This window comes from Mesocricetus auratus, unplaced genomic scaffold (assembly GCF_017639785.1).
Source record: "Mesocricetus auratus isolate SY011 unplaced genomic scaffold, BCM_Maur_2.0 Super-Scaffold_100676, whole genome shotgun sequence".
Classification (NCBI taxonomy): domain Eukaryota; kingdom Metazoa; phylum Chordata; class Mammalia; order Rodentia; family Cricetidae; genus Mesocricetus; species Mesocricetus auratus.
In genome coordinates, this window is record NW_024429266.1 from 129188644 (window position 1) to 129317704 (window position 129061).

At 41.0% G+C, this 129061-nt stretch overlaps 1 protein-coding gene across 5 annotated transcripts; it reads right to left on the reverse strand.

Annotated features, from left to right (window-relative positions):
• Positions 1-4254: 4254 nt before the first annotated feature.
• Il12rb2 (interleukin 12 receptor subunit beta 2) lies at positions 4255-87911 on the reverse strand. Of its 5 annotated transcripts, none has more exons than XM_021230630.2 (18): positions 87739-87911; positions 79977-80080; positions 75852-76053; positions 74375-74484; positions 72362-72646; positions 71138-71252; positions 70101-70285; positions 68677-68819; positions 66625-66775; positions 58886-58965; positions 29901-30117; positions 21513-21713; positions 18962-19060; positions 18719-18877; positions 13750-13887; positions 13216-13306; positions 9388-9487; positions 4255-5180 (listed from the first exon to the last, which is right to left on the reverse strand). In XM_021230630.2, exons 4-18 carry the CDS (start codon positions 74448-74450, stop codon positions 4638-4640), a joined length of 2583 nt encoding a protein of 860 aa, XP_021086289.2. In that variant the 5' UTR covers positions 74451-74484; positions 75852-76053; positions 79977-80080; positions 87739-87911; the 3' UTR covers positions 4255-4637. The 5 variants fall into 5 exon arrangements, with proteins under 5 accessions (XP_021086289.2, XP_012973207.3, XP_021086288.2 ...); XM_013117753.3 differs by having other exon boundaries at positions 75691-76053; XM_021230629.2 differs by having other exon boundaries at positions 75691-76053; positions 87775-87910.
• Positions 87912-129061: the final 41150 nt, after the last annotated feature.

Below are 129061 nucleotides of genomic sequence, written 5' to 3' on the forward strand. Positions count from 1 at the left end.
CCTAACATAACGTCAGACAACTTTGCTCTATGGGAGACCTGGGTTCATTGTCCTCTTGTAGGCATTCAGGGTGGGATGGTGAATCCCTATTTAGTTATATAGTATGTGTTTCACTTTGCTGATTTTTTTTTGTAACAGTTACTATGCCTTCAAAAAATGATACTTTGTCACTATATGAGAAAGAAGGTTAATTTTTTTATTAGTAATGATAGGTAAGCCTAGCTCCCATGCTGGTCATTTTAAAAGGTGAGATGTAGAGGTAATTTTTCCTGAAGTAGAGGATATTGCCAGTAAACTTGACTGTGAAGCTTTACCAGCACTTCCTAGACACAGGATAGCATGAATACTTTCTTTTTTTCAGCTTAGTATCTTGATATTTAGAGTTTATCACAGTTTTAAAGTACTCATCTCCCTGAGAAAGATGGAAGAGATAGAAACAGTTCTGATTGTTTACAGCAATTGAAAAGAATCTAAAAACTGAGTTGTTGGAGATTGAGGGAAAACAATGTTTACTACAGTTTTAGGGAAATAAAACAAGTGGTCAGTAGTTTTACCTTGTGATGGAGTAAGTTACAAGTTCTGTTTCTAAGGGAAATCTAGTGAATGGGATGATTAAAATTGAAGGTTAGCAAGTGAACATGATAGAGGTTTTTTGTTGCTCATACTCAGTTTTGAAGGTATTCCAGTTTTTTAAAAAAGGGTTGCAATCTATGAACTATGTAGACAAAGACCGGGTTGGTCTTGAGTAATGGGATTAAAAGCATGAACCACTGTATTCCAGTGTTCTAATGAAAATATTCTTGAGTTACTTTTAGAGGTTGATGAGAATCAGTTACTTGGTTATTCATTTTCTGAAAGAGTAACTACAAAGAATAGCTGATAAGTAGAGAAAAAAACTTTGGCTGACTTTGAGAAATTATTCATGGCACAGATTAAGACATCTCTTTGACTTAACTCACACTTCAGAATGTATAAATTGGGTGGAATTAGGAGGTGGGAGATTCTGTTTCAGAGACATTCTAGGCTTAATGGTACTTGAGGCTGTAAGGTTGAGCTGAAGGTCAGTCTTGTTACATAGCAAGGACCTACTTTAAACGCCAGCTTTCCACACTCCCAAGAAAAACAGCATGATTTCTTTTTATCAGTGTGAGGTTTTTTTGATTTTGTCAACTTGACACAGCTGAGTTGTCTGGGAAGAGAGGGCATCATAGGTTTGGATCTGTGGTGACTGACATTTTCTTAGTTAATGATTGGGAGGTGCCACCTCTATACAGTAATGGAAGGATGGATGGTGATTGAAATGTGTAAGGCAAATAAACCCTTTACTCTCAAGTCTGCTTTTGGTCATAGCAACAAAGTAAGCCAGGACATAAATTGGTACCAGGAGTGAAATATTTTTATGACAGACCTGGCTCTGTTGCTTTGGGGAAGATTGTGGACATGCTCAAAGTATTAGGTGCTGTTGTGTGGGAGCTTGGAAGGTGAGTGATCAGGACAAGTCAGTAAGCAGCATTTCTTCATGGACTCCACTCCTTCCCTGACTTCTCTTGGTAGTTGTCCATGCTATTTTATACCAACAAGAGCAAACATGTTAAACTTGGTACAGGTCCAGTGTATGGGCATGTTCACTTAAAAGTCGAAAGCAGCAGTATTGAGCTCCCCCAACCTCAAGCTAGATTTATCAGGTAGTTAGTTCTAAGCCATCCTGTGTCAATGCTGGGAATTAAACTCTGGTACCCTGCAATAGCAGTGCATACTTTATTAAAATTTGTTTATCATTTTCTGTGTATGAGTGTTCTACATGTTAACTATGCACTGTGCATGCTGTAACCATGGAGAAACAGCTGCTATCTATTAGTGTAGCCTGTGTCCTTTGTAAGAGCAAGTTGCTCTAAACCACTAAACTGTCTTTGTAGTATGCTTTTTCATCAGTTCCATGCCCTATCTTATTTAAGGGATATCAAAATGTGAAAGGCTAAGTACTGCATGCCTGTAGCATGCCCACGGCCACTAGTTTTATTTTTACCACCACTAAAAATAAGAAACAGAAACCAGCGACACAATACAGTTTAATTAGAACTTTGTTTAGAATTCAAAATCAAATAGTCAAATTCCTTGAAATACATAGTATTTTTATTGTACAGATAGTACTTGTTTTCTAGGACTATCATTTTAATTCACTGTTTATAAATTCTGTGTTCTTGGAACATTAAGCTGGTCTTGGCTATGTTGATGAGAATTAAGTTGGCTATTTTATTGTCCAGCTACCCCTCAGAATTGGTTCACTAACAGTTTCTCTGATTAGTAATGGCTAACTTGTTCTGTAATGTTTGCTAATCAATAGTACTTGGTTTGCTATTTTTTCTTGTTTGTTTTTTGAGACAGAGTTTCTCTGTAGACCAGGCTGGCCTCAAACTCAAGAGATCCACCTGTGTCTGCCTCCTGAGTGCTAGGATTAAAGGTGTGGGTCTCCATCGCCTGGCCTGGTTTGCATTTCTTTATTTGTAGAACTTTGTATCATTGAAGTGCAGTTTTTCATACTTAACCTGTACAAGTGCCTTATTAAGGAACCCATTTTCAATTGGTTTTATAGTAGTTCTATTAGAAGTTTGTTTTGGTGTAAACTATGAATTCCAATTTGATTCTTTACATCACTCAGATTGCAAATCCTACCTCACCCCCTGCTTTTGGCAATTCAAACCCAAGTTCTTACACGTGGTAGGCTGCTGCTGTATCATTGAGCTATGTCTTTTAGTCTGAATTGCTTTTCTATTTTAGGAAAGAAGGATATTCTTTATCTGAAGCTCTTAGGTGAAAGTGTTTTGTTCTGGAAGTTCTACCTTCTCAAGGAAAGTTTTCATAAAATGAGTCTGTAGGCTTGGAGGAAAATAAACTTTTGAAAGGGCCTTGGTCTTTGATATTGGAACAGGAGTCATCTTTCAGGTGACTCAAGAATACCCTACTTAGAACAAGAATGGAACACAGGGAGTGGCTAGTGGCATTTCTTTTCCTGGCTCCAGGATATGGGTTTTCTGGGGTGTAGTTATTGGTGGGAGCTGAAAAGTATTGGTAGGTTTAGGACTAGGTGGAAAAGGGTGAAGATTTAAGTTTGACATTCCACTTGTCTGCAAGATAGGACAAGGACAAAAAAAAAACCTGGCTTCTGGAAAAGGGACATATTTCAGGACAGTTTGAGGATCCCTACCTGAACTTGAGGTCGGAACGCAATAGAGTTGTCTAACAAAGTCCTGGATTCCACCCTCACACCAAAACAAAATAAAAAACCCCAAAGGAAATTCCCATGACCTTGGCATTTAGGTTCCAGAGATTTGTGGGATTTTATGAGTTAAAAAGTAGTTTAGGTTGGAATATATTTTAGAATTTAAAACTACCAAGGAATAAAATATTTGAAACTACTTGATTTGGAGTTTTATCTGGGGTCAGGGGAAGAAAACATTGTAAAAGATACTTGGAGTAGTAGGGGAAAGGTTATCTGTTGCTCTGACATTCATTGAGAACTTTCCCATCTCAGGCAAAGTGACCCGTGCTTAATATACGTTAGAAGTATGAATGCTCTTATGTGGTTTTTATTTGTTTTTGTCTTGTAAAGCTTGTGCTAGAGTAGCTGGTGGGAAGCCAACAGAAGTGACATGACCAGGCACTATACTGGGAACATCTTGTCAGGTTGATTGTAGATTAAAGTGACATGAGATTCTTGAAGGAAAGCATGGAAGAGGCATTCAGCCTTAACAGAACCCTTAATGAGTTGGGAAACCTTGACAAAAAGTTTCACTGTGTCTTTGGGGGATGGGGTGGGGAGAGAAAAGCAGTTTGAAGAGGAAACTGAGCAAGACCACAGTAGTAAGAAGTAGTAGCCTGGCCTGCTTCTAACAAGGTGGCCTTGTCGTGGCAGTCAACTAGGGTACTTGATGGGTGCAGAGTTGCTAATGCTTGACAGCTGGCCGGTAGTTAAGGTAGAATAGAAATGTCACAGAAAGAGCCTGTCTGAAAAGGACTGGAAATTAAGTCTGGAATAACATCAAGAAGCAATGATGCTTATGAGCAAACTTAAGGAAACGATTTACAGGACAGGCTTATATGGGCACATTGCTAATTTGGTAGGTTAGAAAAGGAAGTACAAATTTGCAAATGGAAGAAGCAGTGATGCTTACGAGCAAACTTAAGGAAACATTTTACAGGACTGGCTAATATGGGCACATTACTAATTTGGTAGGTTAGAAAAGGAAGTACAAATTTGCAAATAGATACTTTATTAAATGAAAGTACCAAATATGTGAAAGTAGTCACTGGAGAGGACAGGGTGGGGGTAGAATCAGGCTTTGCGTTTTAGAGTGGCACTTCCCCAGTGGTGGGATATGAGTTAGGCCATAGTTACACAAAGGAAAACAACAAGGTCCAGGTTGTACATTGAGGTTTTAGACCTGGAGTAAACTGGTGTTCAAGGCAGCAAGACCCTATGGTGAAGCTAACTTAATCCAGATACCACTGGCTTGACTGCACTGTCTAGCTACACCCAGGCCCCTGTACTACCAAAGATGGTGACCGATGTTTTAGGGACTGAGTAAACAGATGTGTTGTGCTGTGTTATATTAATGGGCACACTGCCTTTCTAGTTATCAAGCCTCATTACTCATTATGAGAGAGTCATACCCCATCTTTAACTGATCCAGAGTCAGCCTCTCACCACAGAAGGTGAGGGGGCGAAGAGAAGTTGATGCAAAAATGGAAAGAGAGATGTGTTGATGCTCCTCCAGTTCTAAAGAATCAGTTGGAGGATCCTCATGTGGAGGAAAGTCTCCGATGTTAGAGGGTAAATAGCCTTCTTGGCTAGGAAGGTAGTCCCCTGTGGTGACAGTCAAGTTACTAGTCAGATTGCCCAGTTTCGAGTTAGGTTCTCTACTTCCTAGCACCTTGTATAGATTCACTAGTTGTCTTGTGTCAGCTGTGAGAGTTCTTATAGGTTGTGGACTGGAGGCAATGTATGTTGTGTCTTCCTTGGGGGTAGAGTGACCTTTGAACCCTTGACCTCTTTTGGGGCAATAGGGATGTCTGAAGACTGGGGCCATTTGGTAAAGGACTTCATTGATGATCAGGGGCTCAGGTTCTTCTGGAGTGGGCCAGGCTATCAGGAGACTGTCCATGGGTAGCTGGGTCTTCTCCTGGGAGAAGGAAGAATGGATATGTAGGTCACTTTAACAACCCGTTTCTCTTGGTTTCCAAACCCTCACATCCAGCCCTGACTCGGCCTAATGAGAAGATGGGCCTTTAAATTTTGGAGGGGCGGGAGCCAGATATCCACACTCCATCATTGCCAGTCTCCAGCCAAGAACAGAATGACTGACTTAACTTTCAGTCTGAATCAAGCTATACCACTTGCTTTTTTTTTCTACTGGCAAGGGTGTGGAGGTGGAACAGAAAGGCTAGAGCAGAATCTGGAGAGAGATGGAATGTTTTCCAGGTTGGAAGTGGTAGAGGGAAGTTGGTTTATTGAGCCTCCTGGTTTATTGCTCCCCACCCTTCATTGCTGACAATCAAACTTGGGATTGTACATTCGAAAGCAAGTGCTTTACTGAAATCGCGTCCCCAACCCTATTATTTGTGAGTATTAAAAAAAAAAACAGGATTTAGAAATGGGTGAGACTAATCGTGAAAGACATTTATTAAAGACAGCACCATCAATATGTAGCCCTGGCTAACCTGAATCTCAGCCTCACAAGTGCTCGGATTAAAGGTGTGCATCATCATGCCATTAAGGCCTTTTTAGGGCATGCTGAGGGGTTTTGGGCTTTGATGGAATTAAATAGTTTCAAATAAGGTAATGTTCTTGTCAGATTGGCATTTTAAAAAGACTACTTGAATAGCTTTCCTGTAACAGATTTTCATCTTCCCCTTTAGCTAGTCTTGATAATTCATTACTAATTTTTTCTGTTAACTTTCTGAGAATTCCTTTGGTCACCAGCTCTATGGCATATTCTTTTCTAAGTTTACTGCCAGTTCTTGAAGTCCTACTAGGCTTTCGTTGAGTTCTCTTTACATCTTACTGTTTCACACAGCTTGCCTGGACTTTCCAAGGTAGAACTCCATGCATTAACACTTAGCCTCATATGAAAAGATTTCAGCCTGTAGTCTACTCCTTTCTGTGTCTGTTTCTAGCTTTACATCCACATTTCTTCTTGGTGTCATCAACACATATGTGTTTGGCATGTGACATTTCCATTAATTCCCTATTCAAGTTGCACAAGAGAGTCTTGGTATAATTAGCCTCTAATATGGCCACCTTTTGGGGGCATGACAAGTGTCAAGAAAGGAGTGATGACACTGTCAAGAGTTACATGAAGGGCTTCCATTGTTCTCTTTTAAAAGATGGTCCTCCCCTGGCCATCCTCAACCTGGTCCTAGCATGTAGGCTTGTCTGGGAACGTGTGTATGTGTGTGTGTGTGTGTGTGTGTGTGTGTGTGTGTGTGTGTGTGTGTATGTATGTATGTATGTATGGCAGCTGTGCCAAAGCAAGGCACCACATGTGGGAGAGATTAACAGGATGGGAGGAGGTTTTCACTAGGGGAACTGTTCTGCCTCTGCAGGCCAGTACTGGAGACTACTCCCATGCACTTCCTTGGGGCTGGCTTCTAGAAAGCCCCAGGGAAAGTTCCTTTAACCCCATTGTTCAGAAACACCATAGGCACTGGTTTTAGCTTGTAAAAGATAGCATTCCAGTGATCCTCTTTGTAGTTTTGACTTTTCCTTCAGAGCTTTAAGGTATATCTTATTTCTAATTTTATTTTCTGCCTCAGGCCTGAAGTGCAATATGTTTTTTTTTTTTAATGAACTACCTATGTACTTCAGAGCTCAAAACATCTCAGCTTGCCTCAAAGTCTTCTTCAACTAAATTTTTAAACTCTGTTTATTCTTAAATTTTGTGTATATGAGTGTTTTGCCTTCATGTATGTCTTGTACCACATGAGTGTATTACCTGCAGAAGTCAGAAGAGAACATCGGACCCTAGAGGTGGTTGTGAGCTACATTTTAGATGCTGGTAACTGAGCTCAGGTCCTCTTCAGCAAGAACAAGAACTCTTAACCGTTGAGCCATCTTTCCAACCCCTAAAAGCTACTTAATTTTTTTCCAATTGACTGATTATTTTTACAAAATAATAGCTCAGAAGTCAAAGGAAATACATAATAAAAATCAAAAGGCTTTCAATTCTTAACTAATCTCCAGAGGCAGCTACCATAATGAGATTATGTATTTGACAGGCTTCTGTAAGAGTCATCTCCCTCATACCCATGGAAACTACATTGAGCAATCATTAGAAAGTTGACTTTTTGTGAGACCCATAATATCTCACATTGCTCCTGCTTTAGCCTCTCCAGTTCAGAGGTTATATGCATATACCCTTTACCTCCCACTTGTAAGTGGGTTCAAAATCCACATTCAGGTTTGTCTCTTTATACATGTTTTATTTGTGCTCAGATTGCTGTGACGAATGTACTGTTGCCATGTGGCTTTGGGCATGTTTTTACATGCTAGTTTCTGCCACTGTTTAGAGACAGACAATAGTTTCTGCCTCTAAACTATCGTGCATCTTATTTTGTCAGCCTGTAGCATCTCTGAGTGCCTCTATTTCCTGATCAGTCCATGGTTAGTTACAGTTGTGAAGGTCAGTGTTTTCGCCCATCACAGAGCTGCCTTCCACTGTGTTTTAGGCTTAGACTAGCAAGCACAGTTGGTTCAGTTCCTGGTACTTGAACCTCTCTAACACCAGCAAGGAATTTTCTAAGGCCTCGTGGCTCATTATGTACTCCTGTAGATCATTGAGGGCTAGTGTGTGCACACCTCCCCCTAGTGAGTGTTCAGCTCTTAGGTATGGGCCACTAGAAACACTCCTCAAACTGTGCTTAAAGTTCTGTTGTGAGGTGCAGTGTTTCAGTACCCTGCTTGGAAATGAATTTAGTATTCATTCTTTATCACTGGGTATTGGGGAAGTTATTTGGTCCTTTGCTTCAGTTACCTCATCTGAAAAATCAGGAAAGTGTATGACATAGCTGCCAGTAAATTGTTGATACATGAAATTAAAAGTGCCTGCTACATAGGAAATAATATGTAGGTTATATATAAGTGTAATATAATGCACTATAATTATGTACTTGACTAGTACATAACATATAATGTGAATATATATATATATCTATTATTGTCGCCATTCTTACTATTATAATTTTAATGGAAACTAAATTCCCCCAATAGAGAGAAGTCTACAAATATGGTTGTGGACATGATAGATGATGTCCATAATCCCAGCACTTGGGAGTCTGAGTCAGTAAGTTTGAGGCCACTCAGCTAAACTCCAGCAAAAAAAGCAAAAGGCATTTGCTTCATGCTTATCATATTTACTCTTCAGTAATAAAATGTGAAGTCATGGCACTTGGTACTCAGATAGTTGGACAAGTTACCCAAGATGCACACATAAGTGAACAACAGAAGGAGGCACCTCCAAAACCAATTGCAAAAGATGCTGAGCTGCAGTGAGGTGACTAGGAACAGTTCCTCTAAGCAGAGGCTGAGCCACTGTCTTCAGGCTTAAGGAAGTAAATCCAAAGAATCTTGGAAACAGGCTTTCAGGGCTCACTGCAACAGGAAAGACTGCATGTGGCTTCCTTTTCCTCTTGTTTTTAGATGCCACAACTTTCAATTCTCCAGAGATACCCACCCCATCTTACTCCCTCCCATAAGCAGTGGCAAAGTCCCTTTATCGCCTGTGTGCTCTCATTTATATGCTAAACCATCTCTTCTTAAAGCCTTTTCTTTACATAGTGGATTCCCACAGAAATCAAAACCACAGGTTGCTTTTACTTCTGTTCTGTTCTCCCAAGAGGATTGGGAAAGTTAAATTCAATTGCCTGAATTTGTATCAGTCAATTATAAGGGTACTGTTCCAAATGACAAACCCCAAAACAGAAACACTTGCTTTCGTCTTTGAAATAAGTTGAACTGAGGAGGGGCATGAAAGCCTGCTAGGTTTTTTTTTTTTTTTTTTTTTTGGTTTTGAGACAGGGTTTCTCTGTATTGCTTTGGAGGCTGTCCTGGAACTAGCTCTTGTAGACCAGGCTGGCCTCCAACTCACAGAGATCTGCTTGCATCTGCCTCCCGAGTGCTGGGATTAAAGGCGTACCAACGCCTGGCCAGCCTTGGTAGGTTTTATGCTCATGGGCTTCAGATGTTCACATGCATGGGCTGCTGGAGTCCAGAAGAAAACAGTGATGACTCATAAACTCAGCTGACCCACAGAATCTTATTCCTGGGAGGATTTCCGTAGATGTGGTCATCACTAGCACTATACTAGCTGCCAGTGTGACTTTGTACCTTACCTCCACAATGGGGTACTTCTTTACCCAAGTGCTATTTGCTGGATCTGGAATGGTTCTGCTATACCACTGAGGTCTGAGAGCAGAGAGGAAAGCAAATACCCTATAAATAAAACAGTGACATTTGGTTTAATATGTGTACAAAGGCTCAGACTTTAGTGTACTTATTTTAGGGCACAGGATTCTTTTTATGGAAAGAGTAAAAGACAAACCCTTACAGAAACATTGTTCAAGGCTGGAGTTCTTTGGATTGATTACAATAAGTTAGGATGCAACCACTTAAGAGTTTGCTAAATTAAAATTTTTTGCTCCACTTACTTTTTAATAGTCTCTCACTATTTAGCCATGCATTAATTCAGCAAATAACATTAAACTAAATATGTGACACATGCTAAGAATAGAAGAGCAAAGCAGAAGATATTGTTCATATGCTTGGGGATCTTACCAATAAGCTAATTAAAATATTTACAGAGTTTGTAATACATTATAATGAAGATTTATAGACATAGAATAGTATAATACCTTGAATATAATCGTATTAAAAATGCCAAGAAAAGGGTATTCTAGAGAAATATCTGTTAACTGGTTACATTTTGTTATCAGAGGAAATAAAAAAGTCTTATAATGTGATGAAAAAATTCAAGCTATAAGCATATGACTTAAGGTATTGGCCATTAAAGAATCAAAATCAGTCAGGCAGTGGTGGTGCACACCTTTAGTCCCAGCACTTGGGAGGCAGAGGCAGGAAAATCTCTGAGTTCAAGGCCAGCCTGGTATACAAAGAGAGTTCCAGGACAGCCAGGATAGTTACACAGAGAAACCCTGTCTCCAAAACAAAATAAACAACAACAAAACAAAAATAAGCCCTGGAGAGATGGCTCAGAGGTTAAAAGCTACTACTCCTCCAGAGGTCCTAAGTTCAAGTCCCAGCAGCCACATGTGGCACACAACCCTCTAAGAGATCTGGTGCTGTCTTTTGGCATGCAGGTGTATATGCAGGCAGAACACTAGAGAATAAGTAAATAAATCTTTAAAAAAAGTCAAAACCGATATAAAGTTGTTCAAAGGCGGATAAACTTTGATGAAAGGAGGCCAGCTATAATTTAACTGTTAGATCAGTGGTTCTCAGCCTTCCTAATGCTGCAGCCCTTCAATAAAGTTCCTTATGTTGAGGTGACTTCATAAAATTTGCATTGCTACTTCATGATTGTAATTTTGCTGCTGTTTTGTATCGTAATGTAAATATCTGATATACAGGATGTCTGATAAGCAGCTTCTGTGAAAGGGTCGCTTGCCCCCCAAAGTGGTCACAACCCCACAGGTTGAGAACCACTGTGTTAGAAAGCTAGATATGCTGTGTGGCAATGGTGGGTAGTGATAGCTTGCCTGTGATTCTTTATGACTCCTGAGATAAACTATCAATATATTTGTTCATTATTTGTTTTTGTCTTTTTATGTGTGTGAATGTTTGCCTGGTGCCCACAGAGGCCCGAAGAGGGCATTGGATCCCCTGGAACGAGAATAACAGACAGTCTGAGCCACCAAATGGGTGCTAGGAAAGGAACCTGAGCCCACTACAAGAGCAAATTGTGCTTTTAATGTGAACCATGTCTCCAGCCCCTTCAAAGTCTCTCTGGGTAGATCTACCAAAGTGCACCGATTGGCAGAATACCAAGTTAGTTGCTTTTGGCACCTATTACTTGGTATCTGAAGAAAGCTTTGTGTTGAAAAATGAATTCATTCTTCCTTTGCAAAATAATGTTTTAAAAAAATTAATTAAAAAAAGATTTAAAGTCTTATTTTGTATTGGTGTGGGTGCACATGGGCTATCTTTCATGCATGTGAAGTCAAAGGACAACTTGGTGGTGGGTCCTAGGTAGCCATCTGTCATCAGACTGGGTGACAAGTGCCTTTACCCAATTTTTATGAAATAAGTAGAATAAATTCACCTATGGCTTATTCCCAGATATAGCCACCATTTAATATTGTGTTGTGTATCTTTGGGGCAGAGTGTTCATCACCACTTAATATTCTATTTCTTCCTTTTTCCTTAGCTCAGAATCTTGATTTATGGAGATGACAGTGAATGCAGCTTAAAGACCATAACTGTAGGAGGAAACAGTGTTCCGCCATTAACCATGTGACTTATTAGAGGCGCATACAGATGAGGTAATAAAAGGGCGGTTTACCTCATCACTAACCGCACCCACTTTAGGCATGACTAAAGACGTATACGGACGTAGGCGGTGAACTACGTCACTAGCCAGGCCCACTTTTGGGCATGGCTAGGGGCCTTATGGAGGAAGGTATAAAAGACTGAACAGTGGAAGTCTAGCTCTTTTTTTCCAGCTTTCCGGCTTCCAGTTCGGCGGCAGAAAACTACTCGGTTCATCTGGGTTACTTGTTTGTCTCTTGTGGGTAATTTCTACAATAAATACTTATTTTTACTTTCAGTAAGTGTGCCATTTATCGTTGCAGTATCACATAATGTTAGCCACTCTTGCCTCACTGAGTTCTGTCTATTGAGACATCACTGAAAGTGTCATGTTCAGCTTTCAAGCTCCTTACAAGGGGATTTTGACACCTTTTCTTTCCTTTCTCCCCCTCTGATTGTAGGGTACAATAGCTGTAGTTCCCACAGCCATGACATCACAAGGTAAAAGGTCATGCAGAAGCTGTACCATGATATAGTGCAATATATCATCCAAATCAGGATAGTGCAATAGACAATTTGTTCCTGTCAACTGTGGAGCTACCAAAGCAGCCCTTTACCCAGGTGAGAATCTGCCGTAGATTCAGGATGATAGAGTTCACACAACCAATTACTCATTGAGAGAGCTTGTTTGGAGGTTCTAACAAGGGAACGTAACTACTCATATACCCTTGATGGAAAAACAGTCCTGTGCCTTTGGGAGGCATTGCATAGAGTGATGAGGGAGAGAGGGGACGGCCTCTTTCTAGTTAGCCCGAGGAGCTGAGTCACCCTGGTGGTTAGTGGGGTGTCAGATGGTGCATCTAGATTGCCTGTTCCTCAACTGTGTATGTGACATGTTTTGTGTATGCATTGTTTCAAAATGTAAAAATTGTATTTGCAAAATTTAAAAAACTAATGTAACATTCATTACATTTAACTTCAATATTTAGTGGATAAATAGTAAGTTATTTGCATGTGGTATTTTGGTGAACCAATCTAGTCTCACTGAATATAGCATGTAGGTTATTTGAAATAGTTTCCTTATGAACAGTATTTCAGTAAGCATATTTTTCATTATCTATATATATACATCTATGATATATATGTTTTGAATAAATTTGTTTGGAATTTTAAAGTTAAAGGTACACTTTAAAAAATTTATCACACATTTAGCCAAAAAGGTTGAATAAATTTATTCTACTCCCAGCGATGTATCCACCTGACCCATGGCAGCAATTGCTTGTATTTTAAAATACATTTACAGGACTGGGGAGATGGCTCAGTGGGTGCTAGTATTTGTTGTACAGTCATGAGGATCTAGTTTACCTTCTTATAACTCACATAAAAGCCAATTATAGCCAGCCACGTGTACCTGTAAACCCAGTGTTGGGGGGAAGAGACAGGATAATCCTGGTAGCTGGTTGGCCCACCAGCCTAGCTTAAGTGTCATGCTTAGAGTCAATGAAAGATCCAGAAAGGGAATAAGACTGACAGCATAACAGAAGATACCCAACATCCTCCCCTGCCCTAACATACCTATGCATAGCTGCAAGTTTCCCCATATGTGCATACACATATAACACACACACACACACACCATGTATTAAATTGGGGGGGGGTGTAACAACTCAACTCACTTTTGCCGGAAGGGACGAATTGAGAAGATACCCACTGTGATGATAGCAATGCAAATGCTTGATGCCACAAATGCTTTCCAGTTGGCTTTGCCTAGAAAGTTAGCAAATCTTGTTACTGTGCTATCGTCAGTAAATACTTCAAAAGTCTGACTTTTGTGAATCCTCTGGACCTTAACCCACAGTGCTGGGTAGTTGGGTTTAGGAACAAAGCCAACTCATTTTTGACTATTCAGTTAGAAGGACACTATGGGGACCCAATTGTATACTCTAAGAGGCTCTCCAGTCCTACAAGGGCTCCCCCAGCTCACAGGTGGAAGGGAGTATACAGTGGTGGATATAAGCCTCACAGGACTTCCTGGATGAGGGGTAGCATTTCTACTGCGTTTTGAAAAAATGAGTTGACACTCTCTTCAGGCTGACAGTGCGGTGGCAGGGCAACATACAGGTTGACAGCCAGTGTGAGCTGCCTGCAACAGTCCAGTGGGAATGTGTCTATCAAAGTCCACAGTGGACTGACTGTCTTTAGTTTCTTACCCTGTGGACAAAATTCCCTCTCATTTCCTTGGGGACTTTCACCAGCGGAACTCAGAGCTGTCATCCATAAGACGTATGTCACTCCAGGCTGCAGGCTGCTTATTGGATATGAGTTTTGGGAGTGTCTGTAAGGAATCTCTGAAAGGAAGATAAAGGGGAACATGGTTGTGTAAAGAAAATAAGCAGTGTGGATACTCACCTATTTTTATTTTTACAGCATCATTTAATTTGAGAAAGAAGCATATTTTAACAGCATCAAAATTCATCAACATTTAGTACTTCAATAGGCGTTTGTGAAGCCTTGTTACTATAGCAAACAGTTTTTCCATGATAAAGATATTCTGAAACAATTGTTATTTTTTCCTCAGAAATTATTTAGTTGAAGCAATTCTTTTGTTTCCTGTGTCTGTACTTTTCATGTATATTAAGTCATTTTAGAATTCCTGAGGAAATCAGTATAAAATTATTTTAAGATAATAGTTTTTTTATTTTATTTTATGTTTTTGAGACAGGGTTTTGGTGTGTATTCCTGGATGTCCAGGAGCTCACTCTGTAGGCCAGGCTGGCCTTGAACTCACAGACATCCACATGCTTCTGCCTCCTGAGTGTTAGTATTAAAGATGTGTGCTACCACTGCCCAGCCTAAGATAATAGAATTTTTAAAAAATCTAAGTATAGCATTTAATGAAATATTTACTTGAAGTTTTTTCAATCTGTTTTTTTATTTTAAAATTTATTTCATTTAATTTTTTACATATGAGAGTTTTGCTTTCATGTATGACTGCTTGCTACCTCAGGGGACAGAAGAGGCTACCGGATCCCTAAAACGTGAGGTGCATCCAGTGGTGGGCTGCCATGTGGGTGCTGGGAATCAAACCTGCATCCTCTGAAGGAGCAACCCATCCTCTTAACTGCTGAGCCTTCTCTCCAGTCCCCACTTGAAGTTTGTAGATTTTAGTTGTTAGGCTTTTGTCTTGAACTTACAGTGTTTAGCTTCAATTTGACATAAAACTATTAAAAACTAGAGACTTCCTTGGCTCTCAGATTGCAGTTTCTTATGTTGTCAACACTCCTTTAGCTTCTCTGCAAGGTAGAGTGTATGAGCATCTCACTATGCTGCTTTTCTCTTCCAGGAAGCATGAGTATTGGTAGCCTTTAGTAAACAGGCAGTCTTCTGGAGTGTTCTGGAGTGTGTTTCAGGGTGACCCTTCAGCTGGGTAGGGACACTGAGTACAGTGGTACAAGCCTGTAATCTCAGAATTCGGGAGGCAAAGGAGAGGGCTGGAAAATCAAGGCCAGAGGGGGGAGTCCACAGCTTTGTTAAGAGTGTACAATCTCTTGGGTTTCACCCTCAGCATCTGCACAGCTAAAACTTCACTGAAGAGTAAGTAGCTGAGGGCTCTCTCAGACAGCCTGTGCCTATGCTGAGGACAGTAGTGGAAACTGGAACGTAGCACTGTGTCTGACTTCATAAACGGGCCTGTTTACAGTCACGGATGCGTGTTGGCTGCTCTGAATACACAGCATCACCTCTGAGAATTCACCATGTAACAGGAAGAACAGGCATTGTTTGCTCTTGTGTTTCCACTTCCTATGGGTAGGTGGTAAGAAGCAGCCCTGGAATATTTCCTCTGCCTCACTGAAAAGGGTTGAGGCCTGAGCAGATTATTTCATTGGCACTATCTGAAGGACTGCTGTATTGTACAACCTGTTGAGAAAAATACCTTGTGGAAAATTCCAAGGTCTGAGATAGCCAGTGAAATTGCCTATAAGTCTTAAGCAATATGATTAAGTGGGTGTGTGTGGGGATCCCTATTCCTAAAGGAAGGGATTAGAAACATCTTTTTTAGGAAGAGCTTCTGTTCATCTTGTAGGCAGCTGAGAGTCAGCTGTTCAATTGCGTGAGGTGTCCTGAGCTGGGAAAACGAGATGAGACACTGGAACTGAAAGGAAGGTATTTCTATGGTTTGCTGGGCTGGTACCGTTCATTCGCACATGCATATTTGAAGAACAGAAATAGCAGCCGATGTGGGGAGGTGAGAGTGGCAGAGTCAGCAGTTTGGTTGACAAAACAGGCTGCGTTGTGTAATGAGAGAAGTCAAGCAAGAAAGACTGGTCCCACTGCCTCTGGGCTGTGATCCCCAGGAGAGATAAAGGGGTCGCTTCAAGCCTCAGTGGATGGAAATTTTAAACTCAGGTGGTTCAGTGGTAAAGGGATGGATTTAGAAGGATGCAGTCGCTGCCAACTTTCTGAGAGACTGTGGCCATGAAGGTCACGAAGACCAGGCTGAACAGCTGCACTGATACTGGGAATGAATTCAAGCATTTGTTACTCAGTGAATACCACGCTTAGTAAGTGTCCCTTCCATCTCCCTGGCTGTGTTCTAGGGGAGAGAAATGGTGATCAAATTGCCATAGCTTGTGTCCTTGAATGCTTAGAATTTGTTGGCAAAAACAGCCAGTGTCATGTGTCCTGCAGAAGGGAGGTGTGCTTACTGTTGGAACACTAGTGCATATGGCCATGCCAGCAGATATCCAGACAACAGGCTGTGCACTGAAAATGCTGGGGCATTCTTAATTCTTCACCTCACCTCACCTGTCCGTGTAGAGCTAGTGACAAAGATCTGATATTTCCACATGTGTTTGCACTGATCTCTGGGACTGAGTACCTAAACCAAGCAGACAGGGTTAACCCCCTTGGCACATTTTTCCTGCTATTTGGGACCATTTTCATTCTGGGTGTCTTGTTTTTCCTTGATCCTTCCCATCATCTAGAATGGGTCTTGAATTTAGTGCTTTCTGGTTGCACTGTCCTACTATGGTGGTTGTTTAGACTTTTCCAGAATACTGAAGGCTCTGAGGATAGGGAATGGGGCTTACTCACTAATAATGTACTTACTGGAGTAAGTGGGGATTTTGACTAGTGTAAAATCAGGCTGTGAGTCTTGCCTTTTAGCTTATTTAAAAATACCCTTGTGTAGGCTCTATATGCATCAGATCTGTGACAAAATATAGTAGGCTATTTTCAACATCTACAGCAGCAGCTACAAAGACCAACTAACCATACTGATCTTTGTAGTTGTAAATTTTGGTTTAAATGTCGCTGGAAAGAAAATCATTTCTGGGGAAAATATTACAGGAAGGGTCCCAAATAGCCCAGGAAAAGGCCAGTTGATTTGCTAGCTTTAAGGAGGCCTTTCAGAACTCTTATTCTGACAGGCCTGCTGGCAGATTAGCTAGCAAATGACGGTAAATCTACAGACCTCTTAATTAAGCATGAGTCAACTCACAGAAGACAGATGTGGGAAAATTATTGAAAGTGCAGGTACACAGAAAAAGATCCCAAGCATTTTTTTTTCTTTTCTTTTTTCCCAGAGCAATATACACAGATCAGCTGGAGAACTTTTCTTTTCTCTCAATACTAATTTGAGAGTCATAACTGAAAGGTCAAGAGATAAGACAACTTTTCTTAAGGTTCTGAGGCATAAAAATCTCCCATGGTAACACTCTGGAGCCTGCCAATCAAGCAGTCTTAAATTCCTGAGCCTACAACTCCAATGACAGGATGAAAATGCCCCTTCTTTCTTTCTTTCCTTCTTTCTTTTCCTCTTTTTTCTTTCTTTTTCTTTTTTAAAATTTAATTTAGAAACAATCTTATTTTATATATTAATCCCAGTTTCCTCTCCCTCCCTCCCATCCTCCCATGCCACCCACCAACCCGCCCCCCCCATCTACTCCCCAGGGAGGGTAAGGCCTTCCATGGGGGATCATCAAAGTCTGTCACATTTCGGGGGAGGGCCCTCCCCCATGTATTTAGGCTGGGAGAGTAGCCCTCCATGGGGAATGGGCTCCCAAAGTCCATTTGTGAAAATGCCCCTTCTTTCTAACAAATGCTTCTGAAAGAAAGTCAGCTGTTTAGGAAACAGAGAAGGCAAAATCAAGAAACAACAAAAAATAAAAACAGAAGAGTTCTGATTAGATTAAAGATCTGAAGATCAGATCTCACAAGTGACTAGTTACATGAAGGAATGATTCATGAAACCATTTGAGATAGTGCTCCAGCCAGAATTTATTATAACTGTTTTGCTTTTTCAGTTATAGAGCAATTACAAGTCATAAAAGAGTTATCTAAGCTGTGCTGTATTTTATCCATTCCAAGAAAATAATGATGGTAATTTCAGATGTGAAGAGTTAAAAATCATCTAAATGTTTTGGACCTCAAGGAAGTATATAATTAGTATGTGTGACTTTTAGAATCAACCTCATCAATGCTGTTATAATTCTGAGCTTTCTCTCTTTCTTTCTATTTATTTATTTATTTATTTATTTTTGGTTTTTCGTAACAGGGTTTCGTGACAGGTAACTTTGGAGCCTATCCTGGCAGTCTAGACCAGGCTGGCCTTCAACTCACAGAGGTCTGCCTGCCTCTCCCTCCCTAATACTAGTACTAAAGGTGTGTCCTACCATCTCATCTCCCTGCTAATTCTGAGCTTTCGTGAGTGTCATATTCCTCTTATTTGCTTAAAAATTAATGCTAAACAATGAGTTTTGGATCACAAAACTGTATTATTTTTTTTAACCTTTTACCTGTCTGTATGTGTTTGTTTACCAGTTTAACAAAATCACAGTGTTACTATTTGTTATTTGTTTTGAGACAATGTCTCTCTCACTATGTAGGCCACGCCTTACCTTTTCTTGCCTTAGCCATCCTAGTTTGGTCTTTGTGAGCAGGCGCTGTGAGGGTCTGGTTCACTCACTTCATTTCTTTAACAGTTTGCTTAGCATATAACACATACTCAATAACTTTGCATGTGCTCATTGAGGTGTCTTTTACTTTTCATAATTCAACTCATTTCACAAGTGCTGACTTAGCGCTAGCACTCGTGTATAGCGAAGACCTGCCCAATCTGTGCTTTCCCAACTTCTAAACAGGAGGCCGCGCAGCGCAGCACTTGGGTTTCACACATACCACAGAGCTGAGGTTGCGCAGTAGAGTCTCGTTCTTTCCAGTATATTCTGTAATGGAGGAGGCAGCCCATCTGCTCCCGGACTGGGATATGGGACCAGGAAATAAAAACGCTTGCCTTTTTCTCTTCGATGGCAATGATATGAGGGCCAGTCAGGGGTGCTGGGGAAAAGGACATAGAGGTTTCTATCACCCTCCAAATGCAAACCACTAACAGAAGCTTGAGTGAAAGATCCTCAGTGTCACCTTTGTGCTTGGAGTCACCCAGGACGGAGCTGCAGCCTCCTTGGTCCTCTGACAGTGCATGCACCCGGATTTCATAACAGACGTAGGGACTGATGTTCTCTACACGGGGATGGGAGTCATGTTAATATCTGCATCCAAGTCATTTTTTAGCCTTTCTTAGTTTGGAGATCAAAGAGCAGTCTGGGGTCCCAGGTCTTGGGAAGAGCCAACCAACCCGCTGCCCTGTGAAGACCTCCAGGAGTTCCTGATGAGCCTTGCAAAACAAAATGTGAGTGAGGACGCTACTACACCAATCAGAAGTTGTGGCTATTCCCCCCTGTGAATTGACTACCCTTAGTCAAGGAGGAAAGGTAGATACATGTTTGTGTATCTTCATTGACATTTTCCCTTTGAAGAAGAGCAGAGCCTTCGGGCAAACTTTTTCCTGATCTTGGCCTAAGGAAACTCTTTTTTTTTTTTGGTCATTTTGTGTGGAGCCCCCCCCCCACCAGGGTGTCTGCTCCCCACTTAAAGAACCTTCAGTGCAAGAAGCCCACGTGCAGAAGACTCTCATTTCCTTTGCAATATGACCCAGTTAACAAGCTCATCTCATGTCACCATGCTGACCTATATGTACAATGCCCGCGGGCGAAGGTCTTGGCTCTATGTTTATAAGTTATTTTATGGACTTTTTTTTTTCCTGCAGAGATTTAGTTTCACATCAGGTGTGGGAGAAAATAGGTAACTCTTCCATGAATAATGTAACCAACCAAGAATCATTCTGTACACACCGAGACTAGCATGTGGCAGAGGGACACAGCTCCTCTAGGTCTCAGGGAAGAGCTCCTAGACACTGAGATACAGTAGGCAGACAGGATGGGGCTGTGGTAGTCTCTAGCTCGGCCATCCTAAGTCCAGGAACCAGGTTTATTCTGACTCATTCCAGGACACTGAGACTGTTCATACAACCAGAGTCAGAAAAAACTTGTAAGCATCCAGTGGCTTTGGGAATAACATTTGAATTCGTGGTAAGTGGCAATTAGTGAATTTTTCAGTTCAACAGAAAATGATAACAAACCAATTATTTCCAAGTGGCAGGACAATCTTAATCGGTTGTTTTGCAACTTTATTAAGCTGGTTTTATTCAACTGCATAATTCAAAAGTAATTCAGAAATTTTCATTTTACTAAGTAGGGAGAACATGCTTGTCATCACTTTCTGGTATTTCTATAGAATTATCTGATTTCCAAAAAGAGGCAAGGTTCAAATTATCCGTGGGTGTTGAATCTTGGTATTACTTCCCAATTTAATTACTGCTTGTTCTGTCCTTGTGTCATTTAATTTGATGGGTGTGGTAGCCCTGGAGGGAAACTGGTATTACAGCACAGCCTCCAGCTATCCAGGAAGTCTCACAAAGCTGCTCTCAAATTCCATGCCTTCTGCATGCCTTCAGTTCTACCACTCAGAAGGCAGGAGGATCTCTGTGAGTTCTATGCCAGCCAGGACTAGAGTGAGACCCTGTTTCAAACAACAGCAAAAATTGATGCCTTCTTTTCTTACCATTTCCTTTCAGGGTTTGAATCTTGCTTTCCTGAGAAACCATGGAAACACACACATACAATAATCAAACTGTATGCCTCATCCCTTCTAAACTGCTCTTCTATGGGTTAAGTAGTTTCCAAATGAAAAGTTCTAGATTCTCAGTGGCTTACTCTTCTTTCTCTGGATGCTCACTGTATTCAGCCTCTTCCTTAAGGGTTATTAAAGAGATCATAACCCGTTAGAAGTCTGGGCAGGCAGGCCATACAAGAGGCACACTGTCAAGGACCAGCTTATATGTTATTGTATATTGGCTAAACTCTAGGTTCCCACTGTTTAGCACCTTGGCATGCCATGTAACCCTCTGTAATTGAAGCCAAACTTGCTTAAAGTCTCCCCAGATGTCTTAGGGTTTCTATTACGGTGATAGAAAATCATGGCTAAAGGCAACACGGAGAGGAGTGGGCTTATTCTATTTTAAGCTTGTAGTCTGCCATCCAAGGAATTCAGGGCCCAAGGTGTGATTCTGGATGCAGTATCTGATGCAGAAACCATGGAGAAATGCTGCTCGTTGGCTTGCTCCCTACAGTTTGCTCAGACTACTTTTTTTTTTGAGACAGGGTTTCTTTGTATTGTCTTGGAAGCTGTCCTGGAACTCGATTTGTAGATCAGCCTGGCCTCGAACTCACAGAGATCCGCCTGCCTCTGCCTCCCGAGTGCTGGGATTAAAGGCGTGCGCCACCAACGCCCGGCTCAGACTGCTTTCTTATAGCAACCAGAACCACCTGCCCAGGGGTGTCACCACTCCCTGTGGGATGGGCCCTCCCACACAAGTCATTAAGACAATACCCCACAGTCTTGCCTACAGGGCAATCTTTTTTTAATTTAGAAACAATCATTTCTACAGGGCAATATTAGGGAGGCATTTTCTCAGTGTGATTCCCTCTTCTCAGATAGCTCTAATCTGCTATCAGCACACCAAAACAAATGGGAACTTGTTGGCTTTCTAAAAGGGATGTGAGCAGTGAGGTACCTGAAATCAGAGCGGATGTGTTGTAGGGAGGAATCCGAAGCCAGTGCGGGGGAAACCTCATGATGCTCCCTGGTTCTAGAGCCCTCCATTCCACTATGTACTCTTGAACAGCAGAGGCAGCTTTCCTAGGAGGCTGCCAGCTCACCAAAATGTTGTCCATGTTCTCCGACTTTGCAGATACCCAGTAAGGAGCCAGCAGCCCTTTGGTGGTGAGGAAGAAGGACAACATCAGAATGGATAAAGATGAAAACAGGAACTGGAGAGACAGCTCAGTCAGCCAAGAGTTTGAGGACACACATTCAATCCCCATAACCCACTGGGGGAAAGCCAGGCATGGTTGATATGGTAGTGCACACCTGTATTCCCAGTTCTGGGGAGGTGGAGACAGGAAAGTCCCTAAAGACCTCCAGTCAGTCGGACTAGCCTATTAGTAAGCTCCTGGCCAGTGACAGACCTTTATTTTTATTTTATTTTTTTAAACAACAAACAAAAAATAAGGTAGATAGTGCCTGAGGAATGACATCTACCTAAAGATATCCTCTGGCCACACACACATGCATCTGTTCATACACCAACACACACACACACACACACACATACACACAGAGAGAGAGAGAGAGAGAGAGAGAGAGAGAGAGAGAGAGAGAGAGAGAGAGAGAGAGAGAGAGAGAGAGAGAGAGAGGACAAAAACACATGACAGCTTATCCCAGCTAAGGTTTGGAAGTCCTCAGTCTCTCTGTAGGGCCTTCCAGGTCAAGGTTTAAGTTTATGCTTTTCAGTTCATGGAAGATTAGCTTCAGCAGCTTGTCCTATAATCCTGTGTAGCTTTCTTTGTGGATTTATTTCCTCATTGAACTCACTGCATTCACTCAAAGTGCTTACTCTGGTAGGTGTAATATTCACCCTTTTAATGACCTCCCGTTTGTCTCCTTAGACATTAAAGTGTCTCTGAAAATTGCTGTGACCCTTTGCTTGTGTGTTATATTTTCACAAAACATAGTATGTTTTGTCAAACCTTTCCACTTAGCTCTCTGTTTCTGGGATAGATTCATTCTCCTTCTTTATGTAAACCTAGCTCACTTCTTCACGAGTCTGCCTAGGCCCTATTCTCATCTGTTCTGCAGTTCATCTGCGGCACCTCTCTGCATGTGCAAGACCATCATGGATGGTGGATGCACATGCACAAAACTGCTCAGCTAGGGAGTGTCCTCTGGCTGACCTCCAACACGGACGGATGAGAGGGGGATGTAGCCCTTGCCCAGCCTACATGAAGCGCTATATACATGCACAGAAGGCAAAAAACAGCACACTGACACTTCACCACGAGTAGTGGGGACTCTCACCTACACTCTGTATTTCACTTCCTATGTTTATCAATTTGATAGGCATAAAAGGATACGGGATTAGAGGTTTGATTTTCATGTTTGTCGTTTCGTAAGGCCAAGCTTCTCACTGACTCTTCTGTGACTATTGGTAGGCTTGGCTGGTTTTTCTGTGTGTTTCTGTCTTTTCCTGATTGGCAGGTAGCTTTGATGATCCTAATGACTTTTCAGTTTTCTACTCTGAATGCAGCCAGTTAGTTCTCTGACAACTTTGTTAAATTCCACCACCCTGGGGTTATGAACATATTCAACTACATTGTCTTCTGTTGGCTGTTACTTCTGCTTTTTAGGCTTAGGTTTTCAGTCCAAAATACAAGCTAAAAGGTTTTTTTTTTTAAAAGGGAAATGCTATTATTTATTTATGATTTTCAGGACCTCCAGGTTCTCATTGTAACCTGCACAGACATATCCCACCTGCTAATCCTTAGATATTCACCTTTCCTTTCTTTTCCCGGGTAATGGTAGTGGCTTCCTTGGGGTTTTACTTCTCTAGTGGGTTAAAGAAGAATTGGGGCCAGGCAGTGATGGTGCACACTTTTAATTCCAGCACTCAGGAGGCAAAGGTAGGTGGATCTCTGTGAGTCTGAGGCCAACCTGATCTGCAGAGTGAGTTCCAGGACAGCCAGGACTGTTATACAGAAAAACCCTGTTTCAACAAACAAACAAACACACAAACGAAGGAGCAAATGAAGAACTGGGTGATGGGAAGAGTAAGTATGATCAACATACATGGTAAACATGTGTGACAATGTCATAATGAAGCCCATGAATATATTTTAATAAAAAATAGAAAAACTCTTCTTAAGTAGAAATGAAAGATACTTTTTTGCTAGCCCTCCAATTATAAGTAGAAATGTTACTAACTAGAGAAAAAAGCCTTTATACCCTAAGAATGAAATGTTTAATTGAGAACGATGGAAAACTATAAAGCAAAAGGCACTTAATGACAATAAAAGTAGTTTCCTATGTTCAGACATTTATTTCTATCTTCAGTGGGGGTTGGGAGGAGGGAAGGAGGAGGAAGAGGATTGCTGCCTTTTTAGTTTGTCTCTTTTTTACTTGTTTGAGGACAGAGTCATTTTCAAATGCTGTATATGCTCACTTGGAAGTTGGAACTATTGACACTAATTTTTTAAATGTATGTTTATATAGACTCAAATTGCCAATAATTTTAGATTTTTGTGTCTGTATTCACAAGTGATTTAAACAATAATCTTTCCTGTACTCTCTTTATTTGCTTTTACTAATAAAATAAAATTGATCATAAAACAATTGATCCCATAAAACAGATTGGACAGCGTTCCTTATTTTGTATTTTCTGTAAAACTTGAATAATTAGGTTATGTATTTTTTTCCGGGGTTCAATTGTAAAGTGGTTTGTGCCTGGGAATTTTTTAAAAAGCATAATGGTGGGGGTAAGTTAGCTCTAACCTTCAAAATGGTTATCATGACTGCCTTTGTTTCATGTGCTCGTCTTGTTTTCTGTGTGTGTGTGTACTTACACGGAGGTGTCGAGGCACATGTGTAGAGGTCAGAGGACACTTGCAGGAGTTGGGTCTCTCCTTTCACCGTATGGTCTCAGGGCTAGAACTCAAGTTGTCGGGCTTGACAGCATAAGCCCCTTCCTGTGACTCATCTAGTCAGCCTGAGACACTTTTTTTTTAGAATACTTGTTTTCATTCCATAAAAATCGAGTGCTACAATGTGCAAGACCTTTTGTCTGAGGTTGTGCAAAAATGCCCCCCAAACCCTTTCATCTCTGCTTTATCTGGAATTTGCTAAGCAAATCGGTCTGCATCTCTCAGAGTCCTCCAGCCTTTGGGTCACTATCCAGGCACCAGGCTGTAATTCCTTCTCTAGGATGTCTACTACCGTCTTCCCTTCGAGACTCTGCTAATGCTTCACCTTCTCTCAGTCAGAGTTATTTCTTCCTGTGAGGCATGGCAGCACACACCTTTAATCCCAGCACTTTGGGAGGCAGAAGTAGGTGGAGCTCTGTAAGTTTGAGAACAGAGGGCTACAGACTGTCTCAGAACACAAACACAAAATGAAATAACTTCCTTAGCTTCAATCAGAATATCCTATCTCTGTTTCCCAAGAACCTCTCTGTGGAGTTCTGACGATTGTAAGGTACCACCTAAGAGAAAGGAGGCTTATGTTTCCTGTCCTGCTCTGTTGCTTGCTGGATGTCTGATCTCAGATTGCTCGGATCATTCTCATTAGTGGTTTCACTTTGAGTCACTAATAATGCGTCAGTATCGAATTGAGGAAAGAAATAAAATATTTCCTCTTGGAGTCATTTAACCAAGGGTGAGAACAGATTTGAATTCTCTACTTTATGTTCTCTGACTTCTCTTCTCTGTGTCTGTCTGTTTTGTATATTCTGTGTGTGTCTGTTGTATGTATCTGTATGTATTGTATGTGTCTGTGTGTGTGTGAATGGTGACTTTTTCTGTATGTATGTGTGTCTGTCCTTTCACTCTGTATTTATTGAACAGCACAGAAAGCATCACAAAAGAAAGGAATGGGATACTTGATAGAGATCTTTAACAGAGTTGTATAAGGGGCTATGTCTGGCTTCAACTGATCCAGATAACAAATAACATTGTTTATCAAGAAATATCCATACATGATCACTTTCAGCCTTTATAGTAGATTTTAAGAGGTTGCTTTCAACTTTTGTATTTGCTGCATTCAGCAAATGATAAACACGCGTTGTCTGGGTCAGGAGCATGGAAGAGTACACGATTTAAGATTATACCTTTGCATTAGCTTAGGTGCTAAAAATTTATTATGTGGGAAATCCAAAGCAATTACATTGTTCTCGTAAAGGCAGGTTTTAGTACACAGTAAGCTAGCAGCCTTAAGTGACTTCAGGGTGTATTATTAACTCTGGCTGTGAGGTCCAAAAAAAGTACCAGTCTCTTAGTATATAATAGATATTTTCAGAATATTGCATCCTTGCCCTGGATGCTGTTTCACCTTCCTGAGCCACAGTCTCTGACATCTGTGTGGGCCATTGTGCTGACCTGTGTTTATTGTTTATGTCAACTTGACACAAAGTAGTGTCACCTGGGAAGAAGGCATCTTTTTCTTTTCTTTCTTTTTTTTTTTTTTTTTTTTTTTGTTTTGTTTTTCGAGACAGGGTTTCTCTGTGGCTTTGGAGGCTGTCCTGGAACTCACTTTGTAGACCAGGCTGGCCTCGAACTCACAGAGATCCGCCTGCCTCTGCCTCCCTGGGAAGGAGTCTTAAAGGAGAAGATGCCTCCATAGGATTGGCCTGTAGGCAAGACTATGGACATTTTGTTGATGGATGTGGGAGGGTCCAGCCTATTGTAGGCTGTGTCACACCTGGGCAGGGGCTTTTAGGGTGTATCAGAATGCAGGCTGAGAATCTATGGGGAGCAAGCCAGTACGAAGCATGGCCTTAGCACTCCTGAATGTCCTCTGCTTTAGCTTCTGCGTTGTTCCTGCCTTGCTTGGATTTCTGGCCTAACTTCCCTTAGTAATACTCTGTTACTTGGATCTGCCATTCAGTATATACCAAGTCACTGGATTGTATATGTATGTGTGTGCTTTCTGTACATGTTCATATGTGTGCGGGAATGTGCACATGCACTGTGACTGCTTTTCATGTATCACATCTTATAAACAGTATATTACTACTGTAGGATTTACTTTTGGAAAAATCCTGTACACAAGAGCCAGAAAGATGGCTTAGCAGTTAAGGGTAATTACTACTCTTGTAGAGGATCCAGGTTCGGTTCCCAGCACTACATGGCAGCTTTCTACCATTTATAACTCCAGTGCCAGGGGATCCGACTCCCTAAACAACAAGCACAGTTGTGTACATACATACGTATGTTTTACCTAGGTGAAGCACATATAGAATAAAAATCTTTAAAAAGTCTATGTATAATACTTATCAATGGAGGAGAAACATTAAATATAAAAATATTGCAGGGGGCTGTAGGATGGCTAAGTAGGTAAGATGCTGGCCATTAAACCTGAGTTTGATTCCTAAGATCCACTTGGTGGAAGGAGAAAACCCACTCCCAAAAGTTGTCTCTGACCTACAGGCACACTGTGACATGAACAGAAACACACATACTAAATCAATAAATGGAAAAAAAAGTCAAATAAATAATTTGACTTTTCAAGATAATGTTTCTCCATCCTGGATCTTGCTCTATAGATCAGGTTGGTTCAGAGATTCACCTGCCTGTGCCTCCCAAGATCTGGGATTAAAGGCATGGGCCATGATGCCCATCTAAAAAAATTTTTTTAAAGGAAAAAAAATACCCAAAGGGTGGAGTTTGAAGAAAAATCGCATGTAAATCCACATGATGCAAAGATGACCTCTGTTAATATTTCCATGGTTTCTGCTAGGCTTTTTGTTTTTAGCTATAGAAAAAGAATCTGCTCATATAAATGTAGATTTGAAGTGAGATTAAATCCTCCCCCCTTTTTGGTGTGAGTGAGGTATCTGTCTATGTGTTCCTGAATGGCCTAGAGTTCCCTATGTGGATCAGGTTGGCTTTGAACTCATGAGGTTCTTCTTACCTCTGCCTCCCAAATGCTGGGAACATGTATACTTTTAGAAGACTGCTTTGTTGCTTGTAATGCAAAATTTCCCAGGGAACAGTTAGTGACATGTTAGTGTGTTATTAAGTCAGGCAAAGGTCAGATGTATTTAACAGTCTATTCTCTATTGTTCATTTAGGTCAGTTATGGTATTATATTGCTTCAGGAAAATTTTTCTTTTAAAAAACATAATATTTATTTATTTGTGTGTCTTATATAGCACAGGTTTGAAGGTCAGAGGACAACTTGAGGGAGTCATTTCTCTCCTTTCACGATGTAGGGATTTGAGGATTGAACTCAGGTTATCAGGCTTGGGGCAAGTGCCTTTACCTTGCTGAGTCAACTGGACAGCCCTCAAGCAGTTATTCAACAAATAACTGCATTTCTATTTCTAACATTTATTCTATTATTATATACTTCCCTCCTTCCCTTCCTTCCTTTCTTCCTTCTTTCCTTCCTTTTTTCCTCTTTGCTTCTTATCTATTTTTGAGACAATCTCACTCTGTATCCCAGGCTGGCCTGGAATTCACTATGTAGCCCAGACTAGCCTTGAATTCATAGCAATCCTCCAGCCTCATCCCCCCAAGTGCTGGGATTACATACAGGAACCACCATACCTGACCTGGCAATACATACTGAATAGTGAAATTCTCTGTATAATATATATGTTATAGACATATATTTAAGCTGTTATTTGCATTTTATGCTTTACTTGCATTTTTTCTTCTTTTTGAGACAGAATCTTACTATAGAGTCTACACTGGCTTCTAGCTTACAAACATCTAGCCTAGGCCTTCTGTTTGGGTTACAGGTATGCACTATCACACCTACCACTTAGGGTGTTTTTAAGATACAATTCTTTCACGCTGTATGAACTTGGAAGTGTATCCCCATAGTTAGAGAATCCATCTTTTCCTTCATGTTTCTTTCCTGAGTGCTTTCCCCAGGGATGAAGGGATTATTCACTGCCTACCAAACAACTTTTCATCTTCTTCAGGAAGGGAATATGGCTGCCATAATGCGCTTCATGACCCTTCTTGGCAGCTGGGCGTGGTCAGGTGAGTGGTGAGGGCCAGCAAGGGGCAGCAAGAGCCAAGTTGCTGTGCACTGGGGTGAGCTCCTGCAGAAAGGGGCCACTCCCTTCTGCCTCCTCTCTGTTCTGCTGCCTACAAGAAACAGCTAGAGCTTTGGCAGCCTTTTGGACCATTTCCATGTGAGGATGAATGCCAGCTTTGGGAGAGAAAGAGAGAGGAGTCTGGAGTAGTGATGTCACCACCCTGAGCTGTCTCTCTGTGAACCTCCTTCACGTGAGAGAGCAAATGAGCCATAGTAGCCAGACCTTCAGTCTGACTGACTCCGAGGAGCAATTCCTAACACAAATGCTAAATCGAGGTGATACCCATGTTTACTGGTGTTTTCTTCTAGCTGTTTTCATCACATGTTCTTAAAACAAGATTTACTGGTGCGTCTAAAACAATAATGTTTTGGGACTAGAGAGATGACTCGGTCATTAAAAGTACTGGTTGTTTTTCTAGAGGACCCATGTTAGGTTCCCAGCACCCACATGGTGGCTCACAACCATCTGTAACTCTAGTTCTAGGGGATCCAACACTCTCTTTCAGCCTCATAGTCACTGCATGCAAATGGTGCATAGACACCCATGCAGGCAAAAGACCTATACATATAAAATAATAAATAAATCTTAACGTAATCTCTTGGCAGAAATTTCTTCAAACTGATGATTGCTGGACCCATGTATATAGAACATTTGACACTAAATTATAAGAGAGGGTACAATTACAGTGTTTTATCTTGCTTAGACTTTTTTTTTCAGTGCAGACCTTAAGACACAGCATAAGATCTGTTTTCTTAGCTTATCAGGGTCTTTCTTTGAAGAGGTAATTGTAGAAGATATGATTATAAATGTGAGAACCTACATCTAGTTGGGATTATTTTTCTGAAGACAATTATATACATATTTAAATGTATGTAATAAAGAACATAATTTTTTCACGGTTTCACTAAGGTCAGAATTTTATTTTAATTCTCGGTTTTAAAGTATAAGTCTAAATTTTTTTTTGTCTAGAATTTAGCAATATATATTATTATTGATTCTATAAAAATTAGTCTAATTAGAAAATATTACTCTAATGTAACTTTACTAATACTTATATAAGACTACAATCACAGTGATTTTTAAGACAGTAAGTGTAAGTTCTATCTTACAAAGAAACTGAAGCTCAGAGGGTTAATTTTAATTCACTAGCTCAAGGTCATCCCCAGGGTAACAGGAACAGACAGCTGTTGACTCCAAAGTCTAAACTCTTGGCTACTCACACCATGCTCTGGCCTGCACTTGCAGAAGAGAAAAGGTAAGGGAGACAGTTTCCCACAGGCAGTGCTAAGGTGACTGGGTACTTACCAGTGCCACACAGGTCCACTATGTTTATATGAGTGGGTGCAGAGGTGCCTTTCGAATTGGCTGCAGACACAGATGCGGTCCAAGCCCCCACTCTGGGAATGATCCCAGTCCAGGAAGTGTGTCCTGTAATGTTCTGGAGTGTGATTTTCCTTGTCACCTCCCGCAAGGTCACCTGATAGTGGAGGATTTCCCCCCTTGCCTCTGATGGACTCAGATTCTGCAAGAGAGCAAATGAATATCCCCTTACTCTCAGACAAGATCATGGGTGCTCTTTATGCCTGGACCACCTGTCCCAGTTGTAGGTGACCCTGTCTTAGTGAATTTTTTATTTATGTCTTTTCATCTCAACTGTACACTTTCATTCATATCCTCACAGCTTCTTTTTAGTAAAAAAATTGGGTAACATTTAAAAAAGATAATTCTTTAAAACACATTGAGTTTTCTTTCTTCAAAATGAAGCTTTCTGATGGTAAACAGGACTGATGGAGAACTGCGGAATCTGCCTGTAGAAGCACAGGCTCTGAGCTGTGAATTTGCCATCGCTCCGATTTTGGGGCAAGCACTCAGTTTCTCTGGGTTTTTGTCTTAAAATTTGTGAAGCATACTCATAGAGAGACACACAGAGACATATTCACAGAGACACACTCCAAGAGACACTCAGAGATACACACAGAGATACACTCTCACAGAGACACACAGAGAATGCATGGACATGGGTGGGGGGCAGGGGGACAAGGTGCCTTTTTGTTTGTTGGTTGAGACAGGGTTTCTCTGTGTAGTCCTAGATTGGTTGCAAACTCAGAGACCCACCTTCCTCTGCCTCTCAAATGCTGGAACTAAAGATGTGTGCCACCACCAGCCAGTGAGGGTGCCTTTTTAGATATAGAATGTACAAGGCCGCTTAGAACATTAAAACCACCACTTTCAGGAGCTAAACTAGTAGAATGATCCTTAGGGACTTGAATTAGCCACCTGTGCTAGGAACCTAGTACCAGACTGCTGTAGAGAGAAGCCTTTTCCTTGCCAGCCACTTTGGTTTTTCCCCACCAGTCGTCTGGGCTCTGCCGCGTTGTAGTCCCCAAATAACACACAAGATGCTGTATTAATTATGAAGCTGTTGGCCTTGCTTGTTTCTTACTGGCTAGCTCTGACTTAAGTATTTAACCCATCTAAGTATTTCTCTTACCAGATGGACATCTTACTTCTCTGGCGGGCTACATGATGACTCCCTGTGTTTCTCCTACCCAGAGTCCTCCTGGATTCCTAGTCCCACCTATCTTGCTTTGCTATTGGCCAACAGTGCTTTATTGACTTATACACAGGTCTTCCCCATCAGACTGCAAAATTCTGATTGAGATGGAAGAAGGCTTGGCTAACTAACAGATTTAAGTGGCATAGTTCTCTGGGCATAGCTATCCATTCATGGCAGGAGACTGTTTACTGGAAGACACACCCGAAGACCAGCAATTGCCCTAGCTGTGGTTCCTTGCTTACCAAGAGGCTAAATCATTTGGTTTCCTATGTGGTTTATCTGTCAGGAAAGTTTGGGCATGAACATCTGGAACACTTCTGTTCTTTCACTTTAAGTGAATAAATTGCCTTCCTGATTTGTAATTTGGATTCCGAGACATTTAGTACTGGAGAGAGAATGTTCTGTTTGCTGAGTCAAGTCTTCTGATTGGCCCAGAAGCTACATTCTTGTAATTAATCAATGAGCTCTTAGCTCTGTATATTGCTTAGTTTCTGGAGCTTAGTTAAGGCACATCTGTTGGAGGAAAAGTTTGGTCCACAAGTCCTAAACTAGACCTTAGCCTGGTCTAGCGGACCAGGTTAAGACAGTGCTGGTGGGGAACCTTTGGTGAATAATGAATATTCAGCATCTCCCTGAAGTTATCATTTCAGGTGTCTATTACATCCACCACAATCAATCTCATTGCCTACCGTGAGGATTACGTAAGCATTTGCTTGTTTTTTAATTATCTGCCCCAGTTTTTTTTTTTTTTTTTTTTTTTTTTTTGGAGACAGGATCTCACTGTGAAACCCTCTATGGCTTAGAACTAATTACATAAGCCAGGCTGACCTCAAACTTTTGCTAGTGCCCCTGCCTCTGGGATAATAGGTGTGTGCCACCACACCCGGCTATGGAAATGTTTTTTAAAAGCCAAATGTTCTAACATTGTATTAATAAACCTGGCCTTTATCCGAGGAGAAAAACAACAGATGAAACAAACGCTTGTCAGGGAAGCCGTCCTCAGGCAGAAAGGGGAGCTGTGTGAACAGTTAACTTCTGAGGAATGACTTCGTGGGGGAGAACTTGGGACAGTCTATGTTAGATACACTTATCTCTGAACCTGTAGGGCTGGCAGGGAAGGATGGAGTCAGAGATAGCCAAGGGGGTGCCTTTCTGTAACCAGCGCTTACTTTCTTCTATAGTGTTTGTCCCCTGCTGTTGCTCTTCAGGCCCGGGACAGGGAGAGAGGTTCAGGCTGGGGCAATTTACAGATGGAATGCCAGTAACCCTCCCAGCCCAAAGTTGCAAAGCGCCTTCTCGAGCCGTGGGGTTATGATGCATTCTGACACACAGCGTCAACAGAAGGTATGCATTTAGCAATTTCGGAAGGGCGGGGACAGTTTTTCTCCAAGAGCCAGAAGGCTCTGAGTCACGGGAGACAAGCGGTGAACTCTGAAGATATCCATCCTGACAAACCGACTGACTCTGCAGATAAACATATTCGTACTCCGGTGCTACTCATTTGAGGAGGTGATAAGGGAGAAAATAACATTTGGTTAACCATGTGCTTTACATTCCTTGTCACGTTTAGCTCTTGTCGCTTCCCTTTCTGAGGCTTGAGCCCAGGCTTAGAGCAGTTGGGCAACTAGCTCAAGCCATACGCAGAAAGAAGACATATGAGTTTCTAGAACGCCCCCTGGTGGATGTCAGGGAGGGGCGTTATCTGGAATGTGCAGTTGCCAATCCTGGTAGGGTTTCTGACATTGGGCTCCCATCTATTAGTACCTAGTACAAACAATGAAAAGAAGAAATACTGGTGGCTATGTGGCACAGCAGACAGAGCACAGGCTCTAATGACAGAAAGGGAAGGCCATTAGAGTTTTGCCCATGCCAAAGAAAAGCAGCAGTAATCAAGACCCCCCTCGAAAGCTCAGGCATTGGGCAGGTTAGTCACAGCTTTCCTTTTGTTTCGTTTCAGCTTTGGATTGCTGCTGGCTTTGTGCATGGTGATGATGGCGATTGAATCCAGGCCCTGTGCGTGCTAGTATGTGCTCCTCACACTGAACTGAATCCCCACCCTCCAGCTTAGTAGGAAGGGCCTTTGATTTTCTCACTTCTCTATGTAACATGTGGTGCATAGTTATTTTATCACTCTGAGACATAATATCCCTATTTTCAAAATAAGAATAATGAAAACTCTTGGCTTATCCTTTATCCCTCTATGAAATTTCTACTAATGTCAGTGCTGATCACAAAGTACATATAATTTGTGAGTAAATAACTGAATAGGGGGCTGGCAGGATGGCCCAGTGGGTAAAGGCAATGACTTGAGTTCAGTTTTTGAAACTTCCACATGGTAGAAGGAGAGAACAGACACCCATACTATCCATGTCACAGGCACATTGACACAAAATAAATAAATGTAAAACAACAAAACAACACCCCTCACCCACCACACACAAACTGAATACCTTTGTTTTGAAATTCATGACTTAAATTCAGCAACCCCAAAACAAAACGGAGAAATAACATAAGGGTTTGTTGCTTTTTGTTTGCTTTACTGAGATGAGGTCTCTGTGTTGCCTAGGCTAGCTTTAACCTCGTAGGGTTAATGATCCCTCTACGTCAGCCTCTTTAGTAGTTGGGACTACAGGTGCATGCCAACTGTGCTCTGTTTTTGATTTCAAGTCTTAAGCATCACTCGACCGAAATCTTCAATGTTTGTGTTTTCCCCTCCCCTGCAGACTATCAGCTCATCTTTATATCTTCATGGATTTGCACAATGCTTGCCTCATAACAGGAATGTGGCCCTGACTTTCATAATTACCTTGTGAATCTTTATGGCAGCCTCATGTGCTATACATTAGTATTATCTTTAGTTTACTCACGAGGAAAGTATGTACAGGGAGGTTAAATGCCTTGCTCAAGAACACATGAGGTACCTCACCATGTAGCTGCAACAGAACCACATAGAGACTCCTGCTTGCTCGAGAGGTCAGAAGTTAGCATCCCTACCAGCCCTGGCATGCCCCTCAACTGCCACAGAACTTAGTAGAGCACCTATTTCATTAGGTCAGCAGCCACCACCCTTGTTTTTCCCAGATCCCCAACCCCCAGCCATTCGAGCCCATGTAGAGAACCCATCTGCTTTCCTGGTCAGTGTCCAATGCCCCTTCTGATCCTGAACTCCACCAACTTCTCAGCCAGCACATGGAGATCTTGCCTTCTTTTCAGATCAGAGGCTGACGCTCTAGCACCTCATCCTCAGCTGCCATAGAACCTTGTAGTGAGTCAACTCATCAGATCAAAGGTCAGGACTCCTGATGATCCTGATACCTTACCACCCTTGCTACCACAGAACCTCATAGCGATCCCATGGGCTCATTAGGAAAAAGGCTAGCATCACAGCTGACTCTGGCATCCTGTCTCTTTGATACTGCAGAATCACATTGAGCGTTAGCTCATAGGTCAGAGGCTATACTCCCACTACTCAGGCATCTCCCTTGCCAACCTACACAGGTTATCTACTTGTGAGGTCAGAGGTTGTGCCCTTTCTAGCCAAGCTGGTACCATCTCAGCTACCCTACCACATACCAGTACTGCGGGTCCCCATGAGTGAACTTCAAGCATCACAGCTGACCCCAAATCAGGTAAGCTGGGTTAATTCCAAGTAAAGATCCAAATAGTTACAACATAGGTGGGCTAGACACTCAAACCAAAACACAGCCAGTGAACAACTCCAGATGTAGAAATTCCAATTCAGAAAAAAAACCTAGATAATATGTCTCCTCCCAAAGAGGTCAATCCCATAGTGATGGTCCCTAGGGGAGCAATTTAGGTGAAATTCCAGACAAAGCGGTCCACAGAATTACAAATATATTTAAAGAATTCAAAGAGGATATAAATAAGCTCCAAAATTAATTTCAAGAGGACTGGAATAAACTCCTAAATGAATTCCAAGAGAATTTTTTTTGTACAAACAGCTTGAATAAAATAGTCAATTCAGGATACAAAAATAAGTTCAATGAAGAAATAGAAATACTGGGAAAGAAGCAACCTGAAATGAATAGAAATAAAAAGCTAAGTAAGTTAGATTAAAAAAAAAGAATCTTAGTGGAAAACCTCACCAGAATAAGGGACCATGCAGAGGACAGACTCTCAGGGCTAGAAGGCAAGCTAGAGGGCTAGGTCCTTCAATTAAATTTTATTTTGTTATGAGTTTTTACTTGCATGTATGTATGTGTATTATGTATATCACATGCATATCTGGTGACCAGGGAGGTCGGAAGAGGGTTTGATCCCCTGAAAGTGTAGTTACAGATGGTTGTAGGCCATCATGTGGTGCTGGGAACTGAACCCATTTCTTCTGCAAGAGCAACAAGTGCTCTTAAAAGCACCAAGCCATCTCTTCAGCTCTATTGATAAGTTTTTACATGTACATGAACAGATATGAGAGATCTTTGTGACACTTTCAAATGGCCAAATGTATGTATATGGGAATAAAGGAAGGAGAAGAATGCTGTGCCAAAGGCATGACAAACATAGAAACTATAAAAGCCAGAAGCAAGAGCCAGGCATTGGTGGAGCACACTTTAAATCCCAACACTTAGGAGGCAGAGGCTGGAGGATCTGAGTTTGAGGTCAGCCTGGTCTATAGAGCGAGTTCCAGGTCTGAACAGAGAAATACTGTCTTAAAAAACAAAACAGCCGGGCGTTGGTGGCACATGCCTTTAATCCCAGCATTCAGGAGGCAGAGGCAGGGGAATCTCTGTGAGTTTGAGGCCAGCCTGGTCTACAGAGCGAGTTCCAGGACAGCCTCCAAAACAATACAGAGAAACCCTGTCTCAAAAAACCAAAAAAACAAAAACAAAAACAAAAACAAAAAAACAAAACACCACCACTACCACCAACAAAAGACCCGCCAAAACAACAACAGCAAAAAAACAAAACAAAACAAAACAAAAAAACAACAGGGAAGATGAGGCAAGCCTAACTTCCGGTGGCCTGAGCAGAAAAACCGGAGACCTGAGGATTGTGCACAGTGGATCCCAGCCCAATGGGATTCAGCCTGCCAAGAGACTGCCAGCATCCAAGTCCCATTCTCCACCCACAGGACAGGTGAGGTGAGGGTCCAGCCTACCCAGAGTCCTGATACTAGGACGGCCTCCATCCATGCAAGAGGAAAGCCACCAGGGTATTGGACCTGCTCCCACCCACTGGAAAGGAACTGTGGCCACATACCCACCAGGGGAGGAAGAGACTCCTTCTGCACCTACAGGAAAAACTGATGGGAAGGAGACAATACAAAAACACACCCACCAACAGAAAAACCAATGTGACACCACCAGAAACTTAGAGAATCTACACCCACAAGACCTGAACAGTCCATTGCGGAAGAAGCAGATGAGAAAGACCTTAAAACAACTTAATGAAAATGATAGAGGCCCTCAAAGAAGATATGAGAAAATCCCTTAAAGATATGGAAGAAAGAACTAACCAAAAAATACAAGAAATGGAGGAAAAAACAATCCAAAAAAATGCAAGAATTGCAAGAAATGGAAGAAAAGACAAACCAAAAACTTCAACAAATGCACGAATGAGAGGAAAAGGCAAAGCAAAAATTACAAGAAACAATTCAAACAGTGCAAGGATTGAAAGCTGAAATAGAGAGAATAAAAAAACATAGTCTGAAGGAATGCTGGAAATAGAAAAGCTGGACAAACGTTAAAGTACTACAGATACAAGCATAACCAACAGAATATAAGAGATGGAAGACAGAACCTCAGGTGTTGATGATACACTAGGGGAAATAGATTCATCGACCAAAGAAAACCTTAAGTCCAACAAATCCCTAACACAAAAAAATCTAGGAAATATGGGACACTGTGAAAAGACCAAATCTAAGAATAATAGGTATAGAAGAAGGTGAATCGAGGCCAGGCTGGACTGACAGCCTCCAAAACAATACAGAGAAACCTTGTCTCATAAAAACCAAAAAAAAAAAAAAAAAAAAAAAAAAAAAAAGAAGGTGAAGAAATCCACCTCAAAGGGGCAGAAAACATATTCAACAAAATCATAGAAGAAAACTTTCCCAACTTAAAGAAAAACATGCCAATGAAAGTAAAAGAAGTCTACAGAACACCAAATAGAGTGAACAACAAAACGAAATCCCCTCCCCACATAATAGTAAAAACCCCAAATGTACAGAATAAAGAAAGAATATTAAGAGCAGCAAAGGAAAAAGGCCAAGTAACATACAAAGGCAAACCTATCAGAATCACACCTGACTTCTCCATGGAAACTCTGAAAGCCAGAAGGTCTTGGATAGATATTCTACCAACACTAAGAGACCACGGATGCCAGCTCAGACTGCTATACCCAGCAAAACTTTCAATCACTATAGATGGAGAAAACAAGATATTCCATGACAAAACTAGATTCAAGCAACACGTATCCACTAACCCAGCCCTACAGAAAGTTCTGGAAGGAAAACCCCAACCCAAGGGAGTTAACTACAACCAGAAAAACATAGGCAATAGATAATCCCACATTACCAACAGCCAAAAGAAAACAGGTGGAAATCCACATATAATTCCCCCACCATCAACTATTCCAAAACAAACAAGAATGAGCAAGCAAAGGTCATTAATATCCCTCAACATTAATGGTCTTAACTTGCCCATTAAGAGACATAGGCTAGCCGGGCAGTGGTGGTGCACGCCTTTAATCCCAGCACTCGGGAGGCAGAGGCAGGCGGATCTCTGTGAGTTTGAGGCCGGGCTGGACCAACAGCCTCCAAAACAGTACAGAGAAACCCTGTCTCGTAAAAACCAAAAAAAAAAAAAAAAAAAAAAAAAAAAAAAAGAGACATAGGCTAACAGAATGGATTCGAAGACAGAACCCATCCTTCTGCTGCATACAAGAAACACATCTCAGCTTCAAACACAGACATTACCTCAGAGTTAAGGGTTGGGAAAAGATTGTCCAATCAAATGGACCCAAGAAACAAGTGGGGGTAGCAATCTTAATATCTAACAAATTAGATTTTAAAATAAAACCAATCAAAAGAGATGAAGAAGGTCATTTCATATTCATCACAGGAGAAATCCACCAAGATGAGGTTTCAATTTTGAACATCTATGCCCAAAATGCAAAGGCACCAACGTTCATAAAAGAAACCTTACTAAAACTCAAATCACATATAAAGCCCCACACACTTATAGTGGGAGACCTCAACACCCCACTCTCACCTCTAGACAGGAATACCAGACAGAAACTTAACAAAGAAACAAAGGAACTAATAGAAGTTATGACCTAATTGGGATTATGTACAACATTCCATCCAAATAAAAAAGCATATACCTTCTTCTCAGAGCAACATGGAACCTTCTCAAAAATCGACCACATACTTGGCAACATAGCAAACCTCAACAGGTACAAAAAAAAAATTGGAATGACTCCATGTACCTCATCAGACCACCATGCGTTAAAATTAGAATTCAACAACAACACAAATTGCAGAAAACCTACAAACTCATGGAAGTTGAATAATGCACAATTGCACCATTCCTGGGTCATTGAAGAAATAAAAAAAGAAATTAAAGACTTTCTAGAATTCAATGAGAATGAGGACACTACATACCCAAACTTATGGGACACTCTGAAAGCAGTGCTGAGAGGGAAGTTCATAGCACTAAATGCCTACATGAAGAAACTGGAGAATAGTTACACTAGAGAATTAACAGCACAACTGAAAGATCTAGAACACAAAGAAGCAAACTCACCCAGGAGGAGTAGGTGCCAGGAAATAATCAAATTGAGGGCTGAAATAAATAAAACAGAAACTAGAAAAACAATACAAAAAAAATCAACGTAACGAAGAGTTGGTTCTTTGAGAAAATCAACAAGATGAACAAACCTTTATCCAAACTTACAAACAACAAAGTGTGAACATGCAAATTAACAAAATTAGATACGAAAAGGGAGACATAATAACAGACACAGAGGAAATCCATAGAATTATCAGGTCATACTTTGAAAACCTGTACTCCACACAATTTGAAAATCTAAAGGAAATGGACAATTTTCTGAATAGATTTCACTTGCCAAAATTAAATCAAGAACAGATAAGCAACTTAAATAGACCTATAACCCCTAATGAAATAGAAGCATTCATCAAACGTCTCCCAACCAAAAAAAGCCCAGGGCCAGATGGCCTCAGTGTAGAATTCTACCAGAAATTCAAAGAACAGCTTATACTAATTCTTCTCAAAGTATCCCACACAATAGAAGCAGAAGGGTCTTTGCCAAACTCTTTGTATGAGGCTTCAATAACCTTGATACCCAAGCCACACAAAGACACAACTAAGAAAGACAATTTCAGACCAATATCCCTCATGAACATTGATGTAAACTCAATAAAATACTGGCAAATAGGATCTAAGAACACATCAGAAAACTCAACCACCATGATCAAGTAGGCTTCATCCCAGGCATGCAGGGTTTGTTCAACATACGAAAATCCATCAATGTAATCCACCATATAAACAAGCTGAGAAACAAAAATCACATGACCATTTCACTGGATGCTGAAAAAGCCTTTGACAAAATCCAACACCCCTTCATGATAAAGGTCCTGGAGAGATCTGGGATAACAGGAACTTACCTCAACATAATAAAAGCTATATACAACAAACTAACAGCCAACATCAAACTGAATGGAGAGAAACTCAAGGCATTTCCTCTAAGATCAGGAATAAGACAAGGCTGTCCACTCTCTCCATACCTCTTCAATATTGTACTTGAAGTTCTAACTAGAGCAATGAGACAACAAAAGGAGATAAAGGGGATACAAATTGGAAAGGAAGAGGTCAAACTTTCACTATTTGCAGATGATATGATAGTTTACATAAGTGACACAAAAAACTCTACCAGGGAACTCCTGCAGCTGATAAATACTTTCAGCAAAGTGGCAGGATACAAGATCAACTAAAGAAAATCAGTAGCCCTACTATATATAGACAATGAAAGGGCTGAGAAAGAAATCAGAGAAATATCGCTCTTTACAAATTGCCACAAACAACATAAAATACCTTGGGGTAATGCTAACCAAACATGGGAAAGACCTGTATAGTAAGAACTTTGAGAATTTAAAGAAAGAAATTAAAGGAAACACCAGAAGGTGGAAAGATCTCCCATGCTCTTGGATAGGTAAGATCAACATAGTAAAAATGTCAATCTTAACGAAAGCAATATACAGATTTAATGAAATCCCCATTAAAATCCCAGCACAATTCTTCACAGACCTTGAAAGAACAATAGTCAACTTTGTATGGAAAAATGAAAGACCCAGGATAGCCAAAAAATAACCTTATTCAACAAAGCACCATCTGGAGGCATCACCATCCCTGACTTCAAGCTTTATTATAGAGCTGTAGTCCTGAAAACAGCTTGGTATTGGCACAAAAATAGGACAGGTAGACCAATGGAATCGAACTGAACACCCTGATATTAATCCATACATGGAAAAAAGAAAGCATCTTCAATAAATGGTGCTGGCATAACTGGAATCTGGCATGTAGGAGAATGCGGATAGATTCATGTCTATTGCCATGCACAAAACTTAAGTCCAAATGGATCAAAGACCTCAATATAAATCCAGCCACACTGAACATGTTAGAAGAGAAAGTGGGAGGCACCCTTGAACAAATTGGTACAGGAGACCACTTCCTGAACATAACTCCAGTAACACAGACACTAAGATCGACAATTAATAAATGGGACCTTCTGAAACTGAGAAGCTTCTGTAAGGCAAAGGACACAGTCAGCAAGACAAAAAGGCACCCCACAGATTGGGAAAAGATATTCAATAACCCCACATCTGACAGAGGGCTGATCTCCAAAATTTACAAAGAACTCAAGAAGCAAGTCTCTAAAACACCAAAGGATCCGATCAAAAAGTGGGGTACAGAACTACATAGAGAATTCTCAGTATAGGAGTCTAAAATGGCTGAGAGACACTTGAGAAAGTACTCAACATCCCTAGCCATCCAGGAAATGCAAATCAAAACAACTATGAGATACCATCTCACTCCTGTCAGAATGGCTAAAATCAAAAACTCCAATGACAGTTTATGCTGGAGAGGATGTGAAGAAAAGGGAAAACTCCTACACTGCTGGGGGGAGTGCCAACTAGTACAGCCACTTTGGAAATCAGTATGGAGATTCCTCAGGAAAATGGGAATCAGTCTACCACAAGACTCAGCAATTTCACTTTTAGGCATATACCCAAAAGATGCCCATTCATACAACAAGGATGTCTGTTCCACTATGTTCATAGCAGCATTCTTTGTAATAGCCAGAATTTGGAAGCAACCTAGATGCTCCTCAACTGAAGAGTGGATAGAGAAAATGTGGTACATTTACACAATGGAGTACTATATAGCAGAAAAAAACAATGGAATCTTGAAATTTGCAGGCAAATGGATGGCACTAGAAGAAACCATCCTGAGTGAGATAACCCAGTCACAAAAAGAGAAACATGGTATGTACTCACTCATTTATGGATTTTAGACATGAAACGGGAGTGCCAGCCTACAATCCCACTGCCAGAGAGTCTAGGAAACAGAACCTTCATCCAGCGACTGATGAAAGCAGAGGCAGATACCCACAAACACTGAACTGAACTCCTGCAATCCAGTGTCAGAAAAAGAGAACTGATGGGCAAAGGAGTTAAGACTGGGCTGGTTTAACCCACAGAAAGTTGACCAGCACAAGGGGGAGCTCTTGGGCCCCAGATTGATGGCTGTGTGGAAAGCATGGGACTGATCCAGACCCCCTGAATGTGGGTGTCAGTGAGGAGGCCTAGGTGATCTATGGGGCCTTGGGTAGCATTTATCCCTCGTGTACAAATAGACTTTGCCCATGCCACAATATAGGAGGCTCTCTCATCTGGGACTCTTGGAGGAGTGCCTAGGCCCTGCCCTGGATGAAATGACAGTTACTGGAGATCCACCTGGACGGCCTCACCCTCCCTGGAGATCAGAGTCGAGATTGGGTGGGGGACTGGGGGACCTGGTGGGGAGGGTAGGGAGGGAGGGGAGGGAGAAGGAGTTGGGTTTGACATGTGAAACAAGATTGTTTCTAACCTAAATTTAAAAAAATAATAAAAAAGAGAAAAAGCAAAACAAAACAAAATGAAACAACAGCAACAACTAAGAACCATACTTCAACATCAAAGGCAGGTAAGAGGACAGAAAAAGGTATCCGAAAAAAGAGAACCAAGAAACAAACAGGTCCTGGCTATTGTGATACCTGACAAAATAGATCTCAAAACAAACTTAGTAAGAAGAGATCAAAATCACTTTGTAGCGATTGCGGGGACAACCCGTCAAAGGGCATTAATGTTCTAAGCATATGAGCACTGAATAGAGGTATACTCACTTTCACAAAACAAATGTTACTAGATGCAAAGGCACAGACTAACCACAACACAGCAATAGCAAGTGACTTCATAATCCCAGTCACCCAAAGATAGGTTAAGCCAAAAAATAGAGGGTCGCTGGAAGTAACTGACATCATAGATCAAATGTATTTGACAGAAGTCTATAGACACTCCACCTGAACACTACAGAGTACCATTTTGTCTAAGCAGCCTTTGAAACTATATAAAATAGATCATTTATTAGGACACAAATCTCAATAACCATGGGAAAATTGAAATAATTTCTTGGAGTATACTTTACTACAGTAGATTAAAACTAGGAATTAACACAAAGAGAAACTATAGAAAATACACAAACTCATAGAGAATAAAGGACACACTGTTGAATGATGAATGTGTAATTCAAGAAACCAAGAAGCAAAATTTAAAATTCTTGAATCAATGAAAATAACTGAATCCAAGAACATGTTAAAAAGATCACCCACCATGATCAAGTAAGCTTCAAGCCAGAGATACAGGGATGGATCAACATATGAAAATCTGACAATATAATCCACTACATAAATAAACTGAAAGAAAAAAACCACATGATTATCTCATTAGATGCTGAAATAGCCTTTGTCAAAATCCAACACCCCTTCATGATAAAAGTCTTGGAGAGCTGGGCGGTGGTGGCACATGCCTTTCATCCCAGCACTCGGGAGGCAGAGGCAGGCGGATCTCTGTGAGTTCGAGGCTGGGCTGGACCGACAGCCTCCAAAACAATACAGATAAACCCTGTTTCGTAAAAACAAAAACAAAAAAAAAGTCTTGGAGAGATCAGAGATACAAAGGACATATGTAAACATAATAAAGGAAATATATAGCAAGTTGATAGCCAACATCATTGTCTACTCTCTTCATATCTATTCAATATAGTACTTGAAATTCTAGCTAGAGCAACAAGACAACTAAATAAGAACAATGAAATACAAATTGGAAAGGAAGAAGTCAAAGTATCACTTTTTGCAGATGATAGGATAGTATATATAAGTGACCTCCAAAATTCTACTGGGGGATGCCTATAGCTGATAAACACCTTCAGTGAAGTGGCTGGATACAAGATTAACTAAAAAAAAAAACAGTAACTTCCCTATATACAAACAATAAATGGGCTGAGAAAGAAATCAGGGAAACAACAACCTTCACAATAGCTACAGATAATATGAAAGATCTTTCTGAGTGATGGTGGTATATGTCTTTAATCCTAGCACTCAGGAGGTAGAGGCAGGTGAATCTCTGTGAGTTCAAGGCCAGCCCTGGTTTACAGAATGAGTTCCAGGAAAGCCGAGGCTACACAGAGAAACCTTTTTTCAAAAATCAAACAGACAGACAGACAAACAAACAAACAAAAAACCCAACCAACAAACCAAACAAACAAAAAATTATCTTGTGTAACTCTTATCAAGCAAGTGAAAGACCTATATGACAAGAACTTAAAGAACTTCAAGTCTTTTGAAGGAAGAAATTGGAAAAGATATCATAGGATGGGAAAATCTCCCATGCTCATGGATGGATAAGATTAACATAGTAAAAATGGTCATCTTATCAAAAGTAATCTACAGATTCAATGCAATTTCCATTAAAATTGCAACAAAAATCTTTACAGATCTTGAAAGAACAATACTTAACTTCATATGGAAAAAAAACCCCAGGATATCTAAAACAATCCTGTACAATAAAGGTATCTGGAGATATCACTATCACTGATTTCAAGCTCTACTACAGGACTGTAGTAATAAAAGTCTTATGGTGTTTGCATAAAACAGACACATGGACCAATGGAATCAAATTGTAGACCCAGATGTAAATCCACACACCTATGGGCACCTGATTTTCAACAAAGAAGACAAAAATTACACAATGGAAAAAAGAAAGAATCTTCAACAAATGGTGCTGGCATAACTGAATGTTAGCATGTAGAGGAATGCAAATAGATCCCTATCAATCACCCTGCACAAAACTCAAGTCCAAGTGGATCTTGGACCTCAATATAAATCCAGATACATTGAACCTGATAGAAGGGAAGATGGAGAATAGCCTTGAATGCATTGGCACAGGAGTCAACTTTCTGAAAAGAACACCAGTAGGACAGTCACTAAGATCAACAATTAATAAATGGGACCTCATGAAATAGAACAGCTTCTGTAAGGCAAAGGACGCCATCAGTAGGACAAAACTACACCCTACAGAATGGTAAAAGATCTGCACCAACTCCACATGACTGAGGGCTGATTTCCAAAGTATGCAAAGACTCCAGAAACTAGACATCAACAAACCAAATAATCCAAATAAAAAATGGGGTACAACCTCATATAACCTGCAAGAAACTAACAAATTCATAGAAAAGGAAAGTGAGTCTTGCTTAGGAATGAGTCTGCTGATTGGTTTCAGTATCAGAGTAGTCAGCCCTAGGATCATATTCATGTAGGCAACCCTGAATGAACTCAGCAGGTTGTATTTTATGTTTGTCTATTCATTTGTGTGTATAACAAAAACAAAACAAAAAAACAAGGGCTAAATAAGAGATAAGACATTGGAGGGTTAAGAGTTAAGAGTGGACTGCTGGATGGTGGTGGTGTACGCCTTTAATCCCAGCACTCGGGAGGCAGAGGCAGGTGGATCTCTGTGAGTTCGAGACCAAGCCTGGTCTACCGAGCGAGTTCCAGGACAGGCTCCAAAACAATACAGAGAAACCCTGTCTCGAAAAACCAAAAAAAAAAAAAAAGTTAAGAGTGGGAAGAGGAACTGATGTAATTATACTTTAAATAAAAATATAATAAATTATACTTATGAACAAAAAAATGAGATACAGACCTAAATAGAGAATTCTCAACAGAAGAATCTCAAATGACAGGGAAACACTTACAAGAAATATTATACATTTTTAACTATCAGGGAAATGCAAATTAAAATGACTCTGAGATTCCATTTTACATCTGTCAAAATGGCCAGGATCAAAAATACAAGTGACAGCTCATGCTGGAGAGCATGTGGAGCAAGGGAAACTCTCCTTTGTTGCTGGTGGGAGTGCAAACTTGTACAGCCACTTTGGAAATCAATATGGCATTTTCTCAGAAAAATTGAAATCAATCTATCTCAAGACCCAGCTATACTACTCTTGAGCATATACTCAAAACATGCTCAATCATATCACAAGGACACTTGCTCAACCATGTTCATAGAAGCTTTATCTGTAATAGTCAGAATGTAGAAACATCCTAGATGTCCCTCAAAAGAACAGATACAGAAAATATGGTACATTTACATAATGGAATATTATTCAGTTGTTGAAAACAATGACATAAAATTCAAGGGCAAATAAATGGAACTAGAAAATCATCCTGAGTGAGGTAAGACAGACCCACAAAAATAAACATGGTACATACTGACTTATAAGTGGTTATTAGCTCTAAAGGATAGCAATGCTACAATCTATAGATCCAGAGAGGCTAGATAATACGGAGGGCTCAAGGGGGATACTGGGATCTCTTTGGGAAGAGGAAATAGAAGAGATTTCATGGGTGAACTTGGGGTTGGTGGCGATGGGAACATGAGGGATCAGGCAGGAGTCAGAATACTGAAAAAACTGACTGAAAAGGGGGGCATTTGGGAATGAGGTGGAAACCTGGTGTAAGAGAAACTCCCAGGAGTCTATATGGGTGACTTCAGCTAAGATGCCTAGCAATAGTGGATACATAGCCCAAACTGGCCATCTCCTGTGACCCAGCAAGACTTCCATCGGAGGGATTGGGACATCAACCCAGCCATATAGCCTTTGACCTACAGTCTTTCCTGGCTATGGGGTGTGCTGGGGTAAGGGTGGTACAGAGATTATGGCAATGGTCCACTAAATACTGGTCCACTCTGAGACCTATACCAGAAGAGTAAGCATACCCCTGACACTGCCTAAAGCACCAGAACTAAGAGGATGGCTCAGAGATCTAGGATAGAACCAAACACGATTAGAGAAAAAATGTCATTGTAATGATGTCTAATGATACTCTGCTATATAGGACATGCCCATATATAATATTGTATTCAGAGTGAGAAAGGTGCAAAGCTTTTCCACTAACAACAGGAACAAGTAAGCATGTCTACTTAATTCACTCTTATTTGGCATAGTACTAGAAATAGTAGCTACAACAATAAAACAAGAGAAGGAAATAAAAGGGGTACAGATAGGAAAAGAAGAAGTCAAAGTATCTATTTGCAGATGATATGACTATATGCATAGAGACTCTAAAGATTCTACCAGAAAAATTTTGAACTGATAAACACTCATCAAATTGGCAGGATACAAAAGTAACACACAAAAGTCATTAGTTTTCTTATATATCAAAGACAAGTAAACTGAAAAAGAAATCGTGGCAATAATCTTGCTTACAATGTCCTAAATAAACTAAGGAATAAACTAAGAATGTGAAAGTTAAGTGAAAACTTAATTTTCCCCCTGATTTTTTGAGACAGGGTTTCTCTATGTGGTATCGCTGGATGTCCTGGAACTATCACTGTAGATCATGCTGGCCTCAAACTCACAGAGGTCTGCCTGCCTCTGCTTCCCAAGTGCTGGGATTAAAGGTATGTGCCATAACTGCTTGGCTATATTTTTATATTACATTTTATTTATTCATTATGTGTCTGTGTATGTACAAGCCTGTATAATATAGGTGAGCATACCACAGTTTGTGTGGTGGCCAGAGGTCAATTTGTGAAAGTTAGTATTTTCCTTCAACATATGGTTCCCATAATCAAACTAAAGCTACCCTGATGTCAGTAGGCACCTTCACCCACTAAGCCACCTAACTGGCCCCATAATGGAAACTTTAAAACACTTAAGGAAGGATTTGATAAGGACACTACAACAGTGGTTCTCAACATGTGGCTCAGAAAGCCTTGGCATCAAAAGACCCTTTCACAGGGGTCACATATCAGATATTTACATTATGATGCATAAAAGTATCAAAATTGCAGTTATGACATAGGAACAATCATGATTTTATGGTTGCGGGGGTAGGGTGGGGTGGGTGGTGGTCACCAAAACATGAGGAACTGTATTAAAGGGTCACAGTGTTAGGAAGGTTGCCAACCACTGACCTAAAAAATGGATAGGTTTCCCATGCTCATGAATTAGAAGAGTCAATGTTGTAAAAAATGGTCATCTACCCAAAAGTAACCTACAGATTCAATGCGTTCCCAATAAAATACTGCATAAAATACACCACTGGGTCTGATTTAAGTTATATTATGGAACCATACTAATAAAAACAGCATGGTGTTGGCACAAAAACAGGCATGTATATCAACAGAATAGAGGATCCCACCCACTTAGGCATAGGTTAGGATTTTCTGAGTAAGACTCCAATTGCCCAGAAGATATGACCAATGATAAATAACTAGGATTTCATGAAATGAAAAAGCTTTGTGCAGCTGTCAAACAAGTGAAAATGCAGCCATATGTATGACAGAATACTAGTGTCTACAACATACAAAAAATTCAAGAAACTCAACATTGGATGCGGTGTGGTATCACATGCCTTTATCTCCAACACTCAGAAGGCAGGAACTGGTGGATCTCTATGAATTTGAGGCCATTCTGGTCTACAGAGCAAATTATAGACTAGCCAAGGCCACATAGAGAGACCCTACCTAAAAACCAAACCAGACCAATACAAAAAGAAACTAAACATTATGAAAACAAACAACTCAACAACAACAACAATAAAATAGAACCACGAGAGTACTCAGAAGAAGAAAAACAAATGGCTAATAAGCATTAAAAATATTTGATATCATTGGTTATCAGGGAAATGTCATCTAAAATACTATATGATTCTATCTCTCCTATTCAGAATGGCTGTTATCATGAAAACCATAACAATAACCATAGACTTGATAAGAGCCGGGGAGGATGAGGGTAAAGAGGATGCTTATCAAATGATGGTGGGGTGTAAATTTGTCCAGCTACTATGGAAGTCTACATAGAGGTTTCTCAAAAAGCTGAATATAGAACTACAATATGATCCAGTAATACCAGTCCTGGGTATTGATTAAAGGGTTCTTTGTCCTATGGAGAAACTTGCATACACATGTTCATTGCTGTTCTATTTACAGTAGCTAGAAAAGGAATGGAACTATATGTCTATTAACTGATGAGTATATAATGAAAATGGGGTATATATACATAATGGAATTTTATTCAGCTACAAAGAAAAAGGAAATTAGTAGGAAAATGGATGAAGATAGAAAGTATATATACTAAGTGAAACAATCCCAGAGAGACAAATGCTGTATGTTATCTCTTATACATGAATCTTAGCTTCGAATTATTAAATTTATGTGTGTAACATGGGTATCTGAAGAAATCAGGAAGTTGAAAGGGCTTATGAGAGGGAGAAGGAAAGAGTAGAGCATATATGATCTAAGGGCAGAAGGGAGAACACTGGGGTTAAAGGTTTAAGCATCGATGGTACCAGAGGGACAGGAGACAGCAATGAGTTTGTGTGGGTTAACTAAAATCTAAGGATATGTGAAAAGCTCCTAAGGAAGCCCACTACTTTGTAGGCTAATTAAAAAATATAGTAATTTAAAAAAGGAACTTGAACACAGGTGCTGCATGGACAGAAATGCTTCCATAGAAGACATTTATTAAATGAAAATCTCAGTGCCAGTTATAGGGTAATTCCTTAAGAGTTATTGAATAAGGAGGCTTCAAATGTTTCCAAAACAGCAAAGACTGCTGTCATTGCTCTTGGTTGCCCACCAGAACTAAGTGGGAAGACAAACACTTTGGTTACAGGACACAGAAAAATCAAGCTGGAACTGACTTGAAAACTTCCTCCCTGCTGGCCAGTGTTCTAGTGTTGGAAGGTACTATGCACAGAGCTGAGAAAAGCCATTTATGCTGCTTACTAGTGGGAAACCCTGCATACTATAATGCTGACCTGCTGGTATGACATGTCCACTGGTGAAACAGTAACTTGAAGTTTATGAGGTAACCAACCACTTGGGGACTAGATTTGAGGCCTGTTCCATAGGAGTGAATTTATGCCTGTTATTGTAAACCTGGTCAAAAGTTCATGGTTAAGGGTTATCAAAGGCCCTAGAGGGACCCTACTACTGTTGTCTTGATAAAGAAACATGTTAAACTGGCCTTTAAATATTTATGCACAGATTAGTGCTGTCTCAACCTTGTCTAGAGAAGCATCTCTTTGCAGTGGTCAGCAGATAAAGACTCATAACTGGTCAAAGTATTGAAAATAAGTCACTCCTGAGTTCTCAGATCTAAGTGTGGCATTTGTGTCAACCACATGGCCAAGACTCAGTAAACACTGCAGAAGAAGAGGTAGAAATAATCTAAGAGACAGAGGTGGTAATGAATACTGTGAAATGCTGTCTTCTGACTACAGCATGGCCATTGTATTCATGAACTCACTGCACAAGACCTGAACAAGATCCAGCCAATACTATCAATAGTATATTTATTGTGCTATTAAAGAAAAAGGAGAGGACATGAAGTGGAGAGGGATATGTGATGGGTGACTGGGAGAAGTGAGAAAGGGGATATGAGGACAGATAAGATAAAGATACACTGTTTACATGTGTCTTAGTTAGTGTTTCTATTGATGTGAAGAGACCACAGAAAATCTTTTTTTTTTTGTTTTTGTTTTTACAGACAGGATTTCTCTGTACTGTCTTGGAGGCTGTCCTAGACTCTCTCTGTAGACCAGGCTGCCCTCAAACTCACAGAGACTCACCTGCCTCTGCCTCCCAAGTGCTGGGATTAAAGACATGTACCACCAATGCCCAGCCACAGAAAATCTTATAAAGGAAAACATTTAATTGGGGCTGGCTTACAGTTCAGAGGTTTAATTCATTGTCATCATGGTGGGAAGCATGGTGGCATGCAGGCATACATGGTGCCAAGAAGTCACTGAGAGTTCTATATCTAGACCCAAAAGCAGCAGGAAGAGATTGCCACTCCTGGCCTGGTTTGAGCATTTGAAACCTCAAAGTCTGCCACCTAGTAACACACCTCCTCCAACAAAGCAACACCTATTCCCAAAAGGCTACACCTCCTGTTAGTGCCATCCCTATGCATTCAAGCACAGAAATTTATAGGGGCCCTTTCCTGTTCAAACCTCCACATTCCACTCTCTGGCCCCACAAGCTTGTTGTTATAAATAGTGCAGAAATGCATTTAGTTCAACTTCAAAAGTCCCCATTGTCTATACCAGTTTCAAACTTGTTTAAAAGCCCAAAATTCAAAGTCTCTGCTGAGATTCATGCAATCTCTTAACTGTAATCCCTGTCAAATTAAAATAAAAAAACAGATCACATACTTCCAACATATAATGATACAGGATATATATTGCCATTCCAAAAGGGAGCATATGAGGAAATATTGAACCAAAGCAAAACCAAAAACCAGCTGGACAAGTGTTAAACTCTGCATCTTCATGTCTGATGTCAAAGAGCTCTTCAGGTCTCCAATTCCTTTCAGCTTTGTTGACTGCAACACACTTCTTTCTCTTGGGCTAGTTCCACTCCCTATTAGAGCATTCCTCTGCAGGTATCCCACAGCTCTGGCATCTCCAACATCTTGGGATCTCCAATACAATCCAGGCTTCACCTTCACAACTTCACTCAATGGCTTCACTAGGCCTTCATGTAGGGATACTCATGACACATACCTGGCCTCAGTGACTTGCCTTAATCGCAGAGGGAGATTTCACAACCCTTTTCTTCTACCTTGTTTCTAAGCCTAGAACCACACGGCCAAAACTGTGAAGTTTTGCTGCTTGATGAGGCTGGAACATGGCCACCTTGATCAATTATATCTTCACCAGCTTTCTGTTTCTGATGGTTTCCTTTGTTGCCTAAGCATGGCTGTCCTGGAACTTACTCTGTAGACCTGGTTGGCCTCTGCCTCTGGAGTGCTAGGATTAAAGTTCACCCAGCCCTAAGCTTTTCTTTAATCCCTTTTCACAAGTTGTAAGCTTAGCTTGGTGGAGTCTTGCCCTGAAGTTACCACTCCCTTTATTATAACAGCAGACTTTTCTTTAGTCTGTTTATCTCCTTGAACACAAGATTTAGCTCCATTCCACTTCCTAGAGTCCCCTTTCTCCCTGACCTGCCCATTTTGTATTTTTCCTTGCTTAGCTTGCTTCTTTTCACTATAGATCTTCTTAAGAGTGAACACTAGTAACCACATGATAGAGTCAATACTAGACTGCTAATGGTACTAATCGAAAACTCTTCACTTTAGCCTCAGACAGACTTTTTGGACAAGGGCAAGAGCAGCCATATTCTTTGCTAAAATATCACAAGAACATCTCTAGGTCACATACTAAAAATTTTCTCTTCTGAAAACTCTTGAGTCAGGCTGCCAGAGTTCAAATCACCTTCAGTACCACTGTCTTCCATGCTCCTATTACTATAGCCTATTAAGTCCCACCTAAAGTGTTCAGCTGCTTTTCTAACCCAAAGTCCCAAAGTCCACATTCTTCCAAACAAAAGCATTGTCTGGCATATCACAACAATACCCCAGTTCCTGGTACCAACTTGTCTTAAGGTTTCTATTGTTGTGAAGAGTCAATAAGACCCCAGAAACTCTTATAAAGGAAAACATTTAACTGGGGCTGGCTTACAGTTCAGATGTTACAGTCCGTTGTCATCATAGTGGGAAGCGTGGCAGCACGCAGGCATACATTGTGTTGGAGAGGTAGCTAAGAGGGTTCTACATCTGCATCTAAAGGCAGCAGAAAGAGACTGCCAAATTGGCCTTGGCTTGAGCATCTGAGATCTCAAAATCTGCTGCTAGTGACATACCTCCTTTAACACAAACACATCTGTTTAAACAGAAAAGAGGAGATGATGGGGAAGTCCTGTGCATTTGTCAATAAAGCACTGTCTGGCCAATAGGGAATCTAGATAGGAGGGACTAGGAGTCCAGAAGGACTCTGGGAAGGAGAAACACAGGAGAGTCAACATGTAACGCCATGGGGTAGGAAGCCCGGAACTATTCTCCGGTAAGAAACATACTTAGATTAACAATTATGGGGTAATTACTTAAGTCAGAGCTAGCCAGTAAGAAACAAGCAAGGCCAACAGCTTCATAATTAATATAGCCTCTTGTGTGTTTATTTGGGACTGATACAGCTCTAGAACCAGGTTGGCGGGAAGGCTCCTCACAAAGAAAAAGCTTCTCTTTACACACATCTACTCCAATAAAGCCACACCTCCTAATAGTTCCTCTCCCTATGACCAAGCAGTCAAGTACATGAGTCTATGGAGACAATTCCTATTCAAACTACTACAACATATAGGAAATTCTCAAAAAATAAATAAGAGATATTCTATTAAAAAAGAGAATCGGTGATACTAACTTTAATATTGTATTTCCTTTAATTTAATATAGTTAAATATTACTTCAACATCTAACAAATTTTAAGATTGAGATATTAAGAAATGAATCAGTAGAATTAGTTTGTTAAAAAGATAATCAATATTAACAAATATTTAGCCAAATTAACCAAAAGAAAGAAAAAACTCAAATAATATAACATTAGGGAAGAAAAGACATTGCAAGAAATAACAATAAAATGCATAAAAATGACATATCCTTAAAACCTACATTCCACTAGACTGGAAGAACCCAAGGGAAATGGATGAATTTCTAGATGTCTATGACCTACAAAAGTTAAACCAAGCTGAGTGGATTAAGTTAAACAATCTGTAACAAGCAATGAAATTGGAGCAGTAATAAAAAAAAAGCCCAGATCCATATGGATTCATTGCAGAATTCTATAAGGCCTTTAAAAAAGAGCTACAACCAGTGTTTCTTAAATTGTTCTGTAAAATGGAAGGGAAAGGAGGATTCCAAAGTCTTTGCAAAGCCAGTATACTCTTATACCAAAAGCAGATAAAATGACAATGAAAGGAAAGTATATGCCAACTATAGACCAATCTTTCTGATGAACATAAATGAACAAAATTCTCAACAAGACAGTTGCAAGCAGAACACAGGAACACAACAAAAATATCCTCATGACCAAGTTGGCTTTACACTCGTGGTGCAGGGATTGTTTAACACATGCATGGGACAGAAAGCACATGATCATTGCAATAGATACAGAAACCACCTTAAAAACCCAGGACGACATTAGGGTGGAGGAAAAAGAATCTCTCAGTACAACAAAGGCTATTTATGCTCACCTGTTAATATCACCAACAAGACAAGGGTGTCCACTTTCCCACCCCTATTCATCATAAAGTCATAGCTAGAGTAATAAGACAAGGGAAGATAATGAAAGGAAATACAAATAGGAAAGGAAGAATTCAGTTTCCCTATTTGCAGATAATATGATTTAGTGCATAAGATAAATACTCTACCAGAAAAACTGGAGCTGATAAGCAGTTTCTACAAAGTGGCAGGATACAAAATAAATAAATAAAATCAATCTTAAACAGCACATCTATATCATCCCCTTCAAGACTCAGTAAAAATAGGGAAAAGGAAGCAGAAAGAACATAGGATGAGGAAGAGTGCTGTAAAACACTGTCTTTTGGAATGACATGGCAATTGCAATCACGAAGCAGTAGCTGTGGTTACTTGAACAAGATATGTGTGAGATTAGGCCTAATCAATATTCTATCTAGGATAGGGAAGGGACTCATGAGTACTCGCTCCTCCTTAAGGAGCAATTGATAGTGGGTTGCTGTGGCAGGGGAGTAATTTTCCTCAGTGGTGTAGTCACTAATAAATTGCTCAGCCTTCAGTAAATATCATTCATGTTCATGTATGCAACCTCAATTAAAACCCAGTGGGTCACATACTCATGAAAAGAGACATGAAAGTAGGAGCAGGGCTAGTTAAAAATAAACAAGGAGTTTAGCAAGGTGGTTTGGCAACAGACAATAATGAGTCTCAGCATAATTCAGTGTGTGCATATATGACATAAAAACCTCACATTATATGAAATTTTCAAAAATAAATTAAAAATCATAACACAAACATATACACACATAGATACAACAGATACACACACATTGCTCACATATACACACAGATATATATATATATAATATATATACAGTCTCATACACACACCATGCATATTCATATACACATGTGCAGATGGACACATAAAAACACAATCACATGGCAGAGAAACAGAACTTGAACCAGATAGCACAGCTCTGTCTAGGCTAGAGGATGGATTTTTAGTGGGACCAGTTAGCACTCACATGAGCTGTTCCCTTGCTGCTCTGCTTCTGAGCTGATTGAATCAAGAATGAAATCTCATGGAGTGTTGCCCTGCCATCATTGTTTCTATCTAAATTATCACCTAGAAATGCTGTAAAATAAGGGAGCCTTTTATGAAAGCAAAATTCTATCTCCTCTTCTGTTTCTTCTTTCTAATTTGGTAACTCTCTTCTCCCGACTTTTCCATTTTTGTCATTGGCCACATTCTGCTTTTTAACCAGACCCCCTACCTTTCAGCTGAAATAAACTATAATTAGCAATTGGGGAAGAGAAATCTTTCTTCCCATAAAAACTGTCTTTGGAAATGCTGTGTCCATCTCAGATAGGGCAAGGACTGTAGAGGAAAGAAGAAAGCATGGAATCCTATAACAAATCATCAACATTTTACTGATGCTCTTTGCACTGGCTGGTTCTGTGTGTCAATTTGACATAAGCTAGAGAGGAAGGAGCCTCAGTTGAGGAAATGCCTCCGTGAGATTCAGTTGTAAGGCATTTTCTCAATTAGTGATCAATGGGGGTGGGCCCAGGCCATGGTGGGTGGTACCATCCCTGGCCTGGTGGTTCTGATTTCTATAAGAAAGAAGATTGAGCAAACCAGGGGAAGCAAGCCAGTAAGCAGCACCCCTCCATGACTTCTGCATCAATTCCTGCCTCCAGGATCCTGCCCTGTTTGAGTTCCTGTTCTGTTCTTCAGCGATGAAGAACAATGTTGAAGTATGAGCCAAATAAACACTTTCCTCTCCAACTTGCTGTTTGGTCATGGTGTTTTGTTGTAGGAATAGAAACTCTAAGACATGCTTATTGCTGTGTTTTGCTTGTTGCCATTGGTTTTTTTTTTTTTTTTTTTGGTTTTATGAGACAGGGTTTCTCTGTATTGTTTTGGAGGCTGTTGGTCCAGCCCCGCCTCGAACTCACAGAGATCCGACTGCCTCTGCCTCCCGAGTGCTGGGATTAAAGGCGGTTGCCATTGTTTTTTTTTTTTTTTTTTTTTTTTTTTTTTTTTGAGAAAGTCTGTAATCTCAGTACTTGGGAATTCAAGGCAGGTAGATTGCTGCAAATTCTAAGCCATCCTGGACTCCATAGTGAGTTCAAAGTCAACCTGGGATACATAGTAAAGCCTTGTCTCAAACAATCAACAACAGTGCAATCCCTGAAACTAAAAACAAACTCTAAGTAAATTAAGTGTGACTAGAAGAATACTTAAAGTACACATGTGGCTCCTATCAATGACTCGTCTTCCATTTCTACAGGACAGTGTTTCATCAAGATGGTACTTTCCATAATGAGTCAGTTCCAGGTCTCCCAACAAATGTCCTCTCACTCTTGTCCTGGGGGAACTCATGCTTCTGGCTCTAGCTCTAGTTTTACTGGCTGTGACATCCCTTCCCTGCTTCTTACTGTTTTTACTGATCTATAGGGTGACTGACAAGAATCTCTTTGGTTCACACTTGAACTCTTCCTTACCTACAAGTAATCCTGATCACTCTGCTCCTATGTCTGTTCTCCGATGGCCTGTTAACTTTGGGATGCAAGGCGTGGGTGGGGCTTCCACATCCCACCAGGCAGCAAGTGTCTAGCTCTGAGCTGTTTGCTCACTTGTTTTTTTTTTTTTTTGTTTTTGTTTTTTTGTTTTGGTTTTTCGAGACAGGGTTTCTCTGTGGCTTTGGAGGCTGTCCTGGAACTCACTTGGTAGTCCTGGCTGGTCTCGAACTTACAGAGATCCGCCTGCCTCTGCCTCCCAAATGCTGGGATTAAAGGCGTGTGCCACCAACGCCTGGCGCTCACTTGTTTGAATGGCAGAGTGCATGAGCTCCTGAGAGAGTGAAGCTTCATTTGGACACAGATATTGCTCTTCCACATCAATGGACCTCAACCATAATTTTTATGGTCAAGACTTAAGAAATTAATAGGCAAGTACAGAGGCCAATGTGACTTTAACATATTGCCATGTTTCTTTCAGTCCTTATCTAAACCCACACATTGAATGATGCTTTTCTTTAAAGGATGTGTGCTCTGGGGGAAAGGCATACAGGAGTCATGGATTCAAACAGGTATGCAATCAGAGCAAACGGCATGAAGCCTTGGACAGTGGGAAGAGGCTTTCAGGATGCTCCCTGGTGAGTACAGAACCTGCCACAGATTCTGCAGTATTTCTTCTGTACTGCATTTCTTCCATTTCTTAGATAACACAGAGCTTTATACGTCTAGATAGGGCATAATTTAAAAAATAGCTGTGAATAAAAAAAAGTACAGTTTATTGGGCCAGTGAGATGGTGTAAGCAGGAAAAGGCACTACCACCAAGGCTGATGACCTGAGTTTGATCCCTGTGACTCACATGGTAAAAGAAGACAATTGGTTTCACCAAATCTTGTCTTCTATACACATTTCACACAGACAATAATAAATTAAAAATATTACAAAGTACAAGATATTTTTTGAGGAAATGAAGTTTTCAGCAGACACAGATACAAGAAAAGGATGAACGGTGGAAACATAACAAAGCTGTAAACTGTTTCTCCCCTTAGTGGCCCGAACATTCATACAGGTACACATCTATAGACTTCACACAACCCTCTACCCACATATGTAAACTTCTACCCACTCATATCCTCACTCACTCATACACACATACCTATATGTGCACATTCCTACATACCTGCTCACATAATCACTCCCTTATATATACAAACTCTAGTGTACATATTTATCCCTTATATACATACAAACACATTAACACATACATGACACAATCTCATAATGTACCCACCCACCCACCCACCCGCCCACAGATACGCATGTGAGTATACTTACACTCCACCCACACGTACTACCTCCCTACAGGGGCAGCACCCACTCAGCACCTACTCATTCCCTACAAAAGTGTACTACAAATTTTGCATTTCATTTCATTCAAGAATAATACTCTGCCACTGTCTTTGCAGGCTGGTAGAGATCTCTTTTGGACTTCTTTGGTGCCCTTCTTTGCAGTTTTGAGGTGCTCCAGTGTTATTAAAGAACACTCATATGCATGCCATTGAGCCCTCCGTCCAATGCAATATCATCTCAGCCTTATTACAAAGCATCCAAGCTGGATTTTTCATTTACAAATATGGTTCTCAGCATATCTTACTTTGAACATTGCTCTTGAAGGCAACTTCATTTTGAATTGCGATGTTAGTTTCCAAGTGAAGGACTTGGTCATGATGCAATGAGTTATTTTTAATAGATTCTTTTACACCAGATGCTGTGTGTGTGTGTGTGGTGGGGGGATATTTGAAAAATAAAATACAGTACACCTCACCTGGAAACCTTGTCCTGTGGGCTTGCAGTCAGAGTTGATTTCAAACAGAATTTTGACTCAACAAAGATGACTCATCAAGTAGAAGAAAAAGATTTAGAGAGGCTCTCAAGTCCCCATCTCCATTTAGTGGTGAGATGGCCCTAGGCATACACTGCCTTTCTCTGTTTTTTTCATCTGGTAGGTGAAAATCTAGGGCCTAACCCACCAAGATTGTGAGAACTAAATGAGGTAGTCATGGTGGCTTTCAGCCCAGGTGTAGTTTTGGTTCTTCATAAGAAAGGTGGGCTCTCATTTTCTGTTATTCATGATGGGGGGGTCTCTTTCCATTATCATTTAAATTACTTTCAATTTCTTAAAATCTTTTCTCTTCGAATAACTGTGGGAAAAATTCTTAAACATCCACACTTAAAATTTTCTTACCTTTTGTTCCCCGGTAATGACTCAATAAGACAGAAAGTCTCCGCTGAGCACAGTTTTGGAAGAGTAGTGGCTAAAAGGGAGGGTACAGTTTAGAGGCAGGAACGCTGGGCATGGAAGTTGGATGAAGCAAGGATGTGAAGATTGGAGGAGGGAACTCAGCTGGAACTGTCTGAGCTCCCCTATCCCTAAAGTGCCGTACCGAAGCAACGATGGAAGCAGAAGGATATGTTCTCATACTCAGTTAAGTATATACTCTCCTTGAGTTTTAAGTTGAAAGCTTACCTTCCAGAAAAGAGAGATCTGTTGTCTGTTATAGCTGATGTTCTGTTTCATGTACCAGATGTCTAATGTCCCAACAGGCTCTGATGAGAGGGAGGGGTGAAAAGCACATTTTCACATAAATATGCTTATATATGCAGTAGAAAACCTTTAGAAGTCAATAAATAGTTCTGGAAATAGGATTATAGGATAATTTCAAATTTTCACTGTAATCTAGTATTTTTTGTTTTCTTTTACTTAAAAGCAAACATGTATGCACAAACATAAAAAAAAGAAAAGATGGATACTTTGAAAAGAAAAAATTAAAAATATTAAGGAAATTTATTCCTAATTTATCTTTAAAATATACTAACTTATATTTCATTTGTACATAGGTATTTAAGTTAAAAATTCAGGTACATGTGATTATTTCTTTTTTATTGGAATGTGGGAAAGTAAGGACATAAAGAAAACCAAGGTATTATAAGAACACATAACACAAGTACAAATGGCAAGGCCTATCTTTACCCCAGTCCTAAACTTAGACTGAAGTGTGATTATTTGGTGTTATCTACTTGGAGCAAAGGCACATCTCATTTACTTAAAAGTCACAATGCTGAGTAGGGTATCTAGGATGTAGTTAATATGGTTCAGTGATGAATGAACAAACCAGGCAATGCTACTCATTTGATGTCCAAACACAAGCTGAACAAATAGAAGAGATAGGCATCAAGATATGAGACAATAGTTGAATATAGTACAACTGAACTTGAGAAAGGCAAACATACTTGAAAAAGAGAATAATCAACCCCGTGCTGAGACACAAACACACACACACAGAGAGAGAGAGAGAGAGAGAGAGAGAGAGAGAGAGAGAGAGAGAGAGAGAGAGAGAGAGAAAGATAGAGAGAGAGAGAGAGAGAAAGATAGATAGAGAGAGAGAGAGAGAGAGAGAGAGAGAGAGAGAGAGAGAGAGAGAGCTTTCTCTCCTACTGGATAGATTTGCTTTTAGCCAGGAGTACCGTCAATAATCAGTACAGACAACCACTGAAGTCAACTGCCGTTACTCCAACCCAACTTCATTCACAGGGAAACTGGCAGGGTGCTTGAGGTGAGGCTGCACTGGGGTTCCTTTTTGAGTAATGCTCTTCTCAGCCAGAGCAAAATTTCTAGAACAGTAACACCTACTACCTGGATAACAAAAGCTAAGCAGTCAGGGAGAGACTAATAGTGGGGAAAGGGAGGGCAAGCCAGGGCAGGCCTGTGTTAGTACCATCTCAAGGGCTTACTGGGCTCTTCTCAGCACCACCTCTCCGCCTCATGTCCTGCTCGGACTGAAGACTTAGTGCAAGGGTTACCAAGGAACTAAACCATCTACCACAGAACCCTGCTGTGCGTGTAATCTTCAACAAATATGCCCTTTAGCAGGTTTCTTCATCTGTCAAATGAAGTCAGTAGCTCTATATCATGGAGGCTGTCTTGAGAATTTAGATGGAGAGTATGACCACAGGGTAAACTGCTGATAAATTTAGCTTGCCATTTTTCTTATTTGAAAACTGAGCTGCTGAGGGGTTAAGAAACTTAGAATTCGTAGTTATGAAAGTCAGGCTCTGAGCATGGGTCTCTTTGATCCTATAACCTGGTCTTGGCCTTTGCACCATGCAGTGTGACTTGGTTTGGAGAAAAACTCGTGACTTCTCTATAAAACCCACATTCCTCATCAGGACTCCTCTATCTCTCTCTCTCTCTCTCTCTCTCTCTCTCTCTCTCTCTTTCTCTCTCCCTCCCTCCCTCCCTCCCTCCCTCCCCCACCTCTCTCTGTCATATCTTCTACTTATTTTTTTTTTTTTTTACCTAAAGCTTTTTTTTCTTTCCTCTCTCTTCCCACTGGGGTAACACTGCCCTTTCAGCAAGGACAACAAGATGAGAAAAGCTTCCATAAAGCAATCTAAAACGCTTTCAGTTCTTCAAAACGTGACAGAGTGACAAAGGAACTGAGTCTAGGACTTGTGTCTAATAGTCCATGTACAAAGTGTTAAAAAGTACAGGCAACTGACACTAACCACTCCTAAGAGCAAGGTCAAGTTTAGACAGTGCTGTGTACATGGTCTCATTGAGCACTCCTCTGATATAGGAGGCTCACATGGTAACATCTGCTGTACAGCTGTGGACAAGGAGGTTGGCAAAGACCAAACAGATAAAAGACATATAGCTAATAACTGGTAAAGTGGACAGCTGAGGCCAGCTCTTGCTATCTCCAAGGAGCTTGCTTTTTCCATTGTAGTTTTCTATATTGAACAAAGATCTATTTTGAACATTCCACAAATTACATAGTCCAAGCATTGACCATGTAATTAGGATTGGGTGTGTTCAGTATCAAATCAGTTGACTTGCTCACAGCAATAATGCCTTCAGCTAATTATGTATTGGCAACAAATTAAAGGCATTGCTCATTAGACTGCTTGTTAAAGATCCAGTACCTAACAGACTACTACAGACTAGAAATCAAATTCTGTACTTATGCTCTCTTTACAAACTCCAGAACAAATGCAAGTGAAGTTTTGGTGCTCTCCTTCTACACAGGACTCAGACAGCCTTCCCTGGATCCTTAGATCTTTGTCATTCTCTTGCAAATATACTGCATTGTATCTGATCCCCAAGGGAAAAACAAAGAAGTTCTTAATACCATATACTTCTCAGCTACTGTCCCAATCTCTGTCTTTCACAAAGTTCATCTCATTTCTTAGCATCCCAGGTCAAGAGGTTGTTTCTTTTCTATTTTCTAATGTAAGCGTATTTCTGGAAACATGATTATGTGTGAGGAATGTGGTGAGGGAACAAAGTTTTCTAGGTTTCTCATCCACCCTACAATGAAGGAATTGGAGCAATGATGGGAAAAGTGGTTGTAGGTTATACAGAGTACAACCTTCATAAAGCTCAAACAAGGAAAGCTAGACGTTTGTTTAGAGACACATGGATGAGAAGTACACAGCTCAGGACAATGCTAGCAGTGTGAAGACACGACAGGAATAAGAACATATTGTTAATGTGACAGAATTTAAGACAGGTATTGAAATTGGAAGTGCTAATTTTGTCCTACTTGTAATAAGATTACAGATGAGAATGGGAAGACAGCACAAGAGACCAACAAAAAAAAAACAAGCCAAGATTATGAGATTTCTGAGAACTCAAACACATTCCGAGTCTCAAGGGGGGCAATTGCTCCCTTTCCTTACTGCAAGACCTTGATGACTGTAAATCCCAGACAAAACACCTGCTGTTAACCAAAACTCTAGAATGGATGCTTGAACAACACATATCTATCTGTATGATTCTAGAGGCGGGGAAGTGAAGATCAAGGTGCTGTCAGATACGATGCCTAGAGAGAGCCTGCTTGGTGTGGCTGCCTTCTTGCTGAATCCTGATGTAGGAAGAAGGGAAGCATTTGCCTCTCCTTATGATGGCTTCATACTCATAACCTAATTACTGGCAAAAGTCTCGTCTCCCAATTCTATCCCATCAGGGATCAGGGATTCATTATATGAATTTTGTGGGAACATGAACTTCAGTTTTCAGCAGGGAAGAAATGTAAAATGGCTCCCAGATTCCTCCTGGGTGTTATGCTTCACCTTGGTGTTTCGTCCCCCATGGATTTGCTGTATCCTTTCAAGATACATTGGAGCTCCTGGAGCCTGAAGCTCTGATGGTTGTTGTTATGTCCCAGCATGAGCTATAGTTCCTGATTCAAACACATTTCTTGTAGGCCATTCTTCCTGTTTCAAAGGAAAGCACTTTCCAGTCTGGTGACAATGGCTGTTTAGACACTTCAAGAACAACTTTTAATAATTGCAGAGATTTCATGGTCTACAAAGCTGTAAGTATTAACTTCCTGGATCTGCAGGTAAACTGTTTGCTAACTCCCAAGCTTCACTGTGATGAAAGGCTTGTTTTCTAAGATGTTAGAATAACTCTAGTATTTAATTGTTCACATCTATCTTAATGGTGATAATAAGTTAGTATAATATATGAATGAGTGAATGAATGAATGTGTTTCTTGGCTTTTCCATGTGAGAAAGGGTGGCTGAAATGGACCATTGAATCTCTCCTTTCTTGGGCATCTTTCGTTCATCTGTGCTGTCACCATAATGTGAGGCACTTCTTTGACACTCTGGCTGGAAGATAAGCATTTCATGTCTCCTTAATTAATTCTCCAAATTAATTGAGGTGAAATCACTCAAACCTGTAAACAGAGAGTCACATAGATAAAAGAAGGCCTATTCATCAAAGTGGAGCCTTTTGCTAGGTGTTGTGAGGGTTGAGTGTACACAGGTTTGGACACTTTTGAGCACAAATTCATGAGTGTTTTCATACTAGAAAGAAAATATGGCTTTGAGTTCCCAGAGTCAAGACTGCTTCTGACGGATCCTGAATTAGAGACTGTTTCTCAGAAAGTGACATGGTTTCCTTCCTCCTCCCCCTCCTTAGTGGTCATTTCTCTGAAGACCATGACAGGAGTCAAATTTAACACCAAAAGAAGGGGCCCACGTGCAGTGAAGAGAGCCTTCACTCAGTCGGAACGACACAAACAGACACACCTGGACCACCAGGGGACACCATGCTCCTCCCAGATTTTTGAAGCTGAGGTCACAGAAAAAGAGTTCTATCATAAATCATTCACAGTTTCAGAGAGTAAAGCAAGTTCCATATGACTAGACACTTAAAAGGGTTAAAAGGAAGAAGTGTTAAAAAAACTTCACACGTTTAGGTTTACATCAGTTGGTGTTTCAAAAAGAAACTGATGACAGAAAGGAGTGGTGAGGGGTGTAAACCGCAGAGCTTAAAGTAAGAGCAGGAGTGCAGGGCAACCCACAGAAAGATCAAACAAGAGGAGCAAGATGCAGACCCTGAAAAGAAGCCTACGGGTGAGGTAAGCCATGCCTCAGGCCTCTGAACCTGCTCTGCTCTGAACACACCAGCTTCACAGTGACTGGCGGCCTATCTATAGCATAGAAGAGCTACGAGCTTGCCTTGGAGAAGTTTGAATTTATCAGATATGTGCTAAAAAGTGCAAGAAAAGAAAATCCTTTTCAATACATCCAAGGAAGTCGTTAATCTGTGTATAAATGACAAGGATTCGTAAGTCTTGAGTTTTTGTAGTTTATAGCTCAGCCCCATGTGATGTCATAATGTAGCTTACAGACGTCTAGACTCATATATTATGACCCATTTGAATAATCTTATCTTCACTATACAAACAAAATTTAATCTACAAGGTATTTTCTTTTTTCAAAAAAATCACTTCACATGTGTGGCACATGCCTTTAATCTCAGCACCGAGGTCGAGGCAGGAAGATCTCTGAGTTTGAGGCCAGCCAGGCCTAAAGCGAGTTCTAGGACAGTCTGGGCTACACAGAGAGACTCTGTCTTGAAACAAATAAACAAGTGAACAAACAAAAATTCATTTCAACTTCATTAAAGAGTATAAAGAAAGTCTCTGGACTACTGAGGGACATGCGGGTCCCTGCTGTGACCTTTAGTCACAAAATGAGGTATTTAATTAGCACTTGCTAGATGAGTTCACTTTAGATATTTTCTTATGTGGAGAAATGCAATTATCATGAGGCATGAAGATTATTATTCAAACTCTGTACTGGGTGTAATATTCTCATAGCAGGTATTGGGTCTCTCTGGGGTCTTGGACGCCACCAGCATGTCACTGTTAAGTGTCATTAGTTACCAGAAGACTATGAAGAGACAGGTTGTAGTGGCACACATCTTTAATCCCAACACTCAGGAAGCAAAGGCAGGGGAGTGGTCTTTGAGTTTGAGGTCAGCCTGGTCTACATATTGAGTTCCAGGGTAGACAGAACTACATAGTGAGAGTCTGTCTTAAAACAAGCAAACAAAACCGCCATTAGGAGCTCAAAGACAACAGCCCAATCACAAGGCTGCTTCTCATATATACATACTCCCACCTTTGCAAATAACCACTTAGGTGTTCACATCAGGATTAGGAAAGTCCCAGCTGGGTATGGAGTGCACATTTTAAATCCCAGCACTTGGGAAGCAGAAGCTGACAGATCTCTGCGAGTTCAAGGCCACCCAGGTCTACGTAGTGAGTTCCAAGGCAGCCACTTAGAATTTATGTCACAAAACCAAACTCTAGATAGCAATGCAATTGATTATATTTATGTATTTTTTCTTTGATGTAAATTTACATAAAGTAACAGGACTCCAGGTCTGAGTAGGTCCCTGACCTTAGCACAACTGACCCCATGATGGAAATACCATTCAGGCTGTAAAACTCAGCATGTAGACAGCACCACCTGCCAAAACTAAAACAAAGCCCTAATCCCTCAAAGTACATAGTTTTGGGGGAGTTTCAAAATGTACTAACCTTGCTTTTTAGCTTCTGTAGTTCTGTTTCTGGCTAACTGTTCTTGTAACTGAACTACATCAACCCAGAACTTTTTTTTTTTTTTGTGCTTAAAAGTTCATCTCAGAAAGGCTCAGGGCTGCACTGTGACTCTGAATACCCAGTATAGTCACTGGCCAGCTAATACAAATTTTCTGTTGGCTTAAACCCATGTCCAGTCTCCCCTGGCAAATACCCCACAACAGTATGAAAATTTCTATACTATGCCACTAATGAGTGCTTAACAAACAAACAAACAAACAAACAAACAAAAGAAAACCAGGATTCTTGTGAATTCAAAGGGTTATTATTAGGAAGTGAATTCAAAGGGTTGTTATTATTAGGAAGTGCTTTCTAGACACAGCAGGACAGTTGCACATTTGGGTTCACAGCAGTTGAGACAGCATGCATAAGAGCTGTGCAAGCTCAAGCTGGACAAAGTCTCAGCATGCATGGGGAGGTGACCATGAAGCTCTAGTCCCTGCTTAGGAGCTATTGGCAATTGAGAGTTAGTTTCTTTAAAGGTGTGTGGTTCTTCAGTGATGGCCACACATCCTAGCATATATGGGCAGCACAAATTGAACTTTATGGGTTTTAAAAACAAACAAACAAACAAACAACAAGAAAAAAAAAGAAGACGTATTTGTGTGGGTTAGTTATCAGACGGGTAGGATTTGGGGGAGGGAGTGACTATGATCAAAATAGATTAAACAAAACTCTTAAAGAACTAATAAAAAAAGAGAACAATTTGATAATATGATAGAAAGATTAAATGAATTTCTGTTTCTGTAAAATGTTTGCTTATATTTCAATGAAATTGACTTCTCAATAATTATCAAAAGGAAAAGCCCATTTATTAGATAAATACTTGAACTTGTTATGATGCTCCTAAACCTGGTAGAGCAGGATGACATCCAAGGCTTGAAGAAGGGCAATGCAAAATTTGAGGAAAGAGAGTTGTTGAACCTTACTTTTATTTTAGATACTGTCTTCAGAAATTTGTTCACACTTTTCGTATGGTTTATAGTTTCTAAATTATCTGTATAATTTTCAAGGAACCAATGAGATAAAATATATCAAAGAAATGAAGCTAATTACCAGCTGCAGTTTTGGGGACCAACAGGTACTGAGATAGTAAGAGGAATAAGAACACATTTAACTGTATGGTAATAAATTGGCTGGCTGATGGGCAACAGGGGCTAGAGCAGCCTCATGCTAAAGCTTCTTAGCATCATAAACTTACCCTCCTGGCAGTTTCTGTGCCACATGCTCTGAAAGAGTCTACTCCAAGGAAGATTTTGCCTCCCTTTCCTGATTCCCACCCACCTCAGTTTTGCTGGATACCTACCTTCTTCGGGTGTTCGTGTTGTCAGCGACTCACTCCAATCGCTCCAACTTCCTTTAGAAAGATGTAGCTTAGAGGAAATCTGAAATTCATATTCTGTAAATGGTTTCAGATTTTGTAGGCCGTATCTTCCTTTGGCATTTGTAGCATTAACCTTGAATCAGATGAGATTTGTTCCGCTGAGATAGGATGCTTGTGAATTCTTATAGAGTGGATTGTGGATTGGGACAGTTCAGTACAGGCAGAGGGTATGCAATGGCCAAAACAAGGAGATAAGGGCCCTCTCCCCACAAAATAGTAAACATTGAGACTGGAGAGATGGCTCAGTGGTTAAGAGCATTGGCTGCTCTTGCAGAGGACCTGGGTTCCATTCCCAGTACCTGTGGTGGTGGCTCACAGCTGTCTGTAACTCCAGTCTCACAGGCTCCTCCCTCCTTTGGCTTCCATGGGTAACACTCACACACAGTACACAGCACAGGCTGGCCTGAAACTTTGTCCTTCAGCGCACTGGGATTATAGGTATGTGACATCATACTAGTCCAAAAAAATCTATCAGTTTTTAAAGTCAGGTGGAGAAATTTCTATACCATATATAAAAAGCATGTGATGAACTCGACATAAAACTGACTTCAGGAACAAAGTATTAGTTATGTTCTCATGAGTTTCAACTATATGTGGAGCCAATCCTTTCCCATTATTATAAGCCACCCGTACTTCACAAAAGTTCTTGAAGGGATCATAATCCTACGCTTTGTTTTATAAAAATGGTAGTGCCGGGCTGGGAAAGCGGCTCAGTGAGTAAAGTTCTTGCTGAATAAATGTTAGGGCCTGAGCCAAATCTCCAGGAAACGTGTAAGTGCAGTCACAGGCATTTGTAATCCCAGAGAGGTGGTGCAGGAGACAGGAGAATACTGCAAGCTCATGGGCCCCTCACCTGGTGTGTGTATCTGTGACCAACAAACACACCCTGTCTCAAATGAGGTGTAATTGTAAGGTCGGGACTGACACTCAAGGTTGTTCCCCGACTCATGCAAACCATGACACAGTGCACCCCACAACGCCCCCACACAAACAGCGTAGCGCCTCATATATCTAACTGCAGTCCTTTCCTTGGGAATATTTAGTTTCAAACAAGCCTTTGAGTACATGCTCCTTAATGTTAAAAAAGAAAAGTGAGACAGGCGATAGAAGAAAAAGGAGAAACAATTGCTTATTTGAAAAAGGCTTATAAAAGCCTTTGGATTAAAGCATTTAGAATCAGTGACTCAGCAGGGAATGGTGCTGGTTGTGCAGGCCTTATGACCTGAGTTCTGTACCCAGAGCTCACGGCGGGAGGAGAGGACTGACTCCCAAAAGTTTTCTTCTGACTTCTACATATACTCTGTGGCACACATGTACCTGGACACACACAAACACACACACACACAAACCAAAAACAACAGTAAAATGAAATTTAAGGGTTGGAAAGCAGCACAGTGTCAGGACCCCTGCCTGATACAGGCAAGGCCTTGGGTTCAATTCTCAGCACCCCTGAAACCAACCCAACTAACCAAGCCTGCAGCTTAAAGAAAAGACATTAAGGATGTCATGAGATTGCTTTGTGGGTGAAGGGGCTTTCTGACAAGTCTGACAACTTGATTTTGATCCCCAAGATTTCCATGATGTAACCAACTCCCATCCGTTGTCCTCTGACCTCTGCATGCCTCCCACCCCACCCCTTTCTTACACACACACACACACACACACATCACACAAAAAATAAACAAATAAATGAACAAAAGTTATCAATGGAAATAAAACTCAGATCAGGATCTGATTCCCTCTTATGGTCTCCAGGGGGTGGGAGCACACATACATTCAGGGAAACACTTGGACACATTAAAAAAAATTCAAAAAGCAGACAGAGGTATATATAGCTTTCTGATAGATTTCCAATATGTGTTTCCAGGCTAAAAGTTTTCAAGCTCCCTGCTTTGTTGACATGACGAGATGAGTCTGTACATCAGTGTCAAGGGCCCGTTCTGATTTTTTCCCCATCCCTCTAAAGACTGTTACCATATTCCATGTCCTGCTGTTAAAAGGCCGGTATCTGAGTCGATTGAGCACCACTTGGCCCTCATCTTTCCACTGCAGGGCACATCTGCTCCCAGAAGCATTTAGAAAATCGATTCTGATGTCCCACGGAGGAAGAGGCCTCACTAGTAACCAAGAGAAACCAGAATGTGAAAGTCAGGCTTTATGATCAGTGATTGCTTTCAGTACTGACCTGAGCTATTTAAAATGTTGGGTTCACTTCTCGGCCATTGAAATGATTGCTTTTAGCCCAACCTTATCTTACCAAATAGTGAATGTGTTGACTCCACTTGTAAGATTTAAAGAAAACCAATATGCCAGTGACTGCAAAGGCAGAGTGACCACTTCAGGAAAAAATGTTAGGAAAATTCAAAGCAAAGCAAAAAAAACAAGACAAACAGAAAAGGACAGGGAAAGAAGGCGGTGTAGACACAAGTGGTTTTTAAAGAGACAGAAGTAAGGGATGTTGTCTCTACCTGGACACATTGGGGAGGGCCTAGGCCCTGCCCCAGATCATATGATAGACTTTAGAGATCCCCCAACAAGGGCCTCACCCTCCTTGGAGAGTGGAGTGGGGAGTGGGGAAGGGGTTGGGGGAGGATTGAAGGGAGGTGGAAGGGAGGAAGGGAGAGGGAGCTAGGACTGACATGTGAAGCAAACTTGTTTCTAATTTAAATTAAATTAAAAAATAAATTATTATAAAAAGAGACAGAAGTGGAGGAGGAGAAAGATGGAGAGCAAAGAGGAATGTAAATAACAAAGATACCACAGGAAGGCAGAGAGACATAGTGTGACTAGGAGCTGTAGGAAGGCAGAGAGACATAGTGTGACTAGGAGCTGTAGGCAGGACAGACACTCAGGCCCACCTGGATGGTCTCAGGTCCGTCTGGATGATTGCCAGTTGGGATGCTTGAGACTGGCCTCTAATTCAGCTAAGCCAATGCTATTGTTCACACATATGCTGGGACTGGTTCATGCCAGTTCCCGGGGATGAGGGTTAGAGGTTAGCATTCTCAGAGAAGATACATTTATATCATGACACATTGTTTGCACAGTGTGCACAGTGGGGATAACCAGTGGAATAAAAGGACGCCTGCATGACCTCCTGGGACGTTCCTCAGTCAGTGGTGTCACTGGCAGCAGCTTCTGTCACTATGAAGAAGTCAGAAACTCTCATTTCTCTAAGAGAAGGAAGTGGAAGGTGCCATTCTGTAGCCACTGCTACATGGCCACAGAGCCCTGCTTTTAGATGTGTCAAAGTTGCCCTGACTTTGTCTGTAGCTATTCCTTACTTTCCATCAGTTCTTAACTCCTTTAAAAAAGGTACACATAGAAAATTAGAGTGAGCTTTAATATAATTTTCACGTGCCAGTAAATGACACCTGAAAAACTGCAATCAAATGTACCTATGTCCAAGAACGTGAACATAAACGGAAGTGAAGAAGAGTTTCCGAGACCGTTGGCGGCAGTGACAATGACGGTGAACTTGGATTCAGCTAAATCAGAGGTTAGACTGATCCCAAGATTCAAGTGATTACAATTCTGACAGCGGCACTGGTCCTGACAGGTCACATTGTTTGGTCCAGTCAACCTGTAACCCAAACACAACTGTGTTAGCAATACACTTTACATTCTGCTTCCTGCAATCACTACAAAAGAACAAAATGTTCTAACATCAAAAATTCCAGACACATTTTAAGGCTGGTTCTATTACTATGGATATGCTGTGGGGATACTTGACTCCTTTTCTTATATATATGACCATGTCTCCTCTTTACCCCCTTTTGTGGGAAATCTTTTTAAATGAGTGCTCATAAGGGTATTCGCCTACACTGTTCATTTCCCCAAACCCTGGCTATAATTTTGGTTCCTCAGGGCACTTCCAACCTTCATCCAAAGGATCTTTGAGTATCTGACCTCCATTGAATGGAAGTACGGTTTGGGCTCACAGTGTGGTGATTGGAAGACTCCAATCCTGGTCCCACTGGCTTTTCTGTCTCCTTCTCACCTGTGGCCTTGTGATGGGATTATGGGATATATTTCAGGAAGGAAGATTCCCCGCATTCCTTCTTCTCACACCAGTCAATTGCATTTTAAAATGTAATTCCTCCAAGGAGGAGTTTATTTATATCTCATGATGCCCAAGAGTGTGGGATTGCAAAGGAGATGGGGTTTTACACAGCCAGTCTAACCCAGTTGCAGGGAGACCACCTTAACTGAGGTCTTGGATGACTCAAAGAAAAACTTGAATGAGAATGTAGGACCAAGATATCAGTTAAAATGACTGAGACAGCTCTCACTGAAGACACTGGGAACAGTATTTAAAATCTAGGGGAGGAATCTATTGCTGCCTCTCTTTGGCATATAATAAAAAATATTTGGTAGTACTGAAAGCCATGTAAGATAAAATATATACAAAACAGCCACAAAGTCCCTCACTCACTGTAAAGTGTAATGGGTTTTCAGATGTGTATCTTGTCCAGGGTCCCAGGTGCAGGTCACCATTCCATGTTCTCCTATCTGGATGCACGATAAGTTTCGAGGTGGCTCTGGAGCAACTTTAAAAGGAAAGAACAAGGCTTGCCATTGAAATATTCTGTAGGTGATATCTAGATGTTATTTGTAGTACATAGATAATAACTTCAACATGACCCACAAATCTAGATGAAGCCATATTCTAAAGTGATCATATTTTCTCCCAAGGCATGAATTTTCTCTAATAATTAAAGCAACTATGATGATACTGATCACTTCCTGTAGCCTAAAACCTGTGCCAAGTGTTTTATGGCAGTTCTCAGCCAGAGAACTCCATAAAGTAGGTAACATTATTTGTCATGTTTTCAAAGAAGAAACTAAGACGTAGGCAAAACATCTGGCCAGACTACAAAATTTTTCAGGGCAGAGTCAGGGTCCCAGTTCAGGTGTGGCTAGCCAGTCATAATTCTACTCTTTCTCTGGAAAAACAACCATATTTTTTTTTAGTATTTCAATATTAACTCATCTTTATTATTTATGGGTATAGAGTCTTGTTAGCTTTATAGTTTTATGCTATTCTCTGCCAAATAAAGGTGGAGTTCCTGCAGGACTTCGTTGCTATTATTCTCCCTTATTGTCTCTGAGTACTTGGAATACTGATTTGGTATTAAAGGTCTCTGTCTTCACAAGGGCAAAATTCTTCCCAAGAACAGGCTTCAGGAGCTTTTTAAATGTGAGAATGTGCTATTCAGAAGTCAGCTGTATTAATACTGTGGTGATGCAGTCTTGCAGTGTGCTGCCAGCCTGGGTGGGACACAAGAGTTGGAAAAGAGCTTGTGGCTTTGAACCAGTTTCCTAAATCAAGAGGGTATGGCAATCTAGCTACAGAGAGCCAAGGACAGAGAGAAAGCAAGTTCTCCCAATGGTCAGAGAAAGAGGAAAGGAAGAAACAGAAGTGAGAGAGAGTCAAGGGCAAGAGGTCGGGAGAGACTATGAGTTGCTAAATAACTTGCTAATTCTGGTCGTCTCTGGCCTTTACACACAGAGAGTCTCATAGTGCTCTTACAATAAAATACGTAATGTTATTGGAGAACAAAGAAATCTGTCTGGTGTTTGGGCTTTTATTTACCTCATGTCAAATACACACACACACACACACACACACCGGAAGAGTTCAGAAAAGAATGCTCACCACCAACTGAGATCTCTGCCCCACACACTCGGTACCGACCAGGGCTACAGTCCAGCCTGCAGACGAACAAGGTCATACCAAGGGAAAGGTTGGTGACTTGAAAAGTGGAGGATTGACCGTAGTGGAAATGGACTATTCTGTCGACCTTTAAGAGGACTAATTTGTTAGGACCGGAATGATTCAAACAGCCTTGTTTGGGATGCAAAGAGCAGGAAATATTGGCAGCTGACCCAAGTGGAATCACAGGGGAAGGCTTGACAGTCACGGTGCCTCTCTTGCATGCATCTGAAGAGACAAATGTAAAACTCATCTGGAAGGAAGACACCCATTTCTAGATGGTGGGTGTTTGTTCAAACCCACAGCAGGGTAAAATTAAAACTCATCAGGTCATGGAACTATTAATAACCTACATTGCTCCGGCAGCATTGGCAATGCTGGGGACCAGAAGATAGCCATACTAAAATGTTCTTGAATTAAATATATGTTCTTCTCAAAATATCCATACTATAATCATAAGCACAAGAGGAAAGTAGCAAGAAAGTAGCATTTGAAAGAACATTCTGGAATGCAGTTCCAAAATCTCTCATGGAACTTTTGCATGTGCAGATTTCACATGTGTAGACTACCCAAAGAGAGCGTCCCAGGATAAATTGCATGTTTACTAATGCCTTTGTAATTTAAAATGCTTATCTTAATAATTACATTAAGAAAAACTAAGACAATTTTACAAGACCCTAGGGGCATATCTAGAAATAATTTCTTCTCATCAGTTGTATTAAATGAGTATAACTTGTAACATCATTTAAAAATTTTTTCTCTTAACCATCAGTCGTATGAAATGAATTTAATATGTAATATCATATTATAAAAAAGAAAAATATTCAAAGGTTCAAGTGTGTTTTTAATTGGCATCGGGGGTGAAAATCAGAAGCCAGGTGCGGTTCTATGATGCCAGCACTTGGGAGTCTGAGTTGGGGCATCACGAATTAGAGGCCAGATCAGGCTACATAGTCAGAGAATGTACCAAAGAAACAAACAAAAAACAAAGGAGAGTGGGTCCAATATCTGCATTTTGACATTTCTTCAAGCTGTAGGACCCTGGGTGGTATGGTTGAGCTAAATGTCATGCATGCTCCTCTTTTTGGATGACTGTATTACTATAGCCAATGCCACCTTGAACTCCCATTTAACTCACTTCCAAAAGCCTTCCACTGGCACACTTAAGTAAAAAGAACTACAAAATACGGATTCATTCTCAACTTCAGATGTGATGTAAAGTCCCCACTGGAAGTCTTTGGGGATAATTCTATGATAGGATCAATGTGCAAGGAAGAATTGACAAAGAAGTTATTATTTATCTCAAGTAATTGAAACACTGAACAATCCTTTAAAATATAACACTAATTTTTCATGTTCAAGGCTAAATGGAGTCTCTCTCCCTATCTTATTTTTCTTCTATGATTGGCCTTGGTTTCTTTTATTCTTCATTATAATAGGTCAGAAAGCCAAAATCAAACTCTTACTTATAAAGCCAGGAAAATGTAGCCCCTGCCATATACAATATATATATTATAGTTGAATTTGACCATAAATATCCCTACTAAAATACACTTTAATTTTTATTTTATTTAATATTTACGTGTGTGTGTGTGTGTTCACATGTACCACAGCACATATATGGAGACTAGAGTATGGGCTCACGGGATCAAACTCAAGTGGCCAGGTTTGCACAGCAAGTGCCTTTACCTGCTGAGCCATCTTTCTTGTCCTAAAATGCACTTTAATGTAAAATATGCTTCCATTAGGCTTCATGTTTCTTAGCCAGTTTCTTAAGAACAAATGCACGATTATATCCTTACATTAATTATTAAAACAAATAAGGTAATACTACAGAGCCAGACTTATCCATTAAATGAGTGACCACAAAATCCACTTAGAACACTTACCACAATGTATGGTCATTTATATCTGAGAATTTAAACTTCCACAGACTAGGTTGCAGAAATATCTTACCTATATTTGCTTTAATCAAGAGCCACATGAATAAAAAAATCAGTCCCAACAAGCACTCTCTAACAGTGTGTGCCATGAGCAGTTAATTCCAGAATGCACCTTGAGTTCCCCTTGGAAAAGAAGACAAATTCATTCATGTTAAGAACATTTAGAAAATAACCAGAACCACCACTTTCCAGAACGATTCAAGGACTCCTGTTTCCCCATGTTGTTAAGACTGTAAAACTAGGAAACTGATGATTCATAGCCACTTTCTGTCCCCTACCCCATCTCAGAGAACCATCTTGGTTCTGCCATAATTTCTTTCAACGATGTGCAAGGGTAAGATACAATGAATGGGCAGAGACTGAGAAGGGGCTGGGAATCTCACTGCGTTCAGACTGCTGCGAAAGCTCCAGAGTGATGCTGGGAGCAACAGAAAGCCTCAGATCAAGAAGGCAGCAGTTTCAATGTCTGATAAGGACCTGCTCCTCAGTTCATAGATGGCACTTCTGGGCTTGCTCCCCATGGTATAAGGAGCAAGGCAGCTGGGTCACTAATCCCACTCATGCGTGCTGAGCTCTGGGATATGATCACCTCCCGAAGTCTGCATCTCCTCAAATCACTGGGGATTAACTCTTAAACATGTGGGTACAGAGGGGGAAATGAACAAAGCAGACTTTGAAGTAATTTAAAACTGGAACCCAAGGCAGGAGTCTGACAAATTTGAAGTCAGCCTTGGCAAACCCCTGTCTCAAAATAACAGCAACAAAAGGATATCATTTTGATTTTTGTCTTGGTTAGTTTTATGTCAACTTGACATAAGCTAGAGTCATTTGAGGAAAGGGACTCTCCATTTAGAAAATGCCTCCCATAAGATCTGTCTGTAGGAAACCCTATGGGGGCATTTTCTTGATTAATGATTGGTATAGGTGGTCCCAGCTCACTAGGAACAGAACAACTTATGGGTGGGTGGTTCTGGGTGCTATAAGAAAACAGGCTGAGCAGCCAAGTGGAGAAAGTCAGCACACAGTATTCTTTCATGGTTCTTGATTCAGTTTCTGCCATAACTTCTTTCAATGATGGACTGTGATATATAAGTGTAAGATAAATAAACCCCTCCCTCCACAGATAAAGATAAAACACTTTAGCCATGATGTTTTATCACAGCAATAGAAATCCTAAGTTAGAAATTGGGAACAGAAGTATGGTATTGCTCTGACAGACCAGACCAGATTGTTCTGGGGAGGATTGTGGAAGGACTTGGAACTTTGAACTGGAAAAGTCATTGAGCATCTAGAGCTTAGTCAATTATTGTGGGAACTAGGAAGACAAACCTGTCAGCAGTACAGATGATGAAGAGCTAACTTTTCACGTTTCAGAGGGAAGCAAAGGCTCTATCAGTATTGAGTGATGTTTTGAATTAATAACAGTAGGGTGAAATCTTTGCTTTGTTGGGACAATCGGTATAATCAACCGTGATTAAGAAGAGACCAACATCATTTAGGTGAAATCTTCTGGATGTATTTCCTCAGGGTCAGCACACAGAAGCTGTGGTCCAGAGGGTCCAAGGCTACATCTCATGCTGGCAGCCGGACTTGGTAATATGTAAGATTCACCAAGGTGGTACTGGTTTTGAAGGTATGAAGGGGTCACGGTGAGCAGCTGAAACTTGTCATCGTGTGGGAGGGCAGGAATCCCTGAGGAGAGGCAGGAGAGTTCATTAGTGAAGGTGCAGCCTCCATTGCAAACAAAGTTCTAGGATTGAAGGGGTCATGGAGAGAAGTTGAGGTTTCACACAATATGGCAGGACCAGGGTCCTTGAAGAAAGCCCAAGAGAGGCTGTCGGTGAAGGTGCAGCAAAGTTTCAGTGGAGACCCCAACATTTTGGAGATGTTAGTACCATGGAGTGATGACCAAGGACAGCAAGGGCTGTGTGTGTAGTTAGCTTGAGCCTATAAGGCACAGTGCGTGCTGTGGCATATCCTTTAGAGCCTGGAAGACTGAGAGTCTCTGAGTCTGACTCTCAGCTTTACACTGTTGTATTTTGGTTTTGCTTTGATCTGATCGTGACTATGCCCTGATTTTTCTCTCAGAGTAAAAAAGTATTGAACTTATTTTTGATTTTACAGGAGCCCACAATGAAGAGACTTTGGAATTTTACAGAGTTTGAATATTATAAAGAGACTTAACTTGTAAGTGTTTTAAGTATTAAAGACTGTGAGATTTTAAAGTTTTATATTATAGTATGAATACTGAGATCATCACGACGAGCAAGAAAGGGAAGGTCATGGTTTAACAGTGAAGTGTTTGTTTATGAAGTTGACTGAGTTCAATTGTCCTGGTTAGTTTTATGTTGACTTGATGCAGGCTAGAGTCATTTGGAAAGAGAGACTCTCAACTGAGAAAATGCCCCTGTATCACAGCTCATATTGGTGAGGATGTGGGGGAAAGGGCACACTTATTCATCAAGGTGGGAATGAAAACTTGAACAGCCACAATTCCTCAAGAAGCCAGGAATAGATCTAGATCCATCTACAGTACTCTTGGGCCTATAAGGGACTCTACATTCTACTATAGAGACACTTGCTTATCCTTGTGCTCTATTCATAGTAGCCAGATAGTACAGAGGGCCTAGATATCCATCAACTGATGAAGGAATAAAGAAACTATGATATATTTACACAGTGGAATTATTATTCAGCTGTTAGAAATGAAAGCATAAATTTCATAGGTAAATGGATGGAGTCTGAGAAGTTCATTCAAAGTGAGGTAACCCAAAAGACATACATGGTATATATTGTCTTATAAGTAGTTGTTGGCTTTTAAGCCTTCATTAGGCACCCTACAATTCATGCAACCACAGAGATTAGTTAACTAATAAGGGAGTTGGGGAGAGGGTAGGGTTTCCCAAGGAAGAGGATATAAATTTGTAGTTACAGAGAGACAGTGGGGATAGTGGAATGGGAGGATTAAATGAGAAGAAGAAAGGAAAAGGGGGTAAGGAGGGGGAATGGTGAGAGGGACAACACCAAGGATCATTTGATGGGGTATGTGGAAACCTACTAAATTATAAGCCTCTTAAACTATACATACATAGAATAAATCTAAATGGAGTCACCAAATGACAGAGAAGACAATGTGTCAACTAGACATCTCTGGCACCAAGTGAAACTCAAATGACAGGAATGGGTTACATCTAATTGAGTTGTTAGCCAAAGGGGTTCTCCCATGGACACCCTCAAACAACTCAGGTCAAGGCTATTGGTAGCTCTCCACAAACTGATTGTAAGGCTCTATTGCTGAAGGCAATGCTCACATATATCTCCTTAAACATGAAGAAGTTGAGCTGGTATCTAACTATAGACTTTACACTTTCTGACTGGTGTTCAAGGTACTGGAAGGTATTCTGCATGGTACCAGAGGAGAAAGGTAAACAGCAACCCAGTTACAAACCCTGAAATCTATAATGGTAACCTGACTACAAGATATTCTGGTGCAATAAGGGTACAAATGTTATGAGAGTAAACAACCACTTTCTGATTTGATTTAAGGCCCACTCCGTGAGATGGAAACACATGCCCAACACTGCTTGGGCTACCTAGAATTTGAGATTAGATAGGGCACCTGCCTAGGGGAAAACAATATGCTGTTGTTCTGCTAAAGGAACACAACAATAACATGACTTCTAATGTCATTTTTGCTGTACTCATAGATCAGACCTTGCTCAGCCATTATCAGAAAAGGTTTCTCTTTCAGTGGATGAAAACTAACACAGAGACCTACAACAGGGCAATGTGGTAAGTGTAGGGAGAAACCTAGGCACCTATGCTCCTTACCACTCCCGTTTTGGGCGTGGCTACAGGTGCATGCGGGCTAGTGGAATAAAGGGCTGAGAAGAGAAGCCCTTTCTTTTCAGGGTTCCGGTCTGGTCTCAGAAAGCTGCAGAGACTAACCTGGGTTACCAGTTTCTCTTGAAAGTATTTTACCATACCCTTATCAAGTGTATGCTTATATTTCCTTATCAGCCAAGAGTGAGAGACTTAGGAACACTCACTCCTAAATGAAATGTCCTTATCGATCTCATCCCCTATGGCTCTGGGAGCAACAAGGCAGAGGAGGTAAAAAGATTGTAAGAGCCAGAGATGATGTGGGACAGCAAGGAAACAGTGTCTTCCAGATACAGCAGGAAGGATGCACATATGAACTCACAGAGACCATGGTACCACACACAGGGACAGGACAGGTTCAAGCTGGACACCATTTCCCATCCCTATTTGAGAAACGATCTCCAACTGACACCCATTTGCTAATGTAAAAATGATTTTCTCCAGTGGAATCTGACTGGGTATATAAAAGTAGATCACATTCCCAGCAGTAAATGGCTAACACAAAATGTACTCAGTGGTACTTTTGTAGATTTTTTTTAAATTTCACATTGCTGTATTTGGGCATTAAAAAAATCTTTATGGTATTTTGCTTGTCTGTTTTGGGCTCAGTTTATTTATTTTTTGTATCTGTGTGCTTCTTATGCTTTTTCATTTTTTTTTCAAAATCTGTTTTTTTATTTGCCTGTTTGTTTTCTGAACAGTCAAAAAGAAGGAGCTAAATTGGATGGGTGGGAGGTGGGGGAGGGTCTGGGAAGAGATGGGGAAGGGCAAATTTTTATCAGAGTATATTTCATAAATTTTCAATTAAAAAAGAAAAAAGTTGTCTGTGGTGCATCTTCTTGATTAATGGTTAATATAGGTGGTCCCAGGTCACTGGGGGCAGTGGCACTCCTGAACAGGTGGTCCTGAATGGTGTAATGATTAAAGCAGGTAGACCTAAGGTCACTGGGGGACAGTGCCACCTCTAGGCATGTGGTACTGGATGGTACAAAAAAGCAAACTGAGCAATGGGGAACAATCCAGTAAGAAGTATAACACAGTGATGTAAACATAAGCATTGATTTTCCCTGAGAACCAGGTGAAAACAATTCCATTTATGAGAAGTTCAGACCGCTCAACAACCTTCAAGTAAATAAGGCATCTTCCAATAAAATGAAACCTCACATGGGCTGTCAACATCCTTCACATAGCCTGCCTCTATGGTCAATATCAAAACTACAGCTCTCTCATGCATCCCAGGATGAAAGACTCTGTCCCTGACTCATCAAGCACGGCTCCCAGACAGTGAAAAAAAACCATGCTCAGAGGGAGAGCAGTGAGGGACCCCCAAGCGGTGCCACCCAGCAGAGACAGGAAGGCACAGCAGCTGCTCCCTGCCAGTCTCTGCCAGTCACCTCAGAGACAAGCACAAAACAAGCAGCTTCTTGGAAGCTGTCCTTGAGCAGACCACGAAAAAAACCCAAACCCTTGGTCTTCCACAGGTGAGGTCTTCCACGGATGAGAATTTCACCCAGACAGGAACACTTTGTATGTTCACATTTGTTTTCCTCTGCGACGCTGTAGTACGTTGAAGGAAGAAGGTGGTATTGTGAGAAAAGAAAAGGCTAGTATATTTCAGTTCTGCTGTGTGCTGCTGTGTGTGAGGGCCTCATTTCCTCATCCCATTAGCAATGCCCGCCCAAACAAAGCCGTTAGGAAGATTAATGTGGAAGTGTCTCTGGTTCATGACTTACCAAGTAAGCTGTCCACCGAGGCTGCGGTCTATTTCATTTTCTCTTTAGTCCTGGATGGTTTTGCTTTCTGAATCACTTTCAGTGTACTGGAATTGTACATTTTTCTGAACAAGGTAAAATATTGGATGTTAGGCATTGAAAGAAGGCCTCTCAAAGGTTGACAGGGGCTGCTGTTTGTTATGCCCCATCCTTCCCCCCACCCCCCACCCCTGCCTCCTGCAGCCACCTTCTTGATAGGTGACATTTCTGTTCACCACTGAACTATCAAACATTGATTCTGAATGTACACTAGGCTTGTTGTGTTATAAAGTCATCCTGTAAATTAACAGTAGACTCAAGAAAGTGTTACAAAAAATAAAAACAAAACCAATTCTTTTATAGCTTTCAAGGTTCTAATAAAAATTTCAATGACTCGAAATTTTGAAAGACTACAAATGTTTTTGTGTAATTAAAAATAATTGAGACATAGTCATATGTAGTTCAAGCTAGCTTCCTATTTATTGTACGTTGAGCATGATCTTGAACACCTTGTTTAATCTTTAAAATTCTAGCTTTCATCCATCCATCAATCCATCCATTCTTCCATCCATCCATCCATTCTTCTATCCATCCATCTATCCATCCCCTATTTATCTATTTGTGCATGTGCACCTGTGCCATGGCAAGTGTATGGAGGTCAAAGGACCACTTGTGGAAGTTGGTTCTCTTCTCCCAGTCTGTGGGACCCAGGGATTGAAATCACATTATCAGGCTTGGTGACAGCAAGTTCCTTAACCCACTGAGTCATCTCATCAGTCCTGATTTTGAACTCTTTATCCTCTTACTTTCCCCTTCTAAGTGCTAGGATTACAGGCCTGAGCCACTCCATCTTACTCTACTTGTGTGCTATTAAATTATTAAAATACTAGACCTTTTACAAAACCAGTATTTAAATAGCTTAGAAAGAAAAAGAAAGGCTTAGAAATCTTAGCATGCTAACCAATCAGTAAAATTTATTATCTAAATGAAAATTATGCTTTAAAAAGGAGGGAGTTAGAAAGGAAAGAAAGCCATGTCAAAAGTTTTTTTCTATAAAAGAGATAAATAACTTTTTAATGGAGCATATGTTTATTTCCGAGATATTCCCAGATTAAAACATTTTTTGGGGGGGAGGGGAGGGTTTCTCTGTGTAATCCTAGCTGTCCCAGAGCTCATTTTATAGACCAGACTGACCTTGAACTCACAGAGATCTGCCTGCCTCTGACTCCTGAGTGATGGCATTAAAGGCATGTGTCATGCCTGGACTCCCATAAAATAATTTTCTTTTATAAAATATTTTTTTACCAAAATTAAAGTTATCAAATTGGGGCAGCAGAGATGACTCTACTTAAGAGTACTGGCTGATTTTCTGGAGGACTTGTATTTGATTCTCAGCATCCACATCGTGGCTCACAATCATTTATAACTCCAGTTCCAGGAAATCTTACACCCTCTTCTGCCCTCACAGGCCCGAGGCATGGATATGATGCACAGACATCCATGCAAGCAAAGCATCTACAAACGTAAAATAATAAAAATGATCAAATCACAAGACTGAAAAAGAAAAAAAAATAGATATGACACTATCCAGGTGCGTTGTGCTGTAAGTAACTGGTTTCAGCTCTTCCTCTGGATGTTGCCTTACCCTCACCCCCGCCCCCCCGCCTCATCTGTCCCTCTCTTCCTGAATAAACAATCCAAAAGTTTTGGATTCTCTGCTACTCTTCTTTTAACATTGGCAGATACCGAGGGTTGGACCTTGGTAGTGTAAAGTTTTCTCTAGTTGCTACCGAAAAGAAAAATCCACCTCTCCTTGGAGTAGAAGATAGAGATGGTATAATTTTCATATCACTAGAAGATGGTGGCAGGCAGGAATCTTTTCATTGCATGTACTAGAAATTACCATTACCTGTGTTCTCTTTGTTTGAGTCTAAAAGGCTTACAATTGGGGGTGGGGTGGGAGGCTGGGGGTGGGGGTGAGGTTGCCTTAACATCTCATTTCACCTGTGCTGTAACAGAGGCAGGATGGTGAGTGAATATTTCCTGCTGGTAGCTGTGCAGCCTTGTTTAAGTTTGCAATTTGTATGTCATCCCTGCCTCTTACCAGGCAAAAGCTGGACACCTGGGGAAACATCTTTGTTATGTTCTTGTCTGGCATAGAAATATTGCTTTACAAAGAGCTGATCAGACCTCTTTTCTGTTGCAATGGCTCCTGTTTGAAACACCTTTTGGACCTTTGTGAAGAGTATGTAGGCCTGCACTGTTTGAGCAGGGTGGTCTGCTTCAATCACATGACAGTTAACAGCTGTGATACCCTACTACCTAATCTTTTGGTGTGTTCTCTGATAATTCTCTCTATGGTGCCATAAGCTTTAGTAAGGCAAGCTTTTTAGCTAAGTAAAATTGAGAAAGCTAGACTTTCCCACCTTCTTCTGAAATTAGTAGGCAGTTTCTAAAGTCACCATGTAGCCAGCAACCCTTCTTCAGAGTTTTCTCTTTCTACCCAGTACCTGAAACACCACTTATGTGAACCAAATTTGGTGCACACACACCTGTCTTCCATCCTTGTGCAGCTGCTGAGGCACCACTGGATTCCCTCTCATCTCACTATTTCCAGTTCTGTGGTTCTCCTTAGCTTTTACCCAAGGATAGGGACTTTCTTGCCTGAGTTTAGGAAACTCCTTAATGTTTGTTTTTTTATTTGTTTGTTTATTTTCAGCCCTTTTAGGATCGCTTTATCATTTATCCTTAAAAATATCTTACCAGATTCATTCCTGAGATATATGGATGGTTTACCACATACAAGTAAACCAATGTAATACAGCCCATTAATGGAATCAAGGACAGAAATCACTTGATCATTTCAATTGATACAGAAAAGCCTTTTAAACAAAATCTAACATCCTTTGAGAGATTAGGAATGGAAGGAATATATTTCATCACAATAAAAACTAGATGTAGCAAACTTATTTCCAATAGTATGCTAAATGGAAAAAAATGCTGAAAGCATTTCCTCTAAGATCAGGAACAAGACAAGGGTTTTTACTTTCTCCTCTCTTACTCAATACAGCATTTAAAGTCTTAGCCAGAGCAGTAAGACATGAGAAGGGAATAAAAAGGAAAGCAAATAAGACAGGAAGAAGTCAAGGTGTACTTGTTTGCAGAAGACATCCTTCTATACGTAAGAGAATTTGGCTCAGCATGACAGTCCTCACCTTGGGGAGACAGAGGCAAGCTGATCTATGTGAGTCAGAAGTCATCCTGGTCTACATGGCAGTTCCAGCCCAGTTAGGACTGAATAGTGAGGCCTTGTATCATACCAACCAACTAAACAACCAACCAACCTAAAGACCCCACCAGAAAACTCAGAACAGAGAAACACCTTCAGCAATGTGGCAGGATGCAAAATTAATATATAAAATTATTACTTTTCCTATATACCTATTAAAACATGCAGACAAAGAAACTGGGGGAAAATACCATTCAACACACACACACACACACACACACACACACACACGCACACATTAAAACAAATAATACCAAAACAAAACAAAAAATCCACTTTACAATAAACCCAAGTAAAGAAGTGCAAGCCTCTTCAATGAAAAGGTTAAAACACAAAAGAAACACTAAAAGGTGGAAAGACATCCCATGTTCACAGATTAGGAGAATATTGTGAAAATGGCGACACTTCCAAAAGAAAGCTCCAGATTCGAGGAAACCACCAATCAAATTCTGTCAACATTCTTCACAGGACAGAAAAAAATCTTAAAATTAGTTTGTAAATACAGAAGATCCCAGATATCCAAAGCAATTCTGAGCAAAAAAGAACACTGCTAGATATGTCACATACCTGATTTCAAGTTGTAGTACAGGGCTATAGTAACTAAAACAGCACAGTGTTCACACAAAACAAACACAATCTATGTAACTAAAGACACAGATTCTAACCTACACAGCTACAGCCACCTGTTTTTTTTCTTTCAGCAAAGATGCTAAAAATATGTAATGTGGAAAAGACAGCTGCTTCATCAAGCAGTTCTTCGAAAACTGGATATCCACATGTTAAAGAATGAAACTAGGACCTCTACAAAAATCACCTCCAATCAGGCCTAAGGTCTGAATGAAAGAACAGGAGCACTAAAACCATTAAAGGAAAAGGTAAGGAGCATCCTTCCAGACATGGGCATAGCCGGGGACTTCTGTAACTGGATTCTAGTCATGCAAGAAGTAACTCCAATGGACAAATCGGACCTAATGAATTGTAAAAGTTTCTGCACAGAAAAAGAAATAGATAATCAAGTGAAGAGACAGTCTCCAGCAATCTTTGCCAGTTATACACCAGAGGATTAGTATATAGCATATATAAACTAAAAAGAAGGCCTAAGCAACAAGAAATCAGATAACCCAGGCAATATATAGGCTAATGACAAGGACAGTTCTGAGAAGATGAAGTGCAAACAGCTAACAAGCATGTACAAGTGTCCAACATTACCAGATACCAGTGAAATGCAAATGAAAACCACATTAAGATTCCATCATCACCGAGTCAAGATGGCATAGGGAAAAAACAAACAAACAAAACTAAAAATAAACAACAAGAAGAGCTAGCAAGTGGTTCAGAGGTTAAAAGTGTTTGTGCAAGCATGATGACCTGAGTTTCATTCTTGGGTCCCAAAGTGGAAGGAAACAACCAGTGCCTACACATTTCTCCTGACCTCCACATGCTAACTGTGGCAGGTGTGCACATGGGTACACATACATACATACATACATACATACATACATACTACTGAAAGATTTAAATGACCAAACTAGGTAAGGTGGTATAGACATGAAACTTCAGTACTCAGGAAGCTGAAACTGACAGATCACTATGGCACAGGCATTCAAAGCCAGGCTGGGAAACATAGTAAGAAGCTCATCTTAAAGAAAAGTCAATGTAATGATTCATAATGACATCTTGCTATACTCAGAGATAGGTGCCTAGCCCAACTGTCATCAGAGAAGCTTGACCTAGCAACTGATGGAAGCAGATGCAGAGACACACAACCAAACATAGGTGGAGTTTGGGGAATCCTGTGGAAGAGCTGGGAGGAAGGATTGTAGAACCCAGTGATGCCAAAGGCATCCCAAGAAAACCCACAGATCCAACTAGCCTGGGCTCATAGAGGCTCACAGAGACAGAACTGACAACCAAGGAGCCTGTATGGGACTGACCTAGACACTATGCATATATGTTACAGTTGAGTAACTTGGTCTTCCTGTGAGACTCCTAACAGTGGGAGGAGGGACTGTCTATGACTTGGCTGTCTGTTTTTGGGACCAATTTCTCCTACTAGATTGCCTTATCCAGCCTTAATAGAAGGGGAGGAGCCTAGTCTCACTGTGACTTGATATACCATGGCTGGCTGATATCCATAGGATGCCCTCCTGGATCTGAAGAGAAACAGTGGAGTAAGAATGGATGGGGTGGGAGGGGAGTGGGGGGAGGACCTGGGAAGAAGGGAGGGAGGGGAAACTTTGGGATGTAAAAACAATAACAACAACAAAACAAACAAAAAAGGTGAAACAAATCAAACAAAGTAGAAGAAAACAAGCAAACAAACAAAAATCCTCAAAAAATATAAAACAAGAGCAAAGGAAAAAGACCCCAAATAAAATCAAATGCAACCAACATTTATTGAGAAAATTAAATCATAAGGCTGGGGAAATGGCTTAGTGGTTAAGAGTGGGAATCGCTCTTGTAGAAAATCTGAGTTCAGTTCCCAGCACCAACATCAGGCAGCTCACAACAACCTGGAACCCTAGTTCCAGGGTATTGGACACATCTGGCCTCTATGGGCATCTGCACTCATGTGAACATACCCACTCACCACCACATAGACACAAGATTAAAAACAACGATAACAAATCAAATCCCCTGCAAGATGATCCTTCCTCGTTTATTGGACAGACATCTCTCTGCTTGATACCTCAGTGCTGAAGTCTCTATGTGTGGTCAATGCATGGAGGCTTGAGGTTTATTTCTGCCTCTTGGGAAATCCGGACAAGTTTACTTCATCTTGTGACATCACCCTCTACCTTTGTATAAAGTGAGGTAAACTGAAGACGAACAGTCATCCTTCAAGGTTTCTCATACAGAGAATTCAGCTTAAGTTTCTGCCCTAACAACCCACATTGCCAACATCTCTGTCTGACAGTTACTTAACCAGTTCCTTTCCTTGACATTGTAGTGTAGTGACAAAACACAGTTTGATTAACTTAAACTTGATCATCTTCTGGCCTTTTAAAACAATTGTCCACAATGCAGAGTCTATCACTTAGTCCTTAACCCTTGTTTTACTATACAAGGTAACCATTATTCTTTCTATACTGTGGTGACATGTGCCGTGATCAAGATGACACTGGAAACCTAGGAGTAGACTCAGAGCCACACTAGAGCATGTCCCCTGTTTTCCTCTTACTTCTCCATCACTCTGGATGCTTGCTGACCTAACAACAGTTCATCCCGTACTGCCTATTGCAGTTCTCTGGGAATTGGCCTATGCAGCTCATTTATTTTTCAGTGAGCCTCAGTGCTCCTACATCAGTACCACAAAGTAGCTATAAAAAGAGCCCCCTGAGCAACTATGTTAGTCAAGAACTGAGCAGAAGGCCTGGGAAAGAGGCTGCAGTCTCAGCTGACGATTCTAGCTGTGTGGCCTGTCTACAGAATGAGAAACAAAATGGTCCCTGCTTCATGAACCTATTGTGGAGCTAAAATGAGATGCTCTTAAGCACCGCACCAAGCGTTCAGCAAGTGCTCAGTAAATAACCTTCCTGTTCCCTTGCTGAAAAGGAAAAGAACACCACTTTTTTTTCAAGGACGTTGTTAAAATTCAGGTAGGTAGCCTGAACTTTTGATCTCTCTCTTTAAGCATTCACCTAGTGCCACTGAAAGATTAATTTGATTAAAACTAGGTGCCGCCTCTTCGTTTGCTATACTCTTAAGTATACCTCTGATTTTAACTTTGAAGGTATTAAATATGTCTTCTATTCGCTACAGTGCCCACCAAATGCCGTGAGAAAAACGGACATTCAATTCACATTTTTGCTTTAAAAACAGCAAAAACGTTGTGCCCCTATGCGAAGAGTACCAGAAACTTCCAAGAGCAAAGGAAACCGTTGTTCCAGATCTCTTTAGACATTTGGTGGTTACATGTTAAAAGCAGTGATGGAAAATTTGCTAGAGAACAAGCCAGGTGCAGCAGTAGGAAAGCGATCCTGTTACTGAGAAACAGCACTTGCTGTTCTAACAGGATTCCTCTCTAAAGTCAGACTGCGGTTCAAAGTTTGCCATCCTATCTAACTAACCACTGTGACATTCAAGAACTACGAGGCGAGAATGTGAGCGCACTGCTGTGCGGAACAAAGGGATAGAGGACTCACCGAATCAGGGTGGGGGTTGCACAGAGAAAGGGGTGCTGTACCCATTCCTCACTAATGGAGAACAGGAATCTAATCTCTTTTTCCCTCTCTCCTCTACTTTTAAGACTGCATCTCACCCTGTAATGAAGCCGTGATCCCCTGCCTCAGTCTCCCGAGTGTGGGACTGGGTAACTGCCGTCCCGAGGTGTGGCTCTCCTCCAGCCTCTCGTCAAGGGCACCAACCACTATTCTCATCCCAGGGAAGCCCGAGGCTCAGTCCCGAGGGTGAAGAAGTGCGACAATGGACCCCGGAGCCGCGAGGCCGCCTTACCGAGTTCCTCGGCGCTCGCCCCATGCCGCCACTCACCGGAGGTATTCCTGCGCACAGGACGCCGAGAGGGATCCCGGCACTCGCTGGCGGAGCGCCGCGCCACGCGCAGGAGTCCGCGCGACAGCGTGGTCCTCCCGTGCTGTGGCCACGGCAAGTGCCCCGGCGGGAGTGCCGGGCCCTTGGGGAAGTACCTCCTGCACTCTCACCACGCCCAATGCAAGCCTCAGAGGGAGGGTCTAAAACTAAGTGAGAAAGGAACCCAGGCGTGTGACCCCAGCCGCTAGCGGCCCGCGTGCTTACTGCGGTTCTGAGAAGAGGGAAACCGTCCAGTGCAGGCGGTGTGTGCCAGAAAATGTGACAAAGCCGACGCGCGAACCGACCCAGAGCCACTTAGCAACTCATCAGCTAACATGCCATTTATTTAAACGTCCCTTTAAGGACATACAAAACAGCAGGGGTTAGTTTAAAACAAAATACCCTGGGTAAATATTTCTTATCTGTGTTCACACTGAGAATCGAACACGCCTAGCTAAACTTTTTTCTTTCCCTTATTATCAGTTGATGAACAAAGCAGAACTTCGATGCTGCTGTCCCGGTGTCGCCCCAGGACCCTACTCCCCCCCATCCCGCCCTGCCCAGGCCACCAGTCCGACTTAGAATTCGGCTTTCTGCCTCCTCTTTTGTCTGGTGTTAAAGTTGGGAAAAGTGCACTTCTAGAATCCACAACCTGCAGATCGATTGTGCCTCATGTAATTTCCATCCTCTAATAAGTTGTATAATGGCTGCAAACGCAGCTTTTAAATTTCAGAATCAATTCGGCTTTGTAACAAGATGGTTCAGAGACGTGGAAATCTTTTGTAACAAAGTTAACAGAATTGTCTCAGTCTAAAGTAAGAAATGTAAACCAGGTATCTCAACTGGCATCCTAGGCTGGAGCGGGGGGGTGGAGGGGTGGGGGTGGGCGGTTGTGGGGGAGAGGTCTTCTGCAAATTTCAGGCCCACCTGAGCTATAATTAAGATTAAGTCACTATTGTTTCTATAGAAACAAATATTTCAACTTTGCTGATATTTCCATAAGATTGTTCATAATATGCTACCTGTTTTTTTCTGCAAAACATTAAAAACAAATCCAAATTTATAAGTTTTGTGGTGCCATCTAAGTAATGTTAACCCCAAGTGAGAATAAGCTAAATAAATAGCGGATAAGTAAGTACACAGTAGCTTCTGTTAGTTGAAAGGACGGCTGGTGATATCAAAATGACATGATATAAAAACTATGGGGGCCAGATATTGATGATGAACTCTCTATGCTTTATGGGATAGGTTATTTTTCAATAATTTTATTTAGTTTATAAATTATTCACCTATGCATATATAATGAAAAGCAGTTGAACATATATTGGAACTGTAGTCTTAAAAATCTCTTTTTCTTTTCGGAAGATGTATAGTCTAAAACGCCAAAAGGCCACTGGTTACCGACCTCCATCTACCCACAGCATTATCAGACGGCCATTGCTTTAAGTGCTCCTCAGACATTTTATTAACTTCAGAGTAAGACACGATTGTTTAAGAGTCAAGTTTAAACATGACCGTGACGCAAAGTATATCAAGTTGTGAGAATACAGCCTTCTTTGGATTTTCTCTTTCTCCATAGGCAAATTAATCAGGTGGTCTTTCTCGCACAACATAGAAGAATGCTCCTCATCTATGTCTGTCGTTTAATTCAGGGTTCAGGTCAACTAGAACTTGTGCTACTAGTTATGCATAAGAGTGCTTCTGTCATCCTACTCGGTTCCTAGGTACCTAGGACCCAAGGACTCTGTGTACCACACTTGTTCTCTTGCCTCTATCACCTGGCATAAGGGAGGGCGCAGGGCAGGGGGCTCACTCTCTTTGGTAAACCAAAATTATAGGTATTTAGAATTTTCAAAACTTTCAACAGTTAAAAAGTTGTTGAAAAATGACAATATTTTTAGCAAGACTAGGACTCTTTCACCAATGCAGAGTGTCAATTTTCCTCCCTCCACTCTCCTTTTCTTCCTCATTCTAAGTAGCTGCTTGTCTGTCTAGTAAGCGCAGGCTTTCTAAAGAGCAAGCCTAAGACAGTGGAGGTGGGTCATGTGAGGCAGTCGGAGTCCAACATGTGAGCCAAAATGTCAGCCTGTGCCTGTGACATGGCCTTTTGCAAATGAAAAACTCAGCTAAGTGCATAACCACAGTGACACTGACAGAGGCTTTTCTAGGAAACACTAGCTCAGTTTCCATTTCTGGCGTATTTTTATTCCTTTGCATGCTTATTTTGGCTCACTATTGACATTAACTTTCTTGAATGTCCTTACTTGGGCATTCTGAGAGTAGCTGAGTCCTCTGCTTAAAATGTCCCTAGGATAACTATTAAAAGGTGCTTGTTCACATGGAGACTGAAGGTATTAGATAGTGTTGCTGCCAATTAAGCATAGTAAGAAGGTGCAGTGGTGTGAAAGAGAATGTCCCCATAGGGAACCAAGCATTCAGATATATAAGCTTGTGGAGGCCATTATCATTCAAACCACCATAGAAGGTGTCAACACAAGTTTAACATTTTACCAACGATGAGACCCAGATCTAAAATTAACCACTCCTTGTTGCTTGCTGTCAAAAAGTTTTATTTTTAACAGTACTCATCGAATTATTGGTTTCACTCACCATTCAAATGTTAAATCAACGTAACTCCACAATATGCTTGTGGTATTTCAACATTTGTTGGAAAAGATACACACACACACACACACACATACACACACCCCACATTCACATATAGTCTCTCTTTTTATTTTACATTTTTTATTCATTTTATATACCAACTGCAGATCCCCCTCCCTCCCCATCTCCTGTCTCTCACACCCCCCTCACCCCCAACCTTCCCCAACTCCTATCCACTCTCCAGAAAGGGTAAGGTCTCCCATGGGGAGTCAACTAAGCCTGGCTTATCAAGTCTCTGAGGCAGGACCAAGCCCCCTCCCCCACTTCCCCATTCATCAAGGTTGAGTAAAAGGCATGCCACTCAAGGGGATAGGTTCCAAAAAGCCAGCTCATGCACTAAGGACAGATCCTGGTCTTACTGTCAGGGGTCCCACAAACAGACCAAACCACCCAACTGTCACCCACATGCAGCAGGCCTAGTTAGGCCCCATGCAGGATCCCCAGAGTCAGTCCAGAGTCTTAGAGGTCACACAAACTCAAGCCAGCTGTCTCTTTGGGTTTCCCCATCATGATCTTGACTCCTCTTGCTCATACAATCCCTCTTTGACTGGATTCCTGGAGCTCAGTTCTGTGCTTGGCTGTGGGTCTCTGCATGTGCTTCCATCACTTACTGGATGGAGGTTATATGATGGCAATTAGGGTCATCAATCAGTCACCAATCTGATTAGAGGAGGTCAGTTCAGGTACCTTCTACACTATTGCTAGGAATCTTAACTAGGGTCATCCTTGTGGATTCCTGGGAATTTCCCTAGCACCAGGCTTCTCCATAATGGCTCCTTCTACCAAGATATCTCTTTCATTGCTCTCCCTCTCTGTCCTTCCCCCAACACTACTGACCCATTCTCTAATGGTCTCATCCCATATCCCCTCATCTCTACCCCACCCCCAATTTACCTAGGAGATCTTATCTATTTCCTCTTCCCAGGGAGATCCATGTGTCCCTCTTAGTGTCCTTGTTACCTAGTTTCTCTGGGGTTGTGGATTGCAGCCTGGTTATCCTCTGTTTTACATCTAATATCCATCTATGAATGAGTACATACTGTGTTTGTCTTTCTGGGTTGGGGTTATCCCACTCAGGATGATTTTTTCTGGTTCCATCCACTTGCCTGCAAATTTCATTTCATGATGCCATAGATTTTTACAGTTGAGAATACTCCATTGTGTAAATGTACCTTATTTTCTTTATCCATACTTCAGTTGAGAGGTATTTGGGTTGTTCCAGGTTCTGGCTATTATGCATAATGCTTCTATGAACATAGTTGAGCAAGTGTGCTTGTGATATGACTGAGCATCCTTTGGGTATATGCCCAAGAGTGGTATTGCTAGGTTTGGAAGTAGACTGATACCAGGTTTTCTGAGAAACTGACACACTGATTTCCAAAGTATCTACAGGTTTTCACTCCCACTAGCAGTGGAGGAGTGTCCCTCTTACTCCACATCCTCTCCAGCATAGGATGTCATCAGTGGTTTTGATCTTTTTTTAAATTTTATTATTTATTTTTAAGTTAAAATTTAGATTAGAAACAAGGTTGCTTCACAAGTCAGTTCCAGGTCCCTCTCCGTTTCACTCCCCTCCTCCCGTGCCCTCCCTCCAACCCCCCCAATACTCCCTCATTTCCCCAGGGAGGGTGAGGCCCTCCATGGGGGTGTCCACAGTCTGTCATTTCATCCAGGGCAGGGCTCAGACCCTCCCCTAAGAGTTCAGGGTGAGAGTGTATCTCACATTGTTGGATGGGAGTCCAAAGTCCATGTGTATACTTGGGATGAATACTGATCTACTGCCCAAGGCTCAATAGATTACCTAGGCCTCCTCACTGAAACCCCCAGTCAGGGGGTTTTGATCAGTCCCATGCTGGATTCCCAGGCATCAGCCTGGGATTCAAGAGTTAACCCTTGTCAGGTCAGCTGTTTCTGGGGGTTAAACCAGCCCAGTCTTTTTTTTTGTTTGTTTGTTTTTGTTTTGTTTTTTTTCTTTTTGTCATATTTTTAATTTAAATTAACTTTTTACACATGTTACTCTCAGTTCCCTCTACCTCCCCTCCTCCCCCAGCCCCCAGTCCTCCCAACCCCTCGCCCCCAGTCCATCCTCCCTCCACTCCCCAGGGAGGGCAAGGGCTTCCATGAGGGATTTTCAGAGTCTGTCACATCATCCCAGGAAGGGTCTAGGTTCTTCCCCATGTGTCCAGGCTGAGAGAGCATCCCTCAACATGGTATGCCAGGAATAAATACTGCTCTACTCTCCAAGGTCCTACAGATTGCCAAGGCCACCTCTCTTTCACCCAGGTTCGGTAGGAGGGATGTCTGGATCAGTCCCATGCTGGCCCCTCAGTCATCAGTCTGGGGTCCATGTGTTCACCCTTGTTTAGGTCAGCTGCCTCTGTAGGATTCACCAGCCTGCTCTTGATTCCTTTGGTCATCACTCCTCTTTGTAATTGGGTTCCAGGAGTTCAATTCAGTTCACAGCTGTGGGTGTCTGCCTCTGCCTCCATCAGCCACTGGATGAGAGATCTAGGATGGTATATAAGGTAGTCATCATTCTCATTATCACGTGAGGGCATTTAATGTAGCCTTAATGCCAGTTGGTGTCATTCTTGTAGATCTGTGAAGATATCACTAGTGCCAGATCTCTCCTCCAACTTATAATGGCTCCCTCTTTTATGGTATCTCCTTTTCTCCTCTATTTTTACGTTGGCTCAACCTTCCTGCTCTCCCATGTCCTCCTCTCCCCTCCTCTTTTCTCCCTCTCATTCTCCCATCTCCTTCTGCCCTCCTCTTCTACCTCCCCAATCCAATTAGGAGATCTCATCCCATAACCCTTCTGAACCAGCCCAGTCTTAATCCCTTTGGTCATCAGTCCTCCCTCTCTGTTACTGGCTTTCTTGAGTTCAGCTCAGTGCTTAGCCATGGGAGTCTGCCTCTTCTTCCATCAGCCACTGAATGAAGGTTCTGTTTCTCAGACTCTCTGGCCATGGGATTGTAGGCTGGCACTCCCCAGATCTATGTCTAAAATCCATATATGAGAGAGTACATGCCATGTTCTCTTCTTGTGACTGCGTTACCTCACTCAGGACGGTTTCTTCTAGTTTCATCCATTTGCCTGCAAATCTCAGGATTCCATTGTTTTTTTTTTCTGCTGAATAGTACTCCATTGTTTAAATGTACCACATTTTCTCTATCCACTCTTCGGTTGAGGGACATCTAGGTTGCTTCCAAGTTCTGGCTATTACAAATAATGCTGCTATGAACATAGTGGAACAGACATCCTTGTTGTATGAATGGGCGTCTTTTGGATATATGCTTAAGAGTGGAGTTGCTGGGTCTTGTGGTAGGTTTATTCCCATTTTTCTGAGGAATCTCCATACTGATTTCCAAAGTGGCTGAACAAGTTGGCACTCCCACCAGCAATGGAGGAGTGTTACCCTTTCACCACATCCTCTCCAGAATAAATTGTATTATATTGAATAGATATAGAGAGAGTAGACAACTTTGTCTTCTTTCTGGTTTTAGTTGAATTGCTTTTTCAGTCACTTGTATATAGAAAGGCTACTTATTTTTGTTTGTTAATACTTTGCTGCTACTTTGCTGAAAGTGTTTATCAGCTCTTCAAGTTTCCTGGTGGGATGTCTAAGGTAATTTATGTATATAACCATATACATAACAAAGAAACATACTTTGTCTTCCTATCTTCCTCTTTGTGTACCCTTCATCCCCTTCAGTTGTTTTATTGGTCTTGTGAAAACTTCAATTATTACATTGGATAGGTATATAGAGTTTGGACAAACTTTTTTTATTCCTGATTTTAATGGAAATGCTTTGTGTTTAGGCTGATGTTGCCTGTAAGCTTGCTATAAATTGTCTTATTATGCTGGAATAGGTCTAGTCTCCCCAGAATTTATCATGAAGGGGTGTTGTATTTTGTCACAGGCCTTTTCTGCATGTAAAGAGATGACCATGTGTTTTTTTTTTTTTTTTTGTCTTTAAGTCTGTTTGTAGGGTGGATTACTTTTATGTTTAGCTATCTCTGCATCTCTGGAATGAAGCCTACTTACTCATGGTGAATGATCTTTTTGATGTATTCTTGGATCTAGTTTGAAAGTATTTTATTGAGAATTTTGCAACTATAAGGAAAATCAATCTGTAATTCTCTTTCTTTGTTGAGTCTTTTAAAAAATTAATTTTTTATTTGTTGTGGGATATATTATTATTACTATTATTATTTTATTACTTTAATTTTTAAATAGCTTGCTTCACATGTCAATCCCAGTTCCCTCTTCCTCCTCTCCTCCCACAACCCCCTCACCCTCCCCCCAGCCTCCCACTTCCTTCCACATAGGGGTTATCCAGAGTCTGTCACTTCGCTCAGGGCAGGGTCCAGGCACTCCCCTAAGAGTCCAGGCTGAGAGATCATCCCTCTTTGTGTTATGGACACACGAAGTCCGTTTGTATGCCGGGGATAAATACTGATCTACTGCCCAGGGCCCAATAGGTTGCCCAGGTCTCCTCACTGACTCTCACACTCAGGGGTTCTGGATCAGTCCCATGCTGGCCTCCCAGCTGTTGGTCTGGGGTCCAAGAACCCCCTCTTGTTCAGTTCAGCTGTGTCTGGTGGTGTCGCCTGCCCATTCTTTGTCAACAAGATAGACAAACCTTTGTCCAAATTAACCAAAAGACAAGAGAGCATGCTAATTAACAAAATCAGAAATGAAAAGGAGAACATAACAATGGACACTGAGGAAATCCAGAGAATCTACAAGTCATACTTTGAAAAAAAAAAGCCCACTTTTTAATTGGATTCTTTGGTGTTTTGGAGACTCGCTTCTTGAATTCTTTGTAAATTTTGGAGATTAGCCCTCTGTCAGATGTGGGGTTAGTGAATATCTTTTCCTATTCTATAGACTACCTTTTTGTCTTGTTGACTGTGTCCTTCGCCTTACAGAAGCTTCTTGGTTTCAGGAGGTCCCATTTATTAATTGTCCATCTCAGTGTCTGTGCTACTGGTGTTATGTTAAGGAAGCAGTTTCCTGTACCAATTCATTGAAGAGTATCTCCCACTTTCTCTTCTAAGAGTTTCAGTGTGGTTGGATTTATGTTGAGGTCTTTGGTCCATTTGCACTTAAGTTTTGTGCACAGTGGTAAACATGGATCTACCTGCAGCCTTCTGCATGCCAATATCCAGTTATGCCAGCACCATTTGTTGAAGATGCTTTCTTTTTTCCATTGTATAATTTTAGCTTCTTTGTGTGTGGGTTAAAATCATGATTTTCAGCTTAATTCCATTGGTCTATCTGTCTATTTTTGTGCCAATACCAAGCTGTTTTCAGGACTATAGCTCTGTAATAGAGCTTGAAGTCAGGGATGGTGATGCCTCCTCAAGTTACTTTTTTGTATAGGGTTGTTTTGGCTATCCTGGGCCTTTTGTTTTTCCATATAAAGTTGATTATTGTTCTTTCAAGGTCTGTGAAGAATTGTGCCGGAATTCTGATAGGGATTGCATTGAATCTGTAGATTGCTTTTGGCAAGATTGCCATTTTTATTATGTTGATTCTACCAATCCAAGAGCATGGGAGATCTTTCCATTTTCTGGTATCCTCTTTGATTTCTTTCTTTAGAGACTCAAAGTTCTTGATATACAGATCTTTCACTTCTTTGGTTAATGTTATCCCCAGATATTTGATGCTGTTTATGGCTAATTTTACGTAAAGGGTGATGTTTCTCTGATTTCTTTCTCAGCCACGTTATCATATGTATAATAGGACTACTGATTTTTTTTGAGTTAACCTTGTATCCTGTCATTTTGCTGAAGGCATTTATCAGCTCTAAGAGTTCCCTTGCAGACTTTTTAAGGTCACTTATATAAACTATCATATCCCTTGATTTCCTTTTGTTGTTTTATTGCTCTAGCTAGAACTTCAAGTACAATATTGAAGAGATATGGAGAGAGTGGACAGCCTTGTCTTGTTTCTGATTTTAGAGGAATTGCGTTGAGTGTCTCTCTATTTAGTTTGATGTTTGCTGTTGGTTTACTGTATATTGCTTTTATTATGTTCGGGTATGTTCCTGTTATCCCTGATCTCTCTAGGACCTTTATCATGAAGGGGTGCTGGATTTTGTCAAAAGCATTTTCAGCATCTAGTGAGATGATCATGTGGTTTTTCTTTTGTAGTTTGTTTATATGGTGGGTTACTTTGATAGATTTTCTAATGTTGAACCATCCCTGCATTCCTCGGATGAAGCCTACTTGATCATGGTGGATGGTTTTTCTGATGTGTTCTTGAATCTGATTTGTTAGTATTTTATTGAGTATTTTTGCATCAATGTTCATGAGGGAAATTGGTCTATAGTTTTCTTTCTTAGTTGTGTCTTTGTGTGACAGTGAGCCTCCTGCTTCTATTGTGTGGAACACTTTGAGGAGTATTGGAATTAGCTCTTCTTTGAATTTCTGGTCGAATTCTGCACTGAAGCCACTAGGCCTGGGTTTTTTTGGTTGGGAGACTTTTGATGACTGCTTCTATTTTGTTAAGGGTTATATGTCTGTTTAGATTGTTTATCTGTTCTTGATTTAGTTTTGGCAAGTGATATCTATCCAGGAAATTGTCCATTTCCTTTAAATTTTCGAATTTTGTGGAGTACAGGTTTTTAAAGTATGACCTGATGATTCTCTGGATTTCCTCAGTGTCTGTTGTTATGTCCTTTTCATTTCTGATTTTGTTAATAAGCATGCTCTCTTGTCTTTTGGTTAGTTTGGACAAAGGTTTGTCTATGTTGGTGACTTTCTCAGAGAACCAATTCTTTATTTCATTGATTCTTTGCAATGTTTTCCTGGTTTCTACTTGATTGATTTCAGCCCTCAATTTGATTATTTCCTGGCTTCTACTCCTCCTGGGGGAGTTTGCTTCTTTTTGTTCTAGAGCATTCAGTTGTGCTATTAATTCTCTAGTGTGACTGTTCTCCAGTTTCTTCATGTGGACACTTTGTGCTATGAACTTTCTTCTCCTCTCCGCATTGCTTTCAGAGTGTCCCATAAATTTGGATATGTTGTGTCTTCATTCTCATTGAATTCCAGGAAGTCTTTAATTTCTTTTTTTATTTCTTCCTTTACCCAGGGTTGGTACAATTGTCCATTGTTCAATTTCCATTGGTTTGTAGAGTTTCTGCGATTTGTGTTATTGTTGAATTCTAATGTTAATGCATGGTGATCTGATAAGATACAGGGGGTTATTCCAATTTTTTTTGTATCTGTGGAGGTTTGTTATGTTTCCTATTATGTGGTCGATTTTAGAGAAGGTTCCATGTGGCACTGAGAAGAAGGTATATCACTTTGTGTTTGGGTGGAATGTTCTATAGATGTCTGTTAAACCCAGTTGGGTCATAACTTCTTTTAATTCTTTTGTTTCTTTGTTAAGTTTCTGTCTGGAGGTCCTGTCTAATGGTGAGAGCAGAGTGTTGAAGTCTCCTACTACTAGTGTGTGAGATTTTATGTGCAATTTGAGCTTTAGTAATGTTTCTTTCACGATAGTGGGTGCATTTGCATTTGGGGCATAGATGTTCAAAATTGAAACTTCATTTTGATGGACTTTTCCTTTGATGAATATGAAATGTCCTTCTTCATTTCTTTCGATTGATTTTAATTGGAAGTCTAATTTGTTACATATTAGGATTGCTATACCAGCTTGTTTCTTGGGTCCCTTTGATTGCAAAGTCTTTTCTCAACCCTTTCCTCTGAGGTAACGTCTGTGACATTGAGATGTGTTTCTTGTATTCAGCAGAAGGATGGTTTCTGTCTTTGTATCCATTCTGCTAGTCTGTGTCTTTTTATAGGCAAGTTGAGACCATTGATGTTGAGGGATATTAATGACCATTGATTGATGATTCTTGTTTGTGCTTGATTTATTGGTAGTGGTGTTATTGTGTGTAGGTTCTCCTCCCTTTCTTTTTTGGTGTTTGGTAAAGCGGGATTATCTATTGCCTTTGTCTTTGTGAGTGTAGTTATCTTCGTTGGGTCTAGGTTTTCCTTCTAGCACTTTATGTAGAGCTGGATTCATGGATACCTACTGTTTAAATCTGGCTTTGTCATGGAATATTTTGTTTTCTCCATCTATGGCAATTGAAAGCTTTGCTGGATATAGTAGTCTGGGCTGGCATCCTTGTTCCCTTAGCATTTGTAGGACATCTGTCCAGGATCTTCTGGCTTTCATAGTTTCCATTGAGAAGTCTGGTGTAATTCGGATAGGTCTGCCTTCATATATTACTTGGCCTTTTTCTTTAGCTGCTCTTAATATTTTCTCTTTATTCTGTAGGTTTGATGTTTTGATTATTGTATGGTGAGGTGACTTCTTTGTCTGGTCCAGCCTATTTGGTGTTCTGTAAGTGTCTTGTATTTTCATAGGCATATCCTTCTTTAGGTTAGGGAAGTTTTCTTCTACTCTTTTGTTGAATATGTTTTCTGTATCTTTGAGCTGTGTTTCTTCGCCTTCTTCTATACCTATTATTCTCAGGTTTGGCTTCTTCATGGTGTCCCATATTTCCTGAATATTTTGTGTTAGGGATTTGTTGGTTTTGAGATTTTCTTTGCTTGATGACTGTATGTCCTCTAATGAGGCTTCAACACCTGAGATTCTCTTCTATCTATTGTATTCTATTGGTGATACTTGCATCTGTAGTTCCTGATGGTTTACCCAACTTTTCTATTTCCAGCATCCCCTCATTCTGTGCTTTCTTTATTGTTTCTATTTCATCTTTCAATCCTTCAACTGTTTGAATTGTTTCCTTCATTTGTTTGGTTGTTTTTTCTTGGTACTCTTTAGATTCTTTATGAGATTTGTTTATTTCTTGATTTTCCCCCCATTTAATGGATTTTTTGTTTGTTTTTTCTTCTGTTTCTTTAAGGGATTTCCTCATTTCCTCTTTGAGGGTCTCTATCATCTTCACAAAATAAATTTTAAGGTGTGTCTCCTCTGCTTCGTCTATGTAGTGCTTTTCAGGTCTTGCTGACGCTGGTCTCTAGTTTCTGGTGGAGTCATGTTTGTCTTTCTATTGCTAAGTGAGCTCTTATTCTGTCTTCCCATCTCTTCTTCCAGTGGGTGCAGGTGGGGTCTTTCTTTCTCCCCTTGTCTCCTTCTTTTCTGAAGCTGAAGCTGGGGATGCTGGAGCGTGGAGTCTGGAAGGACTGGTGCCTTTCCTGTGTGGGCAGGTCCTCTGGATGCCAGGAGCGGGCCCCCAGAAGATTGAGGGAGTGGTTGATGGGCAGCAGAGGGGGGGTGGTTGGTCCCAGGGGGACCCAAGCTCACCTGAACCTAGGGACATTGGAGGGTGGGGTCTGGAAGGACTGGTGCCTTCCCTTGTGGGCGGGTCCACTGGATGCCAGGAGCGCTCTCCCCCCTCCCCCAAAGATTGAGGGAGTGGGTGATGGGCAGCAGGGGGGTGGTCCCAGGGTGACCCAAGCTCACCTGAACCTGGGGACCCTTTGTTGAGTCTTTATGTGATCTGGATACCAGGTGCATAAAAAGAATTAGGCAATGTTCTCTCTGTTGCTATTTGGAGGAATAATTTGAGGAGTATTGGCTTTAATTCTTCTTTGAATATATGATAGAATTCTGCACTGAATCCATCTGGTTCTGGGTTTTCTTTTTGCTTCTGAGATAGTTAGTAAGTGCCTTTGTTTTACTAGGGGTTACAGGTATGTTTAAATTGTTTATTCTGATCTTGATTTATCTGTGGTAGGTAGTATTTGTAAAGAAAACTTTCTGTTTTTTTAAGTTTCCAGTTTGGTGGAGTACAGATTTACAAAGTATGTCCTATGATTCTTTGGCTTTCTTAAATGTCTATCTTTATGTTACTCTTTTCTTTCCTAAGTTTATTACTTTGAATATTTCTCTCTATTGTTTAGTTAATTTGGCTAATTTTTATTGAATTTCTAAAAGAACTAACTTATTTTTTCATTGATTCATTCTATCGTTTTGTTTGTTTATTTCTATTTCATTGATTTCAGGCCTCAGTTTGATTACTTGTTGCCACTTCTCTTAGGTGACATTGCTTCTTTTTTGTTCTAGAACTTTCAGGTGTGTCATTAATTTACTAATATAAGATCTCCATTTTTTTATATAGCTACTTAGTGCTATGACCTTTCCTCAGCACTTCATTCATTGTGTCCCAAAAGTTTGAATATGCTTTGTATTAATTTTTATTGAATTCTAGAAAATAATTAGTTTCTTTATTTATGTCTGGACCCATTTTTCATTCAGTAGAGTGCTGTCCAGTGTTCATGAGTTTGTAAGTTTTCTCTTGTTGTTGATATCCATGGTGACCTAATAGTATGTAGGGGGTTATTTCAATTTTTTGTATTTGTTGAGACGTGCTTTGTGCCTGAGTATGTGATCAATTTTGGGGAAAATTCCATGAGATGCAGAGAATAAGGTATATTCTTTTGTGTTTGGGTGAAATGTTCTGTAAATATTTGTCTCTGGTATTCTCGCTTGTGTGGCCTCTGGTTGAGCAGGGGATCTTCACCCCATTTAAGGGCTGGGACCTAGTAGGGTAGGAGCTCTGGAGTAGGGTAGATGTATCATCAAGAGAGTGAGAGAGAACTGTGGGTAGGCCACACATACCTTGGTTTCTGGTGGCCAGTGTGATCTCAGGCAGCCAGCATGGCCTCTTGTCATAACTTCTTTTTGGTTGTGAGCCTAGCCTTTAACGGCTGAGCCATCTCTCCAGCCCCATAACTTCTTTTTAAAAAATATTTAATATTATATTATTATTTGTTTTTGGGGTGCAGGATGGGGCTTGTATGTCGCAGTGTGAGTATGAAGGTGTAAAAGGCAGCAGGACAATTTTGTGGAGTTTTCCTCTTCTGCCTTTAGCTGAGTCCGGGGAACTGAATTCAGATCTTCAGATTTACACTGCATCAAGTGGCAAGTTCTTTTACCAGCCCGAGTTATAACTTTTCACAAGAGAATAACCCCAGCATTATGACACTAAGCAAGAATAGATATTGTCTATGGAGGAGCAAACCACACAGAACATTTGTGGCTTAGAGAGGAGCAATGGATGTTCTAGAGATGTTTAGGTTGCTAAAGGTCACACTGAATGAAAAAGAAGCTAAAGAGTAAACTGAGAGTAAGACCAATTTCAACACTGATGGCACAAAGTCCTATCCAGTAGAAACTTTGTTTACACACTGGCTCTGCTATTCTCAACAGTTAAGTATATACATGAATTACTGGACTTGTGCCCCCTCATGCCCCATATAAAGGCTGTCAACTTGGTTCTCAGGAGTAGCCATGTTGGTGGCATAAAACACTAAGAAGTTCTTATAAAGAGAAGCAGTAGCTATCATATAAAAGGAAATTTCGCACACACATTGGGCATGGTGGTGCATGCCTTTAATTCATAGAAACCCTGTCTCAGAAAAAAGTAAAAACCATATATGTTCTATATGTTTTGGTTTTCTTTATGTAGTTTTCTAGGCTGATGAGCAAACCTAGGGTCAAGTGCATGTTAGGGTGTGGTCTATTACTGAGTTACCTCTCCTGTTTGACCCATTTGGTTTATGATGTCATTTACTGCCAGGATTTCTCTGTTTACTTTTTATCTGCATAACCTGTCTATTGATGAAAGTGTACTGAAGTTACACACTATCACCATGTGAGGGTCAGTGTGTGATTTAAGCTGTAGTTGTGTTTCTTTGTAAAAAAAGAAACACTGGGTGCCCTTGTGTTTAGTGCATAATTGTTCAGAATTACAATGTCCTCTTGGGAGATTTTTCTTTTAATCAGTATATGGTATCCTTCCCTATCTCTTCTGATTAGTTTTTTAAGTCTATTTTGTCATATACTAAAATGGCTATTCCAGTTTGCTTCCTGGGTCTATCTGCTTGGAATATCTTTTTCCATCCTTTTACCCTGAGGTGATGTCTATCTTTGATGTATATTGGGTGTATATATTGATGTATATTGAATGTATATTGATGTATATTGTGTGTATATTGGATGCAACAGAAGGATAGATCCTGTTTTAATATCTAATCTGTGAGTTTATGTCTTCTTATTGGGAATTTGAGACTATTGGTGTTGAGAGTTATTAAAGAGCAGTGTTTGTTGACTCCTGTTATTTTGTTGTTATGGAGTTGGTACCCCTGCCCTTTTGATACACTGCTCCAGAATTATTTATTCCTGCATTTTCTTGGGTATGGTTAACCTTTTCAGGTTGAAATTTCTTTACAGAACCTTCTGTAGAGCTGGCTTTATAGATAGATACTATTTAAATTTGCTGTTGTCATGGAATTTGTTTCTTACAACCATTGTGATCAAAAGTGAATATAGAAGTCTGAGCTGGCCTATGTAGTCCTCTTAGAGTTTGTAGAACATCCATCCAGCCCCTCTGGCTTTCATTGTATCCACTGAGAAGTCAAACATTATTCTAAAGAATCTGCCTTTATGTAATACTTGGTCTTTTTCCCTTGCAGCTTTAATATTCTTTCCTTGTTCTGTATGCTTAGTGTTTTGATTCTCACATGCCAAGGGAACTTTCTTTTCTGGTGTAGCCTATCTGGTATTCTGTATGCTTCTTGGACCTTGATAGGTACCTCTTTATTTAGATTGGGGAAATTTTTTCCATTTTATTAAAAGTATTTTCTGTGTCTTTAATCTGGGTTTCTTCTCGTTCCTCTATTATTCATAGATTTGTTCTTTCCATAGTGTCCTATATTTCCTGGATGTTTTGTGCATGGAATTTTGAAGACTTAATATTTTCTTTGACTGGGGTATCTAGTTCTTCTGTCTTGTCTTCACTGCCTAAGTTTTTCTCTTCCATCTCTTGTATTCTGCTAGTGAGGCTTGCCTCTATGATTCCTGCTTGAGTTTCTAAATTTTTTGTTTCCAATTTTATGTCACTTTGGATTTTCTTTATTTTTCTATTTTTATTTTTAATTCCATACCTTGAACGGTTATCATCATTTCATTCCACTGTTTGTTTATGTTTTCACAGATTTCATGAATGGATTTATTTGTATTCTCTTTAAGGTCTTAAACATATTCATAATAGCTGTTTTTCAGTCCTTGTCTTGTGCTTCAGTTGTGTTACATTCATATGTATTAGGATTTCTTGGTTCTGGTGGAGCCATACTGTCCTGAGTGCCATTGTGTTTTTGTGGTGGTATCTGGGCATATGGGTTTTGGATGATTCTAATTCTAGGTGTTTATACTTGGTCTTGTCTTTGTTGGGTAGAGGTTCTGTTCTTTGGTTTCAGTTGCTTTCTCTGTATTTTAGGAACATGTGGTGGCTGTGGGCTGTCTATTAAGGAATGCTTCTGAGTCCCTGCCAGGTGTGGCCACTGGGGTTCTGTGGTAGAATGTCTTCTAGAAATTGGGGGTTGACATGAAGGAATGGGGATAGGCTAGAAGAGGGGCTGAGAGGTTCCACAGGAAGGGGAAAAGCTGAGTCTATCATGAGGTTTGGTGAAGTCCCAGGGAGTAGTGCCAGAGAGGGAGGACAGACTCCTGCAGGTTGTCTTCTACAGGATTGAGGATGACACTGGGATTTAGTAATGGAGGACAAGAAGGAGAGTGCAGATCACCTGTTTGATTCCCTGGCTAGTGTGTCCAGCGGATTCTCAGGTAGAAAGTGCCACCAGGTCTTGCTAGCTATTACAAATGGAGGAGGATTTTTTTAAAGACACAGGCATTCACTGGGGATCTTGTGAGGGTGCAGCCATTTGGACATCAAAAAGTACTCTGACATCTTCATGTCTGACTTCCAGTTTCTAGAACTGGGGGAAAAATAAATTTCTGCTGTTTCAGCCACCCCATTTGTTCTAGAACTTTGTTGTGACAACCCTACCGCCTGACTCCCAGGGTTTCCTAAAGGCCAACAACACATGAAAAGATACTCATTAGTCATCGGAAAATGCAAATTAAAACCACAATAAGCTAACATCCCCCAACCTACTAGAATGGCTATAATTATAATATCTGATGGTGCAAAAAATTTTAGCTACTATTATAATTATTGCTACAGTCAATAGATACTTCTTATAATAGGTTGTCTTTGGCACTGTTCTAGAGAAATGCATCACAGAGATAAAGAAAACAAAGGATGTCCTACTTTCCTTGAACTTATGGACACAGAAGGAGAAGACAAGACTAAATCAGTCAAAAGAGCTAAGACTGTGATTGTAAAGGTGACTTTGGGAACACACAGCAACATGATATAACCTAGATTAAGGGCAACATCGATAATAATTAAAAAGAAGGAGAGCATAACAGACCTTTTCTGACAGAACAGAACTGAGACACATGAATTCACAAACAGGTGAGCAACTGCTGTTACTGCACAGATGCTGTTCAAATAACCACTTGGCATTACTGAAACATGAGACCGAAGATTCCTCCAGGATATTCCTCTCCACTTCCCTTTAGGGTGATCCATTTCTGGCCCCAACTCAAGCCCAGAAACAGAAGATTGCAGTCCAGGTTGGCTTCATGTGAAAGCTGCCAGCTCCAGGCTTCCAAGAACTCCATGCTAATTTTAATACTCTCTTATCATCTCCTGAAAGTGTAAATATTTTTTTGCAGAGTTCCACATTTTCATGGTGTATATATTATGTAGCCAATCCAGTCTGCTGCTAAGAGTAGTCATAATTCTTAACAATTTAATACGTTCCTTAAGGAGCCTCACCTGGGTACTCTGTAGGTGGCTCAATACACTGTAAAAGAGGTTTATTTGCATAATAGAATGAAAAGTCACAGATCAAAAAGAGTGTGTATTTGATGTCCAGAGAGGGAAGGTCTAAAGCGGTTGTCTGGAATAACAAATATGACTGTCTTAGTTAGGGTTTCTATTGCTGTGAAGAGACACGATGGCCATGGCAACTCTTATAAGGAAAACATTTAATTGGGGTAGCTTACAGTTCAGAGGTTTAGCCCACCATTTTTGTGGTGGGAAGCATGGTGGCATACAAGCAGATATGGTGCTGGACAGGGAGCTGAGAGTTCTCCATTTGGGTTGGCAAACAGCAGGAAGTGACAGGCTTGAGCTTCTGAAACCTCAAAGCCCGCATCCAGTGACACACTTCCTCCAACAAGACCACTCTTCTAATGATGACACTCCCCATGCGTCTATGGAGGTTATTTTCATTCATACCATTATGTATGTTGTAGCGGGATGGTGGGAAATCTGAACCTGAAACCAGGGCGCCTGGGTTAGTAGAGCATAGTCATCATATTTTTGAAATTATTCAATTGGCAGAACAAATGTGAAATAAAGAATTTCCAAGTTTCCCCAGACTACCTGTTTCTTTATTTTTTTAAAAGATGTTGTCACATTTGCTTTGTCCAGTGCACCAGAATTTCTGAAAAGATGCTTTGTCCACAAATATTTACTAAAGCTTCAGCGATTGTGGAGAGTTTGGAGGTCCCAGAGCATAATTGCAATTTCTCTATCTTTAGCCCCCACAAAGAGTCATTCCTTGTCCACATTGGTGACAGATGTAATATCCTGATAAACAGATACAAATCCCTAGAGATTTATTTGCTTAACAAAGGGAAGGATGAAGAATACCAGGAAATAACACCTGAGGTCTTAGTTAAGATTCTCCCACTTTGCAGAAATTATCTCCCAGGTGCTTCTGTCAATATACAAAACAACAAAACAACAAAACACCCCACCAAAAAGTGCCTTGATTTATAATGTTCTTCTCCTGTTACCATTAAGTTCCATGAAACTGCTTCCATAGTGGAACATTGTATCCCAGACCATGGTCATTTAAATTTTGATTCTAGAATAAATATTCTCTTTGAGTTGAGCTGTATTATTGTGGCAATGATTCTTCTTTTTTCTTCCCCCCTGAACTCTCTAAGAGAGGCTACTTGCAGATATAACAGCCTGTAAAATCTGTATGTGCTTTAATAGAAATAAAAATAAGCCTTTAAGTGCTCACAGTATAGCATCAAATGGAAGACACTTAGCATTGTTCTATACTTCTTTTTATAATCTAAGGCATCAAAATTTTGGGTGACTGGCCCAAAAGCACTTGACAGAAAAGTCTGTCATGCTTCCTTACGTGTAGGGTTTGGTCCAGGTTCCCGTGTTACATTCAGTGGTAGACTCTGGTTTTTGAATGACTTATTGTGGCAGGATATGGATGTGTGTCACAGGTGTGTTTTTAGTAACTTTTCCAGGACACAACACACACACACACACACACACACACACACACCTGCCGATGTTCATATTGTCTTGGTGTAACTTTTTTATATTTTGTGATCAATATATTATTACTACTAAGAAGGATCCAGATGTACATGCTTAATTAAAGAAATAACTTAAACAGCAGCCCCTGGGATTCACTGAGGAACCTTTGGTGCACTGCTGAATTAGGCACATGTGTGCGAATAAAGACACATGACTTCAAAAGCCATAGCTATCTATTACCACACACTAGTAGGTGATGCTGGGCAATACTCATTTTCTTTAGCTATAAAATGGTAGTGATAACACATACCTCAGAGGCTGTTAGGAAGATTAAGTAAACAATGGAGGTGAAGAATCCGGTGTGAATAAACATGTACGCTGTGATTTAGTTTCTGTCAAGTTTATGTACTAATGGTAATGGTGCCTGATACCTCAGTAAGCCTATTTATAGCGGCGGGTGCAGGAGCTGACACTTAGGTAATTTCTTCCTCAGTTTGTAGGAAGAGTTAACTGGTTTCTGTGCAAATACAATGCTTTCTCTTTTATGTGCTACACCACATCAAACTCAGTACCATGCAAAAGATTTTTGCTTATGTAGTCATAGGAAAGAAAACTTACATCAGTTGGCTTGACTATTTTGTTTAACTACGCATTATTCACATTCTGAAACTTAGCTGTGTGTTTTATGGGTGGTGGTGGTTTCCTCTTACTTGACGCTTGATATCTTTACCGAGGCACAGTATTTTAATCAGAGACATAAAGGTCATGACTAGGACCATTTATAACCATAAGAACAACAGGGCTTTCAGTCTATTTCGGATTTCCAAGCACGATGTTCAGTGAGTTGTTAACATGAGCTACTGACTCCTCAACAGCCTCTAAGACCACGGTGTTTTCATTGCTTTTCAGTGTGATTTCACTTGTTCTGTCATCCATAATTGCAAAGATGTTAACAGGAAAAGAGTTGTGAGGGTAGCTGCAGGTTTAACCCGCAGCATTCTGGTTCTTTAGGCTGTGGTCCCTGTTCAAGTTCAGGCATTTTAGAGCACAAGGTAAAACAAACATTGAGAATTTCACTTGTAAATAACAGAAGCTGGATTCTAAGTAGCAGAAGAAAATAGACCGTGTGATGAAAGAAGTAACCATCAGTTATGAGTACGATTGAACTTTAAGGAAGTATTTATACCTGACCTCCAATCCCAGCACTTGAGAGGGTAGAGGCAGGAGGGCTTGTGTGAACTCAAGGGCATCCTGGTCTACATAGCAAGCTCCAGGCTAGCTATGGATACACAATGAGAGTGTCTCAAAAAGTATGCATTTGTTTTCATGAATATGGATGTTCTGTCTACATGTATGTCTATGCAGCCTGTGTGTGGTGTACCCACAGAGGGCAGAAGAGGGTGTCAGATCCCTTTGGGGCTGGAGTTACAGATGGTTGTGAGCTGCCATGTGGATGCTGGCAATCAAACCCATGTACTCTGGGAGAACATGGAGGACTCCTAACTGCCGAGCCATCTTTCTGGTCCTGTAATTAAACTTTGTTTTATTTTATTTTTTACGTAGTGGAAATAATATGCCTCCTCAGTGAGGAATTACTCCACACGCTTAGAGATGAAAGGAAAGTGCTTTACTTAAAGACTGCACCAACTGGGGCTGACAACCAAATAAGAGTCAGCCCCAGGCAAAGATTTCATTAGATTTGATTCACCTTAGGCTTATGCACTTTACACATGCTGTCATTTTAAATTTCTTTTGGGCTTGGCCCCACGTTACACTTCCAAATAATAGGGACAGGAGACTGTGAGTCTGGATACTTAGGCAGACAGGAGATTTGCACCACAAAGGCATTACATACTGCCAGAGTTATTTTAAGTATGCCAGTGTAACAACAAATAGTCGTTACCCAGGGTCAGCTGGTAGAAATATGTTTTTCTGATACAAGTACAGCGTTCTTTTTTTTTTTTTCATTTCTTCCAGAGGAATTACCTTCCCCCCCACTTTTTTTGATTTTTTTTAATTTTTAAATTTAAATTTAAATTAGAAACAAGGTTGCTTCACATGTCAATTCCAAGTCCCTCTCCCTTTCCCTCCCCTCCTCCCGTGCCCTCCAACCAACCCCCCCAATACTCCCTCATTTCCCCAGGGAGGGTGAGGCCCTCCATGGGGGTGTCCATAGTCTGTCATTTCGTCCAGGACAGGGTCTGGACCCTCCCCCAAGAGTTCAGGGTGAGAGTGCATCTCTCATTGTTGGATTTGTATACCCGGGATAAATACTGATCTACTACTCAAGGCTCAATAGATTACCTAGGCCTCCTCACTGACACCCACATTCAGGGGGTCTTGATCAGTCCCATGCTGGATTCCCAGGCATCAATCTGGGATTCAAGAGCTAACCGTTTCAGGTCAGCTGTTTCTGGGTGTTAAACCAGCACAGTCTTAACCCCTTTGCTCCTCAGTCCTCCCTCTCTGTCACTGGATTTCTTGAGTTCAGCTCAGTGCTTAGCCATGGGAGTCTGCTTCTTGTTCCATGAGCCACCTTTTTGTCTTGCTGACTGTGTCCTTTGCCTTATAGAAGCTTCTCAGTTTCAGGAGGTCCCATTTATTGATCTCACTGTCTGTGCTACTGGTGTTATGTTCAGCTGTCTCCTGTACCAATTCTTTCAAGGGTACCACCCACTTTCTCTTCTAAGAGGTTCAGTGTGGCTGGATTTATGTTGAGGTCTTTGATCCACTTGGACTTAAGTTTTGTGCATGGCAATAGACATGGATCGATCCGCATTCTTCTACAAGTACATCCGTCTTAATGTCAGACCTGGACTTAATGGTGATCATGACTCTATACTGCCTGCCCTCTGAGCTGCCCTTTAGAGGTATTCCTGTGTAAGGAAATCAGGGCCTAATGGCTTGTGCATTCAAGCATCCCAAATTTCCCTTGTTGTTAGCAGGCCTAGTTAGCACAGTACTAAGGCAGTGCTCTCTTAGTTAAATTCCACTTAAGAGATGTCCTGTGTCCTAAGCGAATCTATTAGTAACCAATTTCATTACTCTTTTTCTCCCTTTCTCCTTCTCCCTCTGCCTGCTGCATGTGGACCAAGATGTGAAGTTTTCAGTCATTGCTCCAGCACCATGCCTGTCTGCTTTGTGCCACGATGGCAATGAACTAGCCATCTAAAACTGTAAGCAAGCCCCTAATTAAATGCTTTAAAAATGGCTTCTTTCTTTGTCTATTCCCATCATCTTCCCACTGCTTTAGCAACATTTCCTAGAACCTCTCTCATTAGTTTCTATGCATATCTCATTATGGCCAAACCTAGCTGCAAGAGAAGCCAGACACTGTATCTTTTTTCTGAGTGTGTTGTTTCTACTATTCTCCTAGATAGAATCTTGACAGAAACTTAGCAGTCCCTGCTATAGTTAACTAGAACCAAGCACCGTGGTAAATTCTGGGAGCATGGGAAGTGTATCATAAACACACAATTATAAGCAGTCTCAGCGGAAGACCAGATGTAGAGAGTCCAGGGCAGGTGGAGCTAAGGCGATGGTAGGGGTGTGCTTCTTGTGCTTTATGGAAGGCAAGAAAGTACAGGGAACTGAGCTTGTAGATAGACGGGTGGGAGTGCGAAGAAGCTCCCATTGCTTGGCATCTGTAAATTTGATAAGGAAGCCACTTGGAGTGACAAGTAATAGTCAATAAAGGTTTAAAATAAAGTCCCTTCTTATGAGGAGGAAGCTTAGTTCCTAGAAGTGTATAAAACTCCTCTGACAAGTTCCAATAGGGCTTACAGGAGCTTCAAGTTCAGTAGTTTGGTCTCATTAGGGTTTTGTCCCTAACTTTTCTTAAATGGAATCTGGGTAATTGAAACAGAGTAAGTACCACTGATCTATTTGTGAGAATGTTAATCTGGTGTGAATTGTAATAGAGCCCTGGACTGGTGTGAGGGAGAGGGTCTGGCCCAGCATATCCTGTACCAGTCTAATTTCAGCTTCATTCAGAAAAGGAATAGATTGAATCTAAACAAATCAGATGCTATCTAAAACAGTCTTAGTAAATAAAGTCTTAATAAAAACTCTTAGGGTTTTATTGCTGTAAAGAGACACCATTTCCATGGTAACTCTTAAAAAGGAAAATATTTATTGGGGCTGACTTATAGTTCAGAAGTTTAGTCCATCATTGCCAAGGCAGGAAGCATGGTGGTACACAGGCAGACATGGTGCTGGAGAGGGAGCTGTATTCTACATTTGAATCAGCAGGCAGCAGGAAGAAAGAGACACACTGGGCCTGCTTGGGAATCTGAGACCTCAAAGCCCAGTGACACACTTCCTCCAACAAGGCCACACCTCTAAGAGTGCCATTTCCTATGGAGATATTTTCTTTCAAACCACCACAAACAGTAATATAAAATGAATAAAACTTTGTTAGAAGTAAATGATTCCTGGTGTATGAATGATCTTTGGGAGCCCATTCCAAATAGAGGGATATTCTCTCAGCCTGGACACATGGAGAAGGGTCTAGGTCCTGCCCTGGATGAAATGACAGACTTTGGAGATCCTCCTAAGGAGGGCCTCACCCTCCCAGGGGAATGATGTGGGGATTGGGTCCAGGGCTGGGAGAGGGATCTAGGATTGACATGTGAAGCATGCATGTTTATAATTTAAATAAAAACATATATTGAGGGAAAAAGAAGTAAATGATTGCAACTTATACATAATTGGCATTTACAAAGTTATTAATCACTAATGCTAAATTTGCAAATTTATATATAGAAGCAACATATTTCTCTAGGCCAAACCTCTTATCAGTTATAAGAATGCTTTGCCTTTTATAATTCAGCTCTTAAAAGATATCTAATTAATGTTCTGGGAGGTGATCATGCATGCTTGTTTACTCATAATTTTTAATTTAGTGCACTGCTTGCCTGTGCCTTTTCCTCAGGCAGATAGCCATCTAGTTAGTGTGGAAGCTGGACAGATTTCTTCCCAAATGAGGGGCATTGCTTGCTCAGTGGGGTCTTATTTCTAGCAAAAAAATCCACCTGAAAAAAAAGCATTTTGTCAAAAGCAAAGAAGTCCATTGAAAATGAATATCACATTGAAGTGACTCAAGAAAAGAAAACTGAGTAGGTGAGGAGAAAGATGTATAAAATGCATTGTATTGTTTTCACACCAATCACATGATGGACAACTAGGGAAACATCTGTGATGGAGATGCAACATGGGGGTATTATGAAAGCAAACCAAGTAACTAACTAAAAAAACAACCTTAGACTACACAGGTCTGGAAGCTTACCAATGGCCTCAGGTAGTACTTTTTTCCTTCACAGGAAGAGGAAGGAAATAATAAACTATGCCAATATCTATATGTTCATTCTACCGTCAAATTTGAAATGCCCACTTATGGGACACTGTTCCTAGTGTTAAATATTTTCAGGGAGGGGCTGGGAAGAACACTTGTTCTTGCAGAGGACACAGGTTTGATTCCCTGCACCAAATGACTGCAAACTCCAGTCCCAGGGGATCTTATGGCCTCTTCTGATCTCCTAGGGCACCAGGCGTGCATATGGTGCACATACATACATGCAGACAAAACACTCATACACATAAATAATAACAATAAAAATAGTGAACAAATCTAAAAAAAGATTTTTCACAGAAGTGCTGGACACAAATAACAGAGGCTACTGTTTTGGGTTGATCTGTGTACTAAGTGGCACAGAAGCGAGTCTTAAAGTCTGAGTTTCCCTTTTCTATTACAAAAGAGTGATCAGAAATTGATGTTGATCAACCAGTTTCCCTGCTGTTCTGTGTCCTTGTTGCCATCTTGCCAGACCCATTGTCCTGAACTGCCTTGGGGTGGGGGTGGGGGAGGGCGTGGGAATCATCCATGCTAATTTGCAGTATCAAGACTTCTCTGATTCATCAATCACAGCTGAAAGCCAATTAGATGTATAATTCATCTTAATTTTGTATTTTGACAGAATAAAGCAGACAGAATTCTTGCCTTCCTGGGTTTCATATTATAGTAGGTGGCAATGGACAAGATTAATTAATGAGGTGTGCAGTATAGCCAATGTTAGGTGATAGTGAATAAAAGGGAAAAATCAGAGGAGTAGGAAGAATGGTGCCTGAGTTGGGATGGGGGAGGTGTTGTTTTAGATACAGTGACTCAGAAAGGCCTTCCCACTAGCAGGCTTTGAGCTGGATCATCTGTTGGTGGATGTACTGGCCAGTATATACTGAAGATTGACTATTGCAGTAGAGATGAAACGGTCTGTTTTGAAGGTAAGACATACAGGCATTTTTCATAGAAATGTAAGTACTGGAAAAAAATAAAAAGTCAAGGAACATTCTAAGATTTTTTTTCTGTAACTATATAAGCACCTATGCTACCTCTGAGTGTGGATGGAGTAGCTGGATGGAGGAGTTCAGGGCTTGTGAACTTGAATATGTTGATGACAGCTCACACAGGGGGTGGGATACAGGCAACAGTCAGCACCATGCCCAGACCAACCTTGTCATTGTTTCCACTTAGGACTGCCTGCAGCCAGACAGCTTGCATTATCTGAAGATTCTTTATCTTCATGAGAAGACAACTCTTATTTGTTACACACTTCTTCCTTCCCCATCTCGTAACTTTGTTGCCACCCCCCCACAATCCCCTTCAAATTCCTGTTTCTTCCTGAATGTGGGGCTTATGCATAAACTGGTCATCTGTCCTTTCTTCATTTCATACATTGAGGGTCTTTCATGTGTGTGTGTGTTTAATTATGTGCATTTTTCTCTTTTTAATCTCTCTTTTGTCACTCTTGTGACCAGATGCTGAAGTTTATAGAAAGAACCCATTATTGCTCCCTTAGAGGATGGCCTTATCTGCCTCCCTGATGCCCAAATGGAGATGACAAGCAGATGGTTGAATACATGATTGTGGAACTCAGGAGAGAGTTTGGATTCACCTGACTTTGTAACACCTAGGAAGTTAGGTAAAGCCACAAGAATGGACAAGGTTACCAGGGAGAGACTGAGAATGGTACCTTGGAGCCTTCAGTGTCTCAGTGATGAGAAGATGAGGAAAATCTGTGAAAGGAGACTGAGACTGGGTGGTTCAAGAAAGAAGTCATCAATATGTGACATCCTTGGAGATAAGAAACTGTTTCAAGAAATGACTAAGTAACTTCGGGAATCTGTAGCAAGGCACATCAGAATTTGCATGCCTGTTGTAGATAAAAGGGCAAGCAGGGATCAGGACACTAATAATTTCCCAATATCACACACTGGACAGGCAGTAACTTTGACATTTAAAAACCTTGTTTATCCTCAGTGCAAGTTTTTGGGAGGAAAGCGATTAGTTCACCCATTTGTGATGTCAATTGTATTCAGAATTCTATATGTTTCTCTTGAATTGTCTGCGTTAATGAGAACAAAGAGACAACATGGAACAGATTCAACTTAAGAATTTTTAAAGGTGTTTTTGAAGTCACTGCACACTGGAACATCGGGCAGCTGCGTGTGTTGCAGAGCACTTTTGGCTCTACTTGGGCACTTGCATTAACCACTTGTCACCGAATTCCTTCTTTTCCCTCACATGGTTTCATGTGTTCTTTTAGTCAATCAAATAGAACTTCTAAGTTGACAGATTGAAGACAGCATGCAAAGATGACTAAAGAAAGTGAACCTGCAAATATTTGGCAGCTGGTAGTTTCTTAAAATCCCATTATAGTTAATGAAATATAAATGAATTCCATTTCAGTGACAGAGATAGACTAAATCTGAACTGAACCCTAAAGTAAAATGAGAGCTGAACTTTTCTTGTATTTAGATTAAAAGTTTTTTTACAAGTGCTTGAGGTGTAACTTGAGAACCATCAAAATGGTAAGTATGACTAATGGTAAGACATTGATTGTAGCTATAACTCGAGGAGCTGGGTAGGTCTCCCTTTTATTGATTCCTCACTGTGGAGGCTGTACTTGCACTTGGATAGGTACATGCTTATAAGGGTGTATCCTGTTTTCTCCATGAGTGCTTCTCTTTCTCCCAACCCTCATGCTTAAGCCTGTATTAAATGACATTTAGAGTCAATGAGGTGGCTAAACATGTGGAGCGCTTGTCACACAAGGATGATGACCTGAGTTTGATTTCTAGAACCCATGTAAGAGTGAAGGAGAGAACCGACTTTACAAAAAGTTGTCCTGTAGCTTCCACATACACACATGGTATGTAGCACCTCTAATAATACATAAAACCCAAAGCAAAATAATAGTTGCCCAAAATACCTCTTTAATAAAACCTCTAAATGTGCTTCAGAATAAGTATCCTTAAAATTTTTTTTCTGTATAGAAACCACAAATCGGGTCCACTTCTACACACACTCAGGGCAAAGGGCTGAGGAAAGCACCGGGTCCCCATCTTAGACCCAATTTCCTCCTGCTCACCCTCTCTCAGAGCCCCTGATTTGTAGACAGCAGCCAGGATGACTCTCCCTGGACGGACGACCAAGCCACCAGGAGCCTGCAGAGAGAGCTGGTCCACTTCTGCCCACACTCAGGACAGAGGGCAGAGGACAACCGGCAGAGGCCAGAGAATATTGGATTTGCTTACACCCACCAAAAGGGAACCCTGGTTGCCTATACACCAGGAGAGGAAGAGACTCTTTCTACACCCACTGGAAGAAGTGATGGGGAAGAGGCAATATAAGAACACACTCAGCAACAGAAAAACACATATTACACCACCAAAGTCTAAAGATTCTACACCAGTAAGACCTGAACACCCCAATGTGGATGAAGCAGAAGGGAATGACTTAAAAACATCTTCATGAAAATAACATAGGTCCTCAAAGAGGCTGTGAGAAAATTCCTTAAAGAAATGGAAGAAAAAACAAGCAAAAAAATCAAACAAATGCAGGAAAACACAAAGCAAAAATTACAAGAAACAATTCAAACAGTGCAAGAGTTGAAAGCTGACATGCAGACAATAAAAAAACAGTCTGAAGGAATGCTGGAAATAGAAAAACTGGGGAAATTGTCAGGTACTACAGATGCAAGCATAACCAACAAAATACAAGTGTTGAAGACACTGAAGGAACCCTACAAACTCATAGAAATTGAATAATGCACTATTTCACCACTCCTGGTTCAAAGAAGAAATAAAAAAAGAAATTAAAGACTTCCTAGAATTCAATGGGATGAAGACACAACATATCCAAACTTATGGGATACTTTGAAAGTAGTGCTAAGAGGAAAATTCATAGCACTAAGTTCCCATATGAAGAAACTGGAGAATAGTTACACTAGAGAATTAACAGCACAGCTGAAGGATCTAGAACACAAAGAATCAAACTCACCCAAGAGGAGTAGAGGCCAGGAAATAATCAAATTGAAGGCTGAAATCAATAAAGCAGAAACTAGGAAAACAATACAAAGAATCGATGTAACTAAGAGTTGGTTCTTTGAGAAAATCAACAAGATAGACAAACCTTTATCCAAACTCCCCAAACAGCAGAGAGTGAACATGCAAATTAACAAAATCAGAAACAAAAAGGGAGACATAACAACAGACACTGAGGAAATCAAGAGAATCATCAGGGCATACTTTGAAAACCTGTAGTCCACAAAATTCGAAAATTTAAAGGAAATGGAAGACTTTCTGGATAGATATCACCTGCCAAAATTAAATCAAGAACAGACAAGCAATTTAAATAGACCTATAACCCCTAAGGAAATAGAAGCATTCATCAAAAGTCTCCCAACCAAAAAAAGCCCAGGGCCAGATGACTTCAGTGCAGAATTTTACCAGAAATTCCAAGAACAGCTTATGCTAATTCTCCTCAAAGTAGTCCATGCAACAGAAGCAGAAAGGTCTTTGCCAAACTCTTTTTATGAGGCTTAAATAACCTTGATACCCAAGCCACACAAAGACACAACTAAGAAAGAGATCTTCAGACCAATTTCCCTCATGAACACTGATGTAAAAATACTCAATAAAATACTGGCAAATTGGATCCAAGAACACATCAGAAAACTCATCCACCATGATCAAGTAGGCTTCATTCCAGGGATGCAAGGATGGTTCAACATATGAAAATCTATCAATGTAATCCACCATGTAAACAAGCTGAGAAACAAAATCACATGGTCATCTCATTGGATGCTGAAAAAGCCTTTGACAAAATCCAACACCCCTTCATGGTAAAGATCTTGGATAACAGGAACGTACCTAAATATAATAAAAGCTATATACGGCAAACCAACAGCCAACCTCAAACTAAATGGACAGAAACTCAAGGCGATTCCACTAAAATCAGGAACAAGACAAGGCTATCCCCTCTCCTCATACCTCGTCAATATTGTGCTTGAAGCTCAATATTGTACTCTTATAGCTAGAGCAATAAGACAACAAAAGGAGATAAAAGGGATACAAATTGGAAAGGAAGAGGTCAAACTTTCACTACTTGCAGATGATATGATCGTTTACATAAGTGACCCAAAGAACTCTACCAGAGAACTCTTACAGGTGATTAACACCTTCAGCAAAGTGGCAGGATACAAGATCAACTCAAGAAAATCAGTAGCTCTACTATATACAGACAATAAGAGGGCTGAGAAAGAAATCAGAGAAACATCACCCTTTACAATTGCCACACACAACATTAAATATCTTGGGGGTAATGCTGACCAAACAAGTGAAAAACCTGTATCACAAGAACTTTGAGTCTTTAAAGAAAGAAATTAAAGCAGACACCAGAAAATGGAAAGATCTCCCATGCTCTTGGACAGGTAGGATCAATGTAGTAAAAATGGCAATCCTGCCAAAAGCAATCTACAGACTTACTGCAATCCCCATCAAAATTCCAGCACAATTATTCACAGACCTAGAAAGAACAATTCTCAACTTTATATGGCAAAACAAAAGACCCCGGAGAGCCAAAACAACCTTACTCAACAAAGCAACATAAGGAGGCATCACCATCCCTGACTTCAAGCTCTATTATAGAGCTATAGTCCTGAAAAAAGCTTGGTATTGGCACAAAAATAGACAGGTAGACAAATGGAATCGAATTGAACACTCTGAGATTAATCCACAAACCTATGAACAGCTGATTTTTGACAGAGAAGCTAAAATTATACAATGGAAAAATGATAGCATCTTCAACAAATGGTGCTGGAATAACTGGATATTGGCATGTAGGAGACTGCAGATAAATCCATGTCTATCGCCATGCACAAAACTTAAGTACAAATGGATCAAAGATCTCAACATAAATCCAGCCACACTGAACCTGTTAGAGGAGAAGTGGGAGGTACCCTTGAATGAATTTGTACAGGAGATCACTTCCTGAACATAACAGCATAGCACAAACACTGAGATTGACAATTAATAAATGGGACCTCCTGAAGCTGAGTAGCTTCTGTAAGGCAAAGGACACAGTCAGCAAGACAAAAAGACCCCCCACAGATTGGGAAAAGATATTCACTAACCCCACATCTGACAGAGGACTGATCTCCAAAATTTACAAAGAACTCAAGAAGCTATTCTCCAAAACACCAAAGGACCCAATTAAAAAGTGGGGGACTGTATTAAATAGAGAATTCTTAATAGAGGAGACTAAAATGGCTGAGAGACACTCGAGAAAGCGCTCACCATCCTTAGCCATTAGGGAAATGCAAATCCAAACAACCCTGAGATATCATCTTACTCCTGTAGAATGTCTAAAATAAAAATCACCAATGACAGCTTATGCTGGAGAGGATGTGGAGAAAGGGGAACATTCATCCATTTCTGGTATGAGTGCAAACTTGTACAGCCACTTTGGAAATCAGTTTGGAGATTCCTCAGGAAAATGGGAATCAGTCTACCACACGACCCAGCAATTCCACTCTTAGGCATATACCCAAAAGATGCCCATTCATACAACAAGGTTGTCTGTTCCACTATGTTCATAGCAGCATTATTAGTAATAGCTAGATCCTGGAAGAAACCTAGATGCTCCACAACTGAAGAATGGATAGAGAAAAGGTGGTACATTTACACAATGGAGTACTATTCAGAGGAAAAAAAAAACCAATGGAATCTTGAAATTTGCAGGCAATTGGATGGCACTAGAAGTGAGTGATGTAACCCAGTTACAAAAAGACAAACATAGTATGTACTCACTCATATATGGATTTTAGACATGGATCAGGGGAGTGTCAGCCTACAATCCCAGGTCCAGTGAGTCTGGGAAACAGGAAGGTTCCCAAGAGATATGCATTATACCCCAGAGAAGTGGAAAGAGGCAAGATCTCCTGAGCAGATTGGGAACATGGGGGGATAGGAGAGGGAACCAGGAAAAAGAGAGGGGGATAAGACGAGCATAGAAGAAGACTTGGGGGAGCAGGAAGGTTGAGTCTGGGTAAGAATAGGGGAGACTAGGATGAGAGATACCATAATTGTTGGAGTCATTATAGCTTTGAGGAGAGAGTTGACACCAGTGAGATTTCCAGAGATCTACAAGGATAACACCAAATGGAAAACTAAGTAATAGCGGAGAGACTACCTTAATAGCCCCTACCTAATGATAAGATTGATGACTTCCTTATATGACATCCTAGAACCTTCATCCAGTGACAGATGGAAGCAGAGACAGATACTCACAGCTAAACACTGAACTGACCCGTAGGAACCCAGTGACAGAGATGGAGGAGTGATGGGCAAAGGGGTCAAGACTGTGCTGGTGAAACCCACAAAGACAGCGGATTGGACAAGGGGGAGCTCTTGAACCCCAGACTGATGGCTAAGAGGCCAACAGGGGACTGATCCAGACTCTCTGAATGTAGTGTCAGTGAGGAGGCCTCAGAAATCTCTGGGGCTTTGAGTAGCAGATTCGTGTTCACCATGGCATACAAATGAACTTTAGGAGCCCATTCCATATGGTTGGATGCTCTCTCATCCTGTACACATGACGAAGGGCCTAGGTCCTCCCCTGGATGAAATGCCAGAGTCTGGAGTTCCCCCAAGAAGGGCCTCACCCTCCCTGGAGAAAGATGTGGAGAGTGGGCTGGGAGTGGGCCTGAGAAGGAGAAGTGGGGGAGCTGGGATTGGCATTGGAAGCATACATGTTTCTAATTTAAATTAAAAAAAAGAAAAAAAGAGAAAAAACCATACATTTTATACCTTCAATACATTTTTTGATTCCTAAACTAATAAACACTTTTTTCACAATAAAAAACCCCCACAAATCCAGATTAGGGGAACTCCAGAGTTTGTTGATGGTGACAGTGTGAAGTCACCATCATTGTCACTTATTGCTGATAATATGGCTTTATCTTAAGGAAGAAGAAATAAAATCCTCTGGAGACAAGTGAGTGCTAGAAACCACACATATTTGTATATGTGTGTACATGTATATATGGATCAAACAGTTATACATGCATATATATACATTTGAGTTGCCTCACATTGTTCAAAATGTGTTTTCATGAATTGCTATGTAGTTTCAAAACAAAACATTTACTCCTTAGTGTATTGTTGTTCTACTTTCTTATCTTTTATAGTAAAATTCTCAGGCAGACTATGCTGTCATTGCATTGGGGGAGCTCATGAGGCCTTAACCTCCCTGAAGAGTTATATATTTACAACTGTTGGGGATGTCATTACTTTTTAAGCGAGGAAACCACTGGTAAGTTGCCAATGTTCCTGTAAACAGCCTATCACTCACAATCTTTTGAAGAATTTTAATGAAACTCATTGCATCATTAAAAGAAAGAAAGGAAGGAAGAAAGGGAGGGAGGAAGGGAGGAAGGAAGGGGGAGCAAGAAAGGAGGAAAGGAAGAAGTAAATACATAAATGAAGAAATAAACAAAGAAAGTGAAAGAAAGGAAGGAAGGGAGGGAGGAAGGATTGTGAAAGATAAGAAGAAAGCGAAAGGGGGACCAGCTGGGATGAGGGAGAGACGTAGCAAGAGTAGGGGATGGGGAAGAGATGATAACAGACTCCATTTTATACCTGGATGAAAGGCCATATTGAAGCCCATCACGTGAAAATACAGTTAGCATATGCTAATGAAAATGACAGAAATTGGAATGAACACTTTTTCAGGCAGGAATCACAGAGAAGTGAAGGAAGACTCGTTGACTTCTGCACTTGCACTCGGGTCCTGGTGTTGGGCTGTTCATGATTTCCTTCCTATGCTCTGAGAGAAAAGCTAATTTTAGGTTCGTCTTTATGGTTAGAGGAAGCCTTCTGTTTTACTTGAGACAATGATCTAAGGAAAGAAGGTTCTTCATTCTTTTCATATAATAAAATTTATAAATAAAATAACAAAGCAGTTCTACAAACTGCTGCCTGGCTTGGTATTGTTTTGTTTATCTTTTTGTATTCCTGGTATACAACTCAACCAGAATGTTCTCACTGCTCCGAGTAAAAGTGGACCATTTAAAATCAGGTTTTAAATATTGACAAATGTGAACTAGGAGGATAGTAACAGTTTATATTTCCGAACATAAGGGTGAACAGAATATATGTGCAGAGCAATTGTGGGAATTCCACCCATGCACGGTGTAGAGTCATTATCTTGAGTTAGGTTGAATATGAAATTAGTAAAATGGCTAAAAAAGCCCTAACATGAAACATTAATTGGAATTCAATGGTTAATCTTAGCAGTGGGAAAGAGACATTTGCTCTGTCCAGCCTCTGGTAGCTCTTTGTAATTGGTCTTTACTTAAATAGAATTGTACACAATCTGTTCATGAATCTGATCTAATTACTTTGTATTAGTTTCATGCTTTTACCTCAGAGAGAGCCATGGTTTGTTTTTAATCACCTCTTGTACATTAAATCAATAGTGTCTGCCAAGTGAGTAACAATTCCCTTTAAGGTGCAACCCTCTGTAATTGGTATAATTACCTCACACAGAGAGAAGCCCCAGTGGGATTCCATAATCTTCAGGTTTATAAAATCTAATTATGTTCACAATACAATATTTTTCTTTCACCGCTCTCAGAGCCCACATTTGAACAAAGCCCAGACAAACCACACACTAACTGGAGAGCAGCGAGGTCGCCCTTCATGCAGACTGCCTCTGCCAGCTGTCTGAGGGAGGAGCCCCCTTATCCAGTCACAGCACAGAGAAATTTGGGGATGTTCTGGATGGATCCTCTGGGCTGGCCCACTTGATGTCAGGTCAGATGAAGAATTCTGTTTCGCCCTGAGGTTCAGGCTTCTCCAGGCCACTCATTCCGCAGAAAGGAAGAAAGATGCCCCATCTGGGTTCTCCGTGCTGCTTCAGAGGCAGCCGCAGATAAGAGATGGAGGAAGGGATGGAGAAAGGGAGGCCTTAAAAAGATCTCCAGTGTCTTCTCAGCAGGAAGTTTGCCTTCCTCGCCTTTACGCTTTGGGATTATGCAGCTAATTGTGTTTGAGAAAGGGTAAATTGCTAAGGCACATCTTTGAAAACCTCTGGTCCATGCAGTCACCTGACGTTCCTCTGTCAGAATAAGGTTGACTGAAAACACAAAAGAGAAAACTAGCAATGTGCAGGGCGTGCAACCCAGCAGCCCGTGCCGTGTCAGAGCCGCACCCCGAAGGCTGCGTGCCTCACTGTATCTTCCGTGTTATTTCTAACTCTGGTTACAAAAAAGTCTGCTCTAAATAAAGTACACGGACAGTCAGATGAACGGACAGACAGACAGACACACAGACACGTGCACAAGACCTGCCTCAGGAAACGGCCCCCCTGCACTTCATCTTTACTTCCCTTTTCTTTTAACATACTTTTTTATTTATTCTTTGGGAATTTCACATCATGCACCCCGATCCTATTCATTTTCTAATCTTTCCATATCATTCCTCTTATTTCCCATTCCTTTGATATCCGCCATCCACCCTTGTAACCTCCCCCAAAGAAAATAAAAAATAAAATAAAACAAAAAACAAAACAAAACCCAAAACCATCCCACCTACCCCTCTGGGAGCACCCGCTCTTCTATCAACCACGGCCTTTTCTCATTCCCCACACAGCTGTCATGCCTGCTGTGCATGTACCATTCTGCACCTCCATCTTTCCCAGCACTCCACCACATATCCGTTTGTCGTGGTGGCATTGGAAGCATGTGCCACACAGGGTACCTTTTGCTCAAATAGCTTTACTTGCAAATGTTCATTGCAATGAGTCATTGGTCTGGGTCAAGATCTCTGGCTTCTGCTCTGCCGTCAGGACTGGACCCTCACTGAGACCGGTGTCAGATGTTGTCTTGAGTCGTGGAGATCCTGCAGCTATGGTTCTGCTGGGCTGGCCCCTTCCTGAGCTCAAACAGCTCACAGATGGGGAAGATGTCGGGGTAGGCCAACTCAAAGCCCTGAATCTGGGCCTAGGTGGTAGCTGAATTGCTCAGCCTGCCAGTTCTCCTTGCCCAAGCGATGGGGGCCAGCTCTCTCACACTTCCCAGGTGAGGGGCAGGGTGTGCCTCCATTCTTTGCTCTTAGGTACGAAAGAAGAGTAAAGAGCATGAAGGCACGAGAATAGAAAACAAGTTATTCTTCTTACCAGCTATTGTAGTGTAGAGAAGGTACTCCATTATGTTTCAGACTCTCGCTCCTTACTCTTTCATTGTGGGATCTTGAGAATCCCTTCCCTCCTCCCACCCTTCTCCTACACTGTACCAAAAGAGGAAGGTGTTTCCACTTAGGATCAGCAATTTACAATACTGTGATACTCAAGGAAAAAATGAAGTTCATAATACACTCAGGAGCAAAATGGATAGATGTCATGGCTCACACTGGTTCCCCAAAGGTGCAGAAAATCCAGGACGAAGAAGGCAGAGATGAGAGGTGAAGCAGGTAGGAGAAGCAGTGGGGAGAGAAGTATGACCTTAGCCACTCAGGAATTTTTCTGTGCTGACTCATACCTGAGATTTATATAGTAATGGCGATATCACTTCTAATGTAGTGATTGTCATGCATAAGTAATAATAATTCTAATGTAACAATTCAATAAGAACACACTAAAAGAATTATAGAAAGAAAACACGGGATGCTCTCTCAGCCTGGACTCTTAGGGGAGTGCCTGGACCCTACCCTGAGGGAAATGACAGACTCTAGATATCCCCTATGTGGAAGGAATTGGCAATAGGGTGGGAAGCTGGGGGGGGATGGGGAGTGTTGGAGGAGGGGAGGGAGAGGGAACTGGGATTGACATGTAAAACAAGCTATTTAAAATTAAAATAAAAAGTGATAAAGAAAAAAAAAAAGAAAATTGACTTGCATACATTCAGTCTCAGGAAGTAGATGTGAAACTTGTATTTAAACATTAGGGTTAATGTTTTTATACTTCATTGAGGAACTCCAGGGATGGGAGGCAAAATAAAAGGTGGTTTTCATTGCCCTCTTACTGACGTTGGTACAGAATTTTTGTTGCAATAAGAAAGCCACTTCCTCTGACTTTCATCCCCACACACATCTAGGTCTTTCCACATCCTGAGAAATCTCTGAAGCCAGGTTGGCTGAGTAGTCAGTACTAGATGCTCACAGTAAAAGAAGGGTTATACCACCAGATCCCTTGGTTGGAAGTCTGACAGGAGTGGGGTGCAGGGAAAAAAAAAGAAAACACGACTCTTTGCCAAAGTAGCATTGTAGTAACAGAGCTGAAGTATCCGTGAGAACTGGGGCAGTTGCAAATATGTTGCCATGTTGCAGGCTTATTCTCAATTTCCAGTTTGTTGGAGATCAAAAAGACCAATAGAAAATATGCAATAAAAATGTCTCTCCTTACCAACATTCCCCCTTGCTTTCTTTCAAATTCATGACTTCTTTTTCTTTAAGTTTTGTTACACACACACACACACACACACACACACACACTTCTAAATACAGAATGCAATCAGCTCAATGCATATAATGTTTATACATATGCTTTCAGGGCTGACCATTTGGTATTTGATAACCAGTTGGTGTGCTCTTCCCTGGTGTCTTAGGCTGAGTTAATAATGCTGTGATGAAATATCATGACCAAAAGCAACTTGAGAAGGAAAGGCTTTATTTGGCTTACATGTCCTGAATCAAAGTACATTGAGGGAGTCAAGATAGGAACTCAAAGCAGGCAGGAACCTAGAGGCAGAGCTGGTGCAGAGGCCATGGAGGAGTGTGGCTTATTGGCTCGCTCCTGTAATTTGTTCATCCTGCTTTCTTTTTTTTCCTTTTTTCTTTAAATTAGAAACAAGAAACAAGCTTGCTTCACATGTCAATCCCAGCTCCCTCTCCTTCCCCTCCTCCCTGCCTTCCACCAGGCCCCCTACTCCTAACCTAATCCCTACTCTGATCCCCAGGGAGGGTGAAGCCTTCTGTGGAGGATCTTCAAAGTCTGTCATTTCATTCAGGGCAGGGCCTAGGCCCACCCCCAAGAGTCCAGGCTGAGAGAGCATCTCTCATTGTGGGATGGGCACCCAAAGTCCATTTGTGTGCCAGGGTTAAATATTACCCAAGGCCCCATAGATTGCCTAGGCCTCCTCACTGGAACCCACATTCAGGGGGTCTGGATCAGTCCCATGCTGTCCACCCAGCCATCAGTCTGGAGTCCAAGAGTTCCCCTTGTTCAGATCAGCTGTTTCTGTGGGTTAAACCAGCCCAGTCTTGACTCCTTTGCTATCAGTCCTCCTTTTCTGTCACTGCATCCCAGGAGTTCAGTTCAGTATTTAGCTGTGGGTGTCTACCTCTGCTTCAATCTCATCCTGCTTTCTTATAGAACCCATGACCAACAGCCCGAGGGCATCCCTACAATGGACTGGGCCTTCCTACATCAATCACTAATTAATAAATTGCCCTACAGTTTAGCCTACAGCCAGGTCTTATGGAGGTAATTTCTCAATTGTGGTTCCTTCCCCTCAGATGACTCTACCTTTCTACTCTCAAGTCTACATAAAACTAGCTATTATACCTGGAGATTATTACTAAACTGTAAAATAAAATGGGGGGGATCTCTTCCAAATTCCAAATTCCTCTTTGACTTTTTTTTTAAAGTTTATGTGATATATGTTTGTGTTAGGGCACACATATATGCATGCAGGTGTTTGTTAAAGCCAAAAGAGGACTTTGGAACTCTTAGAGCTGAAGTTACATGTGACTGTGGGCCACTTAGTATGGGTGCCAGAAACAAACTCCAATCCTCTACAAGAGCAGCAAGTATTGGTAACCACTGAGCTAGCTCTTCAGTACCTCCCTTTTGATAAGAGTCCCAAAGAAACTCAATAAAAAGAACATAGTTCAACATATTAAATGCTATATATAAGAAACTTATAACCAAAATTATAATAAATGTTAAAACACTCAAGACATTTCCACTAAAATAAGGAACAAAACTTTTTCCAGTTTTGTTCAGTGTAGAACTGGGTTTGGGCTGCTGCCAATGGCCGTGTCTGGGTTCATGGTCCTACCAAACCTGGCATCTGTGGGCCCATGTTGCCACCAAAGGCCACATGGGTGTCTGGGGTCTAAGCTGAAACGTATGGCCATGTTGGTGTCTGAGGGCCATGTTGCTCCTGGGACCATGCTGATCTGAGTGACCTGCACTGCCAGCTAGGGGCATGGTATTGTCTGGGCCTGGGCTACTGCTTAGGGCCATGTCTGGGTCTGTGGACCTACGACATCCAGGATCTGTGTTGACATCCATGGCTCCTAATACCATTGAAAGATGTACCGAATCCAGGGATCTGGTCAGCCACTTGGGACCATGTTGGTGTCTGAGAGCCATGCTGTCACCCAGGTCCATGGTGATGTGTAGGCCTGGGCTGCTGCCTAGGGCAAGCATGTTGAAATCTGAGGGTTGTGCTGAGCTGGCCCTGCCCCTTGATGGACACTGCAGCAGGACACCTGTGTGCCCCCCTGCACTCAGGAGAGATGGCCCCACCCATCACCACAGGTATGGGAGAGCTGGCTCCCCCTCTCACCTTAGGGGGCCAGTCATCTTTTACTTGTTTTGTTGTTTGGCCCAATATCTAATTTTAAGTGATAATATAAAAATTAAACTTGACTCTGCCTTTGCAAGGAAATGTTCACGTTTTGATTTTATAGACCTATGTTTATTTCACTACTATGTACTCTTCACTTTTTATTTTTTATACAAACAGAGCTGTTCTGTACAACTATGTTCTGAAGAAACCATGAAAGAAATAGTCCTGGACTGACCAGCTAAACTACCATTCAGGCCCACATCCTGGGACCTGGGTTGGCTCACCCTAACATCTCCCTCATCTATGACCTGCTGGAGTGCATGAAGGAACCGGCCCTGTGGCACCAGCTGCAGGATCTCCATGACTTAAGGCAACAGCAAAGAGAAGTTTTGGTGATGGTCCAGGGATGATGGTGTGCCAGAGACCAGAGGCCTTGAACCAGACCATTTACTTGCAATGAACATTTGCTGCAAGTTAAGCTGAGTGGACAAAGGGTATATTGTGTGACACACCGCATCTCCCAGAACCACTAAGATGAATGAAGAAGTGTTGGAGATATGGGAAGATGGAGGAGCGAGGTGCTTTTGGTTTGTTTGTTCTGTGTTTAATAATTGTTTGGGTTTTCTTTTGGGGAGAGGCTGCAGGGATGAGGGCTGGATATGGAGGGATGGGGGGTGAGTGGTGTTGGCATGCACAGTGTGAAATTCCCTAAGAATAAATAAATAATTATGTTGTAAAACAACCTTTGAGATTTCATCCCATCGTAATCAGACTGCCGATTATCAAGAAAACGAACACTAGTGAGAACGTGGAGAAAGGGGAACGATTAGGTACTGTTGGAAGAAGTGTAAACTGGTGCTGACACTATAGATAGCAGTGTGGAGAAGTCTTCAAAACCTAGCAGTAGATCTTTCATACACCTACTATTGGGCTTATACCCACAGGACTCAACATTCAGTGTTCATCCTTCATTGCTGCTCTGCTCTCAATAACCAGGGAATGGTACCGGTCTGGACATTCATTAACTGATAAGTGGATAGTGAAAATGTGGTACGGATGCACAATGGAATACTATTAAGCAGCAAAAAAAATCAACTTATGAAATTTGCAGGAAAATGGTTGGGACAGGAAACTATTATACATGGATTTTTATAAGTATATTTAAATTATGTGTTTGTCTGTATGTGTGCATGAATGCAGGTACCCTCTGAAACTAGAAAGACTGTCAGATCCCCTGGAGTTTGATTAACTGTAAGTCAATCACCATGGGTACTGGGAATGGAATTCAGGTCCCTTGGAAGAGCAGTACCCATTGCTAACCATCTCTTCACCCCCCACAATTTACACGAAATGAAGTAACCCATGCTCAGGCAGACAACATTGCACGCTCTTTCTCTTACGTGGATCCTTAGCTCTGATTTTCTGTATGTGCATTTGTAGATGTGAGTATGGGTAGAGACCAGGAACCTGGAAAGGGGACCTAGAAGGGGAAAAAAGGCTTTAAGGGCAGAGAGGTGGGGAGGGTAACAGAACACATGTGCTATGCTGGGGATGGGAGGGCTTACGTGGGCATGCGGGTGAGGTTGTAAAGTGGGGAGAGTGTCAACCAAAACTAAGTATACGAGGTAAAGCCACAAAGAAACCTGCTACTTTGTAAGCTAATTTGAAAAAAAAAAAAAGACTTTCCTGTGCTGAGCAGGGATGTGGTGGGAAAGAAATGCCACATAACAAAAACTGTTGCTACCTTCATGCTGCCTGGGGCAAGAGGCACGCACTGCTCCGGAAGCGTTGACAGGCGAGCAAAGAACACTTTTCTTTCATCCTTTAAACTGGACAAAAACTTTCTAAATCCACCAGATTTATGGATACCGTGAAATGACGTGTGGAAATATCCTTCACAATGCACCAGAACAACCAAGAAAGATGTCTGTCTTACCATTTTGTGTCAAATCTGACCTGCCCTTCTCCCTTATTGTCAGTCTCCCTTCAGAGAATAGAGCAAAGTCTTGATAATTTACAAGTCAGGTTATTTAGCAATTGCATATTGTGAGTGACACAAAACATCCTTTTTTAGATTATGCAAAGTACAACAGATACATACATAATTTAGAGTAGACAACAGAACTTTTATAATGTAACTAGTTCTACTTTAGAGCACAATGGCTACAAAAAACGAGGAAAAAGTAAACCGAGGCATGTAGGGACCAGCCTGCAATGTCTGCATTGGACACATCTGCGGGACAAGGGCAGATGCAGTGGATGTGCATCATTCCAGAGTAGGGCACGTATCTGTTCTCATGGCAGTTTTATGACACACTCAACACATAGTTGAGAGTAGCAGTCCAACTGCCTGTCTTGTGGGTCCTCTGCTTCCTTCTTCTCATGGATTCTGCTAGAATGTAAATACTGGTGGGCATGCTGCCCACCATTCTTAACCTGAATGGAGAAAGCAGGTCCATAGATCCAACCACCATTGATTAACA

Coding starts and splice junctions, on each gene's coding strand:
- Il12rb2 (XM_021230630.2), bottom strand. CDS start 74,450: ATGGCACACACTGTTAGAGAGTGCTTGTTGGGACTGATTTTTTTATTC. Junction 68,820..70,100: donor GTTCACGTTCTTGGACATAG/GTACATTTGATT, acceptor CTTGGTTACTAG/TGAGGCCTCTTCCTCCGTGG. Junction 21,714..29,900: donor AGTGGACCTGTGTGGCACTG/GTAAGTACCCAG, acceptor TCACCACCAAAG/GGCTGCTGGCTCCTTACTGG.